The 144,179-nt window shown below is 44.6% G+C and overlaps 2 protein-coding genes across 4 annotated transcripts; one reads left to right on the forward strand and one right to left on the reverse strand.

Annotated features, from left to right (window-relative positions):
• Positions 1–3,198: 3,198 nt before the first annotated feature.
• Positions 3,199–90,827, forward strand: LOC139412887 (fibroblast growth factor 14-like). Of its 3 annotated transcripts, none has more exons than XM_071159708.1 (5): positions 3,199–3,703; positions 71,927–72,037; positions 72,541–72,644; positions 87,005–87,203; positions 87,326–90,827. In XM_071159708.1, exons 1-5 carry the CDS (start codon positions 3,199–3,201, stop codon positions 87,478–87,480), a joined length of 1,074 nt encoding a protein of 357 aa, XP_071015809.1. In that variant the 3' UTR covers positions 87,481–90,827. The 3 variants fall into 3 exon arrangements, with proteins under 3 accessions (XP_071015809.1, XP_071015811.1, XP_071015810.1); XM_071159710.1 differs by lacking the exon at positions 3,199–3,703 and adding an exon at positions 23,659–23,767; XM_071159709.1 differs by lacking the exon at positions 3,199–3,703 and adding an exon at positions 63,680–63,970.
• A 39,146-nt stretch (positions 90,828–129,973) lies between these two features.
• LOC139414089 (histone deacetylase complex subunit SAP18-like) lies at positions 129,974–135,586 on the reverse strand. The gene is made up of 4 exons (XM_071161971.1): positions 135,425–135,586; positions 135,053–135,162; positions 133,949–134,071; positions 129,974–130,736 (listed from the first exon to the last, which is right to left on the reverse strand). The coding sequence occupies exons 1-4, from the start codon at positions 135,494–135,496 to the stop codon at positions 130,571–130,573; spliced, it is 471 nt and encodes a 156-aa protein (XP_071018072.1). The 5' UTR covers positions 135,497–135,586; the 3' UTR covers positions 129,974–130,570.
• Between the last annotated feature and the right edge of the window lie 8,593 nt (positions 135,587–144,179).

Genomic DNA, 144,179 nt, shown 5'->3' on the forward strand with positions numbered 1-144,179 from the left:
GGGGGTGCTTTGCTGGTGACACTGTCTGTAATTTTTTTTAGATTTTAAGGCACACTTAATCAGCATGGCTACCACAGCATTCTGCAGTGATATGTCATCCCATCTGGTTTGCGCTTAGTGGGACATTGACCCAACACACCTACAGGCAGTGTAAGGGCTATTTGACCAAGAAGGAGAGTGATGGAGTGCTGCATCAGATGACCTGGTCTTCACAATCACCCGACCTCAACCCAATTGAGATGGTTTGGGATGACTTGGACCGCAGAGTGAAGGAAAAGCAGCCAACAAGTGCTCAGCATATGTGGGAACTCCTTCAAGATTGTTGGAAAAGCATTCCAGGTGAGGCTGGTTGAGAGAATGCCAAGAGTGTGCAAAGCTGTCATCAAGGCAAAGGGTAGCTACTTTGAAGAACACTTTTTTTGTGGTTACTACATGATTCCATATGTTATTTCATAGTTTTGATGTCTATATATACCATGCCTTCTGAAAGTATTCAGACCTCTTGACTTTTTCCACATTTTGTTAGGTTACAGACTTATTCTAAAATGTATTAAATCTTAGTTTTTTTATCAATCTACACACAATATCCCAAAATGACATAGCAAAATCTGGTTGCTATTAGTTTTTAACTATACAGAAATATCACATTTACATAAGTATTCAGACCCTTTATTCAGTATTTTGTTGAAGCACCTTTGGCAGAAATTACAGCCTCAAGTCTTCTTGGGTATGACGCTACAAACTTGGCTCACCTGTATTTGGGGAGTTTCTCCCATTCTCCTATGCAGATCCTCTCAAACTCTGTCAGGTGGGATGGGGAGCTTTGCTGCACAGCTATTTTCAGGTCTCTCCAGACATGGGTTCAAGTCTGGGCTCTGGCTGGGCCACTTAAGGACATTCAGAGACTTGTCTTGAAGACCCACCTGTGTTGTCTTGGCTGTGTGCTTAGGGTCGTTGTCCTGTTGGAAGGTAAACCCTTGCTCCAGTCTGAGGTCCTGAGCGCTCTGGAGCAGGTTTGCATCAAGGATCTCTCTGTACTTTGCTCCATTCATCTTTCCCTCGATCCTGACTAGTCTCCCAGTCCCTGTTGCTGAAAAATACCCCCACAGCTTCCACCACCATGCTTCACCGCAGGGATAGTGCCAGGTTTCCTCCGCACATGTCGCTTGATATTCAGTCCAAAAATGTAATATTGGTTTCATCAGAGCAGAGAATCTTGTTTCTCATGGTCTGAGCGTCTTTAGGTGCCTTTTGGCAAACTCCAAGTGGGCTGTCATGTGCCTTGACCAAGGCCCTTCTCCACCCGATTGCTCAGTTTGGCCTTGGTGGTTCCAAACTTCTTCCATTTTAGAGGCCACTGTGTTCTTGAAGACCTTCAATATTGCAGAAATATTTTGGTACCCTTCCCCAGATCTGTGCCTCGACACAATCCTGTCTCGGAGCTCTACAGACTATTCCTTTGACCTCATGGCTTGGCTTTTGCTCTGACATGCACTGTCAGCTGTGGGGCCTTATATAGACAGGTGTGTGCCTTTCCAAATCATGTCCAATCAATTGAATGTACTACAATGGACTACAATCAAGTTGTAGAAACACCTCAAGGATGATCAATGGAGGTATTGTGTGTAGATTTCTTAATGTATTATTCCATTTTAGAATAAGGCTGTAACATAACAAAATGTGGAAAAAGTCAAAGGGGGTGAATACTTTCCCAAGGCACTGTATATTATAACCTTATATTTAGAAACACATTTTAAGAAAATTGACAAGTTTTGACTGTGGTGGTTCTATACAAACCACAGCCGACCTCCTATGCAATATTTTACCTCTTCTCACCTGCTGCAATGTTCTGAGCTGTTTATGTGTTGAGTAATAGCGCTAAGCGTTGGCCTTGAACACTGAGAAGTGACTAAACAACGTTGTTCAAATAAAGCGGTAGTGCCTTGCATGAATAGAGTTATCACCCGCTCAGTCAACACAACTCTGGGGTGTCTTGAAATCCACTTTACAAATAACATATAATATTGTTATTATTTAACCATTCTTGGTGGTTCAAGGCTGGGCAATATGGCTCTCTTGTCGAAAGTTAGAATCTAAACTAATTATATATGGCAGAACATGCAGGGAAAATGGGAGAATGCGTCACCACTGATATGATGCTGGTCCTGGCGCTGTCCTTTCAGCACCGGATGTCGAGCTGGTGCTATGCGGGTGGAGCAGGTCAGGTCCACGGAGAGCGGTTATAGCCAACAAAATGCTGCTCAGCGCTGCAGCGCTGCACTTAAATGCATCTGCTGGAATACACACACACACACACACGCACACACACACACACACACACACACACACACACACACTACGATTTCTAGCTAGAGAGCACTTATCAATAAACTATAGGATAATTGTTGACCTATTATTTTACATATGGTTCTACAACGCACTGGACGTTTCACCCACCTGCGTGAGCCTCAGCCTATGTTCTCCCCCCAATGGAGAACTCCAATCACGGTTTGGAAGTGACTGGAAAACACGGGAGAGAGCGAGCCGACCGGTGAAGTGACGATATCTCGAGTCACTTTTACCAAAACTGGGGGAGCGTCTCGTTCGTAGGTGATGATGTGGAAACCACATGTCTACGTAATGGAAAACCGATCTCTTGGCTTGAACCCCTCCTCCCTCTCATCCCACCCCCTTCCTCGCGCCCGCCTCTCTCGAGCGCAGGGGTACGGGACCACGCACACACATCCCTACCGGATGCGTTATACTTTTGGGAGAAGGGAGGGCCGTAGTCAGTTTATTTTCATCAACAAGGTGAGGAAGAGAGGAAAAGAAGAGGGGGAAAGAGAAAACAGAAACTATCCGGATAGGAGAGCAGTAGCAGTGCACTGGGACTCTATCAGAGAAGCATGGATTATTCATTTTAAAAAGCCTAGGCTTTATTAAATATTCAACACGTTTTTTTTAAAGACGCAGGGACGACGGGATTGGGGATTGATTCCTGCTGGGATTTACAGTAAAAACGAGTAGCCTTCACCAACGTGACGACGCGACTTGATTTGGATTCGGGGTTCCAGCGATTTGCTATGCGTTGTTGGTTAGAAAGCTCCGCTGCAGTGTTCGCATAGGGATGGTACCCCTACGGGTTCATTAACTGACCGATCCCATATCCACCGTCACCCCGGGAACGTACGAACTAATATGCAATGGTTTTTTGTCCAGAAATCCCCTGCGTTCCGCCGACTACACGCTAGCTCCGCATGTCTGTCTGCCGCACCGCTCCCCCTGTGCGGCAGATGCGATCTAAAGAGTCTATTTGGGCTTCTGACGCGCCGGCCAGGCGGCAGCAGCAGTACCCGCAGCAGCGATACCGTTAAGGAGCAGGAGCAAGTGGAGGAAACTGCAGCATTCGCCTTCATTCTGAGGTATAACGAAGCGTTTCTGCAGCTAAGCGCCAACGCGAAGGACCCTGGGATTCACCTGTTCTGTTCTATGGTCCAGCTGGTTGGGCCGAGTCGCAGAGCTAAGCCCAACGGGACCTGGCTGTTATGCAAGCGGGGGGAGCGAGTCCCCATGAGGGTGTCTAGGCTGCTGGAGCGCTCCTCGACCAAATCGATGAGGTTTCTTTGGAACATTTACAGCAAAGGATCGCATATGCTGCAGTGTCTTTGTGGCAAGAGTCTCAAGAAAACCAAGAACCCAACTGGTGAGTGAGAGACTGAGAGAGTGACAGAGAAAGCGAGAGAGAGACCCCCCTGTGTGTGTGTGTGTGTGTGTGTGTGTGTGTGTGTGTGTGTGTGTGTGCGTGCGTATGCGTGCGTGCGTGCGTGTACGTGTGTGTGTGTATCTCCCCCCTGTGACTACACTGTTAGGCGCAAGCTTGTGGTTGCTGGTGTGTTGTAGCTGCAATCGCAATTGTGCACCAAGTGAGCGCAGGGGGAGAGCAGGAGAGGGAGAAAGAGGAGGAGGAGAGGAGGGGGTGAATAACTTATTTGCGCAGACCCCACTACTGCTGCCACTGCTGGTGGTGGTGGTGTGTGTGTGTGTGTGTGTGTGTGTGTGTGTGTGTGTGTGTGTGTGTGTGTGTGTGTGTGTGTGTGTGTGTGTGTGTGTGTGTGTGTGTGTGTGTGTGTGTGTGTGTGAGTGTGTGTGTGTGTGGAGCGCGCGCGTGCCAGAAGCGCAGCAGGAAAAAAGCCAACACACAAAAACAAATCCCTTAAACGCAACGACACAGCAACACATAGATTTCAGCTGTAGCGGAACTTTTTTCATGTGATTTTAGGGCCTGTTATGCCAATTCTATTTAGCTGCAGACTGTATCGAGGCTGCGTCTTTTCGCTGTGCTGTGGCTGCCGCTGTTCTCACTCGGGTTTGTTCGGGTTTGTATCACTGCAGTAATGCTCACTTCTGCAACACTTCCGCGGGCTCAGTACTGGCCCAGTCAAACACTCTGCGGCCCTAAACCTAAACGCAATGTTTCCCCTTTACGTCGATATTAAGAATTCACCAAGGCTGCATACGAATTGGACATCAAGGCTATCTGTTGATGCAGCTAGATACGTTGCCATGACTGTAAAGACCCGCTGAGATATACACAGCATTTTTTTTTTTTTTTTTGCATAGAGCTTTTGATCTATAAATAACATCATCAGATATTCCAACACAAAGGCCTATAACATCTCATGCAAAGCAATGCGACATATGCTGCACCAACAATGGAACATGTAGGCCAACTTTGAATTACACAAGGCCTACCATGTCTTTTCTCACTTCCCCAAATAGGTTATTTTTCTAGTAGGCCTACACTGAAAAAAATAAGGTTCTTATATAGTTCTTCCTCATCTCTTAAAGGGACAGTTCGAGATTTGGCTGTGAAGCCCTTTATCTACATCTCCAGAGTCAGATTAACTTGTGGAGACCATTTGTATGTCTGTGCATGAAATTTGAAGGAAGTTGCTAACTAACAATAGCGAAATTTGTTATTCTAGCTGTTCCCATAGACTTCCAGTATTGCACTAACGCTAGTTAGCGTTGGCTCATGAAACTGCCTCTAACTTCCTTCATACTGGATGCATATACATCAAAATTGTATCCACGAGTTCATTTGACTCTGTTGAAGGAGATAAAGGGATTCATTGCCAAAATCACGAACTATGCCTTTAAGGTTCCTTGGAGAACTCTTGACTGATAAATAGCCTTTGAGTTAAGTGGGGTTTCTTGATGTGGCATCTACAGTTCTTCAGAATTTTAAAGGTTCTTGAAATGTACGGAAGCCTGCAGATGTGTCCCTTTCATAGCACACAGCAAATTGGCCAGTGTTAATAGTGTTTATTTTTCAGTGTAACATTTCTAGTGTTGATTCGGAAGGTAAATTAACACTGGATGAGTTAAATTAACACTGGAAGAGTTAAATTAACAATAACTGGTGAAAAATAATCCCAGTGTTGGTGTTAATATCCAGAGTTGAAACAAAACCATGCCCATCATTATCATATTTCCCAGCATTCTCTATTGCTGTTAGATTTTTGTTTCAATATGTGGACCCCAGGAAAAGTAGCTGTTGCTTTAGCACTAGCTCATTGGGATCCTTATAAAATGAAAAATACTAAATATCTATATTTTTTGCATGTACATTGATTGATGAATTAAACTTATGCTACTCAAATATAAATAGCATACATTTTTGTAAACTTATATCATTTGTTACTTGGACTTATTCCACATGTTACTGAAATGGCTGTTCCAGTTTAGATGCTTAAGGTAGTCTCATACGTTAGACTTCCCAACCCTAGCAGTCATTCTGAATGCACGTTGTGGGTGAATAAACATTCCAAATGTTGGATATCCCCACTTTTAATGAATTCCAATAAGAATGACATATCATTTTGCAAAACAGCATAAAATGACTTGCAGGTCTGTCGTGACGTGTAACCTTGAGTTTCAGGACACTGTATAAAAAGGCATTATGTAATATGTATTGTATTGTTTAAAATAATAACATTTTAAAGATAACATGTTCACTTAGTATCTCTACTTGGTGAAGGCCACAGTATTGAAAATTAATGAATGCAACAACCCTTTCTTTGTCACTAACAAGTCATGGGTGGTAACACTGCAATTTGCACGAAGGCAAGGCACACTGGGAAATCCACCACTGAATTCACAGGCGGGTGGTAGCATCTTAATTTGGGAGGACGGCTTATAGTAATGGCTTGAATACAATTAACTTCTTTGGGGCAGCATTTTCACTTTTGGATGAATAGCGTGCCCAGAGTGAACTGCCTCCCACTCAGTCCCAGATGCTAATATATGCATATTAGTATTAGAATTGGATAGAAAACACCATGAAGTTTCTAAAAGTGTTTGAATGATGTCTGTGAGTATAACAGAACTCATATGGCAGGCAAAAACCTGAGAAAAAATCCAAACAGGAAGTGGGAAATTTGAGGTTTGTAGTTTTTGAACTCATCCCCTATCGAATACACAGTGGGATATGGCTTATTTTGCACTTCCTACAGCTTCCACTAGATGTTAACCGTCTTTAGAACGTTGTTTCATGCTGCTCCTGTGAAGGGGGGGGGGGGGGATGAGAGCTGTTTGATTAAGGGGTCTGCCAGCAGCCTAGTTCTCAGTCACGCGCATTTCACATGAGAGGTACAGTATCTCTTGTTCCGTCGCTTTTCTACAGACAATGGAATTCTCAGAGATGGAACATTATTGAACATTTTAAGATAAAAACATCGTAAAGATTGATTCTATACTTAGTTTGACAAGTTTCTTCGACCTGTAATATAACTTACAGGTCAAACTGGACCAGAATGCGCTTTTGGATTTGTTTACCAAACGCCCTAACAAAAGAAGCTATTTGGACATAAATGGACATAAATGATGGACATTATCGAACAAAACAAGCATTTATTGTGGAACTGCGATTCCTGGGAGTGCATTCTGATGAAGATCATCAAAGGTAAGTGAATATTTATAATGCTATTTATGACGAATGTTGACTACCCAACATGGCGGATATTTCTCTGGCTGGTTTGGGCTCTGAGCGCCGTTCTCAGATTCTGCTTTTTCCGTAAAGTTTTTTTGAAATCTGACACAGCGGTTCCATTAAGGAGAAGTGTATCTAAAGTTCCATGCATAACACTAACATTTTCATCAACATTTATCATGAGTATTTCTGTGAATTCATGTGGCTCTCTGCAATATCACTGCATGTTTTGGAACTACTGAACATAACACGCGAATGTAAAATACGATTTTGGATATAAATATGAACGTTACCGAACAAAACATAAATGTTTTGTGTAACATGAAGTCCTATGAGTGTCATCTGATGAAGATCATCAAAGGTTAGTGATTAATTTTATCTCTATTTGTGCTTTTTGTGACTCATCTCTTTGGCTGGAAAAATGGCTGGGTTTTTCTGTGAGTTGGTGGTGACCTAACATAATAGTTTGTGGAGCTTTCGCTGTAAAGCATTTTTGAAATCAGACACTGTGCCTGGATTAACGAGAATTTTATCTTTAAAATGGTGCCTAATACTTGTATGTGTGAGAAATTATATTTATGAGATTTCTGTTGATTTGTATTTGGTGCCCTGCAATTTCATTGGTTGTTGGCGAGGGGTTCCCAGTCCTAGACAGGTTAATGGAATGGTATCAAACACATCACACATATGGTTGTGCAAACTTCTGACCCACTGGGAATGTGATAAAAGAAATTAAAGCTGAAGTAAATCATTCTCTCTACTATTATTCTGACATTTCACATTCTTAAAATAAAGTGGTGATCCTAACTGACCTAAGACAGGGAATTTTTACTTGGATTAAATGTCAGGAATTGTGAAAAACTGAGTTTAAATGCATTTGGCTAAGGTGTATGTAAACCTCCGACTTCAACTGTACAGGACCTCCCTCCAATAGACATTGAAACATTGCAGTGAATCGCAAACTTCCACAAGTCAGTGTCGAGGGAGAGACCGTGGTGGAACTGGAATCTCATAATGCTCTGGGTCCATAGTTCCAGCACGTTCCAGCACAGCACAATTCCACATGATTCCAACCAAACAGGTCTTGTAAACAAAGCTTCTTCAAGCTGACTGATACTGTATAGTGATTATACTAGGCTGTTATCTGCAGAAGCTATATATGAATTTGTTGTGACATGGGACAGTGGTCCAGTCACTTTTGACAGAAGAAACAACATTGCAATTGTAAATACAGGCATTTCAGTTTAGTCAGTGTCTATTTTTGCTATCACTGACAGCCTGAGAGAGAGAGAGAAAGAGAGAGAGAGAGAGAGAGAGAGAGAGAGAGAGAGAGAGAGAGAGAGGGAGAAAGAGAGAGTGAGATAGAGAGAGAGAAAGACTGTGTCAGCTTGTCTTCTACAGGCTTCTGACCCAGACTCCCAGCAGATGGTTATATGTTCCCAGCCTGCTCTGGCTTATAGCTGCCTGATTGCTTGGTAGAGGGCCTAGCACTTGTTTGCTAAATACACCCGGCCTCAGTAACTTGTTGTTTTGTTTGTCTCTGTGTGTGAAGTAGCTCTTGGCAGCCGCTGTCCTTGGTGCTGACCAGGGCCATTAAAAAACTGGGAGTGTTGAATGGACAGCTCCAAACCTTATACCAGGGGTAGCCAGCCTTTCTCCTGGGGAGCCCCTGCTACTGCCCCTGTTATTTCCCCCACCTCTGCAGTGCAGTTTAAATCCAGAGAGAGAGAGAGAGAGAGAGAGAGAGAGAGAGAGAGAGAGAGAGAGAGAGAGAGAGAGAGAGAGAGAGAGAGAGAGGGAGAGAGAGAGAGAGAGATTTAACAACCAGTTCATTTTAACTGTTTATTTCACTTTTATTTATGATCTATTTGACTTGCTTTGGCAATGTAAATATATGTACTATATATAGTACTTAAAACATGCTTATCGCTGTGCAGATACAATGCTATAATTCCTTGAACGAGGTTTAGATTGATTGAAGCAGAAAGTGTGTGAGTCAGACAACAGCTCTATTCCCAAAGGTACGACTCATCTCTGCTACAGGACTACTTTCATCAAGAGCTCCCATAACAGCTCATTCTACAGGGAAGGTTAAACAGCACCCAAATTATACCCATTAAGGTCCACTCGCTCTCTCTCACACTCTATTTCTCACACACACACACTCTCGTGCTCTTTCACACTCTCTCTTTCAAACTCTCTCTCTCACTGACACTCACTCACAATGTCTCACTCTCTTTCTCTCTCTCTCTCTCTCGCTCGATCTATCGTTTCAATATAAGCCACTCAGCATCACTGACCGTCATTCATTGTTTAAAGGGAAAAAGGTGATGTTATTTAATGCTTCATATCCCATTTAACCGTGTCCCAACTATAAGAAGCTTTCGTACTTCCTTTCTTCCTCTCTCTCTCTCTCTCTCTCTCTCTCTCTCACACACACACACACACACACACACACACACACACACACACACACACACACACACACACACACACACACACACACACACACACACACACACACACACACACGCACACACACACACACAAAGACACACACACACAAATGCACACACACATGCACAAACACACTCACACACACACACACACACACACACACACACACACACACACACACACACACACACACACACACACACACACACACACACACACACACACAAACACGTAAAGACACACCCACATACACACACACACACACACACACATACATACATCCTCAGAGGTTGAATGTTGTATTGACCGCTGCTGGATCCATGATCAGTTGAGGCCAGAGAGAAAGGCCAAGGGTCAGTGATACACAACATTAAATCAGCACATCAATTTCTACCCCATAACAGAATGAGAAAATGGTGTGTGTGTGTGCTGGGCATTTGAAGACTATTGTACTAGATGGTCCTTTGAGTCTTAGTTTTGTATTTTGATTGAGAAACCAGCATTCTATATTAGCACAAGGGCTCAATACAGACAGCCAGTGTAAGGTCCTACAGATTGCCACAGGGGTGAACTCTATGTGGAGCAGGCATCCGGCTTTGGCTTGCGTAATTGCCCAGCTAGTGTAACGGTGATAGCATTAGCATCCCTCAGACTGCCAGTGCAATTCCTATTGGAAATGCTAACAGGTAGCACCTCTCGCTATACAGCTTTGTAATTAAGCAATAACACACAAGGGGTTGTGGTATATTACCAATATACCACGGCTAAGGGCTGTTCTTAGCCATGACGCAATGCACTACCTTATTGCTATTATAAACTGGTTCCTAGCGTAATTTGAAAAGTTAAAAAAATGTTTTTTTATACCCATGATATACAGTCTGATATAGCACAGCTTTCAGCCAATCAGCATTCCGGGTTAAACCACCCAGTTTATAATAAAGCTTATGTCATTGCAGGACTCTCAGGGGATACGTGATAGGCTTTTTTCTGTTCAAAGGAAACAGTTTAGGATTATGTCCTCCCTTTCATATTCACTGATCTAACAACAGGAGAGAGGTAACAGCTGATGTGCTGGTGACCTGACAACAGGAGAGAGGTAACAGCTGATGTGCTGGTGACCTGACAACAGGAGAGAGTTAACAGCTGATCTGCTGGTGACCTGACAACAGGAGAGAGGTAGCAGCTGATGTGCTGGTGACCTGACAACAGGAGAGAGGTAACAGATGATGTGCTGGTGACCTGACAACAGGACAGAGGTAACAGCTGATGTGCTGGTGACCTGACAACAGGAGAGAGGTAACAGCTGATGTGCTGGTGACCTGACAACAGGAGAGAGGTAACAGCTGATGTGCTGGTGACCTGACAACAGGAGAGAGGCAACAGCTGATGTGACCTGACAACAGGAGAGAGGTAACAGCTGATGTGACCTGACAACAGGAGAGAGGTAACAGCTGATGTGACCTGACAACAGGACAGAGGTAACAGCTGATGTGACCTGACAACAGGAGAGAGGTAACAGCTGATGTGACCTGACAACAGGAGAGAGGTAACAACTGATGTGCTGGTGACCTGACAACAGGAGAGAGGTAACAGCTGATGTGCTGGTGACCTGACAACAGGAGAGAGGTAACAGCTGATGTGACCTGACAACAGGAGAGAGGTAACAGCTGATGTGCTGGTGACCTGACAACAGGAGAGAGGTAACAGCTGATGTGACCTGACAACAGGAGAGAGGTAACAGCTGATGTGCTGGTGACCTGACAACAGGGGAGAGGTAACAGATTATGTGCTGGTGACCTGACAACAGGAGAGAGTTAACAGCTGATGTGCTGGTGACCTGACAACAGGAGAAAGGTAACAGCTGATGTGCTGGTGACCTGACAACAGGGGAGAGGTAACAGCTGATGTGCTGGTGACCTGACAACAGGGGAGAGGTAACAGCTGATGTGACCTGACAACAGGAGAGAGGTAACAGCTGATGTGACCTGACAACAGGAGTGAGGTAACAGCTGATGTGACCTGACAACAGGAGAGAGGTAACAACTGATGTGCTGGTGACCTGACAACAGGAGAGAGGTAACAGCTGATGTGCTGGTGACCTGACAACAGGGGAGAGGTAACAGCTGATGTGCTGGTGACCTGACAACAGGGGAGAGGTAACAGCTGATGTGACCTGACAACAGGAGAGAGGTAACAGCTGATGTGACCTGACAACAGGAGAGAGGTAACAGCTGATGTGACCTGACAACAGGAGTGAGGTAACAGCTGATGTGACCTGACAACAGGAGAGAGGTAACAACTGATGTGCTGGTGACCTGACAACAGGAGAAAGGTAACAGCTGATGTGCTGGTGACCTGACAACAGGGGAGAGGTAACAGCTGATGTGCTGGTGACCTGACAACAGGGGAGAGGTAACAGCTGATGTGACCTGACAACAGGAGAGAGGTAACAGCTGATGTGACCTGACAACAGGAGTGAGGTAACAGCTGATGTGACCTGACAACAGGAGAGAGGTAACAACTGATGTGCTGGTGACCTGACAACAGGAGAGAGGTAACAGCTGATGTGCTGGTGACCTGACAACAGGAGAGAGGTAACAGCTGATGTGACCTGACAACAGGAGAGAGGTAACAGCTGATGTGCTGGTGACCTGACAACAGGAGAGAGGTAACAGCTGATGTGACCTGACAACAGGAGAGAGGTAACAGCTGATGTGCTGGTGACCTGACAACAGGGGAGAGGTAACAGATTATGTGCTGGTGACCTGACAACAGGAGAGAGTTAACAGCTTATGTGCTGGTGACCTGACAACAGGAGAGAGGTAACAACTGATGTGCTGGTGACCTGACAACAGGAGAGAGGTAACAGATGATGTGCTGGTGACCTGACAACAGGGGAGAGGTAACAGCTGATGTGCTGGTGACCTGACAACAGGGGAGAGGTAACAGCTGATGTGACCTGACAACAGGAGAGAGGTAACAGCTGATGTGACCTGACAACAGGAGAGAGGTAACAGCTGATGTGACCTGACAACAGGAGAGAGGTAACAGCTGATGTGCTGGTGACCTGACAACAGGAGAGAGGTAACAGATGATGTGACCTGACAACAGGAGAGAGGTAACAGCTGATGTGACCTGACAACAGGAGAGAGGTAACAGCTGATGTGACCTGACAACAGGAGAGAGGTAACAGCTGATGTGCTGGTGACCTGACAACAGGAGAGAGGTAACAGATGATGTGCTGGTGACCTGACAACAGGAGAGAGGTAACAGATTATGTGCTGGTGACCTGACAACAGGAGAGAGGTAACAGCTGATGTGCTGGTGACCTGACAACATGAGAGAGGTAACAGCTGATGTGACCTGACAACAGGAGAGAGGTAACAGCTGATGTGACCTGACAACAGGAGAGAGGTAACAACTGATGTGCTGGTGACCTGACAACAGGAGAGAGGTAACAGCTGATGTGCTGGTGACCTGACAACAGGAGAGAGGTAACAGCTGATGTGACCTGACAACAGGAGAGAGGTAACAGCTGATGTGCTGGTGACCTGACAACAGGAGAGAGGTAACAGCTGATGTGACCTGACAACAGGAGAGAGGTAACAGCTGATGTGCTGGTGACCTGACAACAGGGGAGAGGTAACAGATTATGTGCTGGTGACCTGACAACAGGAGAGAGTTAACAGCTTATGTGCTGGTGACCTGACAACAGGAGAGAGGTAACAACTGATGTGCTGGTGACCTGACAACAGGAGAGAGGTAACAGATGATGTGCTGGTGACCTGACAACAGGGGAGAGGTAACAGCTGATGTGCTGGTGACCTGACAACAGGGGAGAGGTAACAGCTGATGTGACCTGACAACAGGAGAGAGGTAACAGCTGATGTGACCTGACAACAGGAGAGAGGTAACAGCTGATGTGACCTGACAACAGGAGAGAGGTAACAGCTGATGTGCTGGTGACCTGACAACAGGAGAGAGGTAACAGATGATGTGACCTGACAACAGGAGAGAGGTAACAGCTGATGTGACCTGACAACAGGAGAGAGGTAACAGCTGATGTGACCTGACAACAGGAGAGAGGTAACAGCTGATGTGCTGGTGACCTGACAACAGGAGAGAGGTAACAGATGATGTGCTGGTGACCTGACAACAGGAGAGAGGTAACAGATTATGTGCTGGTGACCTGACAACAGGAGAGAGGTAACAGCTGATGTGCTGGTGACCTGACAACATGAGAGAGGTAACAGCTGATGTGACCTGACAACAGGAGAGAGGTAACAGCTGATGTGCTGGTGACCTGACAACAGGGGAGAGGTAACAGCTGATGTGCTGGTGACCTGACAACAGGGGAGAGGTAACAGCTGATGTGACCTGACAACAGGAGAGAGGTAACAGCTGATGTGACCTGACAACAGGAGAGAGGTAACAGCTGATGTGACCTGACAACAGGAGAGAGGTAACAGCTGATGTGCTGGTGACCTGACAACAGGAGAGAGGTAACAGATGATGTGACCTGACAACAGGAGAGAGGTAACAGCTGATGTGACCTGACAACAGGAGAGAGGTAACAGCTGATGTGCTGGTGACCTGACAACAGGAGAGAGGTAACAGCTGATGTGCTGGTGACCTGACAACAGGAGAGAGGTAACAGCAGCTGACAGCCCCAAACTGGAAACACCTTTATATACAATGATACATTGATCTGGACAGCCCCAGACTGGAAACACCTTTATATACAATGATACATTGACCTGGACAGCCCCAGACTGGAAACACCTTTATATGCAATGATACATTGAGCTGGACAGCCCCAGACTGGAAACACCATTATATACAATGATACATTGAGCTAGACAACCCCAGACTGGAAACACCTTCATATACAATGATACATTGAGCTGGACAACCCCAGACTGGAAACACCATTATTATATACAATGATACATTGATCTGGACAGCCCCAGACTGAAAACACCTTTATATACAATGATACATTGAGCTGGACAGCCCCAGACCGGAAACACCTTTATATACAATGATACATTGAGCTGGACAGCCCCAGACTGGAAACACCTTTATATACAATGATACATTGAGCTGCCCACCCCAGACTGGAAACACCTTTATATACAATGATACATTGAGCTGGACAGCCCCAGACTGGAAACACCTTTATATACAATGATACATTGAGCTGCCCACCCCAGACTGGAAACACCTTTATATACAATGATACATTGAGCTAGACAACCCCAGACTGGAAACACCTTTATATACAATGATACATTGAGCTGGACAGCCCCAGACCGGATACACCTTTATATACAATGATACATTGAGCTGGACAACCCCAGACTGGAAACACCTTTATATACAATGATACATTGAGCTAGACAACCCCAGACTGGAAACACCTTTATATACAATAATACATTGAGCTGGACAGCCCCAGACCGGAAACACCTTTATATACAATGATACATTGAGCTGGACAACCCCAGACTGGAAACACCTTTATATACAATGATACATTGAGCTGGACAGCCCCAGACTGGAAACACCTTTATATACAATGATACATTGAGCTGGACAGCCCCAGACTGGAAACACCTTTATATACAATGATACATTGAGCTGGACAGCCCCAGACTGGAAAGGTTGCAAGTTCAAATCCCCGAGCTGACAAGGTACAAATCTGTTGTTCTGCCCCTGAACAGGCAGTTAAACCACTGTTCCGAGGCCGTCATTAAAAATAAGAATTTGTTCTTAACTGAATTGCCTATTTAAATAAAGGTTAAAAAAATATATTTAAAAAAATATGTTGATCTGGACAGCCCCAGACTGGAAACACCTTTATATACAATGATACATTGAGCTGGACAGCCCCAGACTGGAAACACCTTTATATACAATGATACATTGAGCTGGACAGCCCCAGACTGGAAACACCTTTATATACAATGATACATTGAGCTGGACAACCCCAGACTGGAAACACCTTTATATACAATGATACATTGAGCTGGACAGCCCCAGACTGGAAACACCTTTATATACAATGATACATTGAGCTGCCCACCCCAGACTGGAAACACCTTTATATACAATGATACATTGAGCTGGACAGCCCCAGACTGGAAACACCTTTATATACAATGATACATTGAGCTGCCCACCCCAGACTGGAAACACCTTTATATACAATGATACATAGAGCTAGACAACCCCAGACTGGAAACACCTTTATATACAATGATACATTGAGCTGGACAACCCCAGACTGGAAACACCTTTATATACAATGATACATTGAGCTAGACAACCCCAGACTGGAAACACCTTTATATACAATGATACATTGAGCTGGACAGCCCCAGACCGGATACACCTTTATATACAATGATACATTGAGCTGGACAACCCCAGACTGGAAACACCTTTATATACAATGATACATTGAGCTAGACAACCCCAGACTGGAAACACCTTTATATACAATGATACATTGAGCTGGACAGCCCCAGACCGGATACACCTTTATATACAATGATACATTGAGCTGGACAACCCCAGACTGGAAACACCTTTATATACAATGATACATTGAGCTAGACAACCCCAGACTGGAAACACCTTTATATACAATGATACATTGAGCTGGACAGCCCCAGACCGGAAACACCTTTATATACAATGATACATTGAGCTAGACAACCCCAGACTGGAAACACCTTTATATACAATGATACATTGAGCTGGACAGCCCCAGACCGGATACACCTTCATATACAATGATACATTGAGCTGAACAGCCCCAGACCGGAAACACCTTCATATACAATGATACATTGAGCTGGACAGCCCCAGACTGGAAACACCTTTATATACAATGATACTGTCACCCCCTGACCTTAGAGAGCTTTTTATGTCTCTATTTTGGTTTGGTCAGGGTGTGATTTGGGTGGGCATTCTATGTTAATTTTTCTATGTTTTGTATTTCTTTATTTTGGCCGGGTATGGTTCTCAATCAAGGACAGCTGTCTATCGTTTTCTCTGATTGGGATCCATACTTAGGTAGCTTTTTCCCACCTGTGGTTTGTGGGTAGTTGTTTTCTGTTTAGTGTTCTGCACCTGACAGGACTGTTTCGGTTTCATTTTGTCTCTTTGTTATTTTTGTTCGTAGTGTTCTGAGTTAAATAAAGAAATCATGAACACATACCACTCTGCGCTTTGGTCCGATCCTACCTCCTGCAACGATGACCGTTACAGATACATTGAGCTGGACAGCCCCAGACCGGAAACACCTTTATATACAGTGATACATTGAGCTGGACAGCCCCAGAACGGAAACACCTTTATATACAGTGATACATTGAGCTGGACAGCCCCAGACCGGAAACACCTTTATATACAATGATACATTGAGCTGGACAACCCCAGACTGGAAAGGTTGCAAGTTCAAATCCCCGAGCTGACAAGGTACAAATCTGTTGTTCTGCCCCTGAACAGGCAGTTAAACCACTGTTCCGAGGCCGTCATTAAAAATAAGAATTTGTTCTTAACTGAATTGCCTAGTTAAATAAAGGTTAAAAAAATATATTTAAAAAAATATGTTGATCTGGACAGCCCCAGACTGGAAACACCTTTATATACAATGATACATTGAGCTGGACAGCCCCAGACTGGAAACACCTTTATATACAATGATACATTGAGCTGGACAGCCCCAGACTGGAAACACCTTTATATACAATGATACATTGAGCTGCCCACCCCAGACTGGAAACACCTTTATATACAATGATACATTGAGCTGGACAGCCCCAGACTGGAAACACCTTTATATACAATGATACATTGAGCTGCCCACCCCAGACTGGAAACACCTTTATATACAATGATACATTGAGCTGGACAACCCCAGACTGGAAACACCTTTATATACAATGATACATTGAGCTGGACAACCCCAGACTGGAAACACCTTTATATACAATGATACATTGAGCTAGACAACCCCAGACTGGAAACACCTTTATATACAATGATACATTGAGCTGGACAGCCCCAGACCGGAAACACCTTTATATACAATGATACATTGAGCTAGACAACCCCAGACTGGAAACACCTTTATATACAATGATACATTGAGCTGGACAGCCCCAGACCGGATACACCTTCATATACAATGATACATTGAGCTGAACAGCCCCAGACCGGAAACACCTTCATATACAATGATACATTGAGCTGGACAGCCCCAGACTGGAAACACCTTTATATACAATGATACATTGAGCTGGACAACCCCAGACTGGAAACACCTTTATATACAATGATACTGTCACCCCCTGACCTTAGAGAGCTTTTTATGTCTCTATTTTGGTTTGGTCAGGGTGTGATTTGGGTGGGCATTCTATGTTAATTTTTCTATGTTTTGTATTTCTTTATTTTGGCCGGGTATGGTTCTCAATCAAGGACAGCTGTCTATCGTTTTCTCTGATTGGGATCCATACTTAGGTAGCTTTTTCCCACCTGTGGTTTGTGGGTAGTTGTTTTCTGTTTAGTGTTCTTCACCTGACAGGACTGTTTCGGTTTCATTTTGTCTCTTTGTTATTTTTGTTCGTAGTGTTCTGAGTTAAATAAAGAAATCATGAACACATACCACTCTGCGCTTTGGTCCGATCCTACCTCCTGCAACGATGACCGTTACAGATACATTGAGCTGGACAGCCCCAGACCGGAAACACCTTTATATACAGTGATACATTGAGCTGGACAGCTCCAGAACGGAAACACCTTTATATACAGTGATACATTGAGCTGGACAGCCCCAGACCGGAAACACCTTTATATACAATGATACATTGAGCTGGACAGCCCCAGACTGGAAACACCTTTATATACAATGATACATTGAGCTGCCCACTCCAGACTGGAAACACCTTTATATACAATGATACATTGATCTGGACAGCCCCAGACTGGAAACACCTTTATATACAATGATACATTGAGCTGGACAGCCCCAGACCGGAAACACCTTTATATACAATGATACATTGAGCTAGACAGCCCCAGACTGGAAACACCTTTATATACAATGATACATTGAGCTGGACAGCCCCAGACTGGAAACAAACATTATATACAATGATACATTGAGCTGGACAGCCCCAGACTGGAAACACCATTTTTATATACAATGATACATTGAGCTGGACAGCCCCAGACTGGAAACACCATTATATACAATGATACATTGAGCTGGACAGCCCCAGACTGGAAACACCTTTATATACAATGATACATTGAGCTGGACAGCCCCAGACTGGAAACACCTTTATATACAATGATACATTGAGCTAGACAACCCCAGACTGGAAACACCTTTATATACAATGATACATTGAGCTGGACAGCCCCAGACTGGAAACACCATTATTATATACAATGATACATTGATCTGGACAGCCCCAGACTGGAAACACCATTATTATATACAATGATACATTGATCTGGACAGCCCCAGACTGGAAACACCTTTATATACAATGATACATTGATCTGGACAGCCCCAGACTGGAAACACCATTATATACAATGATACATTGAGCTGGACAGCCCCAGACTGGAAACACCTTTATATACAATGATACATTGATCTGGACAGCCCCAGACTGGAAACACCATTATTATATACAATGATACATTGAGCTGCCCACCCCAGACTGGAAACACCTTTATATACAATGATACATTGATCTGGACAGCCCCAGACCGGATACACCTTTATATACAATGATACATTGAGCTAGACAACCCCAGACTGGAAACAAACATTATATACAATTATACATTGAGCTGGACAGCCCCAGACTGGAAACACCTTTATATACAATGATACATTGAGCTGGACAGCCCCAGACTGGAAACAAACATTATATACAATGATACATTGAGCTGGACAACCCCAGACTGGAAACACCTTTATATACAATGATACATTGAGCTGGACAGCCCCAGACTGGAAACAAACATTATATACAATGATACATTGAGCTGGACAGCCCCAGACTGGAAACACCTTTATATACAATGATACATTGAGCTGGACAGCCCCAGACTGGAAACACCTTTATATACAATGATACATTGAGGTGGACAGCCCCAGACCGGAAACACCTTTATATACAATGATACATTGAGCTGGACAGCCCCAGACTAGAAAAACCTTTATATACAATGATACATTGAGCTGGACAGCCCCAGACCGGAAACACCTTTATATACAATGATACATTGAGCTGGACAGCCCCAGACTGGAAACACCATTATTATATACAATGATACATTGAGCTGGACAGCCCCAGACTGGAAACACCTTTATATACAATGATACATTGAGCTGGACAACCCCAGACTGGAAACACCATTATTATATACAATGATACATTGAGCTGGACAGCCCCAGACCGGAAACACCTTTATATACAATGATACATTGAGCTGGACAGCCCCAGACTGGAAACACCATTATTATATACAATTATACATTGAGCTGGACAGCCCCAGACCGGAAACACCATTATTATATACAATGATACATTGAGCTGCCCACCCCAGACTGGAAACACCATTATTATATACAATGATACATTGAGCTGGACAGCCCCAGACTGGAAAAAGAAGAGAAAAGGGAGATTTGCTGAATTGTCCATTTCTCTTTTTTCTCTGAACTGCACTAAGTCCTGTGGGAGTTCTTACTGCTGAGGTTGACATGTCAGTGTGTGTGTGTGTGCGTATCTGTGTGCGTATTTAAGTGTTTGTGTATGTTTGTGTATGCGCAATATCAAATCAATAGTGGTAAGTGGTAGCTCTCTTCTCTATTCTCTTCTCTCTTTCTTTCTTGTTTCATGTCTCTCTGTTTCGCTCTCTCTCTCTCTCTCTCTCTCTTCTGTGACTCTGTGGCCCGGGCCTGAGGCATATATATTTTTACCACCCACCACACTTCCTCTTAGTCTGCTGGCTGGTGTTAAAGGCGTGTGCCCAATACATAACGTGCTGCGGTTTGCCCTGCTGCCTCTCCTTTTCTGTATGTCTAAGAGGAGTTTAGATGGCATACAACTTCCTCTAGTTGCCGTTGTGATTGATTCTTATTACGTAATGACATTACAGGGTTTAGTTGACCATTCTGATGGTTTCTCATTATGACATCACAAAGGACGTTGTTAACCATTCTAAATTAGTCTCATTATGACATCACAAAGGACTTGTTTGGTCATTTTAACAGATCCCAATTGATGGCATCACAAATTACTTTGTTGACCTTTTTAACAGATTCCAAATGATGACATCACAGTTGATGACGTGTACTGTATAATTCTGACAGAGCAAAATGTAAATTTGTTTAAATAATTGTTAAATCAATGAGGATCTTTTCTTATCTCGCTGCTGCTTATGTCCAAGAGGGTTCAGAACTATACATTTCTCTATTTCAAATCAAATCAAAGTTTGTCACGTGCGCCGAATACAACAGGTATTACAGTGAAATGCTTACTTAAAATAAAAGCTACAGATACAATTGTTAGGTTGTAAATTAGATGTTGTGGTGCAGTGCCCCCACGTGCATCTGTGTGTGTGTGTTTAACTATTCTTGTGGGGACCAAAAGTGCCCACAAGAATAGTAAACAAACAAAAATTTGACCAACTGAGGACATTTTGTGAATACCCACGAGGTCAAATGCTATTTCTAGGTGGTTTAGAGTTAAGGTTAGAATAAGTGTTAGAAATATGTTAGGGTTAGTTTTAGGGTTGGGAGTTAGGGTTAGGGTAAACGTTAGGTTTAGGGTTAGGAGTTAGGGTTAGGGTAAACGTTAGTTTACTGACTTGTATCACAAGTGATCTGGTGTGTGTGTGTGTGCATACCATGTTTGTGTGCTCTCATTAGCTTATCATCTTGAGTCCGAATTACTAACTCTACACTAAATACAACCTTTCTCCTGATCTCTTCTCACTTAAACCTACAAACACTGTTGTCTGCAGACACATAGCTTTAAACAGCCACTCTACACTGATGTACATCTATGTTTTCTCTACTTCTGTTTTCATGTTTAGTTTGTTCTCTAATACATTATCCAGTATCTGAAAGCTGCTTATGATTCCCCCATGTCTTCGCTTGCTCCTCACTGAAACACAAACTCATGGTCGTGGTAAGGGTTTAGAGGTTTCCCTTCGGGTCTAGGAACGCGAAGCGAGGCGGCCATCTCTGTCGGCGCCGGAAGTCAACTCAACCACACTGCACACTGCCCTAACCCATCTGGACAAGAGGAATACCTATGTGAGAATGCTGTTCATCGACTACAGCTCGGCATTCAACACCATAGTACCCTCCAAGCTCGTCATCAAGCTCGAGACCCTGGGTCTCGACCCCGCCCTGTGCAACTGGGTACTGGACTTCCTGACGGGCCGCCCCCAGGTGGTGAGGGTAGGCAACAACATCTCCACCCTGCTGATCCTCAACACTGGGGCCCCACAAGGGTGCGTCCTGAGCCCTCTCCTGTACTCCCTGTTCACCCACGACTGCGTGGCCACGCACGCCTCCAACTAAATCATCAAGTTTGCGGACGACACAACAGTGGTAGGCTTGATTACCAACAACGACGAGACGGCCTACAGGGAGGAGGTGAGGGCACTCGGAGTGTGGTGTCAGGAAAATAACCTCACACTCAACGTCAACAAAACTAAGGAGATGATTGTGGACTTCAGGAAACAGCAGAGGGAACACCCCCCTATCCACATCGATGGAACAGTAGTGGAGAGGGTAGCAAGTTTTAAGTTCCTCGGCATACACATCACAGACAAACTGAATTGGTCCACTCACACAGACAGCATCGTGAAGAAGGCGCAGCAGCGCCTCTTCAACCTCAGGAAGCTGAAGAAATTAGGTTTGTCACCAAAAGCACTCACAAACTTCTACAGATGCACAATCGAGAGCATCCTGGCGGGCTGTATCACCGCCTGGTACGGCAACTGCTCCGCCCACAACCGTAAGGCTCTCCAGAGGGTAGTGAGGTCTGCACGACGCATCACCGGGGGCAAACTACCTGCCCTCCAGGACACCTACACCACCCGATGTTACAGGAAGGCCATAAAGATCATCAAGGACATCAACCACCCGAGCCACTGCCTGTTCACCCCGCTATCATCCAGAAGGCGAGGTCAGTACAGGTGCATCAAAGCTGGGACCGAGAGACTGAAAAACAGCTTCGATCTCAAGGCCATCAGACTGTTAAACAGCCACCACTAACATTTAGTGGCTGCTGCCAACACACTGACACTAACACTGACTCAACTCCAGCCACTTTAATAATGGGAATTGATGGGAAATGATGTAAATATATCACTAGCCACTTTAAACAATGCTACCTTATATAATGTTACTTATCCTACATTATTCATCCCATAGGCATACGTATATACTGTACTCTATATCATGCATCCTTATGTAATACATGTATCACTAGCCACTTTAACTATGCCACTTTGTTTACATACTCACCTCATGTATATACTGTACTCGATACCATCTACTGTATCCTGCCTATGCTGCTCTGTACCATCACTCATTCATATATCCTTATGTACATATTCTTTATCCCCTTACACTGTGTATAAGACAGTAGTTTTGGAATTGTTAGTTAGATTACTTGTTGGTTATTACTGCATTGTCGGAACTAGAAGCACAAGCATTTCGCTACACTCGCATTAACATCTGCTAACCATGTGTATGTGACAAATAAAATTTGATTTGATTTGATTCTATATGTTGTCATAGTGAGTGTGGAAGTGAGGACAGATACCAGTGCAGATATCTCTGCTAAGCTTCAACAGCATCAGAAGTGGAGCCAGTAGACAGACTTATAAGGACCCCAGTCAACAACATTCCTGGTGGCCATTCTCTCTCTCTCTCTCTCTCTCTCTCTCTCTCGCTCTCTCTCTCTCTCTCTCTCTCTCTCTCTCTCTCTCTCTCTCTCTCTCTCTCTCTTTCTCTCTCTCTCTCTCTCTCTCTCTCTCTCTCTCTCTCTCTCTCTCTCTCTCTTTCTCTCTCTCTCAGTGTTTCTTATGAGGTCCTGATGACTGTATGACACAACAGAGATATTCCTAGCCCTGGGTGTGATATAGGGAAGGGGGAGTGGAGAGATATAACCGGGGGTCCATGGAGGGTGTTTGTGTTGCTCATGGATTTAGAGACATTGCTGCGGATAACAGAGAGGAGGATACGTACTGCATTGGGGAAACTCACACCAGGTAAGGAATGGGTTAGATAGTTTGAAAAAGAGAGAGGGAGAGGGATAAGGAGTGAGGGAGTGAGGGAGAGGCAGAGAGGGAAAGGGATAGAGGGAAAGGGAGAGAGACAGAGTGAAAAGGAAAGAGAGGAAAGGCGGGTCACGGGATGTTACCGTGGTTGTCTGGTCAGGACACTCTGGTAAGTCACTGGGTTCCTGTTGGGTCACAGATGAAGCCTATTGGATGTTTCAGAATACTATTGCACTGGAGGAAATTGAGAATCAAACCAGCAAGCAGTTGATGCCTGAATTGTCTGCTTGTTCAATCTGTCAACCTGTAGCTAGTCATCTTTGGTATTAGTTTTTTTATAAAGTTGTAAAATATTCTGTCTGGCCCTATTGTGATGTCCTCATGCCATATTCAGTGTGGCCCTACAGGGATTTCATTATAACAAATGCTATCATTGTAGATTTTGTCTGGCCCTATTGTGAAGTCATCATGTCAAATTCCCACGGGCCTTGTTGTGATGTCATCATGTTACAGTAAATTCTGTCCATGCAGATCGGTCTCTCCCTATTGTGATGTCTTGTTAGATTCTATCTGTGATTGCTGCCTAAATTGGAAGCATTTGATTTTCTTTCTGTCCCCCTTAAACTCCATATTCGCGCACACACACACACGCACACATAGTGTGACCTGACCCCTGAAGTTTGTAAAGGTGTTGATAAGTAGGCGTCAGACTCAAGTCTCTGTCTGAGGACTGTTTGAAGAGTGCTGTGTGTGTGTGTGTGTGTGTGTGTGTGTGTGTGTGTGTGTGTGTGTGTGTGTGTGTGTGTGTGTGTGTGTGTGTGTGTGTGTGTGTGTGTGTGTGGCGCCCCTGAAAAAGAGACCTCCCTGAAACGTTCCAGCAATTATTTTCCAGACCTTTCCATCTATAATCGGAGCAGTTTGAGAGAGAAGATAGGAAATATTCAGAGGGTGACAAGCTGTGTGTGTGTGTGTGTGTGTGTGTGTGTGTGTGTGTGTGTGTGTGTGTGTGTGTGTGTGTGTGTGTGTGTGTGTGTGTGTGTGTGTGTGTGTGTGTGTGTGTACGAGCATATTTTCCAAGGTTGTCAGCACCTAGTATTGTGCCTGCCATGGAAACCTCTCTAGTGTTGACTGACCTGTATACTAATAATAAATGCAGGATATTTACAGCTGTATACTTGTCAGCCCTGAACACCTCAGGATTCATATGTATCAAGCATCTCAGAGTATGAGTGCTGATCTCAGGTCAGATCCCCTCTGTATATGTAATCTTATTCATAGTGATCTACAAGGCAAAACTGATCCTAAATCAGCCATCCGACTCTAAGACACTACGACTTCCGCCGACTTCCTTGTTCGACGGTCGATGTCACCGGCTTTCTAGTCACCACCGATCCATGTTTCAGTTTCGTTTTGTTTTGTCTGTATTACACACACCTTGTTTCAATTCCCATATCATGTTCCTTATTTATCCCTCTGGCATACATTTCTGTTCTGTCTGTGATTGTTGGTGTCTTAGTGGTTGTTGTAGGTGGTAGTGTGTATGTATTTTCCTATTTGGACTCTTGCTTGACTTTTTTGAGTAAACTCCGTTGTGTTGCTTAAACCTGTGTCCTGTGCCTGACTCCGCTACATCTCTGCACCCAATCGCTGACAGCCAAGGTCCCTTTCATACCATCTCTAGTCCTTCTCCTCCTTAAATGTCAACAGATTATTAATCAGATTATTGGATTACGGGGCCACTCTGGCCCCCAAAAGACAGAACTCAGGAGTATCTGAGCCACAAACACACACACACACACACACACACACACACACACACACACACACACACACACACACACACACACACACACACACACACACACACACACACATACACACACAGACACACACACAGGTCCCCAAAGCCATCACTCAGGAGAACTTGATTCCCTGAAGCCGCAGAGTGTGGGCCTTTAGGAGCCAAACCCCCATCGACCCTCAACAGGACCTCTAACTCACCTCCAGACAGACAGACAAAGACAGGAGGAGAGAGAGGAGGAGAGGAAAGACATGGAAGGAGAGGTTGAGAGGTGGAGGAGAGAGAGGAGGAGAGGAAATAGACATGGAAGGAGAGGTTGAGAGGTGGAGGAGAGAGAGGAGAGGAAATAGACATGGAAGGAGAGGTTGAGAGGTGGAGGAGAGAGAGGAGGAGAGAAATAGACACGGAAGGAGAGGTTGAGAGGTGGAGGAGAGAGAGGAAGAGAGGAAATATACATGGAATGAGAGGTTGAGAGGTGGAGGAGAGAGAGGAGGAGAGAAGTAGACATGGAAGGAGAGGTTGAGAGGTGGAGGAGAGAGAGGAGGAGAGAAATAGACATGGAAGGAGAGGTTGAGAGGTGGAGGAGAGAGAGGGAGAAAGAAGATGAGGTTTTATTTAGGCCCATTTATTTGCAAGGTCTTACTACATCATCACTGAATAGTCATTAGACCACAAGTGCAATCACTGTAACTTGATTGGTTGGCAGACGTCATCAATTAAACATGAATGGAACATAGACGTAATCAGTGACTGACTGGATGGTGAATGACAGCCCCCCATGTTACAGAGAGTTGACTGACTGGATGGTGAATGACAGCCCCCATGTTACAGAGAGGTTACTGACTGGATGGTGAATGACAGCCCCCATGTTACAGAGAGGTTACTGACTGGATGGTGAATGACTGGATGGTGAATGACAGCCCACATGTTACTGAGAGGTTACTGACTGGATGGTGAATGACAGCCCCCATGTTACAGAGAGTTGACTGACTGGATGGTGAATGACAGCCCCCATGTTACAGAGAGATTACTGACTGGATGTTGAATGACAGCCCCCCATGTTACAGAGAGGTTACTGACTGGATGGTGAATGACTGGATGGTGAATGACAGCCCCGTGTTACTGAGAGGTTACTGACTGGATGGTGAATGACAGCCCCCATGTTACAGAGAGGTTACTGACTGGATGGTGAATGACAGCCCCCATGTTACAGAGAGGTTACTGACTGGATGGTGAATGACTGGATGGTGAATGACAGCCCCCATGTTACTGAGAGGTTACTGACTGGATGGTGAATGACAGCCCCCATGTTACAGAGAGGTTACTGACTGGATGGTGAATGACAGCCCCCATGTTACAGAGAGGTTACTGACTGGATGGTGAATGACAGCCCCGCATGTTACAGAGAGGTTACTGACTGGATGGTGAATGACTGGATGGTGAATGACAGCCCCCATGTTACAGAGAGGTTACTGACTGGATGGTGAATGACAGCCCCCCATGTTACAGAGAGGTTACTGACTGGATGGGGAATGACAGCCCCCATGTTACAGATAGATTACTGACTGGATGGTGAATGACAGCCCCCCATGTTACAGAGAGGTTACTGACTGGATGGTGAATGACAGCCCCCATGTTACAGAGAGGTTACTGACTGGAAGGTGAATGGCAGCCCCCCCATGTTACAGAGAGGTTACTGACTGGATGGTGAATGACAGCCCCCCATGTTACAGAGAGTTACTGACTGAATGGTGAATGACAGCCCCCATGTTATAGAGAGGTTACTGACTGGATGGTGAATGACAGCCCCCATGTTACAGAGAGGTTACTGACTGGATGGTGAATGACAGCCCCCCATGTTACAGAGAGGTTACTGACTGGATGGTGAATGACTGGATGGTGAATGACAACCACCATGTTACAGAGAGGTTACTGACTGGATGGTGAATGACAGCCCCCATGTTACAGATACATTACTGACTGGATGGTGAATGACAGCCACCATGTTACAGAGAGAGGTTACTGACTGGATGGTGAATGACATCCCCCCATGTTACAGAGAGATAACTGACTGGATGGTGAATGACAGCCCCATGTTACAGAGAGGTTACTGACTGGATGGTGAATGACAGCCCCCATGTTACAGAGAGGTTACTGACTGGATGGTGAATGACAGCCTCCCATGTTACAGAGAGATTACTGACTGGATGGTGAATGACTGGATGGTGAATGACAGCCCCCATGTTACAGAGAGGTTACTGACTGGATGGTGAATGACAGCCCACATGTTACAGAGAGGTTACTGACTGGATGGTGAATGACAGCCCCCATGTTACAGAGAGGTTACTGACTGGATGGTGAATGACAGCCCCCATGTTACAGAGAGGTTACTGACTGGATGGTGAATGACAGCCCCCATGTTACAGAGAGATTACTGACTGGATGGTGAATGACAGCCCCCCCATGTTACAGAGAGGTTACTGACTGGATGGTGAAAGACAGCCCCCATGTTACAGAGAGGTTACTGACTGGATGGTGAATGACAGCCCCCCATGTTACAGAGAGGTTACTGACTGGATGGTGAATGACTGGATGGTGAATGACAGCCCCCATGTTACAGAGAGGTTACTGACTGGATGGTGAATGACAGCCCCCATGTTACAGAGAAATAACTGACTGGATGGTGAATGACTGGATGGTGAATGACAGCCCCCATGTTACAGAGAGGTTACTGACTGGATGGTGAATGACAGCCCCCATGTTACAGAGAGGTTCCTGACTGGATGGTGAATGACAGCCCCCCATGTTACAGAGAGGATACTGACTGGATGGTGAATGATCGCCCCCATGTTACAGAGAGGTTACTGACTGGATGGTGAATGACAGCCCCCCATGTTACAGAGAGGTTACGGACTGGATGGTGAACGACAGCCCCCATGTTACAGAGAGGTTACTGACTGGATGATGGATGACAGCCCCCCATGTTACAGAGAGGTTACTGACTGGATGGTGAATGACAGCCCCCCATGTTACAGAGAGGTTACGGACTGGATGGTGAACGACAGCCCCCATGTTAAAGAGAGGTTACTGGCTGGATGGTGGATGACAGCCCCCCATGTTACAGAGAGGTTACTGACTGGATGGTGAATGACTGGATGGTGAATGACAGCCCCCCATGTTACAGAGAGGTTACTGACTGGATGGTGAATGACATCCCCCATGTTACAGAGAGGTTACTGACTGGATGGTGAATGACAGCCCCCCATGTTACAGAGAGGTTACGGACTGGATGGTGAACGACAGCCCCCATGTTACAGAGAGGTTACTGACTGGATGGTGGATGACAGCCCCCCATGTTACAGAGAGGTTAATGACTGGATGGTGAATGACTGGATGGTGAATGACAGCCCCCATGTTACAGAGAGGTTACTGACTGGATGGTGAATGACATCCCCCATGTTACAGAGAGGTTACTGACTGGATGGTGAATGACAGCCCCCATGTTACAGAGAGATTACTGACTGGGTGGTGAGTGACAGCACCCCATGGTACAGAGAGGTTACTGACTGGATGGTGAATGACAGCCCCCATGTTACAGAGAGGTTACTGACTGGATGGTGAATGACAGCCCCCCATGTTACAGAGAGTTACTGACTGAATGGTGAATGACAGCCCCCATGTTACAGAGAGGTTACTGACTGGATGGTGAATGACAGCCCCCATGTTACAGAGAGATAACTGACTGGATGGTGAATGACTGGATGGTGAATGACAGCCACCATGTTACAGAGAGGTTACTGACTGGATGGTGAATGACAGCCCCCATGTTACATAGAGGTTACTGACTGGATGGTGAATGACAGCCCCCCATGTTACAGAGAGATTACTGACTGGATGGTGAATGACCTGCTGGTGAATGACAGCCCCCATGTTACAGAGAGGTTACTGACTGGATGGTGAATGACAGCCCCCATGTTACAGAGAGGATGATGAATGACAGCCCCTATTTTACAGAGAGGTTACTGACTGGATGGTGAATGACAGCCCCCCATGTAACAGATAGATAACTGACTGGATGGTGAATGACTGCCCCCATGTTACAGAGAGGTTACTGACTGGATGGTGAATGACATCACACATGTTACAGAGAGGTTACTGACTGGATGGTGATAGATAGCCCCCCATGTTACAGAGAGGTTACGGACTGGATGGTGAACGACAGCCCCCATGTTACAGAGAGGTTACTGACTGGATGGTGAATGACAGGATGGTGAATGACAGCCCCCATGTTACAGAGAGGTTACTGACTGGATGGTGAATGACAGCCCCGCATGTTACAGAGAGGTTACTGACTGGATGGTGAATGACAGCCCCCCATGTTACAGAGAGGTTACTGACTGGATGGTGAATGACAGCCCCCCATGTTACATAGAGGTTACTGACTGGATGGTAAATGACAGCCCCCATGTTACAGAGAGGTTACTGACTGGATGGTGAATGACAGCCCCCCATGTTACAGAGAGGTTACGGACTGGATGGTGAACGACAGCCCCCATGTTACAGAGAGGTTACTGACTGGATGGTGGATGACATCCCCCCATGTTACAGAGAGGTTATTGACTGGATGGTGAATGACAGCCCCCATGTTACAGAGAGGATGGTGAATGACAGCCCCCATGTTACAGAGAGGTTACTGACTGGATGGTGAATGACAGCCCCCATGTTACAGAGAGATTACTGACTGGATGGTGAATGACAGCCCCCCATGTTTCAGAGAGGTTACTGACTGGATGGTGAATGACAGCCCCCCATGTTACAGAGAGGTTACTGACTGGATGGTGAATGACTGGGTGGTGAATGACAGCCCCCATGTTACAGAGAGGTTACTGACTGGATGGTGAATGACAGCCCCCATGTTACAGAGAAATAACTGACTGGATGGTGAATGACTGGATGGTGAATGACAGCCCCCATGTTACAGAGAAATAACTGACTGGATGGTGAATGACTGGGTGGTGAATGACAGCCCCCATGTTACAGAGAGGTTACTGACTGGATGGTGAATGACAGCCCCCATGTTACAGAGAGGTTACTGACTGGATGGTTAATGACAGCCCCCATGTTACAGAGAGGTTACTGACTGGATGGTGAATGACAGCCCCCCATGTTACAGAGAGGATACTGACTGGATGGTGAATGATCGCCCCCATGTTACAGAGAGGTTACTGACTGGATGGTGAATGACAGCCCCCCATGTTACAGAGAGGTTACGGACTGGATGGTGAACGACAGCCCCCATGTTACAGAGAGGTTACTGACTGGATGGTGGATGACAGCCCCCCATGTTACAGAGAGGTTACGGACTGGATGGTGAACGACAGCCCCCATGTTACAGAGAGGTTACTGACTGGATGGTGAATGACAGCCCCCCATGTTACAGAGAGGTTACGGACTGGATGGTGAACGACAGCCCCCATGTTACAGAGAGGTTACTGGATGGTGGATGACAGCCCCCCATGTTACAGAGAGGTTACTGAATGTTACTGACTTGATGGTGAATGACTGGATGGTGGATGACAGCCCCCCATGTTACAGAGAGGTTACTGAATGTTACTGACTTGATGGTGAATGACTGGATGGTGAATGACAGCCACCCCTTTGTTACAGAGAGGTTACTTACTGGATGGTGAATGACATCCCCCATGTTACAGAGAGGTTACTGACTGGATGGTGAATGACAGCCCCCCATGTTACAGAGAGGTTACGGACTGGATGGTGAACGACAGCCCCCATGTTACAGAGAGGTTACTGACTGGATGGTGGATGACAGCCCCCCATGTTACAGAGAGGTTACGGACTGGATGGTGAACGACAGCCCCCATGTTACAGAGAGGTTACTGACTGGATGGTGGATGACAGCCCCCCATGTTACAGAGAGGTTACTGACTGGATGGTGAATGACTGGATGGTGAATGACAGCCCCCCATGTTACAGAGAGGTTACTGACTGGATGGTGAATGACATCCCCCATGTTACAGAGAGGTTACTGACTGGATGGTGAATGACAGCCCCGCATGTTACAGAGAGTTACTGACTGAATGGTGAATGACAGCCCCCATGTTACAGAGAGGTTACTGACTGGATGGTGAATGACAGCCCCCATGTTACAGAGAGATAACTGACTGGATGGTGAATGACTGGATGGTGAATGACAGCCCCCCATGTTACAGAGAGATAACTGACTGGATGGTGATTGACAGCCCCATGTTACAGAGAGGTTACTGACTGGATGGTGAATGACAGCCCCCCATGTTACAGAGAGATTACTGACTGGATGGTGAATGACTGGATGGTGAATGACAGCCCCCATGTTACAGAGAGGTTACTGACTGGATGGTGAATGACAGCCCCCATGTTACAGAGAGGATGGTGAATGACAGCCCCCATTTTACAGAGAGGTTACTGACTGGATGGTGAATGACAGCCCCCCATGTTACAGAGAGGTTACTGACAGGATGGTGAATGACAGCCCCCATGTTACAGAGAAATAACTGACTGGATGGTGAATGACTGGATGGTGAATGACAGCCCCCATGTTACAGAGAGGTTACTGACTGGATGGTGAATGACAGCCCCCATGTTACAGAGAGGTTACTGACTGGATGGTGAATGGCAGCCCCCCCATGTTACAGAGAGTTACTGACTAAATGGTGAATGACAGCCCCCATGTTACAGAGAGGTTACTGACTGGATGGTGAATGACAGCCCCCATGTTACAGAGAGATAACTGACTGGATGGTGAATGACTGGATGGTGAATGACAGCCACCATGTTGCAGAGAGGTTACTGACTGGATGGTGAATGACAGCCCCCATGTTACATAGAGGTTACTGACTGGATGGTGAATGACAGCCCCCCATGTTACAGAGAGATTACTGACTGGATGGTGAATGACCTGATGGTGAATGACAGCCCCCATGTTACAGAGAGGTTACTGACTGGATGGTGAATGACAGCCCCCATGTTACAGAGAGGATGGTGAATGACAGCCCCTATTTTACAGAGAGGTTACTGACTGGATGGTGAATGACAGCCCCCCATGTTACAGATAGATAACTGACTGGATGGTGAATTACAGCCCCCATTTTACAGAAGGGTTACTGACTGGATGGTGAATGACATCCCCCATGTTACAGAGAGGTTACTGACTGGATGGTGATAGATAGCCCCCCATGTTACAGAGAGGTTACTGACTGGATGGTGAATGACAGCCCCCATGTTACAGAGAGGTTACTGACTGGATGGTGAATGACAGCCCCCCATGTTACAGATAGATAACTGACTGGATGGTGAATTACAGCCCCCATTTTACAGAGAGGTTACTGACTGGATGGTGAATGACATCCCACATGTTACAGAGAGGTTACTGACTGGATGGTGATAGATAGCCCCCCATGTTACAGAGAGGTTACGGACTGGATGGTGAACGACAGCCCCCATGTTACAGAGAGGTTACTGACTGGATGGTGAATGACTGGATGGTGAATGACAGCCCCCCATGTTACAGAGATGTTACTGACTGGATGGTGAATGACAGCCCCCATGTTACAGAGAAATAACTGACTGGATGGTGAATGACTGGATGGTGAATGACAGCCCCCCATGTTACAGAGAGGTTACTGACTGGATGGTGAATGATAGCCCCCATGTTACAGAGAGGTTACTGACTGGATGGTGAATTGCAGCCCCCCCATGTTACAGAGAGATTACTGACTGGATGGTGAATGACAGCCCCCCATGTTACAGAGAGTTACTGATTGAATGGTGAATGACAGCCCCCATGTTACAGAGAGGTTACTGACTGGATGGTAAATGACAGCCACCATGTTACAGAGAGGTTACTGACTGGATGGTGAATGACAGCCCCCATGTTACATAGAGGTTACTGACTGGATGGTGAATGACAGCCCCCCATGTTACAGAGAGGTTACTGACTGGATGGTGAATGACATCCCCCATGTTACAGAGAGGTTACTGACTGGATGGTGATAGATAGCCCCCCATGTTACAGAGAGGTTACGGACTAGATGGTGAACGACAGCCCCCATGTTACAGAGAGGTTACTGACTGGATGGTGAATGACAGGATGGTGAATGACAGCCCCCATGTTACAGAGAGGTTACTGACTGGATGGTGAATGACAGCCCCGCATGTTACAGAGAGGTTACTGACTGGATGGTGAATGACAGCCCCCCATGTTACAGAGAGGTTACTGACTGGATGGTGAATGACAGCCCCCCATGTTACATAGAGGTTACTGACTGGATGGTAAATGACAGCCCCATGTTACAGAGAGGTTACTGACTGGATGGTGAATGACAGCCCCCATGTTACAGAGAGGTTACGGACTGGATGGTGAACGACAGCCCCCATGTTACAGAGAGGTTACTGACTGGATGGGGAATGACAGCCCCCCATGTTACAGAGAGGTTACTGACTGGATGGTGAATGACAGCCCCCCATGTTACAGAGAGGTTACTGACTGGATGGTGAATGACAGCCCCCATGTTACAGAGAGGTTACTGACTGGATGGTGAATGACAGCCCCCCATGTTACAGAGAGGTTACTGACTGGATGGTGAATGACTGGATGGTGAATGACAGCCCCCATGTTACAGAGAGGTTACTGACTGGATGGTGAATGACAGCCCCATGTTACAGAGAAATAACTGACTGGATGGTGAATGACTGGATGGTGAATGACAGCCCCCATGTTACAGAGAGGTTACTGACTGGATGGTGAATGACAGCCCCCATGTTACAGAGAGGTTACTGACTGGATGGTGAATGACAGCCCCCCATGTTACAGAGAGGATACTGACTGGATGGTGAATGATCGCCCCCATGTTACAGAGAGGTTACTGACTGGATGGTGAATGACAGCCCCCCATGTTACAGAGAGATAACGGACTGGATGGTGAACGACAGCCCCCATGTTACAGAGAGGTTACTGACTAGATGGTGGATGACAGCCCCCCATGTTACAGAGAGGTTACTGACTGGATGGTGAATGACAGCCCCCATGTTACAGAGAGGTTACTGACTGGATGGTAATGACTGGATGGTGAATGACAGCCCCCCATGTTACAGAGAGGTTACTGACTGGATGGTGAATGACAGCCCCCCATGTTACAGAGAGGTTACGGACTGGATGGTGAACGACAGCCCCCATGTTACAGAGAGGTTACTGACTGGATGGTGGATGACAGCCCCCCATGTTACAGAGAGGTTACTGACTGGATGGTGAATGACTGGATGGTGAATGACAGCCCCCCATGTTACAGAGAGGTTACTGACTGGATGGTGAATGACATCCCCCATGTTACAGAGAGGTTACTGACTGGATGGTGAATGACAGCCCCCCATGTTACAGAGAGGTTACGGACTGGATGGTGAACGACAGCCCCCATGTTACAGAGAGGTTACTGACTGGATGGTGGATGACAGCCCCCCATGTTACAGAGAGGTTACGGACTGGATGGTGAACGACAGCCCCCATGTTACAGAGAGGTTACTGACTGGATGGTGAATGACTGGATGGTGAATGACAGCCCCCCATGTTACAGAGAGGTTACTGACTGGATGGTGAATGACAGCCCCCATGTTACAGAGAAATAACTGACTGGATGGTGAATGACTGGATGGTGAATGACAGCCCCCCATGTTACAGAGAGGTTACTGACTGGATGGTGAATGATAGCCCCCATGTTACAGAGAGGTTACTGACTGGATGGTGAATTGCAGCCCCCCCATGTTACAGAGAGATTACTGACTGGATGGTGAATGACAGCCCCCCATGTTACAGAGAGTTACTGATTGAATGGTGAATGACAGCCCCCATGTTACAGAGAGGTTACTGACTGGATGGTGAATGACAGCCACCATGTTACAGAGAGGTTACTGACTGGATGGTGAATGACAGCCCCCATGTTACATAGAGGTTACTGACTGGATGGTGAATGACAGCCCCCCATGTTACAGAGAGGTTACTGACTGGATGGTGAATGACATCCCCCATGTTACAGAGAGGTTACTGACTGGATGGTGATAGATAGCCCCCCATGTTACAGAGAGGTTACAGACTAGATGGTGAACGACAGCCCCCATGTTACAGAGAGGTTACTGACTGGATGGTGAATGACAGGATGGTGAATGACAGCCCCCATGTTACAGAGAGGTTACTGACTGGATGGTGAATGACAGCCCCGCATGTTACAGAGAGGTTACTGACTGGATGGTGAATGACAGCCCCCCATGTTACAGAGAGGTTACTGACTGGATGGTGAATGACAGCCCCCCATGTTACATAGAGGTTACTGACTGGATGGTAAATGACAGCCCCATGTTACAGAGAGGTTACTGACTGGATGGTGAATGACAGCCCCCATGTTACAGAGAGGTTACGGACTGGATGGTGAACGACAGCCCCCATGTTACAGAGAGGTTACTGACTGGATGGTGAATGACAGCCCCCCATGTTACAGAGAGGTTACTGACTGGATGGTGAATGACAGCCCCCCATGTTACAGAGAGGTTACTGACTGGATGGTGAATGACAGCCCCCATGTTACAGAGAGGTTACTGACTGGATGGTGAATGACAGCCCCCCATGTTACAGAGAGGTTACTGACTGGATGGTGAATGACTGGATGGTGAATGACAGCCCCCATGTTACAGAGAGGTTACTGACTGGATGGTGAATGACAGCCCCATGTTACAGAGAAATAACTGACTGGATGGTGAATGACAGCCCCCCATGTTACAGAGAGTTACTGATTGAATGGTGAATGACAGCCCCCATGTTACAGAGAGGTTACTGACTGGATGGTGAATGACAGCCACCATGTTACAGAGAGGTTACTGACTGGATGGTGAATGACAGCCCCCATGTTACATAGAGGTTACTGACTGGATGGTGAATGACAGCCCCCCATGTTACAGAGAGGTTACTGACTGGATGGTGAATGACATCCCCCATGTTACAGAGAGGTTACTGACTGGATGGTGATAGATAGCCCCCCATGTTACAGAGAGGTTACAGACTAGATGGTGAACGACAGCCCCCATGTTACAGAGAGGTTACTGACTGGATGGTGAATGACAGGATGGTGAATGACAGCCCCCATGTTACAGAGAGGTTACTGACTGGATGGTGAATGACAGCCCCGCATGTTACAGAGAGGTTACTGACTGGATGGTGAATGACAGCCCCCCATGTTACAGAGAGGTTACTGACTGGATGGTGAATGACAGCCCCCCATGTTACATAGAGGTTACTGACTGGATGGTAAATGACAGCCCCATGTTACAGAGAGGTTACTGACTGGATGGTGAATGACAGCCCCCCATGTTACAGAGAGGTTACTGACTGGATGGTGAATGACAGCCCCCCATGTTACAGAGAGGTTACTGACTGGATGGTGAATGACAGCCCCCATGTTACAGAGAGGTTACTGACTGGATGGTGAATGACAGCCCCCCATGTTACAGAGAGGTTACTGACTGGATGGTGAATGACTGGATGGTGAATGACAGCCCCCATGTTACAGAGAGGTTACTGACTGGATGGTGAATGACAGCCCCATGTTACAGAGAAATAACTGACTGGATGGTGAATGACTGGATGGTGAATGACAGCCCCCATGTTACAGAGAGGTTATTGACTGGATGGTGAATGACAGCCCCCATGTTACAGAGAGGTTACTGACTGGATGGTGAATGACAGCCCCCATGTTACAGAGAGGTTACTGACTGGATGGTGAATGACAGCCCCATGTTACAGAGAAATAACTGACTGGATGGTGAATGACTGGATGGTGAATGACAGCCCCCATGTTACAGAGAGGTTACTGACTGGATGGTGAATGACAGCCCCCATGTTACAGAGAGGTTACTGACTGGATGGTGAATGACAGCCCCCCATGTTACAGAGAGGATACTGACTGGATGGTGAATGATCGCCCCCATGTTACAGAGAGGTTACTGACTGGATGGTGAATGACAGCCCCCCATGTTACAGAGAGATAACGGACTGGATGGTGAACGACAGCCCCCATGTTACAGAGAGGTTACTGACTAGATGGTGGATGACAGCCCCCCATGTTACAGAGAGGTTACTGACTGGATGGTAATGACTGGATGGTGAATGACAGCCCCCCATGTTACAGAGAGGTTACTGACTGGATGGTGAATGACAGCCCCCCATGTTACAGAGAGGTTACGGACTGGATGGTGAACGACAGCCCCCATGTTACAGAGAGGTTACTGACTGGATGGTGGATGACAGCCCCCCATGTTACAGAGAGGTTACTGACTGGATGGTGAATGACTGGATGGTGAATGACAGCCCCCCCATGTTACAGAGAGGTTACTGACTGGATGGTGAATGACATCCCCCATGTTACAGAGAGGTTACTGACTGGATGGTGAATGACAGCCCCCCATGTTACAGAGAGGTTACGGACTGGATGGTGAACGACAGCCCCCATGTTACAGAGAGGTTACTGACTGGATGGTGGATGACAGCCCCCCATGTTACAGAGAGGTTACGGACTGGATGGTGAACGACAGCCCCCCATGTTACAGAGAGGTTACTGACTGGATGGTGAATGACTGGATGGTGAACGACAGCCCCCATGTTACAGAGAGGTTATTGACTGGATGGTGAATGACAGCCCCCATGTTACAGAGAGATTACTGACTGGATGGTGAGTGACAGCCCCCCATGTTACAGAGAGGTTACTGACTGGATGGTGAATGACAGCCCCCATGTTACAGAGAGGTTACTGACTGGATGGTGAATGACAGCCCCCCATGTTACAGAGAGTTACTGACTGAATGGTGAATGACAGCCCCCATGTTACAGAGAGCTTACTGACTGGATGGTGAATGACAGCCCCCATGTTACAGAGAGATAACTGACTGGATGGTGAATGACTGGATGGTGATTGACAGCCACCATGTTACAGAGAGGTTACTGACTGGATGGTGAATGACAGCCCCCATGTTACATAAATGTTACTGACTGGATGGTGAATGACAGCCCCCCATGTTACAGAGAGATTACTGACTGGATGGTGAATGACCTGATGGTGAATGACAGCCCACATGTTACAGAGAGGTTACTGACTGGATGGTGAATGACAGCCCCCATGTTACAGAGAGGATGGTGAATGACAGCCCCCATTTTACAGAGAGGTTACTGACTGGATGGTGAATGACAGCCCCCCATGTTACAGAGAGGTTACTGACAGGATGGTGAATGACAGCCCCCATGTTACAGAGAAATAACTGACTGGATGGTGAATGACTGGATGGTGAACGACAGCCCCCATGTTACAGAGAGGTTACTGACTGGATGGTGAATGACAGCCACCATGTTACAGAGAGGTTACTGACTGGATGGTGAATGACCTGATGGTGAATGACAGCCCCCATGTTACAGAGAGTTTACTGACTGGATGGTGAATGACAGCCCCCATGTTACAGAGAGGTTACTGACTGGATGGTGAATGACAGCCCCCCATGTTACAGAGAGGTTACTGACTGGATGGTGAATGACATGAATGACAGCCCCGCATGTTACAGAGAGGTTACTGACTGGATGGTGAATGACAGCCCCCATGTTACAGAGAAATAACTGACTGGATGGTGAATGACTGGATGGTGAATGACAGCCCCCATGTTACAGAGAGGTTACTGACTGGATGGTGAATGACAGCCCCCATGTTACAGAGAGGTTACTGACTGGATGGTGAATGACAGCCCCCCATGTTACAGAGAGGTTACTGACTGGATGGTGAATGACTGGATGGTGAATGACAGCCCCCCATGTTACAGAGAGGTTACTGACTGGATGGTGAATGACAGCCCCCATGTTACAGAGAAATAACTGACTGGATGGTGAATGACTGGATGGTGAATGACAGCCCCCATGTTACAGAGAGGTTACTGACTGGATGGTGAATGACAGCCCCCATGTTACAGAGAGGTTACTGACTGGATGGTGAATTGCAGCCCCCCCCATGTTACAGAGAGATTACTGACTGGATGGTGAAGGACAGCCCCCCATGTTACAGAGAGTTACTGACTGAATGGTGAATGACAGCCCCCATGTTACAGAGAGGTTACTGACTGGATGGTGAATGACAGCCACCATGTTACAGAGAGGTTACTGACTGGATGGTGAATGACAGCCCCCATGTTACATAGAGGTTACTGACTGGATGGTGAATGACAGCCCCCCATGTTACAGAGAGATTACTGACTGGATGGTGAATGACCTGATGGTGAATGACAGCCCCCATGTTACAGAGAGGATGGTGAATGACAGCCCCCATTTTACAGAGAGGTTACTGACTGGATGGTGAATGACAGCCCCCATGTTACAGAGAGGTTACTGACTGGATGGTGAATGACAGCCCCCCATGTTACAGAGAGATTACTGACTGGATGGTGAATGACTGGATGGTGAATGACAGCCCCCATGTTACAGAGAGTTTACTGACTGGATGGTGAATGACAGCCCCCATGTTACAGAGAGGTTACTGACTGGATGGTGAATGACATCCCCCATGTTACAGAGAGGTTACTGACTGGATGGTGAAAGATAGCCCCCCATGTTACAGAGAGGTTACGGACTGGATGGTGAACGACAGCCCCCATGTTACAGAGAGGTTACTGACTGGATGGTGAATGACAGGATGGTGAATGACAGCCCCCCATGTTACAGATAGGTTGCTGACTGGATGGTGAATGACAGCCCCCATGTTACAGAGAGGTTACTGACTGGATGGTAATGACTGGATGGTGAATGACAGCCCCCCATGTTACAGAGAGGTTACTGACTGGATGGTGAATGACAGCCCCCATGTTACAGAGAGGTTACTGACTGGATGGTGAATGACAGCCCCCATGTTACAGAGAGGTTACTGACTGGATGGTGAATGACAGCCCCCCATGTTACAGAGAGGTTACTGACTGGATGGTAATGACTGGATGGTGAATGACAGCCCCCCATGTTACAGAGAGGTTACTGACTGGATGGTGAATGACAGCCCCCCATGTTACAGAGAGGTTACGGACTGGATGGTGAACGACAGCCCCCATGTTACAGAGAGGTTACTGACTGGATGGTGGATGACAGCCCCCCATGTTACAGAGAGGTTACTGACTGGATGGTGAATGACTGGATGGTGAATGACAGCCCCCCATGTTACAGAGAGGTTACTGACTGGATGGTGAATGACATCCCCCATGTTACAGAGAGGTTACTGACTGGATGGTGAATGACAGCCCCCCATGTTACAGAGAGGTTACGGACTGGATGGTGAACGACAGCCCCCATGTTACAGAGAGGTTACTGACTGGATGGTGGATGACAGCCCCCATGTTACAGAGAGGTTACTGACTGGATGGTGGATGACAGCCCCCCATGTTACAGAGAGGTTACGGACTGGATGGTGAACGACAGCCCCCCATGTTACAGAGAGGTTACTGACTGGATGGTGAATGACTGGATGGTGAACGACAGCCCCCATGTTACAGAGAGGTTATTGACTGGATGGTGAATGACAGCCCCCATGTTACAGAGAGATTACTGACTGGATGGTGAGTGACAGCCCCCCATGTTACAGAGAGGTTACTGACTGGATGGTGAATGACAGCCCCCATGTTACAGAGAGGTTACTGACTGGATGGTGAATGACAGCCCCCCATGTTACAGAGAGTTACTGACTGAATGGTGAATGACAGCCCCCATGTTACAGAGAGGTTACTGACTGGATGGTGAATGACAGCCCCCATGTTACAGAGAGATAACTGACTGGATGGTGAATGACTGGATGGTGAATGACAGCCACCATGTTACAGAGAGGTTACTGACTGGATGGTGAATGACAGCCCCCATGTTACATAAATGTTACTGACTGGATGGTGAATGACAGCCCCCCATGTTACAGAGAGATTACTGACTGGATGGTGAATGACCTGATGGTGAATGACAGCCCCCCATGTTACAGAGAGGTTACTGACTGGATGGTGAATGACAGCCCCCATGTTACAGAGAGGATGGTGAATGACAGCCCCCATTTTACAGAGAGGTTACTGACTGGATGGTGAATGACAGCCCCCCATGTTACAGAGAGGTTACTGACAGGATGGTGAATGACAGCCCCCATGTTACAGAGAAATAACTGACTGGATGGTGAATGACTGGATGGTGAACGACAGCCCCCATGTTACAGAGAGGTTACTGACTGGATGGTGAATGACAGCCACCATGTTACAGAGAGGTTACTGACTGGATGGTGAATGACCTGATGGTGAATGACAGCCCCCATGTTACAGAGAGGTTACTGACTGGATGGTGAATGACAGCCCCCATGTTACAGAGAGGTTACTGACTGGATGGTGAATGACAGCCCCCCATGTTACAGAGAGGTTACTGACTGGATGGTGAATGACATGAATGACAGCCCCGCATGTTACAGAGAGGTTACTGACTGGATGGTGAATGACAGCCCCCATGTTACAGAGAAATAACTGACTGGATGGTGAATGACTGGATGGTGAATGACAGCCCCCATGTTACAGAGAGGTTACTGACTGGATGGTGAATGACAGCCCCCATGTTACAGAGAGGTTACTGACTGGATGGTGAATGACAGCCCCCCATGTTACAGAGAGGTTACTGACTGGATGGTGAATGACTGGATGGTGAATGACAGCCCCCCCATGTTACAGAGAGGTTACTGACTGGATGGTGAATGACAGCCCCCATGTTACAGAGAAATAACTGACTGGATGGTGAATGACTGGATGGTGAATGACAGCCCCCATGTTACAGAGAGGTTACTGACTGGATGGTGAATGACAGCCCCCATGTTACAGAGAGGTTACTGACTGGATGGTGAATTGCAGCCCCCCCCATGTTACAGAGAGATTACTGACTGGATGGTGAAGAACAGCCCCCCATGTTACAGAGAGGTTACTGACTGGATGGTGGATGACAGCCCCCCATGTTACAGAGAGGTTACTGACTGGATGGTGAATGACTGGATGGTGAATGACAGCCCCCCATGTTACAGAGAGGTTACTGACTGGATGGTGAATGACATCCCCCATGTTACAGAGAGGTTACTGACTGGATGGTGAATGACAGCCCCCCATGTTACAGAGAGGTTACGGACTGGATGGTGAACGACAGCCCCCATGTTACAGAGAGGTTACTGACTGGATGGTGGATGACAGCCCCCATGTTACAGAGAGGTTACTGACTGGATGGTGGATGACAGCCCCCCATGTTACAGAGAGGTTACGGACTGGATGGTGAACGACAGCCCCCCATGTTACAGAGAGGTTACTGACTGGATGGTGAATGACTGGATGGTGAACGACAGCCCCCATGTTACAGAGAGGTTATTGACTGGATGGTGAATGACAGCCCCCATGTTACAGAGAGATTACTGACTGGATGGTGAGTGACAGCCCCCCATGTTACAGAGAGGTTACTGACTGGATGGTGAATGACAGCCCCCATGTTACAGAGAGGTTACTGACTGGATGGTGAATGACAGCCCCCCATGTTACAGAGAGTTACTGACTGAATGGTGAATGACAGCCCCCATGTTACAGAGAGGTTACTGACTGGATGGTGAATGACTGGATGGTGAATGACAGCCCCCATGTTACATAAATGTTACTGACTGGATGGTGAATGACAGCCCCCCATGTTACAGAGAGATTACTGACTGGATGGTGAATGACCTGATGGTGAATGACAGCCCCCCATGTTACAGAGAGGTTACTGACTGGATGGTGAATGACAGCCCCCATGTTACAGAGAGGATGGTGAATGACAGCCCCCATTTTACAGAGAGGTTACTGACTGGATGGTGAATGACAGCCCCCCATGTTACAGAGAGGTTACTGACAGGATGGTGAATGACAGCCCCCATGTTACAGAGAAATAACTGACTGGATGGTGAATGACTGGATGGTGAACGACAGCCCCCATGTTACAGAGAGGTTACTGACTGGATGGTGAATGACAGCCACCATGTTACAGAGAGGTTACTGACTGGATGGTGAATGACCTGATGGTGAATGACAGCCCCCATGTTACAGAGAGGTTACTGACTGGATGGTGAATGACAGCCCCCATGTTACAGAGAGGTTACTGACTGGATGGTGAATGACAGCCCCCCATGTTACAGAGAGGTTACTGACTGGATGGTGAATGACATGAATGACAGCCCCGCATGTTACAGAGAGGTTACTGACTGGATGGTGAATGACAGCCCCCATGTTACAGAGAAATAACTGACTGGATGGTGAATGACTGGATGGTGAATGACAGCCCCCATGTTACAGAGAGGTTATTGACTGGATGGTGAATGACAGCCCCCATGTTACAGAGAGATTACTGACTGGATGGTGAGTGACAGCCCCCCATGTTACAGAGAGGTTACTGACTGGATGGTGAATGACTGGATGGTGAACGACAGCCCCCATGTTACAGAGAGGTTATTGACTGGATGGTGAATGACAGCCCCCATGTTACAGAGAGGTTACTGACTGGATGGTGAATGACAGCCCCCCATGTTACAGAGAGTTACTGACTGAATGGTGAATGACAGCCCCCATGTTACAGAGAGGTTACTGACTGGATGGTGAATGACTGGATGGTGAATGACAGCCCCCATGTTACATAAATGTTACTGACTGGATGGTGAATGACAGCCCCCCATGTTACAGAGAGATTACTGACTGGATGGTGAATGACCTGATGGTGAATGACAGCCCCCCATGTTACAGAGAGGTTACTGACTGGATGGTGAATGACAGCCCCCATGTTACAGAGAGGATGGTGAATGACAGCCCCCATTTTACAGAGAGGTTACTGACTGGATGGTGAATGACAGCCCCCCATGTTACAGAGAGGTTACTGACAGGATGGTGAATGACAGCCCCCATGTTACAGAGAAATAACTGACTGGATGGTGAATGACTGGATGGTGAACGACAGCCCCCATGTTACAGAGAGGTTACTGACTGGATGGTGAATGACAGCCACCATGTTACAGAGAGGTTACTGACTGGATGGTGAATGACCTGATGGTGAATGACAGCCCCCATGTTACAGAGAGGTTACTGACTGGATGGTGAATGACAGCCCCCATGTTACAGAGAGGTTACTGACTGGATGGTGAATGACAGCCCCCCATGTTACAGAGAGGTTACTGACTGGATGGTGAATGACATGAATGACAGCCCCGCATGTTACAGAGAGGTTACTGACTGGATGGTGAATGACAGCCCCCATGTTACAGAGAAATAACTGACTGGATGGTGAATGACTGGATGGTGAATGACAGCCCCCATGTTACAGAGAGGTTATTGACTGGATGGTGAATGACAGCACACATGTTACAGAGAGATTACTGACTGGATGGTGAGTGACAGCCCCCCATGTTACAGAGAGGTTACTGACTGGATGGTGAATGACAGCCCCCATGTTACAGAGAGGTTACTGACTGGATGGTGAATGACAGCCCCCATGTTACAGAGAGATAACTGACTGGATGGTGAATGACTGGATGGTGAATGACAGCCACCATGTTACAGAGAGGTTACTGACTGGATGGTGAATGACAGCCCCCATGTTACATAAATGTTACTGACTGGATGGTGAATGACAGCCCCCCATGTTACAGAGAGATTACTGACTGGATGGTGAATGACCTGATGGTGAATGACAGCCCCCCATGTTACAGAGAGGTTACTGACTGGATGGTGAATGACAGCCCCCATGTTACAGAGAGGATGGTGAATGACAGCCCCCATTTTACAGAGAGGTTACTGACTGGATGGTGAATGACAGCCCCCCATGTTACAGAGAGGTTACTGACAGGATGGTGAATGACAGCTCCCATGTTACAGAGAAATAACTGACTGGATGGTGAATGACTGGATGGTGAACGACAGCCCCCATGTTACAGAGAGGTTACTGACTGGATGGTGAATGACAGCCACCATGTTACAGAGAGGTTACTGACTGGATGGTGAATGACCTGATGGTGAATGACAGCCCCCATGTTACAGAGAGGTTACTGACTGGATGGTGAATGACAGCCCCCATGTTACAGAGAGGTTACTGACTGGATGGTGAATGACAGCCCCCCATGTTACAGAGAGGTTACTGACTGGATGGTGAATGACATGAATGACAGCCCCGCATGTTACAGAGAGGTTACTGACTGGATGGTGAATGACAGCCCCCATGTTACAGAGAAATAACTGACTGGATGGTGAATGACTGGATGGTGAATGACAGCCCCCATGTTACAGAGAGGTTACTGACTGGATGGTGAATGACAGCCCCCATGTTACAGAGAGGTTACTGACTGGATGGTGAATGACAGCCCCCCATGTTACAGAGAGGTTACTGACTGGATGGTGAATGACTGGATGGTGAATGACAGCCCCCCCATGTTACAGAGAGGTTACTGACTGGATGGTGAATGACAGCCCCCATGTTACAGAGAAATAACTGACTGGATGGTGAATGACTGGATGGTGAATGACAGCCCCCATGTTACAGAGAGGTTACTGACTGGATGGTGAATGACAGCCCCCATGTTACAGAGAGGTTACTGACTGGATGGTGAATTGCAGCCCCCCCCATGTTACAGAGAGATTACTGACTGGATGGTGAAGAACAGCCCCCCATGTTACAGAGAGGTTACTGACTGGATGGTGGATGACAGCCCCCCATGTTACAGAGAGGTTACTGACTGGATGGTGAATGACTGGATGGTGAATGACAGCCCCCCATGTTACAGAGAGGTTACTGACTGGATGGTGAATGACATCCCCCATGTTACAGAGAGGTTACTGACTGGATGGTGAATGACAGCCCCTCATGTTACAGAGAGGTTACGGACTGGATGGTGAACGACAGCCCCCATGTTACAGAGAGGTTACTGACTGGATGGTGGATGACAGCCCCCATGTTACAGAGAGGTTACTGACTGGATGGTGGATGACAGCCCCCCATGTTACAGAGAGGTTACGGACTGGATGGTGAACGACAGCCCCCCATGTTACAGAGAGGTTACTGACTGGATGGTGAATGACTGGATGGTGAACGACAGCCCCCATGTTACAGAGAGGTTATTGACTGGATGGTGAATGACAGCCCCCATGTTACAGAGAGATTACTGACTGGATGGTGAGTGACAGCCCCCCATGTTACAGAGAGGTTACTGACTGGATGGTGAATGACAGCCCCCATGTTACAGAGAGGTTACTGACTGGATGGTGAATGACAGCCCCCCATGTTACAGAGAGTTACTGACTGAATGGTGAATGACAGCCCCCATGTTACAGAGAGGTTACTGACTGGATGGTGAATGACAGCCCCCATGTTACAGAGAGATAACTGACTGGATGGTGAATGACTGGATGGTGAATGACAGCCACCATGTTACAGAGAGGTTACTGACTGGATGGTGAATGACAGCCCCCATGTTACATAAATGTTACTGACTGGATGGTGAATGACAGCCCCCCATGTTACAGAGAGATTACTGACTGGATGGTGAATGACCTGATGGTGAATGACAGCCCCCCATGTTACAGAGAGGTTACTGACTGGATGGTGAATGACAGCCCCCATGTTACAGAGAGGATGGTGAATGACAGCCCCCATTTTACAGAGAGGTTACTGACTGGATGGTGAATGACAGCCCCCCATGTTACAGAGAGGTTACTGACAGGATGGTGAATGACAGCCCCCATGTTACAGAGAAATAACTGACTGGATGGTGAATGACTGGATGGTGAACGACAGCCCCCATGTTACAGAGAGGTTACTGACTGGATGGTGAATGACAGCCACCATGTTACAGAGAGGTTACTGACTGGATGGTGAATGACCTGATGGTGAATGACAGCCCCCATGTTACAGAGAGGTTACTGACTGGATGGTGAATGACAGCCCCCATGTTACAGAGAGGTTACTGACTGGATGGTGAATGACAGCCCCCCATGTTACAGAGAGGTTACTGACTGGATGGTGAATGACATGAATGACAGCCCCGCATGTTACAGAGAGGTTACTGACTGGATGGTGAATGACAGCCCCCATGTTACAGTGAAATAACTGACTGGATGGTGAATGACTGGATGGTGAATGACAGCCCCCATGTTACAGAGAGGTTACTGACTGGATGGTGAATGACAGCCCCCATGTTACAGAGAGGTTACTGACTGGATGGTGAATGACAGCCCCCCATGTTACAGAGAGGTTACTGACTGGATGGTGAATGACTGGATGGTGAATGACAGCCCCCCATGTTACAGAGAGGTTACTGACTGGATGGTGAAGGACAGCCCCCATGTTACAGAGAAATAACTGACTGGATGGTGAATGACTGGATGGTGAATGACAGCCCCCATGTTACAGAGAGGTTACTGACTGGATGGTGAATGACAGCCCCCATGTTACAGAGAGGTTACTGACTGGATGGTGAATTGCAGCCCCCCCCATGTTACAGAGAGATTACTGACTGGATGGTGAAGGACAGCCCCCCATGTTACAGAGAGTTACTGACTGAATGGTGAATGACAGCCCCCATGTTACAGAGAGGTTACTGACTGGATGGTGAATGACAGCCACCATGTTACAGAGAGGTTACTGACTGGATGGTGAATGACAGCCCCCATGTTACATAGAGGTTACTGACTGGATGGTGAATGACAGCCCCCCATGTTACAGAGAGATTACTGACTGGATGGTGAATGACCTGATGGTGAATGACAGCCCCCATGTTACAGAGAGGATGGTGAATGACAGCCCCCATTTTACAGAGAGGTTACTGACTGGATGGTGAATGACAGCCCCCCATGTTACAGAGAGATAACTGACTGGATGGTGAATGACAGCCCCCATGTTACAGAGAGGTTACTGACTGGATGGTGAATGACAGCCCCCCATGTTACAGAGAGATTACTGACTGGATGGTGAATGACTGGATGGTGAATGACAGCCCCCATGTTACAGAGAGTTTACTGACTGGATGGTGAATGACAGCCCCCATGTTACAGAGAGGTTACTGACTGGATGGTGAATGACATCCCCCATGTTACAGAGAGGTTACTGACTGGATGGTGAAAGATAGCCCCCCATGTTACAGAGAGGTTACGGACTGGATGGTGAACGACAGCCCCCATGTTACAGAGAGGTTACTGACTGGATGGTGAATGACAGGATGGTGAATGACAGCCCCCCATGTTACAGATAGGTTGCTGACTGGATGGTGAATGACAGCCCCCATGTTACAGAGAGGTTACTGACTGGATGGTAATGACTGGATGGTGAATGACAGCCCCCCATGTTACAGAGAGGTTACTGACTGGATGGTGAATGACAGCCCCCATGTTACAGAGAGGTTACTGACTGGATGGTAATGACTGGATGGTGAATGACAGCCCCCCATGTTACAGAGAGGTTACTGACTGGATGGTGAATGACAGCCCCCATGTTACAGAGAGGTTACTGACTGGATGGTGAATGACAGCCCCCATGTTACAGAGAGGTTACTGACTGGATGGTGAATGACAGCCCCCCATGTTACAGAGAGGTTACTGACTGGATGGTGAATGACTGGATGGTGAATGGGGGCTGTCATTCCCTGGATGAGAGGAACAGGACGGAGAGGAAGAGGAAGAGGAGGGAGAGGAAAAGGAGGGAGAGTAAAGGGAAGAGGAGGGAGAGGATGAGGAAGAGGAGGGAAAGGAAGAGGCTTCGCTCCAGCCTGTTAAATTAATAATAGTTTATATTTTAAAGTAACTCTCTCTCTCTCTGTGTCTCTCTCAATACAATTCAAGGGGCTTTATTGACATGGGAAACATATGTTAACATTGAAGCAAGTGAAGTAGATATTATAGAAAATTGAAATAAATTATACAAATGAACACTACAAATGTCATATTTTGTATATATACAGTGTTGTAACGATGTGCAAATGGTTAAAGTAAAAAAAGGAAAATAAATAAACATAAATATGGGTTCTATTTACAATGGTGTTTGTTTATCAAACACCATTTCCCTTTTCCAGTGTCCCTTTTCCAGTTTTCTTGTGGCAACAGGTCACAAATCTTGCTGCTGTGGTACTGTGGTATTTCACCATTTTATCAAAATCAGGTTTGTTTTCTTTTTTCTTTACTCCTTTTTTCTCCCCAATTTTTGTGGTATCCAATTGGTAGTAGTTATTGTCTTGTCTCATCGCTGCAACTGCCGTACGAGGCGAAGGTCGAGAGCCATGCGTCCTCCGAAACACAACCCAACCTAGCCGCACTGCTTCTTGACACAATGCACATCCAACCCGGAAGCCAGCCATACCAATGTGTCGGAGGAAATACCATACACCTGGCGACCTGGTCAGCATGCACTGTGCCCGGCCCACCACAGGAGTGTGCGATGAGACAAGGATATTCCTGCCGGCCAAACCCTCCCTAACCTGGACGACGCTGGGCCAATTGTGCGTTGCCCCATGGACCTCCCGGTCGTGGCCGGCTGCGACAGAGCCTGGGCTCGAACCCAGAATCTCTGGTGTCACAGCTAGCACTGCGATGCAGTGCCTTAGACCACTGCGCCTTAGACCACTGCGCCACACGGGAGGACCTAAATCGGGTTTGTTTTCAAATTCTTTGTGGATCTGTGTAATCTGAGGGAAATATGTATTTCTGATATGGTCATACGATTGGCAGAAGGTTAGGAAGTGCAGCTCAGTTTCCACCTCATTTTGTGGGCAGTGTAGCTTCTCTTCTCTTGAGAGCCAGGTCTGCCTACGGCGGCCTTTCTCAATAGCAAGGCTATGCTCAGTGAGTCTGTACATAGTCAAAGCTTTCCTTAAGTTTGGTTGTCATGGTGGTCAGGTATTCTGCCACTGTGTACTCTCTGTTTGTTAATTCTTTCCAATGTGTCAAGTAATTATCTTTTTGTTTTCTCATGATTTGGTTGGGTCTAATTGTGTTGCTGTCCTGGGGCTCTGTTCACAATCACAAACAAACGCCACAGAGACCCAGGACCAGCTTGCTTAGGAGGCTCTTCTCCAGGTTAATTTCTCTATAGGTGATGGCTTTGTTATGGAAGGTTTGGGAATCGTTTCCTTTTACATAGGTGGTTGTAGAATTTAATGTTCGCAGCTTTGTGGAAGTGGCGCTGATGTTTAAGCCGAGGTATGTATCGTTTTTTTGTGCGCTCTAGGGCAATGGTGTCTAAATGGAATTTGTATTTGTGGTCCTGGCGACTGGACCTTTTTAGGAACACTATTATTTTGGTCTTACCGAGATTTACTGTCAGGGCCCAGGTCTTTCAGAATCAGTGCAGAAAATCTTAGGTGCTACTGTAGGCCCTCCTTGGTTGGTGACAGAAGCACCAGATCATCAGCAAACAGTAGACATTTGACTTCAGATTCTAGTAGGGTGAGGCCGGGTGCTATAGACGTTTCTAGTGCCCTAACCAATTTGTTGATATATATGTTGAAGAGGGTGGGGCTTAAGCTGCATCCTTGTCTCACCCCACTGCCCTGTGGGAAGAAATGTATGTTTTTTTGCCTATTTTAACCACACACTTGTTGTTTGTATACATGGATTTTATAATGTTGTATGTTTTTCCCCCAACACCACTTTCCATCAATTTGTATAGCAGACCCTCATGCCAAATTGAATCGAAGGCTTTTTTTAAATCAACAAAATACAGTGGGGGAAAAAAGTATTTAGTCAGCAACCAATTGAGCAAGTTCTCCAACTTAAACAGATGAGAGAGGCCTGTAATGTTCATCATAGGTACACTTCAACTATGACAGACAAAATTAGAAAAAAAAACAGAAAATCACATTGTTGGATTTTTTATGAATTTATTTGCAAATTATGGTGGAAAATAAGTATTTGGTCAATAACAAAAGTTTATCTCAATACTTTGTTATATACCCTTTGTTGGCAATGACAGAGGTCAAACGTTTTCTGTAAGTCTTCACAAGGTTTTCACACACTGTTGCTGGTATTTTGGCCCATTCCTCCATGCAGATCTCCTCTAGAGCAGTGATGTTTTGGGGCTGTTGCTGGGCAACACCGACTTTCAACTCCCTCCAAAGATTTTCTATGGGCTTGAGATCTGGAGACTGGCTAGGCCACTCCAGGACCTTGAAATGCTTCTTACGAAGCCACTCCTTCGTTGCCCGGGCGGTGTTTTTGGGATCATTGTCATGCTGAAAGACCCAGCCACGTTTCATCTTCAATGCCCTTACTGATGGAAGGGGGTTTTCACTCAAAATCTCACGATACATGGCCCCATTCATTCTTTCCTTTACACAGATCAGTCGTCCTGGTCCCTTTGCAGAAAAACAGCCCCAAAGCATAATGTTTCCACCCCCATGCTTCACAGTAGGTATGGTGTTCTTTGGATGCAACTCAGCATTCTTTGTCCTCCAGACATTTTCCCAATCTTCTTCTGGATCATCCAAATGCTCTCTAGCAAACTTCAGACGGGCCTGGACATGTACTGGCTTAAGCAGGGGGACACGTCTGGCACTGCAGGATTTGAGTCTCTAGCGGCGTAGTGTGTTACTGATGGTAGGCTTTGTTACTTTGGTCCCAGCTCTCTGCAGGTCATTCACTAGGTCCCCCCGTGTGGTTCTGGGATTTTTGTGATCATTTTGACCCCACAGGGTGAGATCTTGCGTGGAGCCCCAGATCGAGGGAGATTATCAGTGGTCTTGTATGTCTTCCATTTCCTGATAGTTGCTCCCACAGTTGATTTCTTCAAACCAAGCTGCTTACATATTGCAGATTCAGTCTTCCCAGCCTGGTGCAGGTCTACAATTTTGTTTCTGGTGTCCTTTGACAGCTCTTTGGTCTTGGCCATAGTGGAGTTTAGAGTGTGACTGTTTGAGGTTATGGACAGGTGTCTTTTATACTGATAACAATTTCAAACAGGTGCCATTAATACAGGTAACGAGTGGAGGACAGAGGAGCCTCTTAAAGAAGAAGTTACAGGTCTGTGAGAGCCAGAAATCTTGCTTGTTTGTAGGTGACCAAATACTTATTTTCCACCATAATTTGCAAATAACTTCATAAAAAATCCTACAATCTGATTTTCTGGATTTTTTTCCTCATTTTGTCTGTCATAATTAAAGTGTACCTATGATGAAAATTACAGGCCTCTCTCATCTTTTTAAGTGGGAGAACTTGCACAATTGGTGGCTGACTAAATACTTTTTTGTCCCACTGTATGAGAAGACTTTGCTTTTGTTTTGGTTGGTTTGTTTGTCAATTTGGGTGTGCAGGGTGAATACGTGGTCTGTCATACGATAATTTGGTAAAAAGCCAATTGGACATTTGCTCAGTACATTGTTTTCACTGAGGAAATGTACAAGTCTGCTGTAAATAATAATGCAGAGGATTATCTTAAGGTTGCTGTTGACGCATATCCCACTGTAGTTATTGGGGTCAAATTTTCCTCCAATTTTGTGGATTGGAGTGATCAGTCCTTGGTTACAAATATTGGGGAAGATGCCAGAGCTAAGGATGATGTTTTATTATAGCCAATTGGAATTTGTTGTCTGTATATTTTATAATTTCATTGAGGATACCATCAACACCACAGGCCTTTTTTGGGCTGGAGGGTTTTTATTTTGTCCTGTAGTTCATTCAAGGTCATTGGAGAATCCAGTGGGTTCTGGTAGTCTTTGATAGTTGATTCTAAGATTTGTATTTGATCATGTATATGTTTTTGCTGTTTGTTCTTTGTTATAGAGCCAAAAAGATTGGAGAAGTATTTTACCCATACATCTCCATTTTGGATAGATAATTCTTTGTGTTGTTTGTTTAGTGTTTTCCAATTTTCCCAGAAGTGGTTAGAGTCTATGGATTCTTCAATTACATTGAGCTGATTTCTGAAGTGCTGTTCCTTCTTTTTCCGTAGTGTATTTCTGTATTGTTTTAGTGATTCACCATAGTGAAGGCGTAGACTCAGGTTTTCTGGGTCTCTATGTTTTTGGTTGGACAGGTCTCTCAATTTCTTTCTTAGGTTTTTGCATTCTTCATCAAACCATTTGTCATTGTTGTTCATTTTCTTCTGTTTTCTGTTTGAAATGTTTAGATTAGATAGGGACACTGTGTAATGCGTCTGTGTGTAGCTGGTGAGATGAGTCAGGCACAGGACAGCAGATATGAGTAATGAAAGCAATTTTACTCAAATAATATAACAATACATGTCATACAAGGCCACAAATATGAACCGCAATACAATAAACAATTACTCACAAACAAACATGGGGGAACAGAGGGTTAAATAATGAACAAGTAATTGGGGAATTGAAACCATATGACAAAGACAAAACAAATGGAAAATGAAAAGTGGATCGGCAATGGCTAGAAGGCCGGTGACGTCGACCGCCGAACGCTGCCCGAACAAGGAGAGGGACCGACTTTGGCGGAAGTCGTGACAAGCTGAGAGATCAAATATACTGTTAACATTTTCTACTGCCAAATGTACACCTTCACTATTAGGTTTCCACACTACATTCCTTCTATCTATAGCTGTTTTTTATTATTTCTCAGTTCCTTTGGCTTTGATGCCTCATGATTGAGTATTGCTCTGTTCATGTATACTGTGATTTTTCTGTGGTCTGAAAGGAGCGTCAGTGGGCTGACTGTAAACGCTCGGAGAGACACTGGGTTGAGGTCAATGATAAAGTAGTCTATAGTACTACTGCCAAGAGATGAGCTACAGGTGTACCTACCATAGGAGTCCCCTCGAAGCCTACCATTGACTATGTATACACCCAGCGTGCGACAGAGCTGCAGGAGCTGCAAGACCCATTTTTTTGTTGGTTATGTTGTCATAGTTGTGCCTAGGGGGGAATGTGGGGGAGGGAACGCTGTCACCTCCAGGCAGGTGTTTGTCCCCCTGTGCGCTGAGGGTGTCAGGTTCTTGTCCGTTTTTATTCAAAAAAATATATTTCACCTTTATTTAACCAGGTAGGCCAGTTGAGAACAAGTTCTCATTTACAACTGCGACCTGGCCAAGATAAAGCAAAGCAGTGCGACACAAAACAACACAGAGTTACACAGGATAAACATTCAATAACACAGTAGAAAAGTCTATATACAGTGTGTGCAAATGGAGTAAGGAGGTAAGGCAATAAATTGGCCATAGAAGCAAAGTAATTACAATTTAGCAAATTAACACAGAAGTGATAGATGTGCAGATGATGATGTGCAAGTAGAAATACTGGTGTGCAAAAGAGCAAAAAAGTAAATAAAAGCAATATGGAGATGAGGTAGTTGGATGGGCTATTTACAGATGGGCTATGTACAGCTGCAGCGATCGGTAAGCTGCTCAGATAGCTGATGCTTAAAGTTAGGGAGGGATATATATAAGTCTCCAACTTCAGCGATTTTTGCAATTCGTTCCTGTCATTGGCAGCAGAGAACTGGAAGGAAAGACGGCCAAAGGGGGTGTTGGCTTTGGGGATGACCAGGGAAATATACCTGCTGGAGCGCGTGCTACGGGTGGGTGTTGTTATGGTGACCAGTGAGCTGAGATAAGGCGGAGCTTTACCTAGCAAATACTTGTAGATGACCTGGAGCCAGTGGGTCAGGCAACGAATATGTAGAGAGGGCCAGCCGACGAGAGCATACAGGTCGCAGTGGTGGGTGGTATATGGGGCTTTGGGGACAAAACAGATGGCACTGTGATAGACAGCATCCAGTTTGCTGAGTAGAGTGTTGGAGGATATTTTGTAAATGACATCGCTGAAGTCGAAGATCGTTAGGATAGTCAATTTTACGAGGGTATGTTTGGCAGCATGAGTGAAGGAGGCTTTTTTTGCAAAATAGGAAGCCGATTCTAGATTTAATTTAGGATTGGAGATGCTTAATATGAGTCTGGAAGGAGAGTTTACATTCTAGCCAGACACCTAGGTATTTGTAGTTGTCCACATATTCTAAGTCAGAACCATCCAGTGTAGTGATGCTAGTCAGGCGGGCGGGTGCGGGCAGCAATCGGTTGAAGAGCATGCGTTTCGTTTTACTAGCGTTTATTAGCAGTTGGAGGCCACGGAAGGTTTTGTCATTTAGGTCGCCACAGACTAGTACATGTCCCTGGGCCTGGAGAATATGTCTTCATTAAAGTATGGGGATTCTAGTGGGGAGGATATAGTATCACGTTCGTTATAAGGATTGGACCTAAGGCATAGCGTGCTGTGCATACGTTCTTATTTATTTAAAGAATGAACACTGAACAAACTAACAAAATAACAAAACGAAACGTGAAGCTGTACAAACGAGTGCTGACAGGCAACTACACATAGACAAGATCCCACAAACACCAAAGGGAAATGGCTACCTAAATATGATCCCCAATCAGAGACAACAATAAACAGCTGTCTCTGATTGGGAACCATATAAGGCCAACATAGAATTATAAAAAACCCTAGACCTACAAAACCCTAGACATACAAAACCCTAGAGAATACAAAACCCTAGACAATACAAAACTAGCGTACCCATCCTAGTCACACCCTGACCTAACCAAAATATAAAGAAAACAGAGATATCTCAGGTCAGGGCGTGACATATAGGTAGCACACAGGAGGACATTTTTCTCTGTTAAGATAATTTCCTTTTGAATTTCTAGCCAAATGTAAAATGTTCCTGTTTTGATTAATTTAATGGAGTGAGTTAGGTCTGCTCTATACCAAATTAGCATACCATTCCTGTTTCACACCTGGTAGTTTGGAGGATGGGACTACCAGCAGTCTGTAACCTAGAGGACAACCAGTGGTTCTGTCTCCTCTAAACCATGTTTCTTGTAGGATGACAATGTCTGTATCTCCGATTTCTTTGATGAAGTCCAGGTTCCTGCTCTTTAGGACAAAGGCAGATGACCTCAGGCCTTGGATATTCCAGGATGAGATAGTGAAGGTTTTGTATTCCATAAAGTGTCTAAAGCTTTTGTTCGTGTGGTTTGGCCTCAGGTCAGTAAGTGACCTGAGGTTGGGGGGCACTAGAAATGTGACCACTTGGTGGTGTCACAGGTACAGACATAGCCTCGTGGTACAGGTACAGACATAGCCTTGTGGTACAGGTACAGACATAGCTTTGTGGTACAGGTAGAGACATAGCCTTGTGGTACAGGTACAGACATAGCATTGTGGTACAGGTACAGACATAGCATTGTGGTACAGGTACAGACATAGCCTCGTGGTACAGGTACAGACATAGCCTTGTGGTACAGGTACAGACATAGCCTTGTAGTACAGATACAGACATAGCCTTGTGGTACAGGTACAGACATAGCATTGTGGTACAGGTACAGACATAGCCTTGTGGTACAGGTACAGACATAGCCTTGTGGTACAGATACAGACATAGCCTTGTGGTACAGATACAGACATAGCATTGTGGTACAGGTACAGACATAGCCTTGTGGTACAGATACAGACATAGCATTGTGGTACAGATACAGACATAGCCTTGTGGTACAGATACAGACATAGCCTCGTGGTACAGGTACAGACATAGCCTCGTGGTACAGGTACAGACATAGCCTCGTGGTACAGATACAGACATAGCCTTGTGGTACAGGTACAGACATAGCCTTCTGGTACAGGTACAGACATAGCATTGTGGTACAGGTACAGACATAGCCTTTTGTGAGTGTGCGTGTGCATGCGTATGTGTGTGTTTGTGTGTGAGAGCAAGCTAGTTAACACAAGTAGTTGGGAGGAGGGATGCTGCAAAGTAACCTGAATGCCTGTGGAGTTAGAGTAGCATTCAAGTCTCTATTATTTAACATGTCCTGTGTTTATGCTGTTCAAAACCTTTTTCAACCTCTTCACTGCTTTTACACTGGTGTAGAAAGAAAAGCTTTTTGGGGTTACTTGGTGCATATTCAGTCATCAGAAGTGTCTCTGTTAATCTGTTTGGCGTTTTCAACATCTTGTTAGTTAGATATTCTGTGTCATTGCAAGGTTACAAGAGATGTGAGGTTGGTGAAAATGAAGCATCCACTCCACAAAATAAATGTTGAATAAAAAATGATGCCATTTTTATTTTTGTCTGGTTGTGTCTGGTTATTGTTGGGTCCATGGTAGTGTTCTTTCCCTTTGCATCCTATGTTTCTCTGTGTATTCAGCTGGAATTACTAATCTAAGGTCAGTTTGGCATCCCGTAATCACCCATAGATCACTTGTTGTGGGCTAATATTGACACATTTGTCTGTAGCCTGACCATTACCCCTGACTCCTCCCAAATAGAACATTCCAATATTCCCATTGTCTACTGCCCAGAGGTTCCTCATAGTTATTCACCAGACGTTACCTAGGCAACAGAGGGGTGGCACTGCAGGAGGACTGTCCCGGCTTCATCAACTGAGATGTGTGTGTGTGTGTGTGTGTGTGTGTGTGTGTGTGTGTGTGTGTGTGTGTGTGTGTGTGTGTGTGTGTGTGTGTGTGTGTGTGTGTGTGTGTGTGTGTGTGTGTGTGTGTGTGTGTGTGCTGTGACTCAGCACATCAGTATGCAAAAGAGAGAGATGGTTATCCCTCCACGCCCCCCCAGGGAAACCTGTAGAAGCTGTGACGTGTTTACTTCTCTCTCTCCCTCTTCCTCCTTCTCTCTCTCAATCTGTCCCTCTCTCTCCCTCTCCCTCTACCTCCTCTCTCTCTATCCATCCCTCTCACTCCCTCTTCCTCCTTCTCTCTCTCTATCCGTCCCTCTCTCTCCCTCTTCCTCCATCTCTCTCTCAATCCGTCCCTCTCTCTCCCTCTTCCTCCTTCTCTCTCTCTATCCATCCCTCTCGCTCCCTCTTCCTCCATCTCTCTCTCTATCCGTCCCTCTCTCTCCCTCTTCCTCCATCTCTCTCTCTATCCGTCCCTCTCTCTCCCTCTTCCTCCTTCTCTCTCTCTATCCGTCCCTCTCTCTCCCTCGTCCTCCATCTCTCTCTCTATCCGTCCCTCTCTCTCCCTCTACCTCCATCTCTCTCTCTCCCTCTTCCACATCTCTCTCTCTCTATCTGTCCCTCTCTCTCCCTCTTCCTCCATCTCTCTCTCTATCCGTCCCTCTCTCTCCCTCTTCCTCCATCTCTCTCTCTATCCATCCCTCTCTCTCCCTCTTCCCCCATCTCTCTCTCTATCCGTCCCTCTCTCTCCCTCTTCCTCCATCTCTCTCTCTACCTCTTCCCCATCTCTCCCTCTATCTGTCCCTCTCTCTCCCTCTTCCTCCATCTCTCTCTCTATCCGTCCCTCTCTCTCTGTCTTCCTTTTATCTCTCTCTCTTTCTTTCCCTCCTTCCATGCAGCTATCTCTCACTGTCTTCCTTCTCTCCATCCCTCTCTTCCTTCTCTTTCTGTCTTGAATCATTTGCAAACCCCCCTATCTCTTTCTCTCCCTCTATCTGCCTCTCTTCCTCCCTCTCTGCCCCGCCCACCCATGACTCACACCCAAGGGGATCCCTTCATTAGCAGAGGGGTTGATTGTGCTTTTCATTTTCAATAAATGTCTTGTTCCACTATCAAATATAATGGCCTTTTCTGTTGTATACTAGTTTTGTATAACGGTCTAATTGTCATTCTCTGATGAACACACCTACAGTATTAATAACTCCTAGGGTGTTATTCATTCATTATGATTAAGTTTCCATTCGTGTAATCATATATCAGCTTAGACTATCGTTCTGTACAGAGACAGAATAAAGAGAGGAGGATGGAGAGAGAGAGGGGGAAGAGTGCTGTGCTCCTGTGTTACCTATGGAGGGAGCTCTCCTCTCCTCTGCAGAAAACAAAATATCCCTTTCTCTTTATCCTTCTCTGCCCTTTTTTCTGATAACCTCATTCGGAAGGATGTAAAAGGAAATGATTCAGGACAAAGAAATATATAGCATACACACATAAACAGTCCTACAGACAGGATGATCAGCTAATGTATTGATTTAAATGTGGTAGATAGCCAACTTCCCTAGGGATATAACACAGCAGCTTCTCTACATAATCTCTCTCTGTCTCTCTCTCTCTGTCCCTCTCTGTCTCTCTCTCTCTGTCCCTCTCTGTCTCTCTCTCTCTGTCTCTCTCTCTCTGTCCCTCTCTGTCTCTCTCTGTCCCTCTCTGTCTCTCTCTCTCTGTCCCTCTCTGTCTCTCTCTGTCTCTCTCTGTCTCTCTCTCTGTTCCTCTCTGTCTCTCTCTCTCTGTCCCTCTCTCTCTCTCTCTGTCCCTCTCTGTCTCTCTCTCTGTGTCTCTCTCTGTCTCTCTCTCTGTCTCTCTCTCTCTCTCTCTCTCTGTCTCTGTCTCTCTCTGTCTCTCTGTCCCTCTCTCTCTCTCTCTCTCTCTCCTCTCATGTCTCTCTCTCTCTTTCTATCTCTCTCTCTCTCTCTCTCTCTCTCTCTCTCTCTCTCTTTCTCTCTCTCTCTTTCTCTCTCTCTCTTTCTCTTTCTCTCTCTTTCACTCTCTTTCACTCTATCACTCTCTCTTTCTCGCTCTTTCTCTCTCTCTCTTTCTCTTGTTCTTTTTCACACACTCATCTGCATATGTAGTAATGAGGCCCTTTGGCATAGAGAGATAGAGAGAGAGAGAGAGAGAGAGAGAGAGAGAGAGAGAGAGAGAGAGAGAGAGAGAGAGAGAAGAGAGATAGTGTTTTTAGAGTTGTAAACCATTTGTTCCACTCCTATTCACTACATGGACAGGGAAGGGAGTTTGGGGAGGAAGGGGTGAAGAGGGTGAATGTTTCCTTTTGAAAGCTTTTTTTAACATTGAGATGAGAAGAAATGATGAATTTTTATGTAAATGTAGTCAGGAAGCTTTGATTTATTAATGATCCTCAACAGCAGTTGACCTGGATAAAAACATCAGCACAAAGACAACAAGATGTTTTATTTCCATTCCCCACTGTGCAATGTGTGTGCAATGTGTGTGTGTGTGTGTGTGTGTGTGTGTGTGTGTGTGTGTGTGTGTGTGTGTGTGTGTGTGTGTGTGTGTGTCAACCACATGTGTAGCGTTATGAACATGTGGCGATAGAGCATTTGGGACAGGCAGTGTGCTGGTTGGTATTCATTCATATTACACCACGTTATGGGATGCCATACACCAGGTCTGACCATATGGCAAGTAAGTACTGTAGTGTGAAAAGACCTGTTGGTAAGTAGGCTGTGGTACCATAACTCTATAGGCCTACAGAGTAACTGGAGAGGATTCAATTAGCTAGATTCCATGCATCCTGCACCTTACTGTGTTGCAGCAGAGGATGATTAGCGGTAAGAGTCAACTCATGGACTGCTTATTACAAGCGCCTTCTTTTTCTGAACACTCTGGCGCCCTCAAGCGGTCAAATCCCAGTTTTACTTTATTTTTCGGCAACCCAATCCTTTGCTGTCGGCTGAAGCTGGAGCTCTCCTGCAGGTATTTAGCATTTTTGAACGTCATCAGATTTGAAAAGGTTATGCCTTCTGAATTTTGAAAAGTAAATTGTCTTTCGGTGTAATATTAATGTCAATGCCTTGTAACTGTCACGGAGAATCACATCGAATTATCATTCTTCAGTGAGTCTGTGTTCGGAAACACAACGTGACCGCAGGAAACCCACCGGATCTACCCGCAGAGGCAGCCACTGACCTGAGCTCGGTAGGCCTTTCATTATTAAACTGAAAACGGTGCGGGTGTACAGTTCAGAGCACTCCGGCTGGCTACCGTATCTCTCCTGTGAATCGACGCTGGTTCATGCATTTTTAAAACTTTAATTATACTACCAAAGCCGATACAGATTCAAGAAAGTGCCCCACTAAGCTAAACGTGATTGAAAATGTGCCAAACTGTTTGTCTTGAATTAATGGTTTTGACCAGACGATTTCATTACTGTTAGAGAGAGACCAACTATAGATGGCTCCTTGGAAAGCACATTGAAACAACCTACCACAGTGGATAACCTCATCATGAAGGAGGTATTCTGAAGTTTGGCTTTAAAATATTTAGTAAATTAAAACTTGAATTAATCCGGAATGAAGCCCCATTGAGATCACGCATCTCTGCTTCAATGGGGACCTTTCCAGACTTGTCCCTTTTCCAGGCAGCAGGTGAAGGACACGCTTCTACCCGGGAAGACGATGACTCACTGCTTTCTACGTTTAAATTGTTTATGACCTGGTTAGAAATAGGCTAGCTTGCAGTTTGGTTAACATTATGAGGAAAATGCCAGTTAGTCTTGAGATATTTTCACGTGGATTATTTATAGGCTACTCCTCAACTCAAGGGTCATGTTTACTCACAGCGCAGCCGCAGACAGCATGCGATTGGTGGAACTGTAGGCCGCGGTCGCTGCCCATGGTGCTGAAATCAGACGTGGCTTGCTCCGGTCAGAAGATCTGCGCTCACATGTTAATGAATTCAACTGACCAAAAGGATCAACTTTCCCTCGATTTTACAGCCCATCGATTCGTTTAATTGTATTATAGATGCCATAACACGGACTATTTTGCCATTTTGATTGAAGTTTTAATGCCGTATTTTATGGATTGTGTCTCAATGATTGTGTTGGGGGATATAAGGGTGAAAACACTTCTCCATACTGTCCCGTGTTTTTGGACATGACTCAATGCAGGAATACAGGAGTGGCGCTGACTGGGATCTCTTTACACGTGCACGTGATATTTCCAGGCCTATACTAAAGAACATTGAATAGCTAATTAAACATTTTGGGAACGTTCTCCACTTGACAATGTGCTGGGTCTCTATCTTTCATCTGATCAAGATTAACACGGTTCGGTGTCTGCTTCTTGCGAAATACACAACACGATATATCAATCAGTGTCCGGACGGTGTATACAATGTATTAGCAACAGTTTGAGTTGGAGTAATACAGTATACTGTCTAAAGTTTCAGGCGGTGTCTAGTGCTAATGGTTACGTTTATGCGGAGGGCGTTCACTCGCTTGTGGTCATTTATAAGGTATTTTTTTCCAAACGGTTTCTCCAGAACGAGGGGGCTTTGGTCTGACGCACAGACTCTTGTTTTCATCTGAATGGTCTGGGTGTTCCCGTTTCCTTTGATTGATGAGTTGAAGGAGAGCGTTTGATATAGCCTACCTTTTTTCACCCCTTATTCATATCTGAAAGCAATTCATGAGCCAAAAGGAGTCGTGTCCTGTCCCCCTTCCCTTCTCACGGAGGAAAAACAGTCCCGACGTGCTGGATGAAGTTTCTGAAGCGTGAAATAAAATTGCGTCACCATTTTACCTGATGCAGAGAAGTTCCTCCGGGCCTTTTTTTAAGACAATATTATTATTATTATTATTTCGTTTTTTGATTCCAATCCTCCCGATTTGGTCATTGTGTGCTCCTCCGTTATTCGTTTATATTTTTGGAGAAGAGACTGGCGGATTTGCATACGGACTTGGTGAATCTGTGCGCGCTAGGCAAGCATCACACACCTCTCTTCCAAGGAGCAAGCCCCATCTGGGGAGCGTCTGGGGCTTGCGTCCTTCACTAGATAATTACGTTAAAATCGCTCCGCATGTTTTTGAGAGTATGTCTGACAGACTCGTTTAGCGCGTGGCTTCAAATTCGCGTGTTCACATTTTCGATGGGCTTGTTTTTGTCGATCACCGGTAGAAGACGGGAGGTAGTCTAAACATTTTTGGACGAGGAGAAGAACGAAACCTTTCGACAATTATTTTCGTGTTTTTGGACTATGTGACATCAAACGTCACAGATATTTAATGATAAAATATGACCAAGTACGGATATCGGAAATGTTGTCAGTTTGGAAAACCTTCTTCTCTACAAGGATTCACGCAGTCAAATTCGAAATCATTTGACAACAACGGTGACAGGTTGTTAGTTGTTGAATGGCCATGATAAAATGACAACGCAATGTTCTGTATCCTCACCGAAATGTGGTATTTGGACTTGATTGCGTAGTGTCGAAATGTTTTTCTGACGGATAAAGAAGATACATTTTATAGACACAACTATGGGGCTGTAGCTGCAGACCGAACCTAATCGCTTGTTGTTCCGTCTGCGCTCCGTGCCCAAAGGAAAACGGGGAACGGGCTCTGTGTTTCCTTTCCCCCCGGGTTGTTTCGGTTGAGACATGGCAGCTATTGCCAGCGGTTTGATACGACAGAAGAGACAGGCACGGGAACAACAAGTCCACCGGCCGACGCCACACCGACGGAGGCGAAGCCCCAACAAGAATAAAGGACTTTGTAACGGGAATTTGGTCGACATCTTCTCCAAAGTGAGAATCTTCGGCTTGAAGAAGAGAAGGCTACGGAGACAAGGTGTGGGCTGAGCGGAAAGCGCGGGAGACGCATGGACACGTTACGGTTGTCATTATGCGCGAGGGAGAGAGCATTCTTACGTTAGCTCCAACGGTTCAATAGTTTACCACTACATGCATTAATAAAAACAGGTAGTTAACGAAAGTAGCCTAAGCAGTGTGGCCGGTAAGTTTGACCACATTGCTGTTTCACTCCTTACAAATATAGTTATTGTGATAACATTGACGCTCTCGTCCTCTCGACAAGGCTTCAAATCACGCATTTTAATTAGCCTAGGAGTTGAGACTAAAGTGGGAAAATAACGATTTCTAGCCTAATCTTTCATTGATTGGTTTACTGCTGATTGCCTTTCTGAGTGAAGGGTTTGAGTCGGACAAAATCGATGTTACAGTTAGGTGTTACATACAGATTAAAAAACGTTTGATGGGTGGATAAGTGAATCATGTTGCCGTATTAAATATCTCACCAAACAGTTGGCTATTTTATAGGTATTCATTACAGAACTTGAATCAGGTTGAGTCAAAGAACAGACAGGTTTTGAAACGTAGTCTATTGAATTTGCCATATCTTGATTCATACATACAGTATAGCTGACACCACCAATATACGAACATGACATCATAACAAGCTCTGTATGGCAGGGGGTAACTGGCATGACTGGTCTCAGGAGAGAGAGGGGGGGTGACTGACTGTGAGCGCAGCAACCTCAGTCAAGTGACAGCCATTTTGTCAAAGCCAATGACATTCAGTGCAACCTGTGGCCTTATAGATGGGGTGCATGCATGCAGAACACAGTACAGTCTGAGACACATGCTGTGTGTGTGTGTGTGTGTGTGTGTGTGTGTGTGTGTGTGTGTGTGTGTGTGTGTGTGTGTGTGTGTGTGTGTGTGTGTGTGTGTGTGTGTGTGTGTGTGTGTGTGTGTGTGTGTGTGTGTGTGTGTGTGTGTGTGTGTGGTTGAGGGGAATTGCCTCAAGCATCCTGTCAAAAATGAAATATGAATTCAGGGTTTCTTAACCTCGGAGTGAGCAGGGGGTAAGATGAACGAGAGGAGGAGGAGAGGTGTGAAGGGAGAGAGAGAGGAGGAGGAGGAGAGGAGGAGGAGAGCAAGGAGAGGTGGGGCGGAGGGGGAAAGGGGAAAGGATGAGAGGGATTGAAGGAAGAAGAGAGGGGAAGAGTGGAAGAAAAGGAGAATAATGAAAGAGGGGAGGGCAGAGAAAGAAAGAAAGAGGAGATGGACAGAGGAAGAAAGAAAGAAAGAAAGAAAGAGGAGATGGACGGAGGAAGAAAAGGATGAAAAGGGGAGGAGACGGAGTGAAGGAAGAGGGGAAGAGAAGAGTAGAGAAGGATGGAAAGTGGGATAGAAGGAATGGTGCTTTGATCTGTTGAACATGTCTTTTGTTCCCGATTCATTTTTCAGTAAGACAGAGAAAAGGTCATGTCTGGTTTGATTCCAGAAGGAACTACTGCCCCCCTCCCTCTCCCCCTCTCTTCCCCCTCTCTTCCCCCTCCCTCTCCCCCTCTCTTCCCCCTCTCTGCCCCCTCCCTCTCCCCCTCTCTTCCCCCTCTCTTCCCCCTCTCTTCCCCCTCCCTCTCCCCCTCTCTTCCCTCTCTCCGCCCCCTCTCTTCCCCCTCTCTGTCCCCTCTCTGCCCCCTCCCTCCCCCCTCTTTTCCCCCTCTCTCCGTCCTTCATCTACCATTTTCTCTCCAGGGTCTCTGTTTATGATACAGTATATCTCTCTATCTGAATCTCTTTTCCAAATCTCTAGTCTCCCCCATCTGCTTTCTGAACATTCTCAACCATCTAAATGAACAAGAGCTGTTCTAGAAGGCTGGAGTCATTCTGATACACTCTCAGCTGACGTGTTGGGATATAAGAATTCTCAGAATGTAAAGATGAAAACTTCTGTGGTATCCCTATCTGATATCTGAGAGAGTTTACAGGGCTGTGTGTGTGTGTGTGTGTGTTGGAGGGGAGGTATAATCCCTTATCGCTCAGAGTGTGATGGTGATGTTTAGACAGTCCACTCTCCCTGCTTCTCTCTCTTTCCCTCTCTCCTCCTTCCTCCCTAACAACTTGTTTCCTCCACTCTCACAACTCATCTCCCTTCTCTCCTCTCATCCTCCTCTCTCCTTCCACTATTCTTCCTTCCTTCCTTCCTTCCTTCCTTCCTTCCTTCCTTCCTTCCTTCCTTCCTTCCTTCCTTCCTTCCTTCCTTCCTTCCTTCCTTCCTTCCTTCCTTCCTTCCTTCCTTCCTTCCTTCCCTCCCTCCCTCCCTCCCTCCCTCCCTCCCTCCCTCCTTCCAGCTGTGGTAGCTTCTGGTTGAAGCCTGGCCATATATCCTCAGGCTCTCGCCTCTCTTTTCTCCTCTCCTCTCGCCTCTCTTTTCTCCTCTCCTCTCACCTCTTTTTTCTCCTCTCCTCTCACCTCTCTTTTCTCCTCTCCTCTCGCCTCTCTTTTCTCCTCTCCTCTCTTTTCTCCTCTCCTCTCTTTTCTCCTCTCCTCTCGCCTCTCTTTTCTCCTCTCCTCTCTTTTCTCCTCTCCTCTCTTTTCTCCTCTCCTCTCGCCTCTCTTTTCTAATCTCCTCTCGCCACTCTTTTCTCCTCTCCTCTCGCCTCTCTTTTCTCCTCTCCTCTCGCCTCTCTTTTCTCCTCTCCTCTTGCCTCTCTTTTCTCCTCTCCTCTTGCCTCTCTTTTCTCCTCTCCTATCGCCACTCTGACTGTGTGACTGGGTCTGAATCCTGGCGACACACACATAAGGTTTTCTGAAGGGCAAACATAGACTCTCCTCCTCTCTGTCTATGCCTCCCTTCCCTCTTTCCATCTTTCATTGTCTCTCTCTCTCCCTGTCTCATAGGTAATGTTCAAATACTGTGAAAAGCCACCCTCTCCTCTTCTGCTTCTTGATGTAGTATAAAATGTGTTCTTCCTTCTTGCACCTTCTTTCAAGTAGTCACACATAGCAGAAATCAATCATTGGTCATAGAATCCCTAGTACATGTATGTTACAGGAACGTCCACCATCTGTAGTTGACCTGAGAGCCCATGTAGAGTCCATATATCCCTGATTTAGAGTAGCCTACCAATGATGACAACAACTGTAATGATTGCTCTCGTGCAATACAGAATCTTATGATATTGACATTTTGATTTATGGCGACAGGTATTATTCAATACATGTTCTATTCAATAGGTCGATATCATTTTGATTAAAATGATATGGATTCTCATAGGGAGGACAACCAGAGATTAGCGGTGTTGGAACAACGCAGACAAAGACGGGGAAATACCTTCCTCTGGATAAGCAGACAGGGACATTGGGATCACGAGACTGTATCCATGGCAACCCAGACAAAGAGGGAATCCTGGACCAGTTTCCCTAGTAACAGACAGGATATGGGAATCTGGGAAAATGGGAATTTCTCCTCAGTAACACACAGCAGGTCAGTGAGGAAGGAAAGAGACCCTACCTGTTGAAGCAGACAGAATTCCCAAAGTTAAGAAATACAATTCCGTTAGTCAGATTTATGGAAGCTTGGGAATTTTGTATATGTTTTGAGTCGTCTTGACCATGTGTTTCCATTGAAAAAGAGATACACTTTAGGAAAAGGGCTTTGTTTTCCCCCACATTCCATGTCATGTTTGACTGTGCAGCTTTGAACTATGTAACTCTACAGAGGCTCAGGGAAACTGGACCCAGGATAAACCATCCATAAAGGAGGGTCTTTAGGAGAGTCTAGTTATGGTACAGATGTGTCTTCCTGATACCCTCTCTGTCTCTGAGTGGAAGTCAATGGTCTGATAACACTCCTTCGTTTAACACTCATACGGAACAGGATTTCCATAAGGACACACACACACACACACACACACACACACACACACACACACACACACACACACACACACACACAGAGAGAGAGAGAGAGACTCATTAAGGTATTAGAGGAAGCCCTGACACACTTGATTAAACAGTGTTTAAATGGGTCTCTCTAAGTGAATCTGTACTGTTGAAGTCCTTCTAGAGCATAATCTACACTACTCTCATCTCCTCCACCTCTATCCTCATCTCATCTCTACTCTGTGCTCATCTCAGTGACTCCACCTCTATCTCATCATCTCTACTCTGTTCTCATCTCAGTGACTCCACCTCTCCTCATCTCTACTATGTTCTCATCTCAGTGACTCCACCTCTATCTCCTCATCTCTACTCTGTTCTCATCTCAGAGACTCCACCTCTATCTCATCATCTCTACTCTGTTCTCATCTCAGTGACTCCACCTCTCCTCATCTCTACTCTGTTCTCATCTCAGTGACTCCACCCCTATCTCCTCATCTCTACTCTGTTCTCATCTCAGTGACTCCACCTCTATCTCCTCATCTCTACTCTGTTCTCATCTCAGAGACTCCACCCCTATCTCCTCATCTCTACTCTGTTCTCATCTCAGTGACTCCACCTCTATCTCCTCATCTCTACTCTGTTCTCATCTCAGTGACTCCATCCCTATCTCCTCATCTCTACTCTGTTCTCATCTCAGTGACTCCACCTCTATCTCCTCATCTCTACTCTATTTAGTAAAGACTGAATAGTAATAGATGGTTAAAGTGGTTTTTCACCCCCAAATTAAAATGACCAGACGTTGTCTAAGGTCTTCTAAAATGTATTCTCAGGTGGTTGAACGTTGAGCTGAACAGACAGACTACTAGTGTAGAGGGTTGGTAACCATTCCTCCCATCCCGCCCCTGTCCCTGGTGTGGAAACTGGAAAATCCCTTTCTCTCGCTCTTCTAAACTGGGTCAGTCTCGTCTGCATTCTAATCTATCATGCTCATTGGAGCATACCTTTTTTCCTCTGGCACACACACATCACCACAACACCTTCAGAGGGGATCTCCACATTGCTGTAGAGACTCAGAAGAGGGTGTGGTCTGTTTGTGTGACAGAAAGTGTGTGTCGAGTGTGAGTGTGTTTGTGTGTGTGTGTGTGTGTAGAGGGAGAACGAGAGTGAGAGAGAGAGAGAGAGTGCATTGGGTGTGGTCTACATGTGCAGAGCATCAGTTAATATTAATGTCAACAGAAGGGGAATCCGTCATTACTACAGAGACACAGGAGGGTGCTGTGTGTGTGTGTGTGTGTGTGTGTGTGTGTGTGTGTGTGTGTGTGTGTGTGTGTGTGTGTGTGTGTGTGTGTGTGTGTGTGTGTGTGTGTGTGTGTGTGTGTGTGTGTGTGTGTGTGTGTGAGGCAGGATGGTGCGGTCGGTGTACATTCAGAATGTATTCAGACCCCTTGACATTTTCCACATTTTGTTATGTTACAGCCATATTCTTTCTATAATCGATGAAAAATCAATCTACACTCAATACCCCATAATGACAAAGTGAAAACTGGTTTTAAGAAATGTTTGCAAATGTATTCAAAATAAAAAAAACATAAATACCTTATTTACATAAGTATTCAGACCCTTTGCTATGAGACTCGAAATTGAGCTCAGGTGCATCCTGTTTCCATTGATCATCCTTGATGTTTCTACAACTTGATTGGAGTGCACCTGTGGTAAATTAACTTGATAGGACATGATTTGGAAAGGCACACGCATGTCTATATAAGGTCCCACAGTTGACAGTGCATGTCAGAGCAAAAACCAAGCCATGAGGTCAAAGGAATTGTCCGTAGAGCTTCGAGACAGGTTTGTGACGAGGCACAGATCTGGGGAAGGGAACCAAAAAAGGTCTGCAGCATTGAAGGTCCCCAAGAACACAGTGGCCTCCATAATTCTTAAATGGAAGAAGTTTGGAACCACCAAAACACTTCCTAGAGCTGGTCACCCGGCTAAATCGAGCAATCGGGGGAGAAGGGCCTTGGTCTGGGAGGTGACCAAGAGCCCGATTGTCACTCTGACAGCGCTCCAGATTTCCTCTGTGGAGATGGTAGAACCTTCCAGAAGGACAACCATCTCTGCAGCACTCCACCAATCAGGCCTTAATAGTAGAGTGGCCAGACGGATGCCACTCCTCAGTAAAAGGTACATGACAGCCCTCTTGGAGTTTGCCAAAAGGCACCTAAAGACTCAGACCATGAGAAGCAAGATTCTCTGGTCTGATTGAAACCAAGATTGAACTCTTTGGCCTGAATGCCAAAAGCATCACGTCTGGAGGAAACCTGGCACCATCCATTCGGTGAAGCATGGTGGTGGCAGCATCAGGCTGGGGGGATGTTTTTCAGCGGCAGGGACTGAGAGACTAGCCAGGATTGAGGGAAAGATGAACGGAGCAAGGTTCACCTTCCAGTATGATAACGACCCTAAGCACACAGCCAAGACAGTGCAAGAGTGGCTTCAGAACAAGTCTGTGAATGTCCTTGAGTGGCCCAGCCAGAGCCCGGACTTGAACCCGATCGAACATCTCTGGAGAGACCTGAAAAAAGCTGTGCAGCGACGCTCCCCATCCAACCTGACAGAGCTTGAGAGGATCTGCAGAGAAGAATGGGAGAAACTCTCCAAATACAGGTGTGCCAAGCTTGTAGCGTCATACCCAAGAAGACTCGACATTGTAATAACTGCCAAAAGGTGATTCAACAAAGTACTGATGAAAATGATCTGAATAGTTATGTAAATGTGATATGTTAGTTTTTTATTTTTTATTTATACATTTGCAAAAATGTCTAGAGACCTCTTTTTGCTTCGTCATTATGGGGAATTTTGTGTAGATTGATGAGGGGAAAACTATTGAATCCATTTTAGAAAAGGCTGTAACATAACAAAACGTGGGAAAAGTCAACGGGTCTGAATACTTTCCTAATGCACCGTATGTGTGTGTTGGGTCCAGCTATTTCACCATGGCTTCTCCTCCTGCTCCTTTATTCTCTTTCTCCTCAGCCCTAGAACACTGTTCCAAAATCCTTCTCTTACGCTCTCTCTCTGTTTCTCTCTCTGTTTCTCTCTCTGTTTCTCTCTCTGGTTCTCTCTCTGTTTCTCTCTCTGTTTCTCTCTCTGTTTCTCTCTCTGTTTCGCTCTCTGTTTCTCTCTCTGTTTCTCTCTCTGTTTCTCTCTCTGTTTCTCTGTTTGACATGTTTCTTTCTCTGGCTGTTTTGTGACAGGGAGTTGGGGGAGAACATAATGAAGTCTTGGGCCTGTGTGGGTGTGGACTGCGTTGCACACACATGCTGACATTCTCAGACATTTCTGAGATTAAGAGCTTTTTCTCCTGAGCTCCGGTCTGTCTGCTCGCTCTTTCTTTGTGAAAACAGACTGATATTGTCACGGAGATAAAAGAAACCTCAGAATAATGTAGTCTTGAACTTTTACACTGAAGCCAGCCCACCTTTTAATAATGAGACTCTCTCTCTTCTATCTATCTTTCTCTCTCTCTCTCTCTCTCTCTCTCTCTCTCTCTCTCTCTCTCTCTCTCTCTCTCTCCTCTCGTTCTTCTCTCTCTCCTCTCTCTCTCCTCACTCCTTTCTCTCTCCTTTCTCTCTCCTATCTCCTTTCTCCTTTCTGTCTCCTCTTTCCTTTCTCTCTCCTTTCTCTCTCCTCTCTTTTCGCTCTCCTTTCTCTCTCCTTTCTCTCTCCTCTCTCCTCTCTCCTTTCTCCTTTCTCTCTCCTCTCTCCTTTCTCTCTCCTCTCTCCTTTCTCTCTCCTTTCTCTCTCCTCTCTCCGTTCTCTCTCCTCTCTCCTCTCTCTCCTCTCATTTCTCTCTCCTCTCTCCTTTCTCTCTCCTCACCTCTCTCTCCTCTCTCCTTTCTCTCTCTTCTCTCTCTCCTCTCTCCTTTCTCTCTCTCTCCTTTCTCCTCTATCCTTTCCCTCTCCTCTATCCTTTCTCTCTCCTCTCTCCTCTCTCCTCTCTCCTCTCTCCTCTCTCCTTTCTCTCTCCTCTCTCTCTCCTATCTCCTCTCTCCTTTCTCTCGCCTCTCTCCTTTCTCTCCTTTCTCTCCTTTATCTCCTCTCTCCTCTCTCCCTCTAGATCCACAGCTTAAGGGCATAGTGACCAGGTTGTACTGCAGACAGGGATACTACTTGCAGATGAACCCAGATGGATGTCTGGACGGGACCAAAGATGACGGCACTAACTCCTGTGAGTCCGCACGAACACACATGCACACACAGAGGGGGGTAGATTGAGTGGCTGAGTGGCAACCTCCGTCAACCCAGTGACAGACATTTTATCAGAAGTCATCCAATCACAGATCTCATGCAGTACATGTCAAACATGGACAAATGAGAGCTGACACACCGAAGTCCAGATGAACACGGCTCTGTGAATAATGTCATTTCTCACACGGCTACTACACGCATGTGTCAAGTCTCATACACGTCTCGTGATCCATTCATGGGATTAAGTGTTCTGGTAGCTTTCATGTATATACTGTATCGTTCCATTCTAGTCATGTGTGTGTGTGTTTGAAACTGTGTCACATGGTTGACTGAGTATCTGAATCTTATATAGATGCATACGTATGCTACGTACACACACACACACACACACACACACACACACACACACACACACACACACAATAATGTGTATTCTATCGGTAAGATTGTCAATCTGCTTTACTGTGCTGATTTGTCTCTCAGCTTTGTTCAACCTCATCCCAGTGGGCCTTCGAGTGGTGGCCATCCAGTCAGTCAAGATGGGTCTGTACATCGCCATGAACGGGGAGGGACACCTCTACTCATCAGTGAGTACAGACCAGTGCTGATGATGACGTGTGCCAGCCGGGCGGCCATCTTGGTTGATTTTCTGTTGACTACTATGACAATACTCAGTTTTCTTCTATAAGTGTATGTGTGTAATTATTTCACCTAAAACAGATTGATCTAACTATCTAAGGCTGAGTTTACACAGGCAGACCAAATCTGATTTTTTGCCCAATTATTGGCCAAAGATCTGACAGGTTGAAAGACCAATTAGTGAAAAAAAGATTGGAATTGGGCTGCCTGTGTAAACGCAACCTTTATACCACTCAGTCACCGTGCTAATATACTGCCCAGCTGTCCTGTAGACACACTGGGTTCAACAAGATTCTGGAAGCCTTCAGGAGGAATACGTGTACGTTTCCCCAGAGGCCATAGTGAGGATTTGTCTAATACAGTGGTTTCCAAACGTTTTATAGTCCCGTACCCCTTCAAACATTCCACCTCCAGCTGCGTACCCCCTCCCCTTTAGCACCAGGGTCAGCTGTACCCCCTCTAGCACCAGGGTCAGCTGTACCCCCTCTAGCACCAGCGTCAGCTGTACCCCTTCTAGCACCAGGGTCAGCTGTACCCCCTCTAGAACCAGGGTCAGCTGTATCCCCTCTAGAACCAGGGTCAGCTGTACCCCCTCTAGCACCAGGGTCAGCTGTACCCCCTCTAGCACCAGGGTCAGCTGTACCCACTCTAGCACCAGGGTCAGCTGTACCCCCTCTAGCACCAGGGTCAGCTGTACCCCCTCTAGCACCAGGGTTAGCTGTACCCCCTCTAGCACCAGGGTCAGCTGTACCCCCTCTAGCACCAGGGTCAGCTGTACCCCCTCTAGCACCAGGGTCAGCACACTGTTTTTTGCCATCATTGGAAGCCTGCCACACACACACTATACGATACATTTATTAAACATAAGAATGAGAGTGAGTTTTTGTCACAACCCTGCTCATGGGAAGTGACAAAGAGCTTTTATAGGACCAGGGAACAAATAATAATATAATAATAATCAATCATTTTGCTCTTTATTTAGCCATCTTCATATAAAACTTTATTTGTTCATCAAAAATTGTGAGTAACTCACCACAGGTTAATGAGAAGGTTGTGCTTGAAAGGATGCACATAACTCTGCAATGTTGGGTTTCCAGAAGAGGGTGTCTTCCTTTAATTGACCCCCATAAACGTAACGGACATATACCAGGAGCTGTGCCAGGCCCGCCACGTCTGTTGACTCATCCAGCTGTAACGCAAATAATTCACTGGCTTGAATGCGAAGCAGTAATTGTTTCAAAACACCTCCTACCATGTCACTGATGCATCGTGAAACAGTGTTGTTTGATGAAGGCATTGTCTGTATAGTTTTTTTGGCCTTTTCCCCCAGCATTGTCCCAGCAATATCCGCGGCAGCAGGAAGAATTAAGTCGTCCACAATAGTATGGGGCTTGCCTGTCCTAGTCAGTCGGTAGCTCACCATATAAGACGATTCTAGACCCTTCTTATTAACATGGCTTACTACTCGAAAGTTGTCTTTATTCTCGCTCAAAAAACTATTGTGGCTTATTTTATGTGTACAGTGCTGTTTGTCTGACCATTGGTTCACCCCGGGTTCGTATGAAGGGGAACATGCGTCATGAATACTAAACATTGTCGTGACCAGAGGAGGCTGGTGGGAGGCGCTATTATAGGAGGACAAGCTCATCGTAGTGGCTGGAATGGAATCTATGGAACGGTATCAAACACATGGAAACTACACATTTGACTCCGTTCCATTGATTCCATTCCAGCCGTTACAGTGAGCCCGTCCTCCTGTAGCGCCTCCCACCAGCCTCCTCTGGTCATTACCCGAGGTAGGGCACAAAAGGTCATCTTCTCTTTAGGCTGCAACATTATATGACTCCTCAGTAAGATTCTTATATTGAATAGTTCTCTAGTCTTCATGGGGTTGGTGATGAATCAATGGGCATGTCACTATATGACACTAGATATATCAGAAGAACAGTTCCCTTCGTGTTTCTCATTGTGAATTCACCATCACTCATCCTCTTTATTCATCACATAATAATGGAATTACACCAGCTGCTGCTTCTGCTTCGACAGGTTCTAACAAGGAGCTTTATATGGAAAAGACCAGCAGAGAGAGAAAGAGATTGAAATAGAGAGAAATCCACATCCGTTTGCACCCAAACCCTCCTCTCCCTCCTTGTCTCCAAGGAAACTTGAGGGCTTCCTTGAGAGAAAGTGAAGTGGTGAGAAAGATGGTGAGAGAAAGTGGGTGAGAGTGAGACATGGAGAGGGAGGGAGGGAGGGAGGGAGGGAGACATGGAGAGGGAGTGAGGGAGGGAGGGATATTAATTATTCCCGACCCTGACACACCAGAGCAGTCAAATATCACTCTTTTTCCTCACTGTGTCGGAGCGAGGGACAGTGATATGATGCTGCAGAGAGGAGAGCAGCCGGCCGCTTGTTTTGTCCTTTTTTGGAGGAGAGATGTTATGTTCTGTTTCTCTGTTCAGTTAGAGACAGAGGGAGGAGGGCTGCTTTTTAATTATTGATGGGGGAAGTCCTGTCCACATGCACCCGCGCGCACACACACACACCGCTGACTATGAAAAAAAAGCAGTCCTGTTAGGGATTTAACAGATATTGTCTGTTTTTTTACCGAAGAAATATGTTTTATAATAATAACAACAGATATGTTCCTCTAGTACTGTTTATAGAGGCGATGCTTTGATTAATGGTTTATAGAGGCGATGCTTTGATGGTTTATAGAGTGTTGGTTTATAAAGGCGCTGCTTTGATGAATCACAAAGACACAAGATGGCCGACCCTTAACAGTAAGATCAAGAATAGAGTGTTGTAGTGTTACTCCTCCTGATGATGAAGCATCAAGATGATCTATAGTACTACACATCTGTCAGACAGATGAGACAGCTCTCTGGTTGTAGAGAGAGACTCGTGTCTATCCACCCATCTCTCTCGGTCTCTGTCTCTGCAGTCAACAGATGGCCTAGTGTGAAATGATCTGGTATGTGTTAATTACCAACGATGCCGGGCAAGAGGAAACCAGCTCTGAGTGTGTGTTGAAGAGTGTGAACAACACACACATCTGAGTACTCGAGCACACACACACACACACACACACACACACACACACACACACACACACACACACACACACACACATACACACAGTTACACGCATACACATCTGAGTACTCGAGCACACACTCATGCAGACACACAGACAACACACACAGTTAGACAGAAACCTGTATGTTGGTTTACACCTTTATAGTAACAAAAACAGTATACAGTATATACTGTAGCCCTCACCATCAGGTCTTAGAGTTTTCTATGGAGGGAGAACTATCATATCCTGTACATGTGTAAAGGGGTGCGTAACTGGTGGCAGGGAAGTCAGACGCAGGAGAGCAGAACTAGGTAGTAGCCGGAGCAGTTTAATCCAAAACCCAACGGCATAAAAATACTACAGAATATGGGTACACAAACCCGAGGCGCACCAGTAAACATGTACATAAGCACCTACAACAAACAATTCCACACAAAGACATGAAGGGAACAGAGGGTTAAATACACAACAATAAATGAGGGAAATGGAAACCAGGTGTGTAGGAAAACAGGACAAAACAAATGGAAAATGAAAAGTGGATCGACGATGGCTAGAAGACCAGTGACGCCGACCGCCGAACACCGCCCGAACAAGGAGAGGAAACAACTTCGGTGGAAGTCGTGTCAACATGTTAATACTATGGAGGGAGAACTATCATATCCTCTACCTGTTAATACTATGGAGGGAGAACTATCATATTAATAACATGTTAATACTATGGAGGGAGAACTATCATATCCTCTACATGTTAATACTATGGAGGGAGAACTATCATATCCTCTACATGTTAATACTATGGAGGGAGAACTATCATATCCTCTACATGTTAATACTATGGAGGGAGAACTATCATATCCTCTACATGTTAATACTATGTAGGGAGAACTATCATATCCTCTACATGTTAATATTATGGAGGGAGAACTATCATATCCTCTACATGTTAATACTATGGAGGTAGAACTATCATATCCTGTACATGTTAATACTATGGAGGGAGAACTATCATATTAATAACATGTTAATACTAAGGAGAGAGAACTATCATATCCTCTACATGTTAATACTATAGAGGGAGAACTATCATATCCTCTACATGTTAATACTATGGAGGGAGAACTATCATATCCTCTACATGTTAATACTATGGAGGGAGAACTATCATATTAATAACATGTTAATACTAAGGAGAGAGAACTATCATATCCTCTACATGTTAATACTATAGAGGGAGAACTATCATATCCTCTACATGTTAATACTATGGAGGGAGAACTATCATATCCTCTACATGTTAATACTATGGAGGGAGAACTATCATATCCTGTACATGTTAATACTATGGAGGGAGAACTATCATATCCTGTACATGTTAATACTATGGAGGGAGAACTATCATATCCTGTACATGTTAATACTATGGAGGGAGAACTATCATATCCTCTACATGTTAATACTATGGAGGGAGAACTATCATATTAATAACATGTTAATACTATGGAGGGAGAACTATCATATCCTCTACATGTTAATACTATGGAGGGAGAACTATCATATCCTCTACATGTTAATACTATGGAGGGAGAACTATCATATTAATAACATGTTAATACTATGGAGGGAGAACTATCATATTAATAACATGTTAATACTATGGAGGGAGAACTATCATATCTTCTACATGTTAATACTATGGAGGGAGAACTATCATATCCTCTACATGTTAATACTATGGAGGGAGAACTATCATATCCTGTACATGTTAATACTATGGAGGGAGAACTATCATATCCTCTACATGTTAATACTATAGAGGGAGAACTATCATATCCTCTACATGTTAATACTATGGAGGGAGAACTATCATATCCTCTACATGTTAATACTATGGAGGGAGAACTATCATATCCTCTACATGTTAATACTATGGAGGGAGAACTATCATATTAATAACATGTTAATACTATGGAGGGAGAACTATCATATCCTGTACATTTTAATACTATGGAGGGAGAACTATCATATCCTCTACATGTTAATATTATGGAGGGAGAACTATCATATCCTGTACATGTTAATACTATGGAGGGAGAACTATCATATCCTCTACATGTTAATATTATGGAGGGAGAACTATCATATCCTCTACATGTTAATATTATGGAGGGAGAACTATCATATCCTCTACATGTTAATATTATGGACGGAGAACTATCATATCCTCTACATGTTAATACTATGGAGGGAGAACTATCATATTCTCTACATGTTAATACTATGGAGGGAGAACTATCATATCCTCTACATGTTAATATTGTGGATTGAGAACTATCATATCCTCTACATGTTAATACTATGGAGGGAGAACTATCATATCCTGTACATGTTAATACTATGGAGGGAGAACTATCATATTAATAACATGTTAATACTATGGAGGGAGAACTATCATATCCTCTACATGTTAATACTATGGAGGGAGAACTATCATATCCTCTACATGTTAATACTATGGAGGGAGAACTATCATATCCTCTACATGTTAATACTATGGAGGGAGAACTATCATATCCTCTACATGTTAATACTATGGAGGGAGAACTATCATATCCTCTACATGTTAATACTATGGAGGGAGAACTATCATATCCTGTACATGTTAATACTATGGAGGGAGAACTATCATATTAATAACATGTTAATACTATGGAGGGAGAACTATCATATCCTCTACATGTTAATACTATGGAGGGAGAACTATCATATCCTCTACATGTTAATACTATGGAGGGAGAACTATCATATCCTCTACATGTTAATACTATGGAGGGAGAACTATCATATCCTCTACATGTTAATACTATGGAGGGAGAACTATCATATCCTCTACATGTTAATACTATGGAGGGAGAACTATCATATCCTGTACATGTTAATACTATGGAGGGAGAACTATCATATCCTCTACATGTTAATATTATGGAGGGAGAACTATCATATCCTCTACATGTTAATACTATGGAGGGAGAACTATCATATCCTCTACATGTTAATACTATGGAGGGAGAACTATCATATCCTCTATATGTTAATACTATGGAGGGAGAACTATCATATCCTCTACATGTTAATACTATGGAGGGAGAACTATCATATTAATAACATGTTAATACTATGGAGGGAGAACTATCATATTAATACTATGGAGGGAGAACTATCATATCCTCTACATGTTAATACTATGGAGGGAGAACTATCATATCCTCTACATGTTAATACTATGGAGGGAGAACTATCATATCCTGTACATGTTAATACTATGGAGGGAGAACTATCATATTAATAACATGTTAATACTATGGAGGGAGAACTATCATATTAATAACATGTTAATACTATGGAGGGAGAACTATCATATCCTGTACATGTTAATACTATGGAGGGAGAACTATCATATCCTCTACATGTTAATACTATGGAGGGAGAACTATCATATCCTCTACATGTTAATACTATTGAGGGAGAACTATCATATCCTCTACATGTTAATACTATGGAGGAAAACGTAAGTAAGATAGGTGCTGTATGTGCCACCTTTTCCCCACAAAAGGGCTTTATTACTCATTAGTTTCATCAGCTGTCCAGGTGGCTGGCCTCGAACGATCCCACAGGTGAAGAAGCCGGATGTGGAGGTCCTGGGCTGGCATGGTTACATGTGGTCTGCAGTTGTGAAGCCGGTTGGACTTACTTTCAAATTCTTTAAAATGACATAGGAAGCGGCTTATGGTAGAGAAATTAACATTCAATTATCTGGCAACAGCTCTTGTGGACATTCCTGCAGTCAGCATGCCAATTGCATGCTTCCTCAAAACCATCTATGGCATTGTGTTGTGTGACACAACTGCACATTTTAGAGTGCCCTTTTATTGTCCCCAGTACAAGGTGCACCTGTGTAATGATCATGCTGTTTAATCAGCTTCTTGATATGCCACACCTGTCAGGTGGATGGATTATCTTGGCAAAGGAGAAATGCTCACTAACAGGGATGGAAACAAATTTGTGTACAAAATTTGAGAGAAATACACTTTTTTGTGCATAACTAACATTTCTGGGATCTTTTATTTAAGCTCATGAAACATGGGACCAACATTTTACATGTTGCATTTATATTATTGTTCAGTAGAGATAAACAAGGAGACAACCACTAATTCCTGCCCAGAGTCTGCTGATGCCTATGAGCTGACATGTTCCATGACATATTAAACACATGAATACATAGGCAACACAACACATCTTCTCTCCCTCTCTTCTCTCTCTCTCTCTCGCTCCCTCTTCATCTTCTCTCCCTCTCTTCTCTCTCTCTCTCTCGCTCCCTCTTCATCTTCTCTCCCTCTCTTCTCTCTCTCTCTCTCGCTCCCTCTTCATCTTCTCTCCCTCTCTTCTCTCTCTCTCTCTCGCTCCCTCTTCATCTTCTCTCCCTCTCTTCTCTCTCTCTCTCTCGCTCCCTCTTCATCTTCTCTCCCTCTCTTCTCTCTCTCTCTCTCGCTCCCTCTTCATCTTCTCTCCCTCTCTTCTCTCTCTCTCTCTCGCTCCCTCTTCATCTTCTCTCCCTCTCTTCTCTCTCGCTCCCTCTTCATCTTCTCTCCCTCTCTTCTCTCTCTCTCTCTCGCTCCCTCTTCATCTTCTCTCCCTCTCTTCTCTCTCTCTCTCTCGCTCCCTCTTCATCTTCTCTCCCTCTCTTCTCTCTCTCTCTCTCGCTCCCTCTTCATCTTCTCTCCCTCTCTTCTCTCTCTCTCTCTCGCTCCCTCTTCATCTTCTCTCCCTCTCTTCTCTCTCTCTCTCTCGCTCCCTCTTCATCTTCTCTCCCTCTCTTCTCTCTCTCTCTCTCGCTCCCTCTTCATCTTCTCTCCCTCTCTTCTCTCTCTCTCTCTCGCTCCCTCTTCATCTTCTCTCCCTCTCTTCTCTCTCTCTCTCTCGCTCCCTCTTCATCTTCTCTCCCTCTCTTCTCTCTCTCTCTCTCGCTCCCTCTTCATCTTCTCTCCCTCTCTTCTCTCTCTCTCTCTCGCTCCCTCTTCATCTTCTCTCCCTCTCTTCTCTCTCTCTCTCTCGCTCCCTCTTCATCTTCTCTCCCTCTCTTCTCTCTCTCTCTCTCGCTCCCTCTCTTCTCTCTCTCTCTCTCGCTCCCTCTTCATCTTCTCTCCCTCTCTTCTCTCTCTCTCTCTCGCTCCCTCTTCATCTTCTCTCCCTCTCTTCTCTCTCTCTCTCTCGCTCCCTCTCTTCTCTCTCTCTCTCTCGCTCCCTCTTCATCTTCTCTCCCTCTCTTCTCTCTCTCTCTCTCGCTCCCTCTTCATCTTCTCTCCCTCTCTTCTCTCTCTCTCTCTCGCTCCCTCTTCATCTTCTCTCCCTCTCTTCTCTCTCTCTCTCGCTCCCTCTTCATCTTCTCTCCCTCTCTTCTCTCTCTCTCTCTCGCTCCCTCTTCATCTTCTCTCCCTCTCTTCTCTCTCTCTCGCTCCCTCTTCATCTTCTCTCCCTCTCTTCTCTCTCTCTCTCTCGCTCCCTCTTCATCTTCTCTCCCTCTCTTCTCTCTCTCTCTCTCGCTCCCTCTTCATCTTCTCTCCCTCTCTTCTCTCTCTCTCTCTCGCTCCCTCTTCATCTTCTCTCACTCTCTCTCTCTCTCTCTTCATCATCTCTCGCTCTCTCTCTTCCTCTTCTCTCCCTCTCCTCTCTCTCGCTCCCTCTTCGTCTTTTCTCTCTCTCTCTCTTTCTTCCTCTACTCTTGCTCTCTCTTCTCTTCACCTTCTCTCTCTCTCTCTCTCTCTCTCTCTCTCTCTCTCTCTCACTACCTCTTTGTCTTCTCTCTTGTTCTCGCTCTCCATCTTCTCTCGCTCTCTCTCTCTTTTCGTCCTCTTCTCTCCCTCTCTTCTCTCGCTCTCTCTTCCTCCTCTCTTGTTCTCTCTTCTCTTCCTCTTCTCTCCCTCTCTTCTCTCGCTCGCTCTCTCTATTCTCTTCCTCTTCTCTCCCTCTCTCTCTCTCTGTCTCTCTCTCTCTCTCTCTCACTTTTCCTTTCTATACCAGAGCATCTGTTTTCTGACATAGACCTTATTGTGTGTGTGTGTGCACGTGTGTGTTGGATCCAGAGGCAGAAACAGGACCGGATGACTAGATGAAAGGTTTGCGGAGTTGAAAGGAAGAGCATGGTGTCATCCTCACTAAAGGACAACCAGACAGGACACACAACAGCAAGGATGCTACTCTATACCTCTCCATGTTAACAGTTTATGGCAGCTGAAGAGATACAGACAACTGTAGAACTGAACACCATTTTTCATATCGATTTTTTGGTTTAAACCACAACGGCCAAAATTATTTCGAAAAGATAACTTATACAAAAATAAATTTTGCCAAAAATGAAAATTGCTCTTTTAAGACTTTTAACACCCCATCTAAAGAGGTCTCTAGTTTTCACTAGTCCTTCACACAGTGTTTATTCTGTCCTGTATTCTGCCATTCTCCAGTCCTCCTCCTCTCGCCCTCTTTCCTTTCTTTAACTTACTTGTTTACCCACAATTCCCCTGGGTAATTAGCAGTGTGATAATGAACCGTGTTGGAGACACAAACACACACAAACCCACACATACACATTTGCCACACGACACACATACACATACACACACTTACCACACATACACACAACACATGACACACACACACACTCAACACACAAACACGACACAACACACACATACACACCACATACACACATACAAACCACACGCACACACCACATACACACATACACACCACGCACACACTGACACACACTCCCTGCATGACAGAGAAAACAATAAGCTCTATCCTCACTGGGACCAGGTGGTCATGTGGGATCAATACTGGATCACTCTCTGCACCCTTCTAACCCCTGGTCTGACCTCTGCACCCTTCTAACCCCTGGTCTGACCTCAGCACCCTTCTAACCCCTGGTCTAACCTCTGCACCCTTCTAACCCCTGGTCTGACCTCTGCACCCTTCTAACCCCTGGTCTGACCTCTACACCCTTCTAACCCCTGGTCTGACCTCAGCACCCTTCTAACCCCTAGTCTGACCTCTGCACCCTTCTAACCCCTGGTCTGACCTCTACACCCTTCTAACCCCTGGTCTGACCTCAGCACCCTTCTAACCCCTAGTCTGCACCCTTCTAACCCCTGGTCTGACCTCAGCACCCTTCTAACCCCTAGTCTGACCTCTGCACCCTTCTAACCCCTGGTCTGACCTCTGCACCCTTCTAACCCCTGGTCTGACCTCTGCACCCTTCTAACCCCTGGTCTGACCTCTGCACTCTTCTAACCCCTGGTCTGACCTCAGCACCCTTCTAACCCCTGGTCTGACCTCAGCACCCTTCTAACCCCTGGTCTGACCTCAGCACCCTTCTAACCCCTGGTCTGACCTCTGCACCCTTCTAACCCCTGGTCTAACCTCAGCTGTATAGAGCACAGCATGACAACTGTCCCTAAGTCAGTTTCTAATATTATAAAATACACTGCTCAAAAAAATAAAGGGAACACTTAAACAACGCAATGTAACTCCAAGTCAATCACACTTCTGTGAAATCAAACTGTCCACTTAGGAAGCAACACTGATTGACAATACATTTCACATGCTGTTGTGCAAATGGAATAGACAACAGGTAGAAATTATAGGCAATTAGCAAGACACCCCCAATAAAGGAGTGGTTCTGCAGGTGATAACCACAGACCACTTCTCAGTTCCTATGCTTCCTGGCTGATGTTTTGGTCACTTTTGAATGCTGGTGGTGCTTTCACTCTAGTGGTAGCATGAGACGGAGTCTACAACCCACACAAGTGGCTCAGGTAGTGCAGCTCATCCAGGATGGCACATCAATGTGAGCTGTGGCAAGAAGGTTTGCTGTGTCTGTCAGCGTAGTGTCCAGAGCATGGAGGCGCTACCAGGAGACAGACCAGTACATCAGGAGACGTGGAGGAGGCTGTAGGAGGGCAACAACCCAGCAGGACCGTTTGGCATTTGCCAGAGAACACCAAGATTGGCAAATTCGCCACTGGCGCCCTGTGCTCTTCACAGATGAAAGCAGGTTCACACTGAGCAAATGTGACAGACGTGACAGTCTGGAGACGCCGTGGAGAACGTTCTGCTGCCTGCAACATCCTCCAGCATGACCGGTTTGGCGATGGGTCAGTCATGGTGTGGGGTGGCATTTCCATGTGCTCGCCAGAGGTAGCCTGACTGCCATTAGGTACCGAGATGAGATCCTCAGACCCCTTGTGAGACCATATGCTGGTGCGGTTGGCCCTGGGTTCCTCCTAATGCAAGACAATGCTAGACCTCATGTGGCTGGAGTGTGTCAGCAGCTCCTGCAAGAGGAAGGCATTGATGCTATGGACTGGCCTGCCCGTTCCCCAGACCTGAATCCAATTGAGCACATCTGGGACATCATGTCTCGCTCCATCCACCAACGCCACGTTGCACCACAGACTGTGGTGCAACGTTGGCGGATGCTTTAGTCCAGGTCTGGGAGGAGATCCCTCAGGAGACCATCCGCCACCTCATCAGGAGCATGCCCAGGCGTTGTAGGGAGGTCATACAGGCATGTGGAGGCCACACACACTACTGAGCCTCATTTTGACTTGTTTTAAGGACATTACATCAAAGTTGGATCAGCCTGTAGTGTGGTTTTCCACTTTAATTTTGAGTGTGACTCCAAATCCAGACCTCCATGGGTTGATAAATTTGATTTCCATTGATAATTTTTGCGTGATTTTGTTGTCAGCACATTCAACTATGTAAAGAAAAAAGTATTTAATAAGAATATTTCATTCATTCAGATCTAGGATGTGTTATTTTAGTGTTCCCTTTATTTTTTTGAGCAGTGTATTAAGGTCCAGCATGTGTGTGTGTACAGATGTAGGATCTTCATTTGATCACCCTGTTGCAGGAGAAGTTTCTTGCAGTGCAGGACATTTAAAAAGTATTGTATATGCAAGGTTTAATAAGGCTTCTGAAGTTTGTAATTTCCACTTTGAAATGTCAGACTTGATTTTCCCTTGCGGAAAATGTATCAACCCCTACAAAAATGTCCATGAATTATAATCCACATAATACCTCACATTTGTTTGAACATGTTTAACTATACTTGTTGGGACCAGAAGTCCCCAGAAGAATAGTAAACAAACAAACATTTGACCAACTAGGGACATTTTGTTGGTCCCCACAAGGTCAAATGCTATTTCTATGGGGTTTAGAGTTAAGGTTACAATTAGTGTTAGGGTTAGAATTATGTTTAGGGTTAGGAGCTAGGGTTCGTTTTAGGGTTATGGTTAGGAGCTAGGGTTAGGTTTTGGGGTTAAGGTTAGTGTTAGGTTTAGGGGTTAGGTAAAATAGGATTTTGAATGGGACTGAATTGTGTGTCCCCACAAGGTTAGTTATACAAGACTGTGTGTGTGTGTGTTTGTGTGTTTCCCCCCAGGAAACATCCTCCTACCTTGGTGATTTATCTCTCTCTTCTCTCCTCCTACATCCTCCTTTCTTTCTTTCTTTCCTTCCCCTCTTTCTTTCTCTCCGTTAATCTCCACTGCCTCCTCTTCTCTCTCTCTAACAGCCTGTGTTTTATAACATTGTTCAGTATGCAGGTCCATCTCAATTGTCTAAAATGGCTTCCTCTCCTTGTCACCTCACCTTAAAGGCTCAGTGCGGTCAAACGTGTGATTTCCTGTGTTTTATGTATATTTCCACACTATGAGGTTGGAATAATACTGTGAAATTATGAAAATTATGATAATGTCCTTTTAGTGAAAGAGCTGTTTAAAAATGTATATTTTGGTGGGATGGAGTTTTGGTGGTATTACCAGGCGATTAATTAATTAATAGACCAATTAGAAAGAGGGTTCCTAACGTCTCTGCCAATAACAGCTAGTTTTCAGTTTTCCCCTCCCCACTCAAACCCCTCCCAAACATTCATAGCAACATTTTTGCTTGAGAAAATCGCTCTTTGCTAAGAAGCTATTTTTGTTTATTTTTTACTATTTTAATTGAAAACAATCACAGTAAGGTACTTAATTGTTACCCAGAAATTATTTGATGTTGAGATAAAAATAAAATAAAAGTCTGCATTGGGCCTTTAAATCCTAAATGATCTGAAATCACAAGATAAGTAAGAGCAACATGGTGGACACCTGTCCAATTCTTTCACATCAGAACAGATGAAAGAGAGGAGAGAAGACAAGTAGAGGAAGCAACTTTAGACTTTTGAGACACAGCCTGAATGTGCTAAATGGACAGAGTTGAAAGACACAGGGGAAAAGTGCAGTGAACCATAATGAGAACCATAAAAAGAGCAAAGGAAAATGGAAATACGTTGCCAACCACAAACACAATCAATCACACCTAGCCATCACATCAAACCACTGCCCCGGCCTCCTCCTCTTCTCCTCCCATCTTCTCTGTTCCGTCGTTTCCATGGTAACTGGGGACAAAGGCCCACACAGGTGAGCGAGTGTCTCTTTTCTTGTGGTGGTGACTGACAAGCACACCTGATTGGAATTTCAATGTTTTCCCAGCCCGTCTGTCTCTCTGAGGCTCTGGAAGCTAGGGATGGTTAATTACAGTACAAATCAGTCATTTAGAAGACTGACTGCCCATCCAGCCACAGCGCCAAACACCACCCCCACTAGCGTTTCTTCTCCACAATGAGTCTGGATTTGCTTTCCTCCCTGACATCTTGTAGAATGCAAACACATTCTAAACGTTCTGATTGGTTCCAGAAACCAATGGGTTGGGCTAGAGCGAGCCATCACGAACCATGAATTACGTCATTGGCTTTGATACTCTGATTGGTTAGAGACGATCCAATCGCTGATGAATTTGTTTTGTACAACACCCCTCATTTTGAAGTGAGCACAAACATCTTCTAGGATGGCTGAACAACTTCTAGGATTCAGGCTGAATGTATGTAGAGATCGATAGAGCAGCGGAATTCAATTCAGGGTGAGTCATTTAGCAGGTTGAATGTTGGTAAATCATCGCCAATGGAAGTTAAATAAACGTCATGGAAACAGTTGATTGAAACTATTATAAAAATCTTGGATGGATGTTGGGCTGGTATCTAATGGAATATTAAGTGGTAGCAATTTGTCCATTGTTGTATGTTTGATACTGATTCTGTGTGTGTGCCTGCGTGTGTTTCTGTGTCTCCTGTAGGAGCTGTTTACAGCAGAGTGTAAGTTTAAGGAGTCTGTGTTTGAGAACTACTATGTGATCTACTCGTCGATGCTGTACAGACAGAATGAGTCTGGGAGGGCCTGGTTCTTAGGCCTGAACAAGGAAGGACAGCCCATGAAGGGCAACCGAGTGAAAAAGACCAAACCAGCCGCTCACTTCCTGCCCAAACCTATAGAAGGTAAGGGGGTTGTCACACACACATGGATGCACACACACACACACACACACACACACACACACACACACACACACACACACACTCACACGCTCTAACACTCTGATCTCTCCTGTTCTCTGTAGTTGCGATGTACAAGGAGCCGTCGTTGCACGACGTCAGGGAGACATTGCCTAAAGTTGCCGGAGTCCCGCCCAGCAAAAGCTCAACCAGCGAACCAGTGGCCATGAACGGGGGTAAACCAATCAACAAACCCGACCCGAAGGAGACTGCAACATAACCCTGCCCCCTCCTCTCCCCCCACACGACAGAGACTTGAGACTCTGCCCACTGCACTCAAACTCTCACCTTGATTGGTCAATTATGGGCTAAGTCCCACCTCTTCTCTCTTTCTCTCGCTCATTCTCTCTCTCTTTCTCTTTTTGGCTGATTCGGTGCAGTGGTGTTCGAGATGAGGAAATGGACCACTCCATTTGGGGGATTGGGGAGGGGAGGTGGAAGGGAGAAGAGGAGGGGAGAAGAAGAAGCAGGAAGGTGTTGACAAGGAGGAGGAGGAAGGGGAGGAGGAGGAGGGGAATTGGCTGATCTTATCAGCTAGATAAACTACAAACTTGGACAGCGGAATGCCCTACCTACGCGATACGGAATGCCTTTTTCAAATCCTTACAATTATTTTTCTGTGACAATCTGTGAGAATGATGACAGAGCGTTTTTTTCCCTCTTCCTTTTTGCCAGGTAGCCTTGCCTGCTGATGGCTACCCATAAGCCCCTTCTCTCACTCTGACGCACTATAGCAACAGAGTCAATCCATATTGACCACAGTCTGTTTGTTCGTCTGTTTACCAATTTCTTTGTTTGTTTATAATTCTATACCCAAAATGCACCAGCGACCGTCTGGATAGATTATTGTAATGACACAAAACAGAATTGTCATCTATTTTTCAAATGATTGTCTCTCTCTCTCTCTCTCTCTCTGTCTTTCTTAGCTTCTCTCTCTCGCTCCCTCTCTCATTCTTTCTTAGTTTCTTTCTCTCTCTGTCTCTCTCACTCTCTCATTCTTTTTTAGCTTCTCTCTATCTCTACCTCCACATCTCTATTCTATTTCTTACTATCACTATTTTCTCTGTGTGTTTGTAGGTTCATTTAGGGATGCAGGAGGGCAATACTCATATTTTGTAAGACATGTATAGAGGGAGAGGACTGGGGCTGGGGATGAGATGTTAATGCTTTGGTAGTATTGAGGAGGTAGCAGATGCAAAGCATGGTAGGTAGAGTGCATGGTAGCAGAGTAGCTAGCATGTCCACAGAAGCTATGAGTTTCTATCCAGAGCCATGGTCAATTCAGGACATTAATTGAAATTCCAATTCAATATTTGAAAAGTGCCAAAAGTTGCACAAGGGTGACCGACATGTAGCATTTTCACTGGCAACATATAGGTAACTGCCCAAAATAATGGAAACGCTTGAGTAAATGAGGGATGCCAAGTATATTGAAAGAATGTGCTTCCACACAGGTGTGGTTCCTGAGTTAATTAAGCAATTAACATTTATAAAAATGCTGGGCAGACCATTATTTTGGCTACCATGGCTATGCCCCCCTAGGATGATAAGGGTCCCCCATCCACAGGGCAGAAGTGGTAACTGAACATTTTGATGAGCATGAAAATGGTGTAAACCACAGGCAATGGCCGCACAGTCACCAGATCTCAACCCAACTGAACACTTATGGGAGATTCTGGAGCGGTGTCTGAGACAGCGTTTTCCATCACCATCAACAAAACACAGGTTAGTGTTTTTTTGTCATGAATCTTGTTCTGGAGGCAGTTCTGCAGAGTGGTCACTAGCTAGCTGGCACAGCCACAAATCATAAAATCAGATTTTAAACCTAACTTTAACCACACTGTTAACCCTAATGCCTAACCCTAACCTTAAATTAACACCAAAAAGCCCATTTTCACTTTGCAGCTGGCCCATCTAAGGGGAAATCGCTCAGTTCTGCCTCTAGGACAAGACTCGTGACAATAAACTTCAACCTGCCAAAAAAAAACACAAAATTATGAAATTTCTTGCAGAAGAATAGTGTTGCATCCCTCCAATAGATTTCCAGACACTTCTAGAATCTATGCCACGGTGCATTGAAGCTGTTCTGGCTCGTGGCACAACGTCCTATTACGACACTATGTTGTCGTTTCCTGTATTTTGACAGCTCCCTGTACATGCACACATAGTGAAGTTGACAGAGTCAAAGAACGTACAAAAATATTGAAAGAACAGTAGAGTCACTACAGAGTCACTACAGGGAACAGTCCTAAACGGACCAGTAAAAGAAGTGATCTTGGAGGTGTAGCTGTTAGCTGGCATTGGTAAGAGGTACGCTGCGGTAGTCCTATATCCGTTGGCTTTCACACTGTGACTACAAACCTCCCATCCCATCTTGGAGTTGTAGCTTTCTCATTTAGAAGCCATTGATACTTTGACTTTAACCAAACTCTGTTACGTGTCATTCATCTAAAGGAAATAAGGGAATGATGTTGGTCTGTTACGTTTTTGTGCTGAAATGTTTACTGTGAGGATCAAGATCTGTCACTTCCTGTATAAGTAGCAGAGGTAGTTCGCTGAGCCTGTAACCGTGCCTGGGACCTGAAGGCTCACGTTAGCTCCAAGAGCTTATAACAACAGTCAGCCACTGTAAAGCCTATGAGCAAAACGGGCCATGAATGCCGAATTTGCCCTGTGGCCCAGGCTGCTCATGGGCCACCGTAAGCTTGCTAGCTGGATGAGATCATAGAGAAACCAATCGAAAAGGTACGCTGTAAAAAAAAAAAGATTCCACTGGGCTGTTTGTGGGAAAGTGTTGAAGCAACATTTGCTGTACTTCTTGTCCAGTGTTTTGTCTGTACCAAGCTGAACAAAAGCTGCTGTTCTTGACCAAGAAATGTAGACCTACAATTTGATGGTGTTGTGTCTTTGAGTTAATGGTGTTTCTGTTCCTGTTGAAACCAGAGTCCTTTAATATGGAGAGTTGGGCCAACTGTAGAGCTGGGCACCACATTGCTGCCTCTTGAGCATTCAATATTGCCCAGTGACACGAACGTGGCTGCCATCGAGCTCTGTGATGTCATAGTTCAGACTGCATTGGCCAAACTCTCTCTAAGGTCTCTGATTGAATCCTGCCATCGGTGAGCTCTATGTGCTGCTGGATTCTGAATCTCTAACTGACTACTTCAAGTAAGACTGGATCAGTTTTTGTCAAATTGAATTGACTTTGACTGTGCAAATGTACAAACCTCTCTCTCTTTCTCTCTCCCTTTCTTTCTTTCTCAACATTCCATCTCATTCTTCCCCTTACCCCTGCCCACCCCTCTCTCTATCTCTCCATCTGTCTCTCTCTCTCAGTCTCTCACCTGTTGCATGGTAAACAAGAAAGGCAGTGGAGATAAGCATGTAGTACTGTAGCCTATGTGTATCAAGTCAAAACAAAAAGAAGAAAAAAAAGAGATCATGTCGGTAAATGTACCGCTAACTTTACATACATATATATGCAAAAGAGTTTGTCTGCACTGTACAGTTTGTGTCTCCATTGTATACACAGATACAACATATTGAATAAAATATTTATATGAAGGAGACATGGTGATGTTATTGACATTACTCTGCATTGTCCCAATCTGTTACATTACCAAGAAAGGAGAATGTTTCCTCACATCAAAACGTGGCATAGGAGCTGGACAAAGGACGAATAGCTGAAGAAATTAGGTAATATCTCCTCTCTATGAGTTGGTAGCTTTTTCATAGCCCCCTTAAAGGGATACTTCAGGATTTTGGCAATCAAGCCCTTTATCTACATCCCCAGAGTCAGATGAACTCGCTGATACCATTTGTATGTATCTGTGAGCAGTTTGAAGGAAGTTGCTAACTAGCATTAACGCAATTGCTAACTAGCATTATCTCTGGCAACTGCTAGCATGCTAGTAGATACCATATACTTCCAGTCATTGCGCTACCGCTAGTTACCATTAGCTTGCAAAACTACCTCTAACTTCCTTCATACTGGATGCAGAGACATAAAAATGGCATCCATGAGTTCATCTGACTGTGTGGAAGTTGATAAAGGGCAACTTGGCCAAAATCCCAAAGTATCCCTTTAAGTCCATCTCATCATCAGCTTCCAACTGGCTCATTTAACTGCTCTCCTCTCCACTGCAACTCAAACAGCCCAGCGTTGACTCAAGGGTCTCTTCAGACTCGAGGCTTTTCGGTCATCTAAGAGGCATAACAGAAAAGAACACAGATGACATGCTGAAGACAAAGACACTGTGCCCTAGGTTGTGTCTGGCTCTTTTCAATGGAGAAAACGCTCCCGTTTAGCATCATTACTTCTGCAGTGTTCCCTTGAACGCACGCTCCAGCTCCTCTGTTCAGGCCCGCATTCCCGAGCCATTTATCCACGTTGGGTCTTTTGTTCGGGTGTCGATAGCTCTCCGTGTGCCTCTATTGGCTGAAATGTCCTTGTTTTTGAAAGAACAGCACGTTTTTCTGTCCATTAAAATAACATCAAATTGATCAGAAATACAGTGTAGACATTGTTAATGTTGTAAACGACTATTGTAGCTGGAAACGGCTGATTTTTAATGGAATATCTACATAGGCGTACAGAGGCCCATTATCAGCAACCATCACTCCTGTATTCCAATGGCACGTTGTGTTAACTAATCCAAGTATATAGGAGGCGACTCCGGGATGCTGGCCTTCTAGGCAGAGTTGCAAAGAAAAAAACATATCTCAGACTGGCCAATAAAAATAAAAGATTAAGATGGGCAAAAGAACACAGACACTGGACAGAGGAACTCTGCCTAGGAGGCCAGCATCACGGAGTCGCCTCTTCACTGTTGACATTTAGACTGGTGTTTTGCGAGTACTATTTAATGAAGCTGCCATTTGAGGACTAGTCTGTTTCTCAAACTAGACACTCTAATGTACTTGTCCTCTTGCTCAGTTGTGCACCGGAGCCTCCCACTCCCTCTATTCTGGTTAGAGCCTGTTTGCACTGTTCTGTGACGGGAGTAGTACACAGCGTTGTACGAGATCTTCAGTTTCTTGGCAATTTCTCGCATGGAATAACCTTCATTTCTCAGAACAAGAATAGACTGACGAGTTTCAGAAGAAAGGTCTTTGTTTCTGGCCATTTTGAGCCTGTAATCGAACCCACAAAATGCTGATGCTCCAGATACTCAGCTAGTCTAAAGAAGGCCAGTTGTCTTGCTTCTTTAATCAGCACAACAGTTTTCATCTGTGCTAACATAATTGCAAAAGGGTTTTCTAATGATCAATTAGCCTTTTAAAATGATAAACTTGGATTAGCTAACACAACATTGGAACACAGGAGTGATGGTTGCTGATAATGGGCCTCTGTACTCCTATGAAGATATTCCATTACAAATCCAGCTACAATAGTCATTTAAAACATTAACAATGTCTACAATGTATTTCTGATCAATTTGATGTTATTTTAATGGACAAAAAAATTGCTTTTCTTTCAATAACAAGGACATTTCTAAGTGACCCCAAACTTTAATACAGTAGTGTACATACACATGCAGATAGACAGACGGAGGCAGACAGGTAGGCAGGCAGACTCTCAGACATGCACACAGACACACAAAAACACACTTAAATGTAGAAAATACTCATCAATCCATGTTTCGCAGTGGTTGGCTGGCTACGGCTCACTGGATAGGCTGATTGGAAATGACAAAGATGTGTCTGTGATTGGGATTGGTTGATTGGAGATTTGCTAATAGAAAGCTATGTTTCCTTCCTCAGTCATTTGATAGTATCTGTCCTCAATCTGTCCTTCCGCCAATGTGCAAACAGAGTCCAGAGTACCAAAACATGAATTCCAAAATGTTTGTTTGAAGTCAAGCTTCAGGTGTGGCCAGAACAGGAAAAACAAAATTCAGTTTGACATGCCCACAGCCTTACCCAAGATGCACCAGCTCAGAAAACTGACACAAGAAGATACAGTAGATTAAGGCACACCATTGACACTGAGATACAGTACACACACACACACACACACACACACACACACACACACATACACACACACACACACACACACACACACACACACACACACACACACACACACACACACACACTTAGACAAACACACACTTAGACACACACACACACACACACACACACACACACACACACACACACACACACTTAGACAAACACACACTTAGACACACACACACACACACACAATTAGACACACACATAGACACACACACAGACACACACACAGACAACCCCTCTCCTTTTCTAAATGATAGATGAGACTGACAACTAATTAGGCTGTGGTAATTAAGTTTTGCATAATGTAAATTAGTCTGAGCATTGAGGGGGAAGTCGTGTGGAATCCTAGTGCATGCCAAAGCACTGATTTATGGGTATTATACAAAGTGACACAACAATGAGCCATTCTGGCCATATCTGGAGCCAACAGAAAATAAACACATTTGTCATTATGTTTACACCCCACATGTACAGACATGTGGAACCATGTTGTTGTTTGTAATGTGAGTATACTAGCTGCCCTTCACACAATTACCCGTCCAGTGTTCATTTTGAGGTAAATGTTATAATGTGTGTGTTTGGGGGTCAGGGTAAAGTCCTTTTTCACATAAAAGGTTAGAAAAGAGGCTAAATAAAATATGGCGATGAAGCTACAGAGAGAAAAGGCAAGGTTACAGTTCAGAATTCATTTGTGGAGACAAAAAAAAACGATTGTACGGTAGGAATGAAATAGCGCTGGACAATCTGACACTCATGTTTATTTCCTCCTAACTCCAGCACCCTGATTACGGTTCTAAAATGTCACCCAGCGTCAGAGGGCAAGGCAGCTGAGGAGTCACAATCTGCCCTCACGTCATCCGGAGACCTCACAACGAGGAGGGTGAACTTTTCAAATGTCACCAGAGACTTTATGAGATTAGACAGATGAAGAGGACGCTATTTAAGAAACACACAATATGAGATTAGATAGATACTGGAACAGGACTGCCTCAATTCCCATGGCAATCATTGAATGTGTTCATATTCAGCCCCGTTGGGGTGAAATCTGTAAATGTTATCATATACCGATCTCACGTCTTGTATATTGTCACCATTCCATATTACACAAGTGTGTAGGAGATGCCTTCATAGTGGTCAATAAACTAACAATGATAATCCCCACGGAAACAGAGAACAACGTAAAACACCAAATAATGCATGCAGGGCAGAATTTGTCCGATACTCGCTAATGATCAAAATCCAGAAAAGAGCAGTTAAATTCTACAACCATCTATATAAGGAAGCGATTCCCAAACCTTCCATAAAAAAGCCATCACCTACAGAGAAATTAACCTGGAGAAGAGCCTACTAAGCAAGCTGGTCCAGCAACACAATTAGACCCAACCAAATCATGAGAAAACAAAAAGATAATTACTTGACACATTGGAAAGAATTTACATAAAACAGAGCAAACTGTAATGCTATTTGGCCCTAAACACTGTGACTGAGCCAAAATTAAGGAAATGTTTGACTTTGTACAGACTCAGTGAGCATTGTCTGGAATTCTGGATCTGCTACCTTGACAACCACACGTCGATGCTGCCATTGCTAAAAGAATCACACAGACACAGAGACACAAACACACACATTTAGGCAGACACACGCACCTACACACACACACACAAAATAAAATCTGTTGGCATGTCTTCATTGTCTTGCAATGATTGAATGCATATATATTTGAAACCTTATCTGAAATGAATAATATCCCACACCAATTATGTACGAGCAGTTACACTGTTTTCATTATTTTTATCTAAAGGTGAAAGAACTAGTTCATTTCCTGCTCTTTAATTAAGTTCCCTTCTTTTTTTACACAAACATCCAGAGCAATGACCTATCAACCCAATAAGCATATAGTCTGAAAGGAATTAAACACACACACACACACACACACACACACACACACACACACACACACACACACACACACATACACACAGCAGCAGCAGCAGTCTGTCGAGTCGAGGTGGCATTGATCTGTCACTTGAGAGCCTGTTCCTCTCAGCTTCATTATCATCAAAGCCAAAACACACCAGGCCTGCGAGACACACACACACAACCTGCGTCACAGACAGGCTTTTCATGGTAATATTCCCTACTCGTGCCCATGTGGTGACCATATTGGTGCGGGACCTGGTTTGAAGTCCTATTAATGTATCTATGGTAACCAACAGCAGCACACACACAGTTTCAAACCTATCAAATCACACTGAGTGGTCTGCTTCTCAGATCAGAGAAGCTGTAACCACTGGCCCAGGGCCAGTTTTAATGGTTAGTTTATAACAGACATGGTTATCTGACAGTTCTTCTGAAAGCTCTTCTCTCTTACAGTAGAGTGTTTGATAGAAAAGCATGTGTGGGCTTCATTCAATGGAGAGGCCATCTAAAGAAAAGCATGTGTGGGTGAGATTACATTTTCACATGGAATAAATAGACTTTCTCAGGTGCTCTTATCCATCCACCCCCCCACCCCCCCCACCCCATTCCCTCGCACTCCTTAACCTCGTCCCCTTCTCTCCATTCCCTCTCATTCCTTAACCTCCTCCCCTTCTCCCCATTCCTTCTCACTCCTTAACCTCATCCCCTTCTCTCCATTCCCTCTCATTCCTTAACCTCCTCCCCTTCTCCCCATTCCCTCTCACTCCTTAACCTCATCCCCTTCTCTCCATTCCATCTCATTCGTTAACCTCCTCCCCTTCTCTCCATTCCCCCTCACTCCTTAACCTCCTCCCCTTCTCTCCATTCCCTCTCAGTCCTCAACTCCTCTCCCCCTTCCTGCAAGCTATTCCCTGTGTATAGATGTAGGATCTTAATTTGAGCCAGTGTGCTACAGCAGGAAAGTAATTCTGCAGAAACAGGAAATGTGAATTATAATGAGTATTTTTATGGATGCATTTGTAAGGGTTGATACATTTTAAAGAGGAAATTGCACACTTCACAAATCTTTAAACTTTTAATTTTACATTTCCTTTATTGCAAGAATGTTCTCCTGCAACAGGGTGATCAAATTAAGACCTTCTGTCTGTAGTGCACTACATAGGGGAATATGGTGCCATTTGGAATGTGACCTCCATCAGTACAGGAGATAAGAGATAAGAGGTCAGAGAAGTCAGATTCATCTAACTGACAGGAGAAGAGAACACGCTGTCAACACTCCTCTTTTTCTTCATTTGTACTATTTTCTACATTGTGGAATAATAGTGAAGACATTACAACTATGAAATAATACATGGAATCATGTAGTAAGCAAAAAAGTGTTAAACAAATCAAAATATATTTTATATTTGAGATTCGTCAAAGTAGCCACCCTTTGCCTTGATGACAGCTTTGCATTCTCTCAACCAGCTTCATGAAGTAGTCACCTGGAATGCACAATTAACAGCCAATCAGTTGTGTTGTGACAAGGTAGGAGTGGTATACAGAAGATAGCCCGATTTGGTAAAAGACCAAGTCCATATTATGTCAAGAACAGCTCAAATAAACAGAGAAACGACAGTCCATCATTACTTTAAGACATGAATGTCAGTCAATCCGGAAAATAACAAGAACTTGGAAAGTTTCTTCAAGCGCAGTCGCAAAACCATCAAGCACTATGATGATACTGGCACTCATGAGGACCGCCAGAGGAAAGGAAGACCCAGAGTTACCTTGGCTGCAGAGGATAAGCTCATTAGAGTTAACTGCACCTCAGATTGCAGCCCAAATAAATGCTTCACAGAGTTCAAGTAACAGACACATCTCAACATCAACTGTTCAGGGAAGACTGCTTGAATCAGGCCTTCATGGTCAAATTTCTGCAACGAAACCACTACTAAAGTACACCAATAATAAGAAGAGACCTGCTTGGCCCATGAAACACAAGCAATGAACATTAGACCGGTGGAGATCTGTCCTTTGGTCTGATGAGTCCAAATTTGAGATTTTTGGTTCCAACCGCTGTGTCTTTGTGAGACAGAGTAGGTGAACAGATGATCTCCGCATGTGTGGTTCCCACTGTGAAGCATGGAGGATGTGTGATGGTGCTTTGCTGGAGACACTGTCTGTGATATATTTAGAATTCAAGGCATACTTAACCAGCATGGCTACCACTCCATTCTGCAGCGATACGCTATCCCATCTGGTTTGTGCTTAGTGGAATTATCCTTTGTTTTTCAACAGGACAATGACCCAAAATGCCTCCAGGCTGTGTAAGGGCTATTTGACCAAGAAGGAGAGTGATGGAGTGCTGCATCAGATGACCTTGCCTCCACAATTTCCCGACCTGGTTTGGGATGAGTTGGACCGCAGAATGAAGGAAAAGCAGCCAACAAGTGCTCAGCATATGTAGAAACTCCTTCAAGACTGTTGTAAAAGCATTCCAGGTGAAGCTGGTTGAGAGAATGCCAAGAGTGTGCAAAGCTGTCATCAAGGCAAAGGGTGGCTACTTTGAAGAATCTAAAATGTTAAATATTTTTTTATTTGTTTAATGCTTTTTTGGTTACTATATGATTCCATGTATGTTATTTCACAGTTTTGATGTATTCACTATTATTCTACAATGTAGAAAATAGTAAAAATGAAGAAAAATAATTTTATGAGTAGGTGTGTCCAAACTTTTGACTGGTACTGTTTATGTTTTTTTTGTGTGTGTGGAGTGTTGTCATATTGTACTGATGTTTAATGTATAACTTTATACTGAATGCTACTGTATTAGCAAGGGTTATACTACATAGGAAATATAGTTCCATTTGGTACACAGATCCAGCTCTACTGTGTTAGCCCGGGCTGCACTACATACAGTACCTTGCAAAAGTATTCATCCCCTTGGCATTTTTCCTATTTTGTTGCATTACAACATGTAATTTAAATGGATTTTTATTTGGATTCCATGTAATGGACATTCAAAATATTTCAAATTGGTGAAGTGAAATGAAAGAAAATAACTTGCTTAAAAAAAATCAACAAAAAAAAAAACTGAAAAGTGGTGTGGTTTGCTATGAAGCCCCTAAATAAGATCTGGTGCAACCAGTTACCTTCAGAAGTCACATAATTAGTTAAATAAAGTCCACCTGTGTGCAATCTAAGTGTCACATGATGTGTCACATGATCTCAGTACCTGTTCTGAAAGGACCCAGAGTCTGCAACACCACTAAGACCAAGGAGCTCTCCAAACAGGTCAGGGACAAAGTTGTGGAGAAGTACAGATCAGGGTTGGATTATAAAAAAATATAAAAAACTTTGAACATCACACGGAGCACCATTAAATCAATTATTAAAACATTTAAAGAATATGGCACAACAACAAGCCTGCCAAGAGAGGGCCGCCCACCAAAACCAGGCAAGGAGGGCATTAATCAGAGAGGCAACAAAGAGGACCACTTTAAGTCGTACACTCCACAGAGCTGGGCTTTACGGAAAAGTGGCCAGAAAAATGCTATTGCATAAAGAAAACAATAAGAAAACATGTTTGGTTTTCGCCAAAAGGCATATGGGAGACTCCCCAAACATATGGAAGAAGGTACTCTGGTCAGGAATTTAGCTTTTTGACAATCAAGGAAAATGCTATGTCTGGCACAAACCCAACACCTCACATCACCCAGAGAATACCATCCCCACAGTGAAGCATGGGGGTGACAGCATCATGCTGTGGGGATGTTTTTCATCGTCGGGGACTGGGAAACTGGTCAGAATTGAAGGAATGATGTCTAGCGCTAAATACAGGTAAATTCTTGAGGGAAACCTGTTTCAGTCTTCCAAAGATTTGAAACTGGGACGAACGTTCACCTTCAAGGAGGACAATGACCCTAAGCATACTACTAAAGCAACATTCAAGTGGTTTAATGGGAAACATTTAAATGTCTTGGAATGGCGTAGTCAAAGCCCAGACATCAATCCAATTGAGAATATGTGGTATTGTTGTACACCAGCGGAACCCATCCAACTTGAAGGAGCTGGAGAAGTTTTGCATTGAATAATGGGCAGAAATCCTAGTGGCTAGATGTGCCAAGCTTATAGAGACATACCCCAAGAGACTTGCAGCTGTAATTGCTGCCAAAGGTGGCTCTACAAAGTATTGACTTTGGGGGTGAATAGTTATGCACGCTCAAGTTTTCCGTTTTTTTGTCTTATTTCTTGTTCGTTTCACAAGAAAAAATATTTTGCATCTTCAAAGTGGTAGGCATGTTGTGTAAATCAAATGGTACAAACCCCCCCCCCCCCAACATTTTTATTTCAGGTTGTAAGGCAATAAATTAGGAAAAATGCTAAGGGGGGTGAATACTTTCGCAAGCCACTGTAGTTCCATTTGGGACACAGATCCAGCTCTACTGTATTAGCCAGGGCTGCACTACATAGTTCCATTTGGGACACAGATCCAGGTCTTTCTCAAAAAATAGGAGGCTGGTTTACTAAAGGCTCTAACAGTGGAGCTGGGAGATGGGGTTCTGATTAAGGAATGATGGATCTTTCCTAATGTATCACGCACACACACACACACGCACGCACGCACGCACACAAACACACACACACACACACACATGCACACGCACTCACCACACACTCTCTCACACACTCTCTCTCACTCCAGCACACACACACATGTAAGGTCTCTGAGGTGGGTGTCTATAATGACTGTGATGAATGAGACTGTTTGACTGACAGATAGGGGGCAGAAGAGGTGGTGGGGGGGGGGGGGGGGGGGGGGTCTTGGGACAGCACAAGTTAAACATACTTTGGACTGAATACTGATTAACCAATCACAACCTACACATTTCCACCCGTCTGTTGCCAGGGACATGTGTTGGTTGCCATGGCAACCATCAAAACATCGTTGATGGGAAGATGGGGAAGAAGTGGGATTGATGAAGAAAGATATATAGGCTACCTGACAGTGATTACATTGAATGAGAGAGTACTGGGTGATGAGGGGCTGGGAGTGAGTGTTGACATGTTTTTGTTGACAAGGATGTAAAATAGCGTATTTCTCTCTAAATTTGCACATTAAATATTTCACTCGCTATAAACGCAGAGGCAATTAGTTTGTTTGAAGACGTGTATGCATGTATGCATTTGTGTGTGGGTGTGTGACAGTGTGTGTGGGTGTGTGTGCTTGCACTTGTGCTACCATTTTTAATTGGATGTGTAATCAAGATGACCTAATGTCACTATCTCCAGCATTAGGTAGGTGGCAGACACTACAGCAGCAGCTGTATCCCTGAGGCTGTTACTGTCTGCCAGACAGACACTACTCTGGAATCCCAATCACACCCAGGACCAGCACTATCAGCACAGACACTGTTTCTGTTTCTTCACCACTTCTGATGGATTGCTTAATTGACTGATTGATTTATTGATTGGTCGATTGATGGATTACAGTCCTCATTCATTGTCATGATCGTGGTCATCAGGTAAAGGGGGAACTGTCAACTGTCCTGGCTATAGAAGTGTGCCAGGGTGTGTGAGTGTATGTGCGTTAGTGTGTGTGTGTGGGTGAATGTATGCGTGTCTGACAACATAACATCAATCCATCACCGTGGCAACGGCGCAGGGAGCCTGTTTTGATTCCAGACCAGACGAGTTCTGAAAGTGAGAGTCATTGCCATGGCAACCACACGCCACGCAGGCCCCGTTGGCAAGGAGATGGACGGGCGTGGATACCAATTCCAGCGAGCCATTGGTCAGAGAGGGATGGAGGAAGAGAGGGGGGGAGGGAGAGAGGAAGGGAGGCAGGGGAGAGGAGGAGGGAGAGGAAGTGAGGGGGACAAGGGGACGTGGCTCTGAGAGAACAGAAAGATCAATGAAGGACACAAGAAGCATCGCCTTGAGTCAGACAGAGAGAGAGAGGGGGAGAGAGAGAAAGGGTGAGCGTGGGATGAAGGAGGAGGAGGAGAAGAGGGAAATGAAGAGAGAAAGAAAAGGAGGAGAGTGTAAAGGTAAGGGGGAAGTAGAAAGAGAGAAACAGACAGATAGAGGAGAAGGCAGAGAGGGCCCAGGGAGAGGCATATAACACTGCCATTATCATGAGAGAAAGCCTGTCATTTTGGATTCAGGTAATGGATATGTCTTTACTCCCCTAAGACCCATAGCCAGACAAACTAGCCAGCTGTGTGTGAGTCTACACGTGGGTCGTTTTCACTGTAACTGGGTCAAGGGTGCTATGAAGGAGCCACAGCCGGAGGTAATCCCTGGAAATGTGTTTCTGACCAGATAGAGAGGAAGAAAGGGAGGGAGGTGGATGGAAAGATGAGTGATGGAAAAAGAAAGAGAGGGAGAGACAGCTTGACTCACACAGAGAAAACAGGAGGAGATACACACCTCTTTTCGACTTTCTGTCAGTGCCAGAGAAAGTAAGAGGAGGAGAGAATGGAGTGAAAGTGTGGGGGAAGGTGGTATACAGAGAAAGAGAGAGAGAATGGGGAGTGAAAATATGAGGGAAAATTGTGGAGAGATAGACAGAGGGTTAGAAAAGAAAGGGAAGTGAGAGAGAGAGAGAGAGAGAGAGAGAGAGAAAGAAAGAAAGAAAGAAAGAAAGAAAGAAAGAAAGAAAGAAAGAAATAAAGAAAGAAAGAAAGAAAGAAAGAAAGAAAGAAAGAAAGGGTTATAGGTCTGGCTTGGTTAGCCTCAGATATTGACTCTTATTGATATGTGATGCCAGAAGGTGACTAGGTGATACGTCACTTGGCAGTGGCAAATCAAATCAAATGTTATTTGTCACATACACATGGATAGCAGATGTTAATGCGAGTGTAGAGAAATGCTTGTGTTTCTGATTCCGACAGTGCTAGCATAATACACACAAATCTAAAAGGGGTGAATGAGAATATGTACATACGGATGGGCGTTGGCCGAGAAGCATAGTGCAATAGATGGTATAAAATACATTATATACATATGATATGAGTAATGTAAGATATGTAAAGTGGCATTATTTAAAGTGACATTGTTTAAAGTGGCCAGTGATCCATTTGTTAAAGTGGCCAGTGATCCATTTGTTAAAGTGGCCAGTGATCCATTTGTTAAAGTGGCCAGTGATTGGGTCTCCACGTACGCAGCAGCCTCTCTGAGTTAGTGACTGCTGTTTAACAGTCTGATGGCCTTGAGATAGAAGCTGTTTATCAGTCTCTCGGTCCCAGCTTTGATGCACCTGTACTTACCTCACCTTGTGGATGGTATCGGGGTATTGGCCCTCTTTCTGGGACTCACCCACAAACAGGACCAAGCCTGACCTGCTGAGGAGTGACGGACTCCATCCTATCTACCAACATAGACAGGGCTCTAACTCCTCTAGCTCCACAATGAAATAGGGTGCAGGCCAGGCAGCAGGCTGTTAGCCAGCCTGCCAGCATAGTGGAGTCTGCCACTAGCACAGTCAGTGTAGTCAGCTCAGCTATCACCATTGAGACCGTGTCTGTGCCTCGACCTAGGTTGGGCAAAACTAAACATGGCGGTGTTCGCCTTAGTAATCTCACTAGGATAAAGACCACCTCCATTCCTGTCATTATTGAAAGAGATCATGATACCTCACATCTCAAAATAGGGCTACTTAATGTTAGATCCCTTACTTCAAAGGCAATTATAGTCAATGAACTAATCACTGATCATAATCTTGATGTGATTGGCCTGACTGAAACCTGGCTTAAGCCTGATGAATTTACTGTGTTAAATGAGGCCTCACCTCCTGGCTACACTAGTGAACATATCCCCCGTGCATCCCGCAAAGGCGGAGGTGTTGCTAACATTTACGATAGCAAATTTCAATTTACAAAAAAAAAAATGACGTTTTCGTCTTTTGAGCTTCTAGTCATGAAATCTATGCAGCCTACTCAATCACTTTTTATAGCTACTGTTTACAGGCCTCCTGGGCCATATACAGCGTTCCTCACTGAGTTCCCTGAATTCCTATCGGACCTTGTAGTCATAGCAGATAATATTCTAATCTTTGGTGATTTTAATATTCACATGGAAAAGTCCACAGACCCACTCCAAAAGGCTTTCGGAGCCATCATCGACTCAGTGGGTTTTGTCCAACATGTCTCTGGACCCACTCACTGTCACAGTCATAAGCTGGACCTAGTTTTGTCCCATGGAATAAATGTTGTGGATCTTAATGTTTTTCCTCATAATCCTGGACTATCGGACCACCATTTTATTACGTTTGAAATTGCAACAAATAATCTGCTCAGACCCCAACCAAGGAACATCAAAAGTCGGGCTATAAATTCACAGACAACACAAAGATTCCTTGATGTCCTTCCAGATTCCCTCTGTCTACCCAAGGACGCCAGAGGACAACAATCAGTTAACCACCTAACTGAGGAACTCAATTTAACCTTGCGCAATACCCTAGATGCAGTTGCACCACTAAAAACTAAAAACATTTCTCATAAGAAACTAGCTCCCTGGTACACAGAAAATACCCGAGCTCTGAAGCAAGCTTCCAGAAAACTGGAACGGAAATGGCGCCACACCAAACTGGAAGTCTTCCGACTAGCTTGGAAAGACAGTACCGTGCAGTACCGAAGAGCCCTTACTGCTGCTTGATCATCCTATTTTTCTAACTTAATTGAGGAAAATAAGAACAATCCGAAATTCCTTTTGGATACTGTCGCAAAGCTAACTAAAAAGCAGCATTCCCCAAGAGAGGATGACTTTCACTTTAGCAGTGATAAATTCATGAACTTCTTTGAGGAAAAGATTATGATTATTAGAAAGCAAATTACGGACTCCTCTTTAAATCTGCGTATTCCTTCAAAGCCCAGTTGTCCTGAGTCTGCACAACTATGCCAGGACCTAGGATCAAGAGAGACGCTCAAGTGTTTTAGTACTATATCTCTTGACACAATGATGAAAATAATCATGGCCTCTAAACCTTCAAGCTGCATTCTGGACCCTATTCCAACTAAACTACTGAAAGAGCTGCTTCCTGTGCTTGGCCCTCCTATGTTGAACATAATAAATGGTTCTCTATCCACCGGATGTGTACCAAACTCACTAAAAGTGGCAGTAATAAAGCCTCTCTTGGAAAAGCCAAACCTTGTCCCAGAAAATATAAAAAACTATTGGCCTATATCGAATCTTCCATTCCTCTCAAAAATTTTAGAAAAGGCTGTTGCGCAGCAACTCACTGCCTTCCTGAAGACAAACAATGTATATGAAATGCTTCAGTCTGGTTTTAGACCCCATCATAGCACTGAGACGGCACTTGTGAAGGTGGTAAATGACATTTTAATGGCATCGGACCGAGGATCTGCATCTGTCCTCGTGCTCCTAGACCTTAGTGCTGCTTTTGATACCATCGATCACCACATTCTTTTGGAGAGATTGGAAACCCAAATTGGTCTACACGGACAAGTTCTGGCCTGGTTTAGATCTTATCTGTCGGAAAGATATCAGTTTGTCTCTGTGAATGGTTTGTCCTCTGACAAATCAACTGTAAATTCCGGTGTTCCTCAAGGTTCCGTTTTGCGACTATTGTTTTCACTATATATTTTACCTCTTGGGGATGTCATTCGAAAACATAATGTTAACTTTCACTGCTATGCGGATGACACACAGCTGTACATTTCAATGAAACATGGTGAAGCCCCAAAATTGCCCTTGCTAGAAGCATGTCTTTCAGACATAAGGAAGTGGATGGCTGCAATCTTTCTACTTTTAAACTCGGACAAAACAGAGATGCTTGTTCTAGGTCCCAAGAAACAAAAAGATCTTCTGTTGAATCTGACAATTAATCTTAATGGTTGTACAGCCGTCTCAAATAAAACTGTGAAGGACCTCGGCGTTACTCTGGACCCTGAACTCTCTTTTGAAGAACATATCAAGACCATTTCAAGGACAGCTTTTTTCCAACTACGTAACATTGCAAAAATCAGAAACTTTCTGTCCAAAAATGATGCAGAAAAATTAATCCATGCTTTTGTCACTTCTAGGTTAGACTACTGCAATGCTCTACTTTCCGGCTACCCGGATAAAGCACTAAATAAACTTCAGTTAGTGCTAAATACGGCTGCTAGAATCCTGACTAGAACCAAAGAATTGGATCATATTACTCTAGTGCTAGCCTCCCTACACTGGCTTCCTGTCAAGGCAAGGGCTGATTTCAAGGTTTTACTGCTAACCTACAAAGCATTACATGGGCTTGCTCCTACCTATCTCTCTGATTTGGTCCTGCCGTACATACCTACACGTACGCTATGGTCACAAGACGCAGGCCTCCTAATTGTCCCTAGAATTTCTAAGCAAACAGCTGGAGGCAGGGCTTTCTCCTATAGAGCTCCATTTTTATGGAACGGTCTGCCTACCCATGTCAGAGACGCAAACTCGGTCTCAACCTTTAAGTCTTTACTGAAGACTCATCTCTTCAGTGGGTCATATGATTGAGTGTAGTCTGGCCCAGGAGTGGGAAGGTGAACGGAAAGGCTCTGGAGCAACGAACCACCCTTGCTGTCTCTGCCTGGCCGGTTCCCCTCTTTCCACTGGGATTCTCTACCTCTAGCCCCATTACAGGGGCTGAGTCACTGGCTTACTGGGGCTCTCTCATGTCGTCCCTGGAAGGGGTGCGTCACCTGAGTGGGTTGATTCACTGATGTGGTCGTCCTGTCTGGGTTGGCGCCCCCCCTTGGGTTGTGCCATGGCGGAGATCTTTGTGGGCTATACTCAGCCTTGTCTCAGGATGGTAAGTTTGTGGTTGAAGATATCCCTCTAGTGGTGTGGGGGCTGTGCTTTGGCAAAGTGGTCATTTGTCCGGGGTTGTCCTCGGATGGGGCCACAGTGTCTCCTGACCCCTCCTGTCTCAGCCTCCAGTATTTATGCTGCAGTAGTTTGTGTCGGGGGGCTAGGGTCAGTTTGTTATATCTGGAGTACTTCTCCTGTCCTATTCGGTGTCCTGTGTGAATCTAAGTGTGCGTTCTCTAATTCTCTCCTTCTCTCTTTCTTTTTCTCTCTCGGAGGACCTGAGCCCTAGGACCATGCCCCAGGACTACCTGACATGATGACTCTTTGCTGTCCTCAGTCCACCTGACTGTGCTGCTGCTCCAGTTTCAACTGTTCTGCCTTATTATTATTCGACCATGCTGGTCATTTATGAACATTTGATCATCTTGGCCATGTTCTGTTATAATCTCCACCCGGCACAGCCAGAAGAGGACTGGCCACCCCACATAGCCTGGTTTCTCTCTAGGTTTCTTCCTAGGTTTTGGCCTGCTTGCTGTTTGGGGTTTTAGGCTGGGTTTCTGTACAGCACTTTGAGATATCAGCTGATGTACGAAGGGCTATATAAATACATTTGATTTGATTTGATTTGATTTGAACAGGCAATGGCTCGGGTTGTTGTTGTCTTTGATTATATTTTTTGCCTTCCTGTGACATCAGGTGCTATAGGTGTCATGAAGGGCAGGTAGTTTGTCCCCGGTGATGCGTTGTGCAGACCACACCACCCTCTGGAGAGCCTTGCGTTTGAGGGCGGAGCAGTTGCCGTACCAGGCTGTGATTACAGCCCAACAGGATGCTCTCGATTGTGGATCTGTAAAAGTTAGTCAGGGTTTTAGGTGACAAACCACATTTCTTCAGCCTCCTGAAGTTGAAGAGGTGCTGTTGCGCCTTCCTTTGTTTTGTTGACGTTGAGTGAAAGGTTGTTTTCCTGACACCACACTCGGAGTGCCCTCACCTCCTCCCTGTAGGTTGTCTCATTGTTGTTGGTAATCAAGCCCACTACTGTTGTGTCATCTGCAAACTTGATGATTGAGTTGGAGGCGTGCATGGACACGCAGTCATGGGTGAACAGGGAGTACAGGAGGGGGCTGAGCACGCACCCTTGTGGGGCCCCAGTGTTGAGGGTCAGTGAGGTAAATATGTTGCTTCCTGCCTTCACCACCTGGAGGCGGCGCGTCAGAAAGTCCAGGACCCAATTGCACAGGGCGGGGTTGAGACCCAGGGTCTCGAGCTTGATGATGAGCTTGGAGGGTACTATTGTGTTGAATGATGAGCTGTAGTCAATGAACAGCATTCTTACATAGGTATTCCTCTTGTCCATATGGGATAAGGCAGTGTGCAGGGTGATGGCGATTGCATCGTCTGTGGACCTGTAAGGGCGGTAGGCAAACTGAAACGGGTCTATGGTGGCCGTTAAGGTGGAGCTGATATGATCCTTGACTAGTCTCTCAAAGCACTTCATGATAACAGAAGTGAGGTGGTCATTAGATCAGTTATCTTTGCCTTCTTGGGTACAGGAACAACGGTGGCCATCTTGAAGCATGTGGGGACAGCAGACTGGGATAGGGAGCATAAACACACCAGTCAGCTGGTCTGCGCATGCTCTGAGGATGTGCCTAGGGATGGCGTCTGGGCCAGCAGCCTTGCGAGGGTTAACAGATGTAAATGTTTTACTCACGTCGGCCACGGAAAAGGAGAGGGGGAGGGCACAGTTCTTGTTAGCGGGCCACAACAGTGTTATCCTCAAAGTGGGCAAAGAAGGTGCTTAGTTTGTCTGGAAGCGTGACGTCGGTGTCCGTGACGTGGCTGGTTTTCTTTTTGTAGTCCGTGATTTCCTGTTGACCCTGCCACACACGTCTCGTGTCTGAGCCATTGAATTGCAACTCCACTCCCTGTTCCTGCATTTCACTTGTTTGATTGCCTTGTGGCGGGAATAACTACACTGTCTATGTTCCCAGACCTCTTTCCATGGTTAAATGCGGTGGTTCACGCTTTCAGTTTTGCATGAATGCCGCCATCCATCCACGGTTTCTGGTTAGGGTAGGTTTTAATAGTCACAGTGGGTACAACATCTCCAGTGCACTTCCTTATAAATTCACTCAAATCAGAAAAACTGATTCACAGCAGTGTCGTTTAATATCAATAAACCACTGTCAACAGAACAATACAATAAATGGGTCAAACAAAACCCGGTAAATACCAGCATACCATACATAAGCACTACAACAAACAATTACCAACAAGGACATGGGGGGGGAACAGAGGGTTAAATACACAACATGTAATTGATGGAATTGTAACCAGGTGTGATGGAAGACAAGACAAAACCAATGGAAAATGAAAAGTGGATCAGCGATGGCTAGAAGGTTGGTGACTTCGACCGGCGAACGAACAAGGAGAGGGACCAACTTCGGCGGAAGTCGTGACACCAGGAGGCCGCTCTGTCTGCCCCTTCTGCGGCGCCGTTGTCTTGTGTCGTCTTCTGGGATTAGATCCATTGTCCTGGGTGGTGGTCCAAACAAAGGATCTTCTTCGGGAAATTCGTATTCCTGGTTGTAATGTTGGTAAGTTGACGTTGCTCTTATATCCAATAGTTCTTCCCGGGTGTATGTAATAAGACTTCAGATTTCCTGGGCTAACAATGTAAGAAATAATACATTTAAATAAAATACTGCATAGTTACCTAAGGACTCAAAGGTGCCATCTTGCATTAAACAGAGTCTACTTCTGTCAATTTCCTCCTCTCCTCTCCCCGTGACAGTCCACATGGCAATTTGACATAAAATGGCTGCCGTATGCCACCCACTTACCTATGTATCCACCTACAGTGCCTTGCGAAAGTATTCGGCCCCCTTGAACTTTGCGACCTTTTGCCACATTTCAGGCTTCAAACATAAAGATATAAAACTGTATTTTTTTGTGAAGAATCAACAACAAGTGGGACACAATCATGAAGTGGAACGACATTTATTGGATATTTCAAACTTTTTTAACAAACCAAAAACTGAAAAATTGGGCGTGCAAAATTATTCAGCCCGCTTAAGTTAATACTTTGTAGCGCCACCTTTTGCCATTCTAACACCTGGATATGTTTATTTTTGAACCATTCCATTGTAGATTTTGCTTTATGTTTTGGATCATTGTCTTATTGGAAGACAAATCTCCGTCCCAGTCTCAGGTCTTTTGCAGACTCCATCAGGTTTTCTTCCAGAATGGTCCTGTATTTGGCTCCATCCATCTTCCCATCAATTTTAACCATCTTCCCTATCCCTGCTGAAGAAAAGCAGGCCCAAACCATGATGCTGCCACCACCATGTTTGACAGTGGGGATGGTGTGTTCAGCTGTGTTGCTTTTACGCCAAACATAACGTTTTGCATTGTTGCCAAAAAGTTCAATTTTGGTTTCATCTGACCAGAGCACCTTCTTCCACATGTTTGGTGTGTCTCCCAGGTGGCTTGTGGCAAACTTTAAACAACACTTTTTATGGATATCTTTAAGAAATGGCTTTCTTCTTGCCACTCTTCCATAAAGGCCAGATTTGTGCAATATACGACTGATTGTTGTCCTATGGACAGAGTCTCCCACCTCAGCTGTAGATCTCTGCAGTTCATCCAGAGTGATCATGGGCCTCTTGGCTGCATCTCTGATCAGTCTTCTCCTTGTATGAGCTGAAAGTTTAGAGGGACGGCCAGGTCTTGGTAGATTTGCAGTGGTCTGATACTCCTTCCATTTCAATATTATCGCTTGCACAGTGCTCCTTGGGATGTTTAAAGCTTGGGAAATCTTTTTGTATCCAAATCCGGCTTTAAACTTCTTCACAACAGTATCTCGGACCTGCCTGGTGTGTTCCTTGTTCTTCATGATGCTCTCTGCGCTTTTAACGGACCTCTGAGACTATCACAGTTCAGGTGCATTTATACGGAGACTTGATTACACACAGGTGGAGTGTATTTATCATCATTAGTCAACATTGGATCATTCAGAGATCCTCACTGAACTTCTGGAGAGAGTTTGCTGCACTGAAAGTAAAGGGGCTGAATAATTTTGCACGCCCAATTTTTCAGTTTTTGATTTGTTAAAAAGGTTTGAAATATCCAATAAATGTTGTTCCACTTCATGATTGTGTCCCACTTGTTGTTGATTCTTCACAAGAAAATACAGTTTTATATCTTTATGTTTGAAGCCTGAAATGTGGCAAAAGGTCGCAAAGTTCAAGGGGGCCGAATACTTTCGCAAGGCACTGTATGTATCCACTTATGTATCCACCTATGTATCCACTACCACCAATCCAGATTTTATCCACTCGCATGACTTTGATGCACTCAGAATCACAGATGCAGCTCTCATTGACTTCTAGTTATAATTATTGACATTTCATCCTACATGGTCTTTCTCAGAATGCCCAGAGGCCTAGGTCAGAATGCCCAGAGGCCCAGGTCAGAATGCCCAGAGGCCTAGGTCAGAATGCCCAGAGGCCTAGGTCAGAATGCCCAGAGGCCCAGGTCAGAATGCCCAGAGGCCTAGGTCAGAATGCCCAGAGGCCCAGGTCAGAATGCCCAGAGGCCTAGGTCAGAATGCCCAGAGGCCCAGCTTCCCACATACAACATTAATAAATCACATTGAGACTTTGTGAAAACCGTTAAATACCTCGAGGCAGTTAACTGCGGGCCAAAGGGCAGTATAGTTCCACTGGTAGACTGACACCTTTATAAGACTGTTCTAACCATAAGTCAGCGCCAGGCTCTGTAAATCTATGGTCTTTATGACCGGCCATAAACAGATCTGAATCAATGTTAATATTCAGCAGAGAGAGAGCGACAGACTCATTCCGACCTTAAGGAGAAATTCACTTTATTATGTTCAATGGAAAGCTGTCACGTTTTGAAGACATTGTTGATGAGGAGGTGGAATAACAAACATTTTTCTATTGGCTGATAATGATTTTCCCTTATGTGTACTTTGATCTGTGTAGGTGAAGCACTAGGAATATTCTATTCAATATAGGCCCAGACTGTTCTCATACCATTGAAAATAGAGCTACTGCTGTAGTCTATTGTTTCCCTACTCCAGTCCTCTAGCACCCCAACAGTACACATTTTTGTTGTGGCCTTGGACCAGAACACCTGATTCAACTTGCCAACTAATCTTCAAGCCCTCAATGAGTTTGTCAGGGAGTACAAACAAAAGTGTTATTTTGGGGGTACTGGAGGACTAGAGTAGGAAACACTGCTGTAGTCAATCCTAAACCTTCCCCTTAATGTAAAATCCTTTACGATTCCCTTTAAACAGCTCAATTCTCATCTTTTCAGCACTTTGAAAGCTTATCTACAGATGAGGACGGCGACTGCGACTCCCTACCAGCAAAACTATACAGAGAGAAATTATGATTTTACCAGTTAGGTTAAAGCCACTGGAGTAGAGATGAAGGCTCTCAATAACTCCCCCTAATATCACACCACGTAGGTGATGAAGATGAACTGGGTCAGTACTGCAATCCGTCTGTTGTTGTGTACATCCGGCTATACAGTGGATTAGGAGAAATATGCAAGAGCAGATTGACACCATCTAATTGGATACAATTTGAGGGTGGACTATACCTTTAACGTATCCCTCACAGACTACAGAAGTGAAATGGTGGTTTCTTTCCACCATATTTCTTTGACCCAATGCTACACTGGTTGCTCACAATGTAAATAGTTTTACAATTTATGTCTGTAAATGAAAGCGCTCAAGAAATGTAATTCATCATTATTAATATTATTATTATACTCTTAGGTCATTGAGAAAGGACGGAAAGGAAGGAAGGGAACGAGGAGGGATGGCAGGAAAAAGGTTGAGGAAGATGAAGAGAGAAGAGATGAGGAAGAAGCTGAGGGATGGAAGGAGAGAGGGAAGAAAGGAAGGGAGTTAGATAGGAATGATGCATTATTCAAGGTTTTCAGCCGTGGAGTTTGGGCCTTGATTGTTGAGAAACAAACCCTTAGGGAACCCATGGATTTTGTATCTAAATGCAGAAAAGTCCTGAAATACTAATAACCACAGAACTGTCCACAAACGACGGGGTTAAACCTACTCCTCTATACGCTGCATGAATCATTCATTCAGCTGGGAAGTTTATGATTGGTCTGAGAGAAGAGGAAGAGAAAAAAACTGCTTTTGATGCCTTTTGCTTTGAGCAAACTGTTTATACGTTTAAATTAAAAGAGGAATTAATTCAAATCAATAACAATCGGTTTACCTCAGATAATCTCAGAGAAACAGAACCTACACATTTCTAAAAGTTAAAATGAACAATGTGAATAAAATAAGCTAATATTATTGTGAATTAGATTCAATTATCTTCAGTCTTGAGGCTATTCCCAATTAAAACCGCATCAGTTCACCCAATCAAGAGCAGAGGCTACAGAATAATCCGCTGGATGCCTGTCATATCTGGTCTATTCTATTTGCCACAGCCCATGTTCATTTGGACATAATGTTTCACACTGTACCACTTGACATAGTCACCGTTCACACTGTCACAGAGAGAGAGAGACAGAGAGAGAAAGATAGGAAAGTGCACTGCCAGAACGTCACAAAGAAAAGATGTACAGCTGAGAGTAGACTCAATCACAAAAGTGTTTTCAATCAGAATTTTTTTATATATAATTGGACTTGGTGACCTTCACAATAATCACTAAATGGACCTGTCTGTCCATTTGATTGTATTTTGTGTGTGTGTGTGTGTGTGTGTGTGTGTGTGTGTGTGTGTGTGTGTGTGTGTGTGTGTGTGTGTGTGTGTGTGTGTGTGTGTGTGTGTGTGTGTGTGTGTGTGTGTGTGTGTGAGCGTGCACACGTGGACATGTTTAACTATTCTTGTGGGAACCTGAAGTGCCCACAAGAATAGTAAACAAACAGATATTTGACCAACTGGGGACATTTTGTTAGTCCCCACGAGGTCAAATGCTCTTTCTAGGGGGTTTAGGGTTAGGGTTAGAATTAGAATTAGTGTTAGAATTACATTAAGGGTTAGGGTTAGGAACTAGGGTTAGTTTTAGGGTTAGGGTGAAAGGTTAGGTTTTTGGGTTAAGGTTAGGGTTAGGGTTACGGAAAATAGGATTTTGAATGGGCCTGAGTTGTGTGTCCCCACAAGATTAGTTAAACAAGACTGTGTGTGTGTGTCCGTGTGTGTGCTTGCGTTCGTGCGTGTGTGAGTGCTCCTGACTCTGCAGAGAATGTAAGTGACTGGAATGTGTACAACAGGCTGTCTAGACGAGATGACAGACAGCACACAGCGTTCACGTTCTGCCTCTATCTCTGAAGGCCAGACAGGTAAACTTGACAGAGCATCAAACAATACTAAAGGAGACCAGGAAAGTCACATCGTCAAACTGAACCACCAACACACACACACACACACACACACACACACACACAGTCACACACTGGGATCCCCTTGGAAGACAGAGGGAAAATGTCACATCACATAGCATCTACTGATGTTGTGCAGCATGGGTCCTGGAGATACTGTATCATCAGGAAATGGAACAAAATATCACCATACAGGAAATGTCACCTGAACACAAACAGAAACAGATTGTGGAGCTACAGGTTTTCTATCAAACAGGGGAAATGGATGTATGTGTGTGTGTGTGTGTGTGTGTGTGTGTGTGTGTGTGTGTGTGTGTGTGTGTGTGTGTGTTTGTGTGTGTGTGTGTGTGTGTGTGTGTGTGTGTGTGTGTGTGTGTGTGTGTGTGTAGCTACAGGATTTCTATCAAGCAGGGGAAATGCCACAGCTGTTCTGTATGTGTGTGTTGCCGTTTTTCTTCAATCGCACCGCAAAGCCTTGTGTTAACTGGAGTGTGTGTAATTTTGTTGAAAGCCAAATGTGTGTGTGTGTGTGTGTGTGTGTGTGTGTGTGTCCATGTGTGCGTGTATGCGTATGTGTTTGTGTAACCTAAATCCCAATCAACCATCTACGGATCTCATAGATGACTAACACTCTGTATAAAAGTAGATTACATCTGTGTGTGGCATACCAAGTGCATGAAGACAAAACACACACACACACACACTCAGGAGCAATGCATGGGCGTGGCCCCCTTCTCTGACTCGAAATGTAAAGCTCAGACATGGAAGATTAGCGCAGACAAAACAGAATTAGCGACAACAATCTCAGCATGTCACAATGCTTCACAACACACACTCACACACAGGTGTTAGCCTGGGAGGAGTACGGACGGAATAGGCAGTCCTTTGTTGAACATTCCAGCAGGTTCTTCTTGATGTCATTTAACCAAATAATATGACAATGATAAAAGCCAAAGTAATACATTTCTGTTGGGGTCACTGTTAGATTGTGGTCACTTGAAATCCTGAAATACATACAAAACCATTCCAGAGGGAAGCCTCTAAATCAAAGATGACTTTTGACAACGGCTGTGTATGATGAAATGCATTCCTTAAGATCCAATCCGCCTCTTCAACCTCAGGAGGCTGAAGAAATTCGGCTTGTCACCAAAAGCACTCACAAACTTCTACAGATGCACAATCGAGAGCATCCTGGCGGGCTGTATCACCGCCTGGTACGGCAACTGCTCCGCCCTCAACCGTAAGGCTCTCCAGAGGGTAGTGAGGTCTGCACAACGCATCACCGGGGGCAAACTACCTGCCCTCCAGGACACCTACACCACCCGATGTCACAGGAAGGCCATAAAGATCATAAAGATCAGGCCATAAAGATCATCAAGGACATCAACCACCCGAGCCACTGCCTGTTCACCCCGCTATCATCCAGAAGGCGAGGTCAGTACAGGTGCATCAAAGCTGGGACCGAGAGACTGAAAAACAGCTTCTATCTCAAGGCTATCAGACTGTTAAACAGCCACCACTAACATTGAGTGGCTGCTGCCAACACACTGACACTGACTCAACTCCAGCCACTTTAATAATGGGAATTGATGGGAAATGATGTAAATGTATCACTAGCCACTTTAAACAATGCTACCTTATATAATGTTACTTACCCTACATTATTCATCTCATATGCATACGTATATACTGTACTCTATATCATCGACTGTATCCTTATGTAATACATGTATCACTAGCCACTTTAACTATGCCACTTTGTTTACATACTCATCTCATATGTATATACTGTACTCGATACCATCTACTGTATCTGCCTATGCTGCTCTGTACCATCACTCATTCATATATCCTTATGTACATATTCTTTATCCCCTCACACTGTGTACAAGACAGTAGTTTTGGAATTGTTAGTTAGATTACTTGTTGGTTATTACTGCATTGTCGGAACTAGAAGCACAAGCATTTCGCTACACTCGCATTAACATCTGCTAACCATGTGTATGTGACAAATAAAATTTGATTTGATTTGATTTTGATTTTAAAAGTTGACCGCCCTTTTTAAACGGTCGAAACAGCGGAGAATGTCAATTCAAAAACGTAGCGACGCCTTCAAAAGACAAGTCAAGACATTGTATAACTGTTGAGTAATTATTTGGAAAGTGTTTTCTACTGGAAACAATGTGCTTATGTTCCTAACTCTCCAACAGAGAGTGATGGGTTTATGTCCTGCTGGTTTGTAGAGAACGTGGTATGTTTTGCCATTAGTCTGAAAGGCTTCTTGTGAGCGTTTTAAGTGTCTCAGATGCATCAGAGTGGAAGGGCAGCCACAACACCCACAGGTTGCTTCAGTTTAGACTGAAGGCCAATTCACTTTGCAGAGGAAATCGCTGTAAATTACAAACATAAACAAGAGAGTTATTCCATCTACCTGACATATTCCATATGCATGACAAAGCAGAAATACATATATATTTTAAAATGGTCAAGTCTCTCTCTCTCTCTCTCTCTCTCTCTCTCTCTCTCTCTCATAGAAACAGGAAATGTCTGTGTAATTTCAGAAATGTCGACAGACAATTTGCTCGTTGGACATGGTGGGATCTTTTTTTGTCTGTCAAATGAAATATGGGAGAAATGGCGGTAGAAATGCCTTTATGCACAAATATTCATACAATAACCATCATATGGAAGTAAACTTGGAGTCACACGACGATATGGGCGAACCACCACGACATGGAAAAGCATCAGAAGTTTATAGCAGATGAAATAAGTTATGATGAACTTCACATGGGGGTAAAGTGCACAGTGATCAGGCACATTTCCAATAGGTTAAACATCGAGGGTAGGCTATTATTTGAATGCTGGTGACATGATGATTGGTGCTTGGCTGCCAATTATCAAATAAAATAAAATAATTTTACTCTTATCCATATTTCTAATTTATCAGCAAAGTCCAGAGAGCATGTGCAAAAAAACTGATTGTGCAAGTTTGCTATGTGAGAAAACCATTGGTGGAGTAAGAATGGTGATGGAAATCCAGTTAACTATTCGGAACGTAGAGCAAAAGTTATTTTTACGTTCACTACGTCATCACGCACAGGCTTCTATCCGCAACAAGTCAGTCTGATGGAAACACATATTGTTTAATGCAGATTTTAGAATATTCGCATGAGAATCTGTTGCTACTTGGATGGAAACATAGCTACTATGACTAGCGTAACAGGAGGGGATGTACATAGAATTAGGAATTGAATAGGATCTCTATGGGGCCGTGAGCTGATTGTAAATGGACAGTCAGCATTCCTGTATGTCTCCTAGCCACTGCCCTCTAACCATGGCCTCCATCTGAACCTGTGGTAAGCTCCACTCAGAAACAGAACTCTTCAAAACCAGTCCTGGAGAGATACAGGGTGTGCAGGCTTTTGTACAAGCCCAGCATTAGCATACCAGACTGCACCAAGGGCTTGAGAAGCCCCAGACACATTTCAGCTGAAGGTAAGCTCTCTGTTCATCCTCCACAACAAGCACATTACTGTCAGCGGTCTAATTAACATAATTGACACGGGAGGAAATGCAAGTGTACAAAGAATCTGTTTTGCCCTTAACGAGACGGTCGTTAACATACAGTGCCTTCAGAAAGTATTCATACCCCATGAGTTATCCACATTTTGTTGTGTTACGGCCTGAATTCAAAATGGATTAAATAGTTTTTTCTCTCTCACCCATCTACACACAATACCCCATAATGACAAAGTGAAAACATGTTTTCAGAAATCTTTGCTAATTTATTGAAAATTAAATACAGAAAAATCTCATTTACATAAAAGTATTCACACCCCTGAGTCAATACATGTTAGAATCATATTTTGGCAGCGATTACAGCTGTGTGTCGTTCTGGGTAAGTCTCTCAGAGTTTTGCACACCTTGATTGTACAATATTTGCACATTATTTATTTTTTAATTCTTCAAGCTCATTTTAAGCCTCATTTTTTTCAGTTTTACTTTAGTGCCGTATTGCAAACAGGATGCATGTTTTGGAATATTTGTATTCTGTACAGGCTTCCTTCTTTTCACTCTGTCAATTAGGTTAGTATTGTGGAGTAACTACAATGTTGTTGATCCATCCTCAGTTTCCTCCTTTCACAGACATTAAACTCAGTAACTTAAAGTCACCATTGGCCTGTGAAATCCCTGAGCTGTTTCTATCCTCTTCGGCAACTGAGTTAGGAAGGACACCTGTATCTTTGAAGTGACTAATTAACAACTTTACAATGCTCAAAGGGATATCAATGTCAGCTTTTTTAAATATTGTTTTTTTTACCAAGAAGTTCCCTTCTTTGCGAGGCATTGGAAAACCTCCCTGGTTTTTGTAGTTGAATCTGTGTTAGAAATTCACTGTTGGTGTCTTGCCAAAACAAAGGGGTTGAATACTTATTGACTCAAGACATTTTAGCTTTCCATTTGTATTTATTTATTTTTTTTAAACATGAAAATCATAATTCCACTTTGACATTATGGGGTACTGTGTGTAGGCCAGTTGTATTCAGGCTGTAACACAACAACATGTGGAAAAAGTAAAGGAGTGTTGTTATACTTTCTGAAGGCACTGTAGATGATCTAATGAGACAGAGAGGGAGAGATGGAGAGGGAGGGGGAGAGAGGGAGAGGGAGAGGGAGGGGGAGAGAGGGAGAGGGAGAGGGAGAGAGATGAGGGGTTGCAGACTATATTTGAGCTAGGACATGAAGCTATAATGAATTATAACCAAATCATTAACTCTCATATTTGACACAACGCATAATACCAAATGCAAGGAGAGTGGGTATCTATTTGAATCAGTGTTGTTGTGTGTGTTGTGGTTGTGCTGTCTTCGTTGATAAGGATTTGCATTTTACATAAAGGGTTTGTATATAAAGGGTTTGTATATAGAGGGTTGGTATATAAAGGGTTTGTATATAGAGGGTTGGTATATAGAGGGTTGGTATATAGAGGGTTGGTGTACAGAGGGTTTGTAGATAGAGGGTTGGTATATAGAGGGTTGGTATATAGAGGGTTGGTATATAGAGAGTTGGTGTATAGAGGGTTGGTATATAAAGGGTTGGTATATAGAGGGTTGGTATATAGAGAGTTGGTATATAGAGGGTTGGTATATAAAGGGTTGGTATATAGAGGGTTGGTATATAGAGAGTTGGTATATAGAGAGTTGGTATATAGAGAGTTGGTATATAGAGAGTTGGTATATAGAGAGTTGGTATATAGAGAGTTGGTATATAGAGGGTTGGTATATAGAGAGTTGGTATATAGAGGGTTGGTATATAGAGGGTTTGTATATAAAGGGTTGGTATATAGAGGGTTGGTATATAGAGGGTTGGTATATAGAGGGTTGGTATATAGAGAGTTGGTATATAGAGAGTTGGTATATAGAGGGTTGGTATATAGAGGGTTGGTATATAAAGGGTTGGTATATAGAGGGTTGGTATATAGAGGGTTGGTGTACAGAGGGTTGGTATATAAAGGGTTGGTATATAGAGGGTTGGTATATAGAGAGTTGGTATATAGAGAGTTGGTATATAGAGAGTTGGTATATAGAGGGTTGGTATATAGAGGGTTGGTATATAAAGGGTTGGTATATAGAGGGTTGGTATATAGAGGGTTGGTGTACAGAGGGTTGGTATATAAAGGGTTGGTATATAGAGGGTTGGTATATAGAGAGTTGGTATATAGAGGGTTGGTATATAGAGGGTTGGTATATAGAGGGTTGGTATATAGAGAGTTGGTATATAGAGAGTTGGTATATAGAGGGTTGGTATATAGAGGGTTGGTATATAGAGGGTTGGTATATAAAGGGTTGGTATATAGAGGGTTGGTATATAGAGGGTTGGTATATAGAGGGTTGGTATATAGAGGGTTGGTATATAGAGGGTTGGTAGATGACTATTGGATGGTTGTTACACTAAAGAAACAGAAAGAAGTGTCAGCGCCTGCAGTCTCAAGAGGTGTGCTGTTCTTCACAGCTGTGTTATCAAAGGAAAGGAGAGAGGGAATAATAGAGAGCGAAAGAGCTCTGCCACACTGCCTTTTCTATTACCTGCCTGACATCCCTCTTTCCTCAACCTGTCAATCACAGTTCACATCCCATTGACCTCTGCTGAGAGCCTATTGTAGACACACACATAGACCGCACGCACGAACACGCATGCCAACACCACACACACACAAGCACACGCTAGAGAAGAGGCGTCAAACATGTAGCCCCGGGGCTTTTTACCTCCTGCCATCTGATAATGTGTTCCCAATACAAACCTCTTAGTTTGGAAAAAACATTGAGGCTGGAGAATAAAAATTCCCATCAATGCAGTTAATGAATTAAAACGTGATGCTACGTAGTTAATGAGGCAGCTAATATTCTCTGAACATATACGGCGCATTCGGAAAGTATTCAGATCCCTTGGCTTTTTCCACATTTTGTTACGTTACAGCCTTATTCTAAAATTAATTGTATTGTTTTTTTCCCCTCATCAATCTGCAAACAATACCCCACAATGACAAAGCAAAAATAGGTTTTGAGACATTTTTGCAAACAGTAAAAAAATTAAAAGATCACATTTACATAAGTATTCAGACCCGTTACTCAGTACTTTGTTTAAGCACCGTTGGCAGCGATTACTGCCTCAAGTCTTCTTGGGTATGACGCTACAAGCTTGGAACACCTGTATCTGGGGAGTTTCTCCCATTCTTCTCTGCAGATCCTCTCAAGCTCAGTCAGGTTGGATGGAGAGTGTTGCTGCACAGCTATTCTCAGGTCTCTCCAGAGATGTTTGATCAGGTTTAAGTCCGGGCTCTGGCTGGACATGTCAAGGACATTCACAGACTTGTCCCGAAGCCACTTCTGTGTTGTCTTGGCTGTGTGCTTGGGGCCGTTGTCCTGTTGGAAGGTGAACCTAAGCCCCAGTCTGAGGTCCTGAGCGCTCTGGAGCAGGTTTTCATCAAGGATCTCTTCGTACTTTGCTCTGTTAAGATTTCCCTCGATCCTGACAAGTCTCCCAGTCCCTGCCGCTGAAAAACATCCCCACAGCATGATGCTGCCAACACCATGCTTCACCGTAGGGATGGTGCCAGGTTTCCTCCAGATGTGACGCTTGGCATTCAGACCAAAGAGTTCAATCGTGGCCTCACAGGAGGCTCCAGACTTCGGAGGCACACTGGAGGCCTGGTGTCTGGAGCCGGCTCAGGGCGTACCAGGCTGGGGAAACGCACTGGAGGCCGGGTGCGTGGAGCTGGCACAGGGCGTACCAGTCTGGGGAGACGCACCGGAGGCCGGGTGTGTGGAGCTGGCACAGGATATACTGGGCCGTGGAGGCGCACTGGAGGTCTGGAGCGTAGAGCTGGCACAACCCGTCCTGGCTGGATGCTCACTTTAGCCCGGCAAGTGCGGGGCGCTGGCACAGGATGCACTGGGCTGTGAAGGCACACTGGAAACACAGTGCGTAGAGCTGGCGCATGATATCCTGGTCCGAGGAGGCGTACTGGAGACCAGGAGCGCTGAGCCGGCACAACCCGTCTGGCTGGATGCTCATTTTCGCACGGCAAGTGCAGGGAGCTGGCACCGACACAGGAGACACAGTGCATATCACCGCATAACATGGTGCCTGAACGGTCACACGCTCCTTAAAGCGAGTACGGGGAGTGGCGACAACATGCCCAACAGAACTACTAAGAACTCGACCAAAACCACCACCCCTGTAGAAGTGCATGAGGAGCTAGCTAACGTTAGCGAAGCTAACACCATTGCGGATCCAGGCACAATGGACCTGGTGATTCAAAAGATGACTGATAACATTACTAAAGTGATCGATGTTAAGATAAGAACGGTCTTGGAAGCAATAGCAGGCCATTCAGCTGAACTACAGAGGGTTGTGAAACGTGTTGTTGAGGCGGAAGGAAGAATTGCTGCAGTGGAAACTTCAACTACGTCTATGGACGCTAAGATAAAAGCACTTGAGAAACAGGTGCGCGAAATGGCGGAGCACATTGACGACTTGGATAATCGAGGTCGCAGATGCAATATTCGTGTTGTGGGACTCCCGGAAAATTCTGAAGGGACATGTTCAGTAAAATTCTAAGAGGAATGGATCCCTGGCTACCTACAAATGGACACTAAGGCTGGTCGTGTGAAGCTGGACAGAGCCCATCGCTCTCAAGCACCGATACCCGGTCCCAACCAGCGCCCACGGCCGGTGGTTATGAAGTTCCACAACTTCACCGACAAGCAGCGCGTCATGGACGCGGCTAGAAACATCGGCTCTGATGGTAGTCAACGTAAAAGTCCAAAGGTCTCATTCTTCAATGATTATTCCACTGCGGTTGTACGAAGACGCAAAGCGTTTGATGAGGCGAAGGCTCGACTCAAGAGAATGAAGATGGATTACGCACTGTTGTACCCGGCCACATTGAAGATTATGGTCAACGGATCGCCTAAAAAGCTCTACACACCTGAAGAGGCTGCTGAGTTTATTGACTCTCTCGGGTAAATAACTTTAAGCTGCACCTCCGAAGCATTGGATAACTTTGTTTATTTTTGGTTGAATCTGATCATGAAACAGTGGTGTGAGTCCTCACGTACTCCGGCTCAGTAATATTCGTATCTTTATTATTTTTCTTGCTAAAGTAATAGCCACTATTGCTCAGGCTGAGATATGTGTGAATCCATATTGGTGCCCAGGCTTGGTTTTAGGTGGAAGAGCCTCAATCTTCTTCTATTGATTTTCTTTTCCATACATATAAAGGATGAGGCTATTGAGCGGCAATGCGGACTTAAGAGTCTACATTGGAGAGTTGAAATCCCCTGCATGTTAGCTAGTGGGAAAACCCCCTTTTGGATCTTTACATGTTTAATTTTTGGATTTAGTATAGTTAAAGTTCAGGGTTCATATCGTTTGTTTATGCTCGGTGAGATAGAGGAGAGTTCAACACATGGAAAAAGGTACCACCCCACTTTTACAGTGGGATCCAGCCTGGATATTGAATGGTCAAAGTGCAATGGCAGGTAACAGACTGCGTGTATGTACATGGAACATTAGAGGGAGCCATAACCCCATTAAAAGGAAGAAGGTACTGTCTTTTTTTGAAAAAATAAAATATTGATATTGCCCTGTTGCAAGAAACTCATTTGGATGATAAGGAGCACCTAAAATTACAACAAGGGGGGTTTGGTCAAGTGTTTTTCTCATCATTTACATCCAGAAGTAGAGGTGTAGCAATCTGGTGAAAAATAACTTACCACTTAAGGTCTTGAATTGTGTGAAAGATCAATTTGGTCGCTTTGTTATAATTAATGGTACTTTACAAGGGCAGAACATTTCCATAATGAATATTTACTTCCCCCCTGCCCGCCCCCCTGATTTCCTCACTAAGGTATTTCTAGACTTTTCAGAATTAAACTCGGACACTGCAGTGGTTGGAGGAGATTTTAACTGCTTGTTGAACCCCCTTATTGATAAGTTTCCCAGCGGTATAGCTTCACTCTCTCCTCAAGCTAAGTCACTTAAAGCTATTTGTGATGATCTGGGGTATGCTGATGTCTGGAGAGCTTTTCATCCCTCCAACAGAGAGTTCACTTTTTTCTCTGCACCTCATAGATGTCAGACTAGAATAGATTACTTTTTTATGCCCAGGACGTCTTTGCAGTCTGTTTTATCCACTAGGATAAGAAGCATAGTCATATCTGATCATGCTGAGGTGATCCTGGACATAAAACTCAACGGGGTTGGAGGTTGAATACCACCATTCTTAAAGACCATACATTCACATCATATTTTATTACAGAGTTTAAAGCATTTTTCTCTATTAACTCTCAATCAACAGATAACCCCTCGCTCCTTTGGGAGACCTGTAAAGCGTATGCCTGGGGTCTGATTATGTCATACACAGCTACTAAGAGACGGAAAAAGCGTGAAAAGCAAAAAATGTTAGAGGGTGAATTAGGAACTAAAGAGAAGGACTACATTAAAACTCCCATTCCTGCCATATTAAAGGAAATATCAGTCTTTAGATCAACGTTAGACTCTCTCCTAACACAGGACGCTGAAAAGAAAATGAGATTTGTCAGGCAAAAGCTATATGAACATGGCGATAAGCCAGGAAAGTACTTGGCATACCTAGCTAAAAAGAGAGCTGACTCTCAGTCAATTGCTACTATTACTGATTCTGATGGTAATCATTTATATGAAAATAAATTGATAAGTGACTCATTTAAGACATTTTATACAAACCTTTATGCCTCAGAACTGACAAAGGATGCACCCAAATTAATGGAGAACTTATTTTGTAAGATTGAGCTATCTCCGAAGAACAGAGGTCTCTCCTTAATGCCCCTATTACCAAGGAAGAGATAATGTTCGCAATTAAGAATCTGCAAAATGGTAAGGCCCCAGGATCAGACGGGGTTTGTAGTGAGTTCTATAAAGAGTTCCATGGCCTGATCCTTGTGCCATTGCGTGATATGTTTAACCACTCATTTTCAAATGACCAGCTCCCTTAAACGCTGAGAGAAGCCAACAAATGTCCAGAGTCTTGTTCCTCGTACAGACCAATTTCCCTTCTGAATGTGGAAAGAAAATTGCTTTCTAAAATTCTAGCCACAAGATTAGAGGACTCACTGCCACTAATTGTGAAAGAAGACCAAACTGGCTTCATTAAGGGCCGTAAGTCATGCAACAATGTCAGGCGGCTTCTTAATGTTATTCAAGCCTACCAACAAAGTGCTATGGATGGTCTTGTGCTCTCCCTAGATGCTGAGAAAGCATTTGTTCGTGTGGAGTGGTCTTTCCTATTATTTGCTCTAAATAAATTTGGTCTAGGGGACAACTTTATAAAATGGGTGAAAGTTTTATATGATGATCCTCAGGCTGCTGTCCTTACTAATGGGCTAAGGTCAAATAGCTTCTCTATACACAGAGGTACCAGACAGGGCTGTCCTTTATCCCCTCTCCTCTTTGCACTCGTTATGGAACCACTGGCCGAGGCCATCAGGGGCTGCTATACAGCCTGCTATACAGGGGCTGCTCATTGGTGATGTTCACCATAAAATAAGCTTGTATGCTGATGATGTCCTGATAATCATCTCTAGTCCCGAAACTTCAATTACATCTCTTATTAATATTATTGAATTATTCAGCGAATTCTCAGGCTACAAGATTAACCTAACTAAGTCAGATGCTATGCCACTTGGTAATCTACACTCTGTACCTAATACTTCTCCCCTCTTCCCTTTTAAATGGTCTCCCTCAGGTTTCATGTATCTGGGTATATTTGTAACTCCTAAATTCCAGCAAATGCACAAAGCCAATTTTGTTCCCTTGTTTGATACAAAAGGACATGATCTGGAGCACTGGAACTCTCTCCCGATTTCTTGGTTGGGTAGAATATCCCTCTTGAAAATGAACATTTTACCTAGACTACTTTACCCAATCCAAATGATCCCAGTATTACTTTCCAATGAGGTAATAAAGGATGTAAATGGATGGCTAAGTTCCTTTATATGGAGTAAACGCAAGCCAAGACTTAAGATGCCAATATTGCAGCTGCCAAGTTCTATGGGCGGCTTGGACCTGCCCAATATCAGGTTCTATCAATGGTGTGCCCACCTTTGTTATATTTCTGACTGGATCACAAATGATGACTCCTCTATTTGGTTAGACATTGAGACTTCTCTTTCAAAATACCCCTTACAGGATCTTTTATTTTTCAGAAGTTTCAAGTCTGTAGAAGATCACTGCAATAATCCCGTTACACTTAACACACTCAAAGTATGGGGGTCAGTTCAACGCTTCATGGGAAGGTCCAAACTAACCTCTGCTCTTACCCCAATTCTTAACAACCCAGATTTCAGTCCAGGATTGCTGGATGCTGGCTTTAACTTTTGGCTTAATAAGGGCATACGCAGGCTAAATAACTTATTTGCTGATAAGATTTTATTGTCATTTGAGCAGATGGTCGAGAAATATCGACTCCCAAAGCAGGACTTTTTCCGCTTCCTACAAGTAAGACATTATATTCTGAAGAGCACCACCTTAATTGGTAACCCTGATGTGTCTGTCATTGAAAGAATGCTTTTTTTCCCACAAAGGAAAATGTCTGTAAGTCTGTTTTATGATACTTTAAGGTCCTTTTATGCTGTCAACACACAGAGGGTGAAACAAGTGTGGGAGAAAGAATTGTCTGTTACTATTGACGAAGAGATGTGGGAGGACATTTGGAGATATGCAAAAACAATATCTATATGTAATCGTACTAGAGCAATCCAATTAAGAATAATACACAGATTGCATATATCCCCAAATCGCAGACATGCTTTTAGCCCCACTTCCTCTTCCCCTCAGTGTCTTAAATGCAAAACTGATACAGGCACCCTAACACATTGTTTATGGTCATGTACCAAAATACAAAGATACTGGTCTGGTGTTCTGCAAGAAATTGAAAAGATCCTAGGGGTTGACCTAGAATTGGACCCAGTTTCTTTACTGTTGGGTCTCCCTAGTAGGCATGTTACTTCTGTGGGTAAAAGGAGGCTTTACAACATCCTTACCTTCGCAGCGAGGAAAAACATCCTTTTACAGTGGATTAGTGATAAGGTTCCTTCTATTAAAGATTGGCATAAGATACTATTTGAATGTGTAAGTGAGTGCTGTTTTTTTTTTGTGTGTGTGTGCTTTGTTTCTGTTGTTGTATCTCTTAATATGGGTGAAAATTGTGAAATTCCAATAAAAATACTGTTACAAAAAAAAAATGAACACCGAAAAACAACAAAATACAAAATGAATGTAAAGTTCTGCAGGCTACACAGCAACTATACAAAAACAAGATCCCACAAACTAAGGTGGGAAAAAGGCTGCCCTAAGTATGATCCCCAATCAGAGACAACGATTGGGAACCATACCAGGCCAAACAAAGAAATAGGAAAAATAGATTGCCACCCTAGTCACACCCTGACCTAACCAAAATAGAGAATTAAAAGGATCTCTAAGGTCAGGGCGTGACACTGAGAGTCTTTAGGTGCCTTTTGGCAAACTCCAAGTGGGCTGTCATTTACCTTTTACTGAGGAGTGGCTTCCGTCTGGACACTCTACCATCAAGGCCTAATTGGTGAAGTGCTGCAGAGATGGTTTTTCTTCTGGAATTTTCTCCCATCTCCACAGAGGAAGTATTTTTGTATTTGCAAAAAATTCTAAAAACCAGTTTTCACTTTGTCATTATGGGGTATTGTGTGTAAATTTGTATTTCATCCATTTTAGAATAAGGCTGTAATGTAACAAAATGTGGAAAAAGTCAAGTGGTCTGAGTACTTTCCGAATGCACTGTAAATAGATAGAAACGTAAATAGATAGGTTGAGAGAGAGAAGGGGGAGTAAAAGAGAGAGAGAGAGAAAGAGTGAGTAAGTGAGAGAGAGAGAGAGAGAGAGAGAGAGTGAGATAGATGATAGCGAGAGAGAGAGAGAGAGAGAGAGAGAGAGAGAGAGAAAAGAGTGAGTAAGTGAGAGAGAGAGAGAGAGAGAGAGAGAGAGAGAGAGAGAGAGAGAGAGAGAGAGAGAGAGAGAGAGAGAGAGAGAGAGAGAGAGAGTGAGTGAGATAGATGATAGAGAGAGAGAGAGAGAAAGAGAGAGAGAGAGTGAGTGAGATAGATGATAGAGAGAGAGAGAGAGAGAAAGAGAGAGAGAGAGAGTGAGATAGATGATAGAGAGAGAGAGAGAGAGAAAGAGAGAGAGAGAGGGAGAGTGAGTGAGATAGATGATAGAGAGAGAGAGAGAGAGAGAGAGAGAGAGAGAGAGAGAGAGAGAGAGAGATGGGGGTGAGTCTCTTTCTTAATAGGTTTCCTTCAAACACACCTGCTGCCAGAAATGCCATTTAATGTCAGCCGTCTGTATCGGACACACACACTGGCCCCTGTCCCATGAGCCTCCAGGGTAAGTTCAAGGTCGTCTTGCCAGGCTGATGCCATGGTCTGTGACTCAGACCAGAGTGGGTGGCTGAAGAGGCTGCCAGTAGAAGAGGTCTGGTCAGGCACAGGTCTGGACAACTCAATATTAGGAAGGTGTTCTTAAAGCTGCAATATGTAACTTTTTGTGTTATAGATCTGTCATTGTCATTGAAAGCAAGTCTAAGAAGCGGTGTATCTGTTCTATGTGCACTATTTCTATGCTTCCCATTCTTAAGTTTTGTGTTTGTGTCTTTTACTTATGTTTTTATACACCAGCTTCAAATAGCTGAAAATACTATATTCATGTTATGGGAAAGATATTTCACAGCGGTTTTGGTGTTACAATGATTATCTACACTTTTCTTGCTTGTTTTGTCACACAAACTGAAATTAGGCTAACTATTCAAATTTTAGCAACAAGGAAATGCCGGAGCAATTTCTGCATAGTGCATCTTTAACATTTTGTATACTTAGTGTACGTCATAATAATGTTAAAATACAATGGTATTAGATTTTGTCCATTTTGATTTCAACAAGGGTTTTTGGTTGAAAACAATAATGGCCAAAGGCAAGCCAAACTCTGTCGATAACTCTGTAGAGTCGCCCAGCCCTACTGGACTGGTAGCACCACCGCACACAGGGAAATAACTATTCATCTCAATTAGCCCGTTGGACAGTGCTCAGCTACGACTGGGTGGCTACTGGGCTGAGTACACCATCAGGTCAGAGATAGAACATAAACACACATCTTGGCATGAGCACACTGTTGCATGTGTAATATGATGGATGTGGCTGAATCAAGAGTGCACGTACGTCGTGCCTGTTAATATCATATCATATAATCTGCAATTCTAATCCAATCTAGGATACTCACTGATATTAAAACCATTCATTTAATTGGCAAAGGAAGGAACTTGGGTGTGTGAGTGCTGCTTCATTTCTTCATTCATGTTCTACTCCTTTCTATCCATCCTGTCCATTGTCGCAGCTGTGTCTGTCTCACCAATGCAGTCCCGCAATCATTGGTGTGCTTGCTCCTTAATTGGCAATTTCTCCAAGTGCCACACACCCAGTTGGGGGCCAACTATAAATAAACCCAGCGATTGCTCTCGGAGAATAAACAGGTTTACCCCCTTCACACACCCGTCTGACAGCAGCGTGTCGAATGAATGAACCGGGAGGGCGTGCAGGCAGAGAGAAAACGCTCTCTCCCTAAAACATGGGCTTGTCTTTACATCTCTTCCCATTTTCTCTGAATGCCCACCGTGGCCTCTCTGCATAGCTCAGGTGGAATAACTCAGCCCATATTTGCTCTGATGAAAAATGGTTTGCTCCTCTGATTCAAATGTCCGTTGTCATTAAAGCAAATGGCCACTGAAGCGTCAGTCTGTTGTGTTATTCTCTGTGATGTCTCTTCTCATTTCAGAGACACAATACCCATTACGCTATTACAGTATATAGTTGGCTCAATAACCCCAGTGACTGGACCACTGATCTGACAAGACAACCTATTCCGAGGTTGTTCCAGTATATCTGAGAATCAACAGATCAACGGTGCTGTAAATTAGCCTAACCTAGAAGCATTATACTACAACGCTCCTGACTGTGGGTGATTCGGTGGTCAGCATGTCACTGTTTTAATTGTTTGTTCCCTATAGAAACCATTGGAGGAATGTAATGGGAGTCACATCAAAACCGCTGAGCCTCAGATGAATATCTTCTTCAGGAAATATGCATCAACTTATTCTGCAAGGCATTGATTGCCACATAGACAATGTTGACGATAACCACCACAAACAAATTGGGATGGCTTATGCAGATACGAGAGACACAGCTGTAAACACGCTATATGGCCATGTTTTGATGTCATACTTAATTCTTATATGTGCAAATATTAATCTCTAATAAAACCCTCAATGGTGTCATAACATTTCTCAGTCTGCTGCATCCAATGATAGCAGTGTGTAATGTGAATTAATGACTGACAACATTAGCAGTGATGCATTATCAATCATCGCAGACCATCGAACGCAGAGACAGGAGCAGGTCTTCAAACTCACTGAGGATTATTACATTACAAAGAAAGGCATTGTCACTTTGTTTATACATTCATTTTTTAAGGCTACATCAGAATTTTGTCAAGTGAGAAAAAAAAATTCAAGACCTGGTCCCATGTCCACAAAGCAATTCAGAGTAGCATTGCTGATCTAGGACCTGTCCATATATTTTAATTATGATCCAAAAGCCCAAACTGATCCTAGATCAGCACTCCTACCCTGAGACGCTTTGTAGCTATGGGACAAGAACATTAAAATGGCTATCCTTATTGGTAGAGTCGATCATAGATCTAGAACAATTAGAATTACAGGCAACTGATATATTGTCTATGGGGTCTATAAGGTCTCTCCTAAGTGAAGTATAGTATAAGAGACATTCATCAATAATATAAAACATCAGATTCAATAACTGGATCCAGGCCAGATGAGCAGATGGCAGAGGGATTCCCTGGTCTAGATGACAGTACAGGTTTGGTTCTGCAGGACTACAGGGATCCATCACATCTGTCATGCGCCCGCCAGCCCTGATGTTCCGTCCTCATTACTGCTGGATTCCAGAAATAAGGGGTCTAGCAATCACCATGCCAACAGCTTTATTACATCACTCTTCACAAGGGGGAAAAAATAAAATAAATAGTACATTAGGGATGAAAAAAGAAACATTCCAAGAGAAGCCTTTGGAAACAGATGAGCTGGGATGAAAGGAAACAAGGCCCCAGATGGCTTCCTCTGTTCTAGTGGGAAGGGGTCTAGACTGTGTTAACAGTATTTGTGTCTTAATGCTGCCCCCTACAGGAACCATTATGACATTGCAACAACCCCAACTACACTAGACCAGGCATTACACAAACACTCTTTCTGCTGGTATTGTTATAAAAAGGAATGACAGAAATTGTTTTATTGTAAGACGGCAACTTTATTTCACATTATCCAAGATGGGAGACGAGGGTAAAAAAGTAACATACATGTCTGAAATATGATCTATCAGAAGATAAAAAGGCCCAAAAAAGCATGTATGCGGGGGACAGTCAAATCTGAAGGATGGCCCTATTGAAAGTCACGGTAGTCTCCTGAGAGATGGTAAGAGTCAGTCAGTGTGATCAGAAAGGCTTTATGTATGTTTAGAGGTGGGTTTGGGTTTTGTGATATGATGGTTATGTTCAGGTGTGGATGCGTTCAGAAGGGCCTCCCCATGCCCATGCGTGGGTTAAGTGGGGGGGCTCTGTTGGGTGGTGTGATGGCTATGTCCAGGTAGTCTCCTATCTGGAAGCGCTGCGACTGTAGCGTCATGGAGTCATTTTCCCCCTTCCTGCCTGACACAGTGTTGCCGATGTCTTTCACTCTGTAACCATAGAGACCGTGGGTGAGACAACAGTACTTTCAAAATGACATCATCCAAACAATTGAGGCAATGTTTAAATACTTTTAAAAAGGCAAACCCAGCCGATTTACCTAATCCACTGACCATCAAGCTCTTGATTTAAGGTAGTCAGCAATGCACAAAGCAAACAGCAATGTCAGGCTGACTTCCGCAACAACTACAGAGCATTCGGAAAGTATTCAAACGCCTTGACATTTTCTTATGTTACAGCCTTATTCTAAAATGTATTAAACGAATTGTTTTCCTTCATTAATCTACACACAAAACCCCATAATGACAGAGCAAAAATTATTTTTTTGCATTTTTATTTTAAATACCTTATTTACATAACTATTCAGACCATTTGCTATGAGCCTTGAAGTTGAGCTCAGGTGCATCCTGTTCCTATTGATCATCCTTGAGATGTTTCTACAACTTGATTGGAGTCCACCTGTGATAAATGCAATTGATTGGACATGATTTGGAAAGGCACACACCTGTCTATATAAAAAAGGTCCCACTGTTGACAGTGCATGTCAGAGCAAAAACCAAACCAGGTCGAAAGGAATTGTCTGTAGAGCTCCAAGACAGGATTGTGTCAAGGCACAGATCTGGGGAAGGGTACCAAACATTTCTGCAGCATTGAAGATAGCCAAGAACACAGTGGCCTCCATCATTCTTAAATGAAATAAGTTTGGAACCACCAAGACTCTTCCTAGAACTGGCCTCCCAGCCAAACTGAGCAATTGGGGGAGAAGGGCCTTGTTTAGGGAGGTGACCAAGAACCTGATGGTCACCGACAGAGCTCCAGAGTTCCTCTGTGGAGATGGGAGAACCTTCCAGAAGGACAACCATCTCTGCAGCACTCCACCAATCAGGCCTTCATGGTAGAGTGGCCAGACGGAAGCCGCCACTCAGTAAAAGGCACATGACAGCCCACTTGGAGTTTGCCAAAAGGCACCTAAAGACTCACACCATGAGAAACAAGATTATCTGGTCTGATGAAACCAAGATTGAACTCTTTGGCCTGAATGCCAAGCCTCACATCTTGAGGAAACCTGGCACCATCCCTACAGTGAAGTATGGTGGCATCATGCTGTGGGATGTTTTTCAGCGGCAGCGACTGAGAGACTTGTCAGGATTAAGGGAAAGATGAACGGAGCAAAGTACAGAGCGATCCTTGATGAAAACCTGCTCCAGAGCGCTCAGGACCTCAGACTGGGGCGAAGGTTCACCTTCCAAAAGGACAACGACCCTAAGCACACAGTCAAGACAACGCAGACGTGGCTTCGGAACAAGTCTATGAATGTCCTTGAGTGGCCCAACCAGAGCCCGGACTTGAACCCGATCGAACATCTCTGGAGAGAACTGAGAATAGCTGTGCAGTGACCCCCCCCCCCCCCCCCCCCAAACCGACAGAGCTTGAGGATCTGCAGAGAAGAATGGGAGAAACTCCTCAAATACAGTTGTGCCAAGCTTGTAGCGTCATACCCAAGAAGACTTGATGCTGTAGTTACTGCCAAACGTGCTTCAACAAAGTACTGAGTAAAGGATCTGAATACTTATGGAAAGTGTGTGTATATATATATATATATATAACTTTTTTTTTTTTTTTTACAAATAAAACCTGTTTTGCTTTATCATTATGGGATGTGTAGAATGAGGCAAAAAAAACTATTGAATCCATTTTAGAATAAGTCTAATGCAGCAGCGTGTAGTGCACCTACGCAGATATTTTTTTGCCAGTGCAACGTCTTGCATTGCACTCATCTGAACCCTGCGGTTCATCCTGCTGCTCGTGACAACATGTTGCTGAGTCTCACTTTAATTCAGTCAGTACAGGGTTCCAGTAGCCAGCTAATGCCAGCTTTAGCCATAAAAAAAAACTAAGCCAATGAATAAAAATGTTGCCAACCAAAATATAAAAAAATCCAGTTGCAAAATATTGCTTTTTAATCATTGATGGAAATACATTTAACTGCCATGCTTATCGGTCTATAGGTTCATTTGAATAATTTAGTCAAATTCAAATTGTCCTGTTTGTTACTCATCGTGTATCTTATTTATCCAATACAACTATCACACATGCATACACAGCCTATTTTAAGCAGGATTTCTCCTGCAGCTCCTCTACTGGTTACTGCTAGAGTAAAACATGTGATTTATCAGCTGAATCAATGCACAACAATTTCTAAATGCAATCGCATGTTAACAGTTTTGGTATAGGATTTTTTTTTTTTTAAATAGCTCGTATTTTTATTTTTCAACTGGTAATTGAAGTGTGCCTCCCATTCACCATTCAAGTGCAGGTCAACAGGCTATCAGCACATCACCCACCACTTTACAATGTGAGCTGGAGGCACTACGCATTCTGTTTTTTAAATACTTAATTGTTTGAAACATTAATATTTTATTTAATATTATGAGACATGTCTTACCTTGCTTCAAAGTAGCGTATAGGCAAAATCCGACCATGGAAACGTGGAGGCAATTATTTTATATAGACTTCAAAGGCAGCACGTGAGTATCAAGTTTGGGGGAACTTACAATTTATCCTACCATTTCTATCGTTCTGCCTGCTAGTTATATTTCCAGATACTCATGTTCTTGGACCAGTTTCATTTCAATAACGGTTTTGTTTCTCAAAATCATTGTGAAGTGGTTAATCATAAAAATGTCAATTAAAATGTCATTGAATTTAAAAGTCTACTAACACGAGATCACCAGCCTCTGCCATATGGACACATTCTCAAATCTTCCCGGTCACGTTGTCCACCGCCACATTTTCCTAACAGAAACCCTGGTGTGTTTGTACTGGGCTGGAACAAATCCATGCGCACCCTGTGTCCAAGATTATAGAGCATAGCGTGACTTCAATCTACAACAGCCCAGTTGCCCTGAAGGTAGACCCCAACGATATGACATTGCCACGAGCAGCACCGCAGATATTGAGATGAGCAAGATGCAAGACTTCGCTCTCACACAGTCACACACAGTATCTGCAGATGTGAATGGGTTTGCCTCACGCTGTTATAGCGTGATAGCCACGAGACCAAAACAGCAGAGAAGTTGAGACTTACGCTTCAAAGTTCTTAGTCGTTACTGAAATTGACCCACAATGTGGTTTACTTTGTGCCTGTACATCATACCGCTGACTCTACCTTTAAGCTAGGGCCGTAGAGTAGTATACTAACCTGTAGCCATTTCTTTTGGGCTCAGGATAAACGATGGCGAAACCAAAGTGTGTTCCTTTCTTCCGAGCATCAGGGTACACCTCCTTCACTAGGCTGGTCAGCTCCTTTAGCGAGGCATCCATCCTTCAGGAGAAGGACACAACATCATGTCACAACAGTAATCAAAACTATGTAGCCATGGTACCCTGTATAACACACACACACAACACTATCACCAGTGCTCGACTTGGGCAGAGCAGAGTGCAAGTACCACATTTTCTTCTCCTTGAGCTCGTGCACATCTTATAGAATATTAGCTCAAAAGTATTGTGGCGCTACTGCGCCTAAATATAAACAGTAACGACACCCAAAATGAGTGACGAAAATCCCCCCTTGCCAGAACCCCCTCCCCTTCACGTTCTTCATTTCTGCGACTTGGTTGCTATTTCATATTTCTGCTCTTCACTCAGTTGTCAGCTTAGCCTACATTTCACTGATCTTAGTAGAAGAAAGCATTTGTCTGCAGTTTGGCTATTTGTTTCAAGTGTATGTGGCGGTTATAGCTTGTATGGCGCCCTAGGCGAACCCCCCTCTCAGCGCCTGCCCCCGGGCCCCGTTCCCGGCAGCTGCCCATGTCACCTGTACCTAAATCCTCTACTGCTTTTGTCTATAAATAAATCTCTTTGCCAAAATTCGTCATCTTTCCATGTCTTATTCGACTAGTATGTTTGAAAGTGTAAGGATAATAATTCAGACATAGTTGTTCTGAAATGTTTATTGCTTGCCAACATTTTACTCCTGCCTCTTTGTTTAATATAACACACATTAATTATTACTTTTGTTTGCCTGACGTGAAGTTTGTTCTATAGAAAGTATTTAACTTTAGCCACAAAATGTATGAAATTAGAAGGTGGGGATTCTGGCAGAGGGAAGATTTTCAGAAACAACACCGGAACCTATTTCAGTCCAATTCAAGCACTGGCTATCACATTTTTAAAATCTTTATTTAACTAGGTAAGATTCAATCTAGTTCCTTGCCCAACGCTCTAACCACTAGGCTACCTGCCGGTCCTGCACCTAGGCTTACGTGACGCTAGGTGCAGCCATCCATTTATATATTCTTACCATGTGTAGATTTGCAGCTCACTTGAAGGGACTTGTCCTCGTGCGAATTCGTCCCCTCTGTGATGCCTGCCACCGTTGGTCGTAAATACCCGCAGCAGAAGAGGACAAGTCTATAGACACACAAACAGTTAGTTAACTGGTTAGACAGGAACGTGGCTAGTCTCCTAGAAATTGTGGTAGCGGGAAAAAATATGAAATGCCCTTATAGCCGATTACAGAACTACAACCAATTAGTTTAGTTTGAAGTGGGAGTCACTTGCACAGTTCAAGCAGTGCAGCTGCATTTGCTAGCACAGCAGGCTCGTTAATGCTAACTACGTTAGCGAATTGCTGTCTCACAAACCAAGCGAATATAAAGTGCTTATAGCTTACCTTTTCTCGGTCGATAGGCTTTTCAGGGATTTTTCGTATCTCTTCTTGTGTGATTCTTGATTCAAGAGCCATTTTAGGAAGTAAATAAGTTAATTAATTAACGTTGTTGCTCACAGCAGATTTGCAAACAATGTGCCAAATAGTTATATCCGTTTCCGCTTTCCCAGCGGATGACGTAGGAAAGATGCGCAAAAACTTTATAAAACTTTAACGATTGCCGTATAAAAAAACATATACGAATAGATTGCAGTTTGCTTGATTTTACAAGCATTTTTTTTATAAACATCTAATCTCTCCAGTCCGATTAAAAATAATTAAAGATAGTTTTCAAGTGTATGATTGTATTTCTAGTTTCCTCCCAACAGGTGGCGGTAGACAATGATAACCATTCTTATGTTGAATGCAATCTGGGATCCTTGGGAGGTCCACACTCTAAACAAAACCCTTTTTATTTTGTATTTTTATTTAACCTTTATTTAACTAGGCAAGTCAGTTAAGAATAAATTCTTATTCACAATGACGGTCTACCCCTAGCCAAACCCTATCCCCGGACGACGCTGGGCCAAATGTGCGCCTCCCTATGGAACTCCCAATCACAGCCGGTTGTGATACAGCCTGGAATCAAACCAGAGTCTGTTATGACGCCTCTAGCACTGAAATGCAGTGCCTTAGACCGCTGCGCCACTCTGGAACCTTAACCCCTACCCTTGCCTTTACCCTTACCCTAACCATAACCCGACCTAACCGTAACCTTAACCCTTAACCATTTTAAATGTCAACTTCAATGTACCCCATTCTTATGGGACAGTGGTGCATCTCAATAGTATAAATCTCCTCTCCTCAATAAGGTTAAATTACTGTAAGTGTATGTCTACTGAGAATATTCTTTCACTTCCCAGTTCATGTCAAATCAAATCAAATGTTATTGGTCACATACACATGGATAAATCAAATCAAATCAAATTTTATTTGTCACATACACATGGTTAGCAGATGTTAATGCGAGTGTAGCGAAATGCTTGTGCTTCTAGTTCCGACAATGCAGTAATAACCAACAAGTAATCTAGCTAACAATTCCAAAACTACTACCTTATAGACACAAGTGTAAGGGGATAAAGAATATGTACATAAAGATATATGAATGAGTGATGGTACAGAGCGGCATAGGCAAGATACAGTAGATGGTATTGAGTGCAGTATATACATATGAGATGAGTATGTAAACAAAGTGGCATAGTTAAAGTGGCTAGTGATACATGTATTACATAAAGATGCAGTAGATGAGTATAGAGTACAGTACAGTGCCTTGCGAAAGTATTCGGCCCCCTTGAACTTTGCGACCTTTTGCCACATTTCAGGTTTCAAACATAAAGATATAAAACTGTATTTTTTTGTGAAGAATCAACAACAAGTGGGACACAATCATGAAGTGGAACGACATTTATTGGATATTTCAAACTTTTTTAACAAATCAAAAACTTAAAAATTGGGCGTGCAAAATTATTCAGCCCCCTTAAGTTAATACTTTGTAGCGCCACCTTTTGCTGCAATTACAGCTGTAAGTCGCTTGGGGTATGTCTCTATCAGTTTTGCACATCGAGAGACTGACATTTTTTCCCATTCCTCCTTGCGAAACAGCTCGAGCTCAGTGAGGTTGGATGGAGAGCATTTGTGAACAGCAGTTTTCAGTTCTTTCCACAGATTCTCGATTGGATTCAGGTCTGGACTTTGACTTGGCCATTCTAACACCTGGATAATGTTTATTTTTGAACCATTCCATTGTAGATTTTGCTTTATGTTTTGGATCATTGTCTTGTTGGAAGACAAATCTCCGTCCCAGTCTCAGGTCTTTTGCAGACTCCATCAGGTTTTCTTCCAGAATGGTCCTGTATTTGGCTCCATCCATCTTCCCATCAATTTTAACCATCTTCCCTGTCCCTGCTGAAGAAAAGCAGACCCAAACCATGATGCTGCCACCACCATGTTTGACAGTGGGGATGGTGTGTTCAGCTGTGTTGCTTTTACGCCAAACATAACGTTTTGCATTGTTGCCAAAAAGTTCAATTTTGGTTTCATCTGACCAGAGCACCTTCTTCCACATGTTTGGTGTGTCTCCCAGGTGGCTTGTGGCAAACTTTAAACAACACTTTTTATGGATATCTTTAAGAAATGGCTTTCTTCTTGCCACTCTTCCATAAAGGCCAGATTTGTGCAATATACGACTGATTGTTGTCCTATGGACAGAGTCTCCCACCTCAGCTGTAGATCTCTGCAGTTCATCCAGAGTGATCATGGGCCTCTTGGCTGCATCTCTGATCAGTCTTCTCCTTGTATGAACTGAAAGTTTAGAGGGACGGCCAGGTCTTGGTAGATTTGCAGTGATCTGATACTCTTTCCATTTCAATATTATTGCTTGCCCAGTGCTCCTTGGGATGTTTAAAGCTTGGGAAATCTTTTTGTATCCAAATCCGGCTTTAAACTTCTTCACAACAGTATCTCGGACCTGCCTGGTGTGTTCCTTGTGCTTCATGATGCTCTCTGCGCTTTTAACGGACCTCTGAGACTATCACAGTGCAGGTGCATTTATACGGAGACTTGATTACACACAGGTGGATTGTATTTATCATCATTAGTCATTTAGGTCAACATTGGATCATTCAGAGATCCTCACTGAACTTCTGGAGAGAGTTTGAAGCACTGAAAGTAAAGGGGCTGAATCATTTTGCACGCCCAATTTTTCAGTTTTTGATTTGTTAAAAAGGTTTGAAATATCCAATAAATGTCGTTCCACTTCATGATTGTGTCCCACTTGTTGTTGATTCTTCATAAAAAAAATACAGTTTTATATCTTTATGTTTGAAGCCTGAAATGTGGCAAAAGGTCGCAAAGTTCAAGGGGGCCGAATACTTTTGCAAGGCACTGTATATACATATGCATATGAGATGAATAATGTAGGGTAAGTAACATTATATAAGGTAGCATTGTTTAAAGTGGCTAGTGATATATTTTACATAATTTCCCATCAATTCCCATTATTAAAGTGGCTGGAGTTGAGTCAGTGTGTTGGCAGCAGCCACTCAATGTTAGTGGTGGCTGTTTAACAGTCTGATGGCCTTGAGATAGAAGCTGTTTTTCAGTCTCTCGGTCCCAGCTTTGATGCACCTGTACTGACCTCGCCTTCTGGATGATAGCGGGGTGAACAGGCAGTGGCTCGGGTGGTTGTTGTCCTTGATGATCTTTATGGCCTTCCTGTGACATCGGGTGGTGTAGGTGTCCTGGAGGGCAGGTAGTTTGCCCCCGGTGATGTGTTGTGCAGACCACACTACCCTCTGGAGAGCCTTGCGGTTGAGGGCAGTGCAGTTGCCGTACCAGGCTGTGATACAGCCCAACAGGATGCTCTCGACTGTGCATCTGTAAAAGTTTGTGAGTGTTTTAGGTGACAAGCCAAATTTCTTCAACCTCCTGAGGTTGAAGAGGCGCTGTTGCGCCTTCTTCACCACGCTGTCTGTGTGGGTGGACCATTTCAGCTTGTCCGTAATGTGTACGCCGAGGAACTTAAAACTTTCGATCTTCTCCACTACTGTCCCGTCGATGTGCTCCATCTGCTGTTTCCTAAAGTCCACGATCATCTCCTTTGTTTTGTTGACATTGAGTGAGAGGTTATTTTCCTGACACCACACTCCGAGGGCCCTCACCTGCTCCCTGTAGGCCGTCTCGTTGTTGTTGGTAATGAGGCCTACCACTGTAGTGTCGTCTGCAAACTTGATGATTGAGTTGGAAGCGTGCATGGCCACGCAGTCATGGGTGAACAGGGTGTACAGGAGAGGACTGAGAACGCACCCTTGTGGGGCCCCAGTGTAGAGGGTCAGCGGGGTAGAGATGTTGTTTCCTACCTTCACCACCTGGGGGCGGCCCATCAAAAAAATCGAGGACCCAGTTGCACAGGGCGGGGTCTAGACCCAGGGTCTCGAGCTTAGTGACGAGTTTCGAGGCTACTAAGGTGTTAAATGCTGAGCTGTAGTCAATGAACAGCATACTTACATAGGTATTCCTCTTATCCAGATGTGATAGGGCAGTGTGCAGTGTGATCGTCTGTGGACCTATTTGGGCGGTAAACAAATTGGAGGAGGTCTAGGGTATCAGGTAGGGTGGAGGTGATATGATCCTTGACTAGTCTCTCAAAGCACTTCATGATGACAGAAGTGAGTGCAATGGGGCGATAGTCATTTAGTTCAGTTACCTTTCTTTCTTGGGAACAGGAACAATGGTGGCCATCTTGAAGCATGTGAGGACAACAGACTGGGATAGGGATTGATTGAATATGTCCGTAAACACACCAGCCAGCTGGTCTGCGCATGCTCTGAGGACGCGGCTAGGGATGCCATCTGGGCCGGCAGCTTTGAGAGTGTTAACACATTTAAATGTTTTACTCACAGTGGGTACGACATCTCCAATGCACTTGCTAATTAACTTGCTCACAGAGTCAGCGTATACATCAATGTTATTATCTGAGGCTATCTGGAACATATCCCAGTCCACATGATTGAAGCAGTCTTAAAGTGTGGAATCCGATTGGTCAGACCACCGTTGTTTAGACCTGAGCACGGGCGTTTCCTGTTTTAGTTCCTGTCTATAGGCTGGGAGCAACAAAATGGAGTCGTGGTCAGATTTGCCGAAGGCAGGGCGGGGGAGGGCTTTGTATGCGTTGCGGAAGTTAGAGTAGCAATGATCCAGAATGCTACGAGATCGCGTCACGCATTCAATATGCTGATAGAATTTAGGAAGTGTTGTTTTCAGGTTAGCTTTGTTAAAATCCCCAGCAACAATAAATGCAGCCTCAGGATGTATGGTTTCCAGTTTACATAGAGTCCAGTGAAGTTCTTTCAGGGACAACGAGATATTTGCTTGTGGGAAATACACGGCTGTGACTATAATCTAAGAGAATTCTCTTGGAAGATAATGTGGTCGGCATTTGATTGTAATGAATTCTAGGTCAGGTGAACAAAAGGACTTGAGTTCCTGTATGTTGTTGTGATTACACCATGAGTCGTTAATCATAAGGCATACATCCCCTGCCCTTCTTTTTACCAGAGAGATGTTTGTTTCTTTCGGCACGACACATGAACAAACTGGGTGGCTGTACCGACTCTGACAACATATCCCGAGTGAGCCATGTTTCCATGTTACAATCTCTGATGTATCTCTGGAAGCCAACTCGTGCCCTCATTTCATCCACCTTGTTATGTAGAGATTGGACATTGGTGAGTAATATGCTCGGAAGCGGTGGATGGTGTGCTCGCCTTCTCAGTCTCACCAGTAGGCTGCTCCATCTGCCTCTCCTGCGGCGACCACGTTGTTTTGGGTCGGCCTCTGGGATAAGATCCCATGTCCAGGGTGGAGGTCCGAACAAAGGATCCGCTTCGGGAAAGTTGTATTCCTGGTCGTAATGATGATAAGTTGACGTCGCTTTTATATCCAAAAGTCCTTCCCGGCTGTATGTAATAACACTTGAGGTTTTCTGGGCTAACAATGTAAGAAATAATACATATAAAAACAAAATACTGCACAGTTTTCAAAGGACCTGAAGTGAGGCGGCCAACTCTGTCGGGGAAAGAAGCCACTATTGAAAACCCACATTTGTCATCATTTGTGTTAAGAAATAATCATTTTCCAGCAATTGAGGTGTAGCTCAAATCTGACTGTAAAGCATTAATTGATTTGTCTGCTGGAGTGTGGACAGTGCATGTCAATATACAGTAGTCTACAAAGCATACCAGACACAGTGGGCAATGTAGTGCGCTTGTAGGCTATCTATCAATGCAGATCGTGTGTGAATTTCTATGCACGGGTGTGTGTTTGTAGTTGTGCGCGAGTCTACGTATGCCTCTGCTTATCTCCACATACTGTACTCACTCAGTGAGTGTGTAAATGTACTGGATATACATGATGGGTTTGCAGTTGGGTCTGCATTGCAAGCCCCATTGTTTGAGCCTCTGGCCTGGACATCTGTGTGCGTGCGCTCGTGCAAGTGTGTGAATGTGCATGCTTGTGTGTGCGGCATTCCAGCAGGAGTGGGACCGTCCAGTCGTAGATCACCTCTGACCCCTGTTCTCAGATCAGCCCAAACATCCCTCGTCAGGAGTTACACAATACAGCTGTATATCAAATGTGTTTAGCCTTGAAATGAATTGAGTCAACCCAACTCCATCAAGTGACTTCTGGCCTTTTAAGACAACTAAAGACAACTATGAGATTACCCTTTGATACTGTTTATCAGTATTCAAATTGCTGTGTATTGAAGAAACTAGAGTCAAGCACGTTCCACCCTCATCTATCACAACTAACTTGGCCGGGATCAATGGTAATTGTCCACCTACACGGCCGAGACCTACTGTTTAGTCACATGCAGCTAGAGCCTCTCTCTCCCACTGTCTATCCTTCCCGCTGAAAGAGCCCTCACACTGGCCTCCTCTGTTCTGCTGCTGGCTGGATGACCAGGGTCTACTCTCACTAACAATCACATCCATTTTACCCTGACCAGGCCCATCCCCTCGCAGCATCGCACTAGAATTCTCATGGATCTACTTGAAAGAATCTATCCGCCACTCTCTCTCTTTTCTTTCTTCTTTTCTTCTCTCTCTCTCTCAATTCAATTCAATTCAAGGGAATTTATTGGCATGGGAAACATGTGTTAACATTGTCAAAGCAAGTAAGGTAGATAATATACAAAAGTGAAATAAACAATAAAAATGAACAGTAAACATTACACATACAGAAGTTTCAAAACAATAAAGACATTACAAAGGTCATATTACGTACATGTATATATACAGTGTTGTAACGGTGTACAAATGGTTAAGGGTACACAAGGGAAAATAAATAAGCATAAATATGGGTTGTATTTACAATGGTGTTTGTTCTTCATTGGTTGCCCTTTTCTTGTGGCAACAGGTCACAAATCTTGCTGCTTTGATGGCACACTGTGGTAATTTCACCCAGTAGATATGGGAGTTTATCAAAATCGGGTTTGTTTTCGAATTGTTTGTGGATCTGTGTAATCTGAGGGAAATACATGTATGTGTCTCTAATATGGTCATACATTGGACAGGAGGTTAGGAAGTGCAGCTCAGTTTCCACCTCATTTTGTGGGCAGTGTGCACATAGCCTGTCTTCTCTTGAGAGCCAGGTCTGCCTACGGCGGCCTTTCTCAATGGCAAGGCTATGCTCACTGAGTCTATACATAGTCAAAGCTTTCCTTAAGTTTGGGTCAGTCACAGTGGTCAGGTTTTCTGCCACTGTGTACTCTCTGTTTAGGGCCAAATAGCATTCTAGTTTGCTCTGTTTTTTTGTTAATTCTTTCCAATGTGTCAAGTAATTATCTTTTTGTTTTCTCAAGATTTGATTGGGTCTAATTGTGTTGCTGTCCTAGGGCTCTATGGGGTGTGTTTATGTTTGTGAACAGAGCCCCAGGACCAGCTTGCTTAGGAGACTCTTCTCCAGGTTCATCTCTCTGTAGGTGATGGCTTTGTTATGGAAGGTTTGGGAATCGTTTCCTTTTAGATGGTTTTAGAATTTAATGGCTCTTTTCTGGATTTTGATAATTAGTGGGATTCGGCCTAATTCTGCTCTGCATGCATTATTTGGTGTTCTACATTGTACACAGAGGATTTCTTGCAGGATGACAATGTCTGTACTACCGATTTATTTGGTGAAATCCGGGTTCCTGCTCTTTAGGCCAAAGGCAGATGACCTCAGGCCTTGGATATTCCAGGATGATATAGTGAAGGATTTGTGTTCCATAAAGTGTCCAATGTTGTTGGTCGTGTGGTTTGGCCTCAGGCCAGTAAGTGTGAGCAGAGCCTGCTGGGCAGGGCTAGTGTAAGAGTGGGGGTTGGGCCTGTTTGCCCGCTCGCTACCTGGGCATATGTGTGACTTCCATGTTGAGGCCCTCTTTGCGAGGGTGGGGTGCATGGGGTGGGCAGGAGGGGCATAGGTCTGATCTGAGGGGGCCTAAATGGGGTGTGGGCATGGTTGATGTGGGGGGTTGTTTATTGGTTGGGGTGGGGGTGTGGATGTGGCTGGGGGTGCTGTGGTCTGGATGTAAGTCCTCTTGCCGTGGGTCCTCTATGTGTAGGTTCAGGGGGTGGTCCCGCAGGTCTGGGAGAGTGTCTCGCTGGTCTGGGTGGGGTGTCTATTGATCTGTTGCTCCTGTGTGAAGTGTTGGGGATACGTTTGAGAGCGATGTCCTTTGGAGTCCGGGCAAAGGTGGGCACTGCTGCATTGTAGAGGTGGACCTGGTCATAGAGGCTGTTCAAGTCCAGGGTGGAGTGGTGGGCCAGGAACACATTTGGTTTTGAGGCACAGTCACGGGAAATACTTGCGTATTGTGGCAGGGTGGAAGTCTTTTCATGGTAGCAGGGTGGAGATAACCACTTGTGCATTGGGGAAAGTAGAAGAAGCTTTTTCAATCACTCCCTTCAGTGCTGTGGCCACCCTTTCCTGCTGTGCTCTCAGGTCATTTGTGCCTGTGTGTATTGTTATGTGGCTAGGTGAACCTAGTTCGTCCTCAGACAGAAGGTCTGTGTTTGGGACTGTGTTTTCTTGTATATGTCTGTCTCTCTCTCTCTCTCTCTCTCTCTCTCTCTCTCTCTCTCTCTCTCTCTCTCTCTCTCTCTCTCTCTCTGTCTCTCTCTCTCTCTCTCTCTCTGTCTGTTTCTCTCTCTCTCTCTCTCTTTCTCTCTGTCTGTCTCTGTCT

This window comes from Oncorhynchus clarkii, chromosome 7 (genome assembly GCF_045791955.1).
Source record: "Oncorhynchus clarkii lewisi isolate Uvic-CL-2024 chromosome 7, UVic_Ocla_1.0, whole genome shotgun sequence".
Lineage (NCBI taxonomy): Eukaryota > Metazoa > Chordata > Actinopteri > Salmoniformes > Salmonidae > Oncorhynchus > Oncorhynchus clarkii.

Excerpts from the sequence above, each read along its gene's own strand:
- LOC139412887 (XM_071159708.1), top strand. The coding sequence starts at position 3,199 with ATGCAATGGTTTTTTGTCCAGAAATCCCCTGCGTTCCGCCGACTACAC. Across the intron at positions 3,704-71,926 it reads GAAAACCAAGAACCCAACTG|ATCCACAGCTTAAGGGCATA; the intron begins GTGAGTGAGAGA and ends CTCTCCCTCTAG. Across the intron at positions 72,645-87,004 it reads AGGGACACCTCTACTCATCA|GAGCTGTTTACAGCAGAGTG; the intron begins GTGAGTACAGAC and ends TGTCTCCTGTAG.
- LOC139414089 (XM_071161971.1), bottom strand. The coding sequence starts at position 135,496 with ATGGCTCTTGAATCAAGAATCACACAAGAAGAGATACGAAAAATCCCT. Across the intron at positions 135,163-135,424 it reads AGCCTATCGACCGAGAAAAG|ACTTGTCCTCTTCTGCTGCG; the intron begins GTAAGCTATAAG and ends GTGTGTCTATAG. Across the intron at positions 130,737-133,948 it reads CCCAAAAGAAATGGCTACAG|AGTGAAAGACATCGGCAACA; the intron begins GTTAGTATACTA and ends CTATGGTTACAG.